Consider the following 122,042-nt stretch of genomic DNA (forward strand, 5'->3'; position numbering starts at 1 on the left):
ACACAGCATCATTACCTTAACACTCTACAGGTGATGCTTCTGACGGGTTTTTCTCATACTATCCATCCGTCTTCTACCGTTTTGTCGGGTCACAGAGGCAGTAGACTGATTAAGGAAGCTAACCCCGCGTTCACACTGAAAGCGTCACGGCGTCTGGCTGCCATTCGTTGTCTATGAAAAACGGGGGTCGAGAGGCGGCGGGAGCGACAGGCGCGGCGCGTCAATTTGAAGTTGAAAAATCGGAACTTTATGCAAATGAGCAGCGGCGACGCCGAGGCGTCGTCCAATCACAGACCGGGATTCCCGAAGCGAGAACCCTCAATGCAGATTGTACTTTCATGTACTCACAAATGTACACTGATTCACATGCGTACAGGAGCAGAGCTGTGCACTAACACACTTATTTTATCAGGAATTAATATATTTCATCCAGAAAACTGACATTTTTTCTGATTTGACTGCCGTTTTTACCTGAACTGCTCATGTGAAACACGTATCTGATGGGTGAGGAACTGGATGGTCCCAACGATTTTATTTGCTACATTGATCCAACGAAAAGTAATTAAAACCCGTGCTTATTAATCACAAAACACAGGTTAATCATCATGACCAAATCCGCTCTGGCCCGGTGTGTCAGTATCAGCGCAGACAGACTGCAGCTTCGCCTGAATTATGGTTCTGCGTTAAATCGACGGCGTAGCCGACGGCGTAGGGTCGCGGTACGGTGTGCGTCGCCGCGTACCCTACGCCGTCGGCTCTGCGTTGGTGTGACGCGGAACCATAAATCAGCTTAGGCCAGGGGTCGGCAACCCAAAATGTTGAAAGAGCCATATTGGACCAAAAACACAAAAAACAAATATGTTTGGAGCCGCAAAAAATGAAAAGTCTTGTATAAACCTTAGAATGAAGACAAACGGTGAAAGGAGAAATGTCGAAAAAAAAGTCAAAATGTGGAGAAAAAAGTCAAAATTTTGAGAAAAAAGTCAAAATGTTGAGATTAATGTTGAAGTACAATCTCGAGAAAAAAGTTCAAATATTGAGAAAAAAGTGGAAATGTCGAGATTAAAAAGGAAAGGAAAAAGGAAGAAAAAAAGTGGAAAAAAGGAAAGAAAGAAGAAAAAAGAAAAAAAAACAAGAAAATAAAGAAAAAAAAGGAAAAAAAGAGAAAATAAAGACAACGAAAGAGAAAAAAAGGAAGAAAAAAAGAAGAAAAAAGGGAAAAAAAAGGAAAAAAGAAGAAAAAAGCAAAAAAAACAAGAAAAGAAAGAAAAAAAGGAAAAAGAGAAAAAAAGAGAAAAGAAAGAGAAAAAAAGGAAGAAAAAAAGAAGAAAAAGGGGAAAAAAAGGAAAAAAAAGAAGAAAAAAGCAAAAAAAAACAAGAAAAGAAAGAAAAAAAAGGAAAAAAAGAGAAAGAAAGAGAAAAAAAGGAAGAAAAAAAGAAGCAAAAAAGAAGAAAAAGGGGAAAAAAAGGAAAAAAAGGTGAAACGTTTTTGAAAAAGCTCCAGGAGCCACTAGGGCGGCGCTAAAGAGCCGCGGGTTGCCGACCCCTGATCTAGGCAGATTTATGGTTCACCGGGAGTGGGCTCTGGCGGTTGATGTTGATCCGCGGCCAAACTTGTTAAAGGAGCATCAAACTCACTCTTATCTACGCGGAAATAACGCTAAAATATAAAGAAGGCGTCCCAAACTGTGATCTATGGTGAAATGGGAAACTGAAGATGTGTAGGCTGTTCCCAATGTTCCCTCCAGTTCTGCAGCGCAGCTTTAGCCCCGCCCACGGCAGCTTTAGCCCCGCCCACGGCAGCTTTAGCCCCGCCCACGGCAGCTTTAGCCCCGCCCACTGCAGCTTTAGCCCCGCCCACGGCAGCTTTAGCCCCGCCCACTGCAGGCGTCAACAGTGCATGCCGCTTTCAGCGTGAACTAGGGTCGCCACCTTTCATAAATAGAAATAAGGGACATCCTGATTTCAGTAGCGCAGGAGCCAAAAAAAAAAAGCCCCAAAACTTCTAAACTGAATAAAAATGTGTTTTTTTTTATATGAAAAAACAAAATGCTTTGATTTAAAGTTTAAAGTGCTTTAATAGCACTGAACTTGCATGACTGTACAGACAGACAACCATACTAGCAACTGAAATATCCTCTTATGCTATGTATGTAACATCAGCCCAGATGTAATATAGCCTACAGGTGAAGAATACGGTGTAAAAGTTAATTTATTTCAATAATTCAACTAGAATATGGTGTAAAAGTTAATTTATTTCAATAATTCAACTAGAATATGGTGTAAAAGTTAATTTATTTCAATAATTCAACTAGAATATGGTGTAAAAGTTAATTTATTTCAATAATTCAACTAGAATATGGTGTAAAAGTTAACTTATTTCAATAATTCAACTAGAATATGGTGTAAAAGTTAACTTAATTCAATAATTCAACTAGAATATGGTGTAAAAGTTAATTTATTCCAATAATTCAACTAGAATATGGTGTAAAAGTTAATTTATTTCAATAATTCAACTAGAATATGGTGTAAAAGTTAATTTATTTCAATAATTCAACTAGAAAATGGTGTAAAAGTTAATTTATTTCAATAATTTAACTAGAATATGGTGAAAACGTTAATTTATTTCAATAATTCAACTAGAAAATGGTGTAAAAGTTAATTTATTTCAATAATTCAACTAGAATATGGTGTAAAAGTTAATTTATTTCAATAATTCAACTAGAATATGGTGTAAAGTTAATTTATTTCAATAATTCAACTAGAATATGGTGTAAAAGTTAATTTATTTCAATAATTCAACTAGAATATGGTGTAAACGTTAATTTATTTCAATAATTCAACTAGAATATGGTGTAAAAGTTAATTTATTTCAATAATTCAACTAGAATATGGTGTAAAGTTAATTTATTTCAATAATTCAACTAGAATATGGTGTAAAGGTTAATTTATTTCAATAATTCAACTAGAATATGGTGTAAAGTTAATTTATTTCAATAATTCAACTAGAATATGGTGTAAAAGTTAATTTATTTCAATAATCCAACTAGAATATGGTGTAAAAGTTAATTTATTTCAATAATTCAACTAGAATATGGTGTAAAAGTTAATTTATTTCAATAATTCAACTAGAATATGGTGTAAAAGTTAATTTATTTCAATAATTCAACTAGAATATGGTGTAAAAGTTAATGAAAATACGGTACAAATCGTGTCCCGTATTAGTTCAATACGGGACGCAACATTTTCTTCTCAAATAAAGGACAATTCCGTATTTTACGGGACGGGTGGCAACCCTAGCGTGAACGCACCAAGCAGCGAGATGCTGGCGTCGGGATATTTTTGACGCTTTCAGTGTGAACGCAGGGTAAGACTTCCCTCTCCCCAGCACCTTCGTCCGACCCATCTGGGGGGATTTCAAGCCTAGCGGAGAAACACAGTCCCTCCACCGTGTCCTCGGTCTTCCCCGGGTCTCCTCCCTGTGGGCCGGGCCTGGAAAACTCCCCGAGGAGGAGCTACGCTCAGCTCGTGACCTCAGCCGAGGGCGGGGGACGCAGAGTGACCGATAAATCGAGAGCTTTACCTTTCAGCTCAGCTCCTTCTGCAGCGTCTGCATCCCCCACAATTCACTTCGGCTACGCTTGACTTTACAAACATGTGAGCGTACGGTAAACGTGGACGCAAATCAACAGAATGGCACTCAGGAAAATAACATTTTAAAAGCTCTTGCTTTAAAATCAGTGCTGTCAACAGATAAATCAGAACTGCTGGCAGGCAGTACTGGAGTTGAGGGGGGATGAGGGGGGATGGCATTCCCTCCTGAAATAAAAACGGTCCAAATCATCCCCCCTTTAAAACTGCCATCCCCTTTCCATCCCTTATGTCATTTCATCAATGAATGTGGTTTTACTGCTATTTCAATATTTAGAGTCATCACCAGAAAAATAACACCAGAAAAATAACTTATTTGACAATTTTCACCTGTTTCAAGTAAATTTTCACTTGAAATAAGTAGGAAAATCTGCCATTGGGACAAGATTTATCTTCTTATTACAAGCAAGAAAATCTGGTTCCACTGGCAGACTTTTCTACTTATTTCAAGTGAAAATCTACTTGAAACAGGTGAAAAATTGTTGTTTTTTCCAATAATGAGTCTTGTTTTAAGTGTAATAAGTGTAATAAGATTTTTTTACTAAAATGAGACATTTTAACTAGAAATAAGACAAATATTCTTGTTAAGATTGTGAGTTTTTGCAGTGATCCATGTTACTTATCCTGTGAAGGACAGAATCATATTGATAAGTTCAGAAAACTGTTTTTTATTGTTGTGTTTTGATGTATTTGATGTAAGCCCAGTGGATATTTAAAGCTTACAGAAGGCTGCATTTAATGATAATAATAATATGATAAAATCCACCATCCCCCCTTATTTTTTTTCCAACTCGAGTACTGCTGGCAGGTAAAGCACATTTATTTTGTCTGATAAAGTCACTTAGATAGAAATCAGATCACATTTTATGGCACAATTATGCAGAAAACCAGTTAATTCTCAGGAGTTCACATTAGTTCTTTGGTGTTTCTGCCCAATATTGGCTCCTGACGGTAACTTCAATCCTATTCCTGTTTCACGTCGATTGGACTGAAGTACGAGAGGTTGTTGGTGAAAAAACACCTCAAGTGATTTAAAAAAAAAAAAAAACAACAAAAAACAAAACATAAAACACGTAAAGAACACGTGCAGCGACATCAGAGGCCCGTGACATTCATTGGTCACAGTGGTGAAAAAACACATTTTCACATTAGTTCTTAGGAGTCCAAAAAAAATCCTGTAAAAAATGTGTGTAAGTGCATGCTTGTGTACGACGGAGTATTAGGGCCAAACTAAGACAAAAAAAAATTGGAAATTACGAGAATAAAGTCATAATTTAATGAGAATAAAGTCGTACAATTACGAGAATAAAGTCGTAACATTACGAGAATAAAGTCGTAATATTACGAGAATAAAGTCGTAATGTATGAGAATAAAGTCGTAATGTTGCGAAAATAAAGTCGTAATAGAATAAAGTCGTAATATTACGAGAATAAAGTCGTAATATTACGAGAATAAAGTCGTAACATTACGAGAATAAAGTCGTAATATTACGAGAATAAAGTCGTAATATTAAAAGAATAAAGTCGTAATTTATGAGAATAAAGTCGTAATATTATGAGAATAAAGTCGTAATGTTGCGAAAATAAAGTCGTAATAGAATAAAGTCGTAACATTACGAGAATAAAGTCGTAATATTAAAAGAATAAAGTCGTAATTTATGAGAATAAAGTCGTAATATTATGAGAATAAAGTCATAATGTTGCGAAAATAAAGTCGTAATATTACGAGAATAAAATCGTAATATTACGAGAATAAAGTTGTAATTTATTAGAATAAAGTCGTAATATTACGAGAATAAAGTCATAATGTTGCGAAAATAAAGTCGTAATAGAATAAAGTCGTAACATTACGAGAATAAAGTCGTAATATTACGAGAATAAAGTCGTAATTTATGAAAATAAAGTCGTAATATTACGAGAATAAAGTCGTAATATTACAAGAATAAAGTCGTAATTTATGAGAATAAAGTCGTAATATTATGAGAATATAATTTATGAGAACTCTTAACAGGAAGAGCATCTTCTCCCTGTGTTAAAATGAAGAATATTGAGCATCTTGTGATTCTCCCTGTGTTAAAATGAAGAATATTGAGCATCTTGTGAAGTTATATTAATAATATATTTAATATTACGACTTTATTCTCAAAATATTTGACTTTATTCTCGTAATATTAAGACTTTATTCTCGTAATTTTACGACTTTATTCTCATATTATTATGACTTTATTCTCATAATTTCCTTTTTTTTTTTTTTTGTCTTAGTTTGGCCCTAATACTCCGTCGTACATGTGTGTGTGTTTGTTGATGTACATACAAAGCCCAATCACTTAAGCTTTATTTAGTGATTCTCCATCACCTTCCTGTCCAGTCAGGTTGTCAGGGTTACGTGTTCTGACTCTGGCATCAGCACCATCTCCTCGGGGCTCCGGCCGGGTCAGATCCCGGCGCTCTCCAGCATGTTAAAGATGCCCATCTGCCCGTTGGAGCAGGCCCTGCCGGCCTTGTCCTGCCCGTTGGGGTTGCCGTGTTTGGGCGGCTCCAGCGCGGCGGCGCCGGCCGGCTGCTCCAGGCTGAAGGTGGTGCGGCTGGTCTCCACGATGGAGGAGTTGGTGTGGTAGTTGAAGTGGCTGCTGGTCATGGGCGTGTCTCCCCAGCCCGTCTTCCCCCACGCGGCCTTCCACTGAACCCACTTCCTCTTCATGGCCGTCTGAGCCTGAGCAGCAAGCATTTTTATTATAATTTTACATTTTATCTGATGTAAGCAGTAGGGATGGGCGGTATGGACTAAAAAAATTATCGCGATAATTTCTGGCATTACGATAAAAAAATGACGATAAAAAAAATACCAATTCAACTCCACCTTTTTAAATATAAATCTATCACCACATTCAGTCTTTGGAGCCAAAACACTGCTCTAAAAGATACTAAATGCTACTAAACTACACCAATTAAACTGAATTAATAAAAACCAGTTAAATTAGTCCACCTGTACTGCAAAACTGTAATGATTCCTCGCTCTCAGATCTGGCATGTTTGTTACACAAAAATGTATCAACGAGAATTTAATCTTTCTTTCTTTCTTTCTTTCTTTCTTTCTTTCTTTCTTTCTTTCTTTCTTTCTTTCTTTCTTTCTTTCTTTCTTTCTTTCTTTCTTTCTTTCTTTCTTTCTTTCTTTCTTTCTTTCTTTCTTTCTTTCTTTCAGGCTCATTTCTTCTTTCTTTCTTTCTTTCTTTCTTTCTTTCTTTCTTTCTTTCTTTCTTTTTTTCAGGCTCATTCTTTCTTTCTTTCTTTCTTTCTTTCTTTCTTTCTTTCTTTCTGGCTCATTTCTTTCTTTCTTTCAGGCTCATTTCTTTCTTTCTTTCTTTCTTTCTTTCTTTCTTTCTTTCTTTCTGGCTCATTTTTTCTTTCTTTCTTTCTTTCTTTCTTTCTTTCTTTCTTTCTTTCTTTCTTTCTTTCTTTCTTTCTTTCTTTCTTTCTTTCTTTCTTTCTTTCCTTTCTTTCTTTCTTTCTTTCAGGCTCATTTCTTTCTTTCTTTCTTTCTTTCTTTCTTTCTTTCTTTCTTTCTTTCTTTCTTTCTTTTTTTCAGGCTCATTCTTTCTTTCTTTCTTTCTTTCTTTCTTTCTTTCTTTCTTTCTTTCTGGCTCATTTCTTTCTTTCTTTCAGGCTCTTTCTTTCTTTCTTTCTTTCTTTCTTTCTTTCTTTCTTTCTTTCTTTCTTTCTTTCTTTCTTTCTTTCTTTCTTTCTTTCTTTCTTTCTTTCTTTCTTTCTTTCTTTCTTTCTTTCTTTCTTTCAGGCTCATTTCTTTCTTTCTTTCTTTCTTTCTTTCTTTCTTTCTTTCTTTCTTTCTTTCTTTCTTTCTTTTTTTCAGGCTCATTCTTTCTTTCTTTCTTTCTTTCTTTCTTTCTTTCTTTCTTTCTGGCTCATTTCCTTTCTTTCTTTCAGGCTCATTTCTTTCTTTCTTTCTTTCTTTCTTTCTTTCTTTCTTTCTGGCTCATTTTTTCTTTCTTTCTTTCTTTCTTTCTTTCTTTCTTTCTTTCTTTCTTTCTTTCTTTCTTTCTTTCTGGCTCATTTTTTCTTTCTTTCTTTCTTTCTTTTTTTCAGGCTCATTTTTTCTTTCTTTCTTTCTTTTTTCCAGGCTAATTTTTTCTTTCTTTCTTTCTTTCTTTCTTTCTTTCTTTCTTTCTTTCTTTCTTTTCTTTCTTTCTTTCTTTCTTTCTTTCTTTCTTTCTTTCTTTCTTTTTTTCAGGCTCATTTCTTTCTTTCTTTCTTTCTTTCTGGCCTCATTTCTTTCTTTCTTTCAGGCTCATTTCTTTCTTTCTTTCTTTCTTTCTTTCTTTCTTTCTTTCAGGCTCATTTCTTTCTTTCTTTCTTTCTTTCTTTCTTTCTTTCTTTCTTTCTTTCTTTCTTTCTTCTTTCTTTCTTTCTTTCTTTCTTTCTTTCTTTCTTTCTTTCTTTCTTTCTTTCTGTCTTTTTCTTTCTTTCTTTCTTTCTTTCTTTCTTTCTTTCTTTCTTTCTTTCTTTCTTTCTTTCTTTCTTTCTTTCTTTCTTTCTTTCTGTCTGTCTGTCTGTCTGTCTGTCTGTCTGTCTGTCTGTCTGTCTGTCTGTCTGTCTGTCTGTCTGTCTGTCTGTCTGTCTGTCTGTCTTTCTTTCTTTCTTTCTTTCTTTCTTTCTTTCTTTCTTTCTTTCTTTCTGTCTTTCTTTCTTTCTTTCTTTCTTTCTTTTTTCAGGCTCATTTTTTCTTTCTTTCTTTTTTCAGGCTCATTTTTTCTTTCTTTCTTTCTTTTTTTCAGGCTAATTTTTTCTTTCTTTCTTTCTTTCTTTCTTTCTTTTTTTCAGGCTAATTTTTTCTTTCTTTCTTTCTTTCTTTCTTTCTTTCTTTCTTTCTTTCTTTCTTTCTTTCTTTTCTTTCTGGAGCAGCAAGCACTTCATTACTATTTTACATTTCACCTCATGTAAGCAGCTGTGCTTTTGCATCTTCTAGGTTTTTGATATGTTGAACGTACCTCAGCGTTGCAGAAACAGAATATAACGGCCACCAGGAATCCCTAGAAAGGAAGAGGCCACAGACAAAACGTTACCACCGGAACAGAACAACTTATATTTTAAGGCGACTTTAAAGTAGACCTATTTTGAAAAACAGGTTTTTTTCTTGCTTTAACATATATATATAGAAATGTCGAGAAAAAATGTCTAAATGTCGAGAAAAAAGTCAAAATGTCGAGAAAAATTTTCAAAATGTCGAGAAACTTTTTTCTAGATGTCGAGAAAAAAGTCAAAATGTTGAGAAAAAATGTCAAAATTTCGAGAAAAAGCTCAAAAAGGTCGAGAAAAAAAGTCAAAATGTTGAGAAAAAAGTCGAAATGTCGAGAAAAAATGTCAAAATGTCGAGAAAAAATGTCAAAATGTCGAGAAAAAATGTCAAAATTTCGAGAAAAAGGTCAAAATGTCGAGAAAAAAAGTCAAAATGTCGAGAAAAAAGTCAAAATGTCGAGAGAAAAAGTCAAAATGTCGAGAAAAAAAGTCTAAATTTCGAGAAAAAGGTCGAGATTAAAGGGGACCTATTATGAAAACCAGGCTTTTTTCTTGCTTTAACATATATAAAGTGGTCTCCCCTCAGCCTGCCAACTCAGAGAAGGAGGAAAGCCACCAGATTCTGCAGTGTCTGTACAGCCGCCCGGATGAGCCGTCCAGTGTGATGTGGATCTACGAGCCAATAAGACTCTGCTCCATTTTGTTACATAACCAAAATGCAAACCACGCCCACAACTATAAAACCGTGTAACTGCATGCGAGCGTCCGACAATCGCGTCGCACTGCGTGACATCGGGGGGACTATTTTTGCTGATGCACCGGTGTTTTTTACGTGAGAGGAGAAGAAGAAGACGAAGAGGACGTAAGTGAAAAGGAAAAAATAAGAAGAGCGAGGAATAAGAAGATCAACGAACGAGAAAATAAGTGAAAAGGTTAGTGTTCAAAGTCGCTACATGTAATTTTTAATGTGCAACACCGGTGCATCGGCAAAAATAGTCCCCGGTAATTCACTTCCGTTGTGGCTTTTTTATTTCCGTCGTTTTTTAATTTTATTTGCAGCGGGGTTTCTTTATATTTGCAGCGTTTCTTTTATTTGCAGCAGCGTTTCTTTTTGTTTGCAGCGTTTATTTTATTTGCTAAGCGTTTATTTTATTTGCAGCAGCGTTTGTTTCCGTTTGCAGCGTTACTTTTATTTTCAGCAATGGCGGGTGTCGGCCACCGTAGAAATGGGCAGAATTTCTGAGCACATCCGAGAGGTGGGAGAGTTTGACGACTTCAAGACTCTGTCTTTGCTGTGCTGCAATCTCCAGCTCTCATCGGAGCAGCTACAACCGAGTGTGAGGTTGCAGGAGTGGGAATCAGTTCCTCCAGACTGAACTGGAGGTCAGGAGACGCCTCAGGGTTTGGCTCATGCTTTGGCTCATGCACGCTCATGATTGCAGTGTGAGATCGATGGACAGATTGGTGCAGATTAGGGATGGGCGGTATGGACTAAAAAATGTATCACGATCATTTCTGGCATTTATCCCGATAACGATAAAAATGAGGATAAAGAAAATACAAATTCAACTCCATCTTTGCAACTATAAAACTATAAATCTCATCATCCTTTCTTTCTTTCTTTCTTTCTTTCTTTCTTTCTTTCTTTCTTTCTTTCTTTCTTTCTTTCTTTCTTTCTTTCTTTCTTTCTTTCTTTCTTTCTTTCTTTCTGGCTCATTTCTTTCTTTCTTTCTTTCTTTCTTTCTTTCTTTCTTTCTTTCTTTCTGGCTCATTTCTTTCTTTCTTTCTTTCTTTCTTTCTTTCTTTCTGGCTCATTTCTTTCTTTCTTTCTTTCTTTCTTTCTTTCTTTCTTTCTTTCTTTCTTTCTTTCTGGCTCATTTCTTTCTTTCTTTCTTTCTTTCTTTCTTGCTCATTTCTTTCTTTCTTTCTTTCTTTCTTTCTTTTCTTTCTTTCTTTCTTTCTTTCTTTCTTTCTTTCTTTCTTTCTTTCTTTCTTTCTTTCTTTCTGGCTCATTTCTTTCTTTCTTTCTTTCTTTCTTTCTTTCTTTCTTTCTGGCTCATTTCTTTCTTTCTTTCTTTCTTTCTTTCTGGCTCATTTCTTTCTTTCTTTCTTTCTTTCTTTCTTTCTTTCTTTCTTTCTTTCTTTCTTTCTTTCTTTCTTTCTTTCTTTCTTTCTTTCTTTCTGGCTCATTTCTTTCTTTCTTTCTTTCTTTCTTTCTTTCTTTCTGGCTCATTTCTTTCTTTCTTTCTTTCTTTCTTTCTTTCTTTCTTTCTGGCTCATTTCTTTCTTTCTTTCTTTCTTTCTTTCTTTCTTGCTCATTTCTTTCTTTCTTTCTTTCTTTCTTTCTTTCTTTCTTTCTTTCTTTCTTTCTTTCTGGCTCATTTCTTTCTTTCTTTCTTTCTTTCTTTCTTTCTGGCTCATTTCTTTCTTTCTTTCTTTCTTTCTGGCTCATTTCTTTCTTTCTTTCTTTCTTTCTTTCTTTCTTTCTTTCTTTCTTTCTTTCTTTCTTTCTTTCTTTCTTTCTTTCATTTTCCTTCCTTCCTTCCTCATTTTTACCGTGAGATACAAATTCTTACCGTGGGGAATTTTTTTGACGGTTTATCGTGAACGGTAAAATATCACCCATCCCTAGTGCAGACTCTGAACTAGTGTTGTCCCGATCGATCACGGCATTTTCAAAACATCGGTATCGGCCAAGAAAGTATCGGGACATACCTAGTTATTCATGTTTTTAATATATATTGGCCGGAAGTGAAGAAGTAAGTGAAACTAACATGGTTTACACGTTTGAATTGTGAAATGTTATACATGTTCATGTTCATTAAGCTGCTGCTATTCATTTCATCCATTCAGAAAGTTGCACTAAGGTTAAGCCAAGAAGTATTTTAATTTTCTTGTGTGTGTGAGTTTGACTGGATGTCATTCAACTACCTCTTTTGAAGTTAAATGTATTTATTTTGGTTATTGCACTATTCTGCACTTTTTGTTTTAGTTTACAATTTCATGTTTTTACATTTTGTGGCACCAGAGCTGATAAGCTTTGTTGAAATGAATGTCCATGTTGTTCTCCAATGGACAAGAAAAGAAACTTTTAGTCCTCTTTTAGTCCTCTTTTTTTCTTTTTTTTTTTAATTCATTGCCAAAATGTATCTGATCGGGATAAAGTATCGGAAATGTATCGGGAGCCAAAAAAAGTGATCGGATCGGGAAAAATCGGGATCGGCAGATACTCAAACTCAAGTGATCGGGAGCTAAAAAATCCTGATCGGGACAACCCTACTCTGAACTCATGTGTTGTGGTGAAGACAGGGCGAAGGCATTAGGCATGGGTTTCCTTCGGAGGGGGGCTGAAGCCTCACTTATCAATAGGGTGAGAAGATCAATTATCCAGAGGGGAACTGGAAGAGAGTCACTACTATCCTAAAGTTTCTTTTTTCCAGACAAAGTTCCAACTTCTTACCTTCAATCTGACAGAAACTGTCAGATTGAAGGTAAGAAGTTGGAACTTTGTCTGGAAAAAAGAAACTTTAGGATATCTATCTGATACGACGGAGTATTAGGGCCAAACAAAAAAACAAAAAAAAGGAAATTACGAGAATAAAGTCATAATGTAATGAGAATAAAGTCGTAAAATTACGAGAATAAAGTCGTAAAATTACGAGAATAAAGTCATAATATTACGAGAATAAAGTCATAATATTACGAGAATAAAGTCGTAAAATTACGAGAATAAAGTCATAATATTACGAGAATAAAGTCGTAAAATTACGAGAATAAAGTCATAATATTACGAGAATAAAGTTGTAAAATTACGAGAATAAAGTCATAATATTACGAGATTAAAGTCGTAAAATTACGAGAATAAAGTCGTAATATTAAATATATTATAAATATATAAATATAACTTCACAAGATGCTCAATATTCCTCATTTTAACACAGGAATAAGAAGCTCTTCCTGTTAGAGTTCTCATAAATTATATTCTCGTAATATTACGACTTTATTCTCGTAATATTACGACTTTATTCTATTACGACTTTATTCTCGCAACATTACGACTTTATTCTATTACGACTTTATTCTCGTAATGTTACGACTTTATTCTCGTAATGTTACGACTTTATTCTCGTAATTTTACGACTTTATTCTATTACGACTTTATTCTCGTAATTTTACGATTTTATTCTCATTATATTACGATTTTATTCTCATTATATTACGACTTTATTCTCGTAATGTTACGACTTTATTCTCGTAATGTTACGACTTTATTCTCGTAATGTTACGACTTTATTCTCGTAATTTTACGACTTTATTCTCATTATATTACGACTTTATTCTCGTAATTTTACGACTTTATTCTATTACGACTTTATTCTCGTAATGTTACGACTTTATTCTCGTAATTTTACGACTTTATTCTCATTATATTACGACTTTATTCTATTACAACTTTATTCTCGCAACATTACGACTTTATTCTCGTAATTTTACGACTTTATTCTCATAATATTACGACTTTATTCTCGTAATTTTACGACTTTATTCTCATTATATTACGACTTTATTCTATTACAACTTTATTCTCGTAATATTACGACTTTATTCTCGTAATATTACGACTTTATTCTATTACGACTTTATTCTCGTAATGTTACGACTTTATTCTCGTAATGTTACGACTTTATTCTCGTAATTTTACGACTTTATTCTCATTATATTACGACTTTATTCTATTACAACTTTATTCTCGTAATATTACGACTTTATTCTCGTAATTTTACGACTTCATTCTATTACAACTTTATTCTCGCAACATTACGACTTTATTCTCGTAATTTTACGACTTTATTCTCGTAATATTACGACTTTATTCTCGTAATATTACGACTTTATTTTATTACGACTTTATTCTCGTAATGTTACGACTTTATTCTCGTAATTTTACGACTTTATTCTCGTAATGTTACGACTTTATTCTCGTAATATTACGACTTTATTCTATTACGACTTTATTCTCGTAATATTACGACTTTATTCTATTACGACTTTATTCTCGTAATGTTACGACTTTATTCTCGTAATTTTACGACTTTATTCTCGTAATGTTACGACTTTATTCTCGTAATGTTACGACTTTATTCTCGTAATATTACGACTTTATTCTCATTATATTACGACTTTATTCTCGTAATATTACGACTTTATTCTATTACAACTTTATTCTCGCAACATTACGACTTTATTCTCGTAATTTTACGACTTTATTCTCATTATATTATGACTTTATTCTCGTAATTTCCAATTTTTTTTGTCTTAGTTTGGCCCTAATACTCCGTCGTAATCTGAAGACATAATGAACACAATAGAACTAGAGTCACTACTCCTTCTGCATAAAGAAGATGAAGCTGCAGGTTCAGATTGTGGTTAGGATGACTCCCTGGCGAGGTCCAGACCCAGGGCACGCGTCTCTTTGCTGGGGAACACCTCAGTGTCCCCTGGAAGAGCTTGACGAATGGATGTATTTCAAAAACTATAGCCAGATATATAAACTTTAGTTGTAATGAAAACATCTGTGTAGCAATATCACTTCTGACCAGTGGCGTCAATTCAGTGGAAGCTAAGGTATGGCAAGGTTACGAGTCACAGAACTTAACTAGAGTATCAATCAACACGTCCAGCAAATATTCATCACAGAAGTTTATGTAGCTGATCTGTGTGGTCAAGAAAACTGGGACTTTTTCAAATGCAGTCTCGCTCACTGCAAAAACTCAAAATCTTACCAGGAATATTAGTCTTATTTCTAGTTAAAATGTCTAATTTTTAGTCAAAAAATCTCATTACACTTAAAACAAGAGTCATTACCAGAAAAATAACTTGTTATTTGACAATTTTCACCTTTTTCAAGTAAATTTTCACTTGAAATAAGTAGAAAAATCTGCCAGTGGAACAAGATTTATCTTCTCATTACAAGCAAAAAAATCTTGTTCCATTGGCAGATTTTTCTACTTATTTTAAGTGAAAATCTACTTGAAACAGGTGAAAATGGTTGTTTTTGAGTCTTGTCTTAAATGTAATGAGACTAAAAATGAGACATTTTAACTAGAAATAAGACAAATATTCTTGTTAAGATTTTGAGTTTTTGCAGTGTATAATAACTAGTGAAATCGATCATGTTGTTCTTATTTGCATTTGTAGTTATTCCATAAATGTATTTAAAAAAACAAACATTTACATTTAACCCTTGAAGCAAAGGTGTGGCGGCTGCCGTACCTTCATACCCAATTGACGCCCCTGCTTCTGACCACATGGAGGCAGCACATGACAAGAGAGCCCATGTGTCGACCGCTGGTGGAAGACCATGAGGTCAGTAAGGCCCCGTTTACACGGAGCAAAAACTGTGGTGTTTTCATGCGTTTTGGCCGTTCGTTTCCACGAAAATGAAGCTCAAAGTCACCAAAAACCATCATTGGAGATTTGCAAAAACTCACGTTTGCTTGTAAACAGAGATAAACGGACATTTAGGCTTCAGAACGTCACATTATGCGACAGAAACGTCACCAGCGTCATGTGTGCGACCTGTTTTTACAATTTGTTTGGCCACCGTCAATATTTTCTTATATTTTACCTGTTTTATATTCTAAAGTCACACTTAAAAGTAACTCCACTTCTCTGTCACTCCAAACGAAAGACTCTCGTTCATCTTGGAAGTAACTGGATTCTGGATTCTGATTGGCTAGCATGACTTTAGCATGACAGTGTAACTTTTTTAATCTCGACATTTCGACTTTTTTCTCAAAATTTTGAATATTTCGACATTGTGAATATTTCCTCGACATTTTGACTTTTATCTCGACATTTTGACTTTTTTATCGACATTTCGCCTTTCGCCTTCATTATAAGGTTTATACAAGACTTTTCATTGTTTCGGCTCCAGACATATTTGTTTTTTGTGTTTTTGGTCCAATATGGCTCTTTCAACATTTTGGGTTGCCGACCCCTGGTCTAGAACGTCTTCGTAGTGTATTGTTTTTGCTGCATTTTGGGTGGCCGACCCCCTGAAAAAAGGAAAAAAAAGAAGAAAAAAAAGGAAAAAAGAAGAAAAAAAATTAAAAAAAAAAAGAAAAAAAGAAGAAAAGAAGGAAAAATAGAAGAAAAAAAGGAAAAAAAAAAAAAAGGTCAAACATTTTTGAAAAGCTCCAGGAGCCACTAGGGCGGCGCTCAAGAGCCGCATGCGGCTCTAGAGCCGCAGGTTGCCGATCCCTGAGTTAGATCTTCGACTGGTGACACGGGCATGTAAGTGGCTTGATGGCACATAAATGGCCCCACGTTCGTAATCACATTGAACGTACCTGAAAGTTGGAGAAGACGCTTATAAAGAAATCGAAGACGGCTTGGCTGATTCGTCCCTCCGGCCTCCACGGGAACAGGATGAACTGGATTCCCAGCAGAGGGATGAGGATGAGCGTGGCTCTCACCGCCTTCATGTAGGCCGTAGACTCGGCACAGTGCGTCTCCTTCAGCTTCGTGATCAGAACCCGGACAATGTTCAGCAGAAAGAAGAGGTTCACCTGACGGTGAATGGATGGATCGCAGGACAGGTGGAGGAGAAAATAAAGAGACATTTAAAAAAAGTAAGTCAAGTGGAAATTAAGATTAATTTGTCTTTAAACTCAGTTTTAATTCAAACACATTTTTCACCTGATCATTTAAATGAAGTAGTTGCATACCTACTTTTATTTATGAAACATGTTTATAGTAACTCACAAGCAATGCGACCTGGATGGGCCCGTGAATGATGTAGAGGAGGTTTGTGGATGAATTGATCCAGCACCTGATGGAAACAGAAAACGCTTGCTGAAAACATCCTTTAAAGATTTAATACAGTCAATCAAAAGAGTCATTCTTTGCCAACTAAGCTAAGCCCACCAGTACATGTTGTTTATTTTCTCACTAAAACAATTCATTAAAAGGCTTTCATAAAATGAGTGAAACCCTGCAGGATACTGCACAGGGCCGGTTCTATAAAATGATGACTAGGGTGCATTTCAGATCAGAGGGGGTGCACATGCCGGGCACGTTATTCAACACTAAATTATGCATTTTCCCATAATTTCAAGCGGAATAATAATAGCAAAACAAGAATATTTTAAGTGTATTTCAAATGCTTTATTGCAGCAATATCGCTGCAGAACAAAGAAAATGCTACATTTAGTCTGGGCTACCTCACCCACCACACAATCTAGCAACAGAAAATAAAACATAGCAACAAAAATAAATTTAACCATAAATATACAGGACTGTCTCAGAAAATTAGAATATTGTGATAAAGTCCTTTATTTTCTGTAATGCAAAAATGTCATACATTCTGGATTCATTACAAATCAACTGAAATATTGCAAGCCTTTTATTATTTTAATATTGCTGATCATGGCTTACGGCTTAAGAAAACTCAAATATCCTATCTCAAAAAATTAGAATTTTCTGGGAATCTTAATCTTAAACTGTAAACCATAATCAGCAATATTAAAATAATAAAAGGCTTGCAATATTTCAGTTGATTTGTAATGAATCCAGAATGTATAACTTTTTTTTTTAATTGCATTACAGAAAAATAAAGGACTTTATCACAATATTGTAATTTTCTGAGACAGTCCTGTAAATTTGCTTGCGTCGTTGTGCTTGAACCACTTCTGAATATCCATGGTTACTTTGTGTTAACGGAGCAGCAGAGAGCAGCATCTTGCTGGTGCAGGAACTGCTGGAAGTAGATAAGTGACGGACACTGGCTGATTTATGGTTCCGCGTTAAATCAACGCAGAGCCTACGGCGTAAGATACGCGGTGACGCGAGCGTATGCCGCGTATCCTACGCCGTAGGCTACGCCGTCGATTTAACGCGGAACCATAAATCAGGCTGACGCGCGCATTTGTCAGTTTTCTTTTCGTCTTTTCAACTGAGCATGCAAACACATAAACTGAGGGTGCAATGCATGCTTTTGCACCCTCGTAGACCCGGGCCTGATACTGCAGGATTTAGACCAGGGGTCGGCAACTCACGGCTCTAGAGCCGCATACGGCTCTTTAGCGCCGCCCTAGTGGCTCCTGGAGCTTTTTCAAAAATGTTTGAAAATGGAAATCGATGGGGGAGGGAAATATATTTTTTGTTTTAATATGGTTTCTGTAGGAAAACATGACACAAACATTCTTAACGTTTTCCAATGCTGTAAAAATGTGTAGAATAAATATTACATTTCAACATTTCGGTTAACGAAGATTTGTACGGAAGAGCATCAGGGCCGTGCAGGAGAAAAATATTCGAGAGGAGGAAGATTTGTTTTTCATTATTTCATTATGCACTTCGAGAAAAAAGTCGAAATGTCGAGAAAAAAGTTGAAATGTCGAGATTAATGTTGAAATACAATTTCAAGAATAAAGTCGAAACTGCCTTTTTTCTTAACATTTCAACTTTTTCTTGACATTTTTAATTTTTTCTTGACATTTCGACTTTTTTCTCACCATTTTGACTTTTTTCTCGACATTTTGACTTTTTTCTCGACATTTCGACTTTTTTCTCGACATTTAGACTTTTTTCTCGAAGCGCATAATGAAATAATGAAAAAAAAGTCTTGCTCCTCTAAAGTATTATTTTTATTTTTCTCCTGCCTGGCCCTAATACTCTCCCGTAGATTTGCATAACAAAAAGAGTCACGTGGAAAGACATTAGCATGCATTTGCAGCCGAGGACCCAGCTATATAATATAGAAACATGCAGCATGTGTTTTCCTTCATTGTAAGGCTTAAACAAGACTCTTCATTTTTTGCGGCTCCAGACATATTTGTTTTTTGTGTTTTTGGTCCAATATGGCTCTAAAACATTTTGGCTTGCCGACCCCTGATTTACACCTAGAACGTCTTTGTAGTGTATTGTTTTTGCTGCTTTTTCAAGTTGCTTTACTGGTTTTGGTTCTCTGCTGCTACTGTATGTTAAGCACTTTGTAACACTGTTTTATAAATGTGTTGTATATATAAAGTTTATACAGCTTACGGTACAAGTATTATGGTATCACACTAGTGATGAACATAAAAGAGCTCCAACAAGTGAAACCTAATGAGGAAAATCAACATCTTTCATAAAATGATTCTTTTCAGTGCAGTGAGACTATTGGTTTTATTTTTGTTCTAAAAAAAAACACAACAACAAAAACAGCAAACATACTATATCTTACTTATCGTTAAAGAACAGGCCGCGGCCGAGGGCGTATGTGAGGGCAGGAACAGCAGGGAAAACTTTGGACAGAAAGAAAAACAAAGACATAATTTGGTTTGAGAAACCGCAGATGTTGAGCTTAGCTTAATTAATTAAAAACAGCAAGCCCTGCAGACTAACAAATAAACACTTTATTCTCATTTCTTTGGTCTTTACTAGGGGTGTAACAATATATCCTGCCACGAAATTTCGCGATACAAAAACGTCACAATACGTGTCGTGTAGGTGACAAAGTGTATCGCGATATTGGGTTATTAATATTAATCCATTGTGTTGACTAGTAACGCGCCTCGACCCGCGGACCAAAATCTTCCTCCACTCAGAAGAAACTAGTCCCGTTTTGGTCCCGATCACGGGACTCTTGCAGGGTTTTGAGCTCTGAACTTTTACTTATGTAAGGCTGGTGTAGAGTTAAGCCATACCTTATTAAATTAAACCTTTTTGGGGTGGTGAGTAGGATAAACACGGGGACAACTTCTGCTGAGTTCCAGTGTACTTTAATGTCCCTCAACAGTGTAGGATTTTAGAACATCAACACAGCACCTAGTGCTGTATCACTCCGCCCAATCTAAAACAGACTAATCACTACAGATAAACTGACTAGTGTCATTATAGTCCCTGATTTACATCAGAATATAAAGAATATATTTATAAAATAATGAACCCTGAATTACCAAAATAACCTTAACAAAAATAAATCTCCTCTTACACTTATAAGGTGAGCATGAATCAATCTTTTTTATGATGTAAAATTGTATGTATTTATTTACTTTTATTTATTCATTTAATTTTAGTTGTTAAATTTCTGGAAAAGAAAAAACTCAAGTCATACATGAGAGAAACTATTCAGTTTGTGGCAAAATATTTGTACTTGTATGAAACTGAAGATGCATAATGCAAACCTGACATTTACTTTTAGTTCAGTTTGTGGAAAATGGTTGGCCTGGCTTTCTCCTTAAAACTTAAACAGTTATAAAGCATTACAAACTGGAACAATAGGGCAAACACACAGTATTGTTTTGTATTTTGTGTCTTTCAAATAAAAGACCATTTTTCCAGTCATATGTTCCTCATTCAAGGTTGTTAAAAAAATACTGCTATAATATCGTATCGTATCGTTATTGTGACCTTAATATCGTGTATCGTACCGTATCGTGAGATTAGTGTATCGTTACACCCCTAGTCTTTGATAACATATTTAACTGTTTTTGGCTCTAATTCACCTCATTTCACTGGTAAAACTTAAATGTTGTCAATGCTGTGCTACCTGAAAGACCATGTGTAGCGTACCACCGACGTCATTATCGCGTGGGTAATATTTAAATGACTCGGTTGATTTAAACGTGCACTTTTCGTACAGATTGAACCAGTAACACATGAGATTTGATCACCGTTACACGTGACTTCCAAAGGGATGGAAGTAACAGCGGCACAAAGACACGTGAGCTGCTCGTTGCAGGCTTGGATCAGGCAGGATTGCACTTAAGAGTTTTTATAAAAGAGAGCCAGGAAATATTCCAGCTGCAGCCCAGAAGAGCCGGATGAAAGCGGCTCCGCTGGAAACCGTCATGTGAGAGCTCGGTGAAAAGAGCACTTATCAAAGGCACATTCAGCCGTCAAGGTTTCATCTGTGTGCTGAATTATGCTGAAAATGTTGCCCCTCAGTGCAACAAAAAAAATGTTGGAGATACCTTCATATATATATTCACATATATTCATAAGTAAATGATCAAACCATTCCTATTCTTACATTTGAAAGCATTAAAGTTGGTTTACAAGTGGAGGACAAAAAAATAGACTTTGGAATTAATAATTTAATTATATTGGCTACATCTTTTATTCATAAATGTCGCTTTTTGAAAATTAATCCAATCTTTATTGCATATTTAAACGAAATAATTCAGTACAAAAAATATTTAAAATCTTGCACGATTCAAAGTATCTTTGTTCCCTAATTCCTGACTGATCCCTTGCGTTTTTTCTTTTTTTGTTTATTCCTTTTTTTTCTTTTCACTGTGTATCTTCTTTGTTTTGTTTTACTCATTGGTCGCTCAGTGCTCTTTGATGAAAATGTTTTTCTGGAATGCACAATGTGCCTTGTTTTTTGTAAATTCAATGAGAAAATAAAAAAATATTCATAAGTAAATTAATTTAAAAGGTTGAGATCAGGGTTAGATGTACACACAAGATATATTGTAAATTAGGGAACCCTACATCTAATTGTTATTGATTCCAATGTGAAGTTACTTAGTGCACAAAGTAGTCCCTGTTCTTTAAGTAAGACTGAAACCGGGTCAACTACTGTGCCACAAAAGTCTGACCCAGTTCTCCAAACACTATATAGAAATACCACGGTCAACGGTGTCAAATGCTGTGCTGAGGTCCAATTATACGAACACAGTTTTTTTCACAGTCTGTATTTACGTGGACGTCATTGAACCCCCTGATAAGGGCAGTCTCAGAGCTGTGACGAGCATGGAAACCTGACTGGAAGATATCAAAGTGGTTTTTGGCCAAATTTGGTTAAGAAGGTGTTAAGTGGGGCTTCAGCTTAGTGGGAGCAATGGAAGCAAAATATAAATGAAAAAGGTCACCTCTTTCTGGTGGTCAGACACAAGCTGCACATTACGAGACGTTTCTTTATTATATTTTACACCAGACAATAAAATGTACAGCGTTGTACAGTGATATAAACATTGTATATAAATATAGGCAGATGAAAATCACATTACCGTTCCCGCTCTATGTTTAAACCATGGAAGTAAACACTGTGGTTCAGTCAGCTGTTCGGTCTCGGCCCCTGCAGGTTTGGAGCACTTCCGGTTGTAGTGACTGGTTTCTTGTTTTATATGGTTTTGTGCTTTGCATCGTTTCTCTATTTGCAGTGCGTTTGATGATGCTGCATTTGTCTTTGTTTTTTGCAGCACGTTTTTTCATTTGCACCACGTTCCTCTTTTTGTTCCTCGTTTGTGAATTTGAATCGTTTCTGTACTTGTCGGCCACCGTAAGTTTCTGTATTAGCAGCCACAACTGCTGTGAGCTGCGCCAGATACTGGCGGAACCACATCTGAGATCGCAACGGACTCGAAAAGAAGAAGATCTCTGTATCATTTTAATTTCTTGTCCGAACTTAGGTGATCGTTTAACTATAATAACACTGAAAATGAGACCTTCCCTTCCTTCCTTCCTTCCTTCCTTCCTTCCTTCCTTCCTTCCTTCCTTCCTTCCTTCCTTCCTTCCTTCCTTCCTTCCTTCCTTCCTTCCTTCCTTCCTTCCTTCCTTCCTTCCTTCCTTCCCCCCTTCTTTCTTTCCTCCCTCCCATCCTTCTTTTCTCCCTTCCTTCCTTCCTTCCTTCCTTCCTTCCTTCCTTCCTTCCTTCCTTCCTTCCTTCCTTCCTTCCTTCCTTCCCCCCTTCTTTCTTTCCTCCCATCCTTCTTTTCTCCCTTCCTTCCTTCCTTCCTTCCTTCCTTCCTTCCTTCCTTCCTTCCTTCCTTCCTTCCTTCGTTCCTTCCTTCCTTCCTTCCTTCCTTCCTTCCTTCCTTCCTTCTTTCCTTCCTTCATCCTTCTTTCCTCCCATCCTTCTTTTCTCCCTTCCTTCCTTCCTTCCTTCCTTCCTTCCTTCCTTCCTTCCTTCCCCCCTTCTTTCTTTCCTCCCATCCTTCTTTTCTCCCTTCCTTCCTTCCTTCCTTCCTTCCTTCCTTCGTTCCTCCCATCCTTCTTTTCTCTCTTCCTTCCTTCCTTCCTTCCTTCCTTCTTTCCTTCCTTCATCCTTCTTTCCTCCCATCCTTCTTTTCTCCCTTCCTTCCTTCCTTCCTTCCTTCCTTCCTTCCTTCCTTCCTTCCTTCCTTCTTTCCTTCCTTCATCCTTCTTTCCTCCCATCCTTCTTTTCTCCCTTCCTTCCTTCCTTCCTTCCTTCCTTCCTTCCTTCCTTCCTTCCTTCCTTCCTTCCTTCCTTCTTTCCTTCCTTCATCCTTCTTTCCTCCCATCCTTCTTTTCTCCCTTCCTTCCTTCCTTCCTTCCTTCCTTCCTTCCTTCCTTCCTTCTTTCCTTCCTTCATCCTTCTTTCCTCCCATCCTTCTTTTCTCCCTTCCTTCCTTCCTTCCTTCCTTCCTTCCTTCCTTCCTTCCTTCCTTCCTTCCTTCATCCTTCTTTCCTCCCATCCCTTTTCTCCCTTCCTTCCTTCCTTCCTTCCTTCCTTCCTTCTTTCCTCCCATCCTTCTTTTCTCTCTTCCTTCCTTCCTTCCTTCATCCTTCTTTCCTCCCATCCCTTTTCTCCCTTCCTTCCTTCCTTCCTTCCTTCCTTCCTTCCTTCCTTCCTTCCTTCCTTCCTTCCTTCCCCCTTCCTTCTTTTCTCCCTTCCTTCCTTCCTTCCTTCCTTCCTTCCTTCCTTCCTTCCTTCTTTTCTCCCTTCCTTCTTTTCTCTCTTCCTTCCTTCCTTCCTTCCTTCCTTCCTTCCTTCCTTCCTTCCTTCCTTCCTTCCTTCCTTCTTTCCTTCCTTCATCCTTCTTTCCTTCCTTCATCCTTCTTTCCTCCCATCCTTCTTTTCTCCCTTCCTTCCTTCCTTCCTTCCTTCCTTCCTTCCTTCCTTCCTTCCTTCCTTCCTTCCTTCCTTCCTTCTTTCCTTCCTTCATCCTTCTTTCCTTCCTTCATCCTTCTTTCCTCCCATCCTTCTTTTCTCCCTTCCTTCCTTCCTTCCTTCCTTCCTTCCTTCCTTCCTTCCTTCCTTCCTTCCTTCCTTTCCTTCCTTCCTTCCTTCTTTCCTCCCTTCCTTCCTCCCTTCCTTCCTTCCTTCCTTCCTTCCTTCCTTCCTTCCTTCCTTCCTTCCTTCCTTCCTTCCTTCCTTCCTTCCTTCCTTCCTTCCTTCCTTCCTTCCTTCCTTCCTTCCTTCCTTCCTCCCTTCTTCTCTTCCTTCTTTCCTTGACCCAAAGACAGCACGAGGGTTAAAACCTTTTAAACGACTGAATTTAGTATTATATAGTATTATATATTAAATAGTATTTTCCCCTTGGGAACATAATCATATCCAGCAGTTTCCTACCACGGCAGCTTGCACTAAAACCATCATAACAATGTCCTAACGTCCGGACTCACCCCAGCCCAGGATGTGGTACCAGAAGAGCTGCTGCTCCCCGGCAAACACGGCCACGATGATGAGCGTGTGCAGGTAGATTCCCTCACACAGCATCCAGAAGTAGTTGGAAGTGGTGGTGTAGTGAGTCAGCACGGCCAGGATCTTACAGCTCACCTTATTGTGGGGGAATCACACAAGTTTCATTTCAGTAGAAGCACATTTCACCCCCCAAATCCCCCAAAGTTTGGACAGGTTTAAGTCTGTGTCTTACAGGGTTGCTGGCACTCATGGTCGTGGTGTAGGTCATATTAAAGGAAAGCCACAGTATGGTAACAATGGAGTTCAGGATGAACGAGAGGAACGTGTTCTTGTGGAGAGAGATTCTTTGGCAGCTGAGACAGCTGAGAAACAAGAAAAATGGAGAAAGAAATACAATTAGGTTGTTTATTTTATACACAAAGTAGATGTATACAAAAAAGGCTGCACAAGTTGCATACGTCTCAAATGACTCACTTCAAATAGGAGAGGATTATCAGACTAACGATTAAGGAGACAATGGAGAGACCGTGACCCACCAGAGCCAGGTAGTAGAGACTGATCGCAAACTGCAAGAAAAGAAACGCTTTATCACCATCAACAAAAACGGGGCATCATTTCACGAGGATCTCTTTAATTACCAAATATTTAAACCAGCACAAGTAAGCAGGCTTGTAGCACCCTATAATGTAATCATTTCCTGAAAATTTAATAAAATTTGCACTTAAAGGAGCCGTCTTTAAGAAATGGCCAAAACTGGTACTGCAGTCACTTTCAAAATATTGTTGAGCGGCGTGTACCCTCCCCCTCCTCCCCCGACCAGAGGTTGCCAGGTAGGCTGCAGAATGCAGCAGGAACGTAGGCTGCCATGGCTGCGGTAATTAGAGCTGAGCTGGCAACCCGGATGTCGAAACAATACTGACTTGGTGATTGGGAGATAGGAGGAGGGTGGAGCTTCAGAAACAATACTGACTTGGTGATTGGGAGATTGGTGGAGGGTGGAGCTTCAGAAACAATACTGACTTGGTGATTGGGAGATTGGTGGAGGGTGGAGCTTCAGAAACAATACTGACTTGGTGATTGGGAGATAGGTGGAGGGTGGAGCTTCAGAAACAATACTGACTTGGTGATTTGGAGATAGGTGGAGGGTGGAGCTTCAGAAACAATACTGACTTGGTGATTGGGAGATAGGTGGAGGGTGGAGCTTCAGAAACAATACTGACTTGGTGATTGGGAGATAGGTGGAGGGTGGAGCTTCAGAAACAATACTGACTTGGTGATTGGGAGATAGGTGGAGGGTGGAGCTTCAGAAACAATACTGACTTGGTGATTGGGAGATAGGTGGAGGGTGGAGCTTCAGAAACAATACTGACTTGGTGATTGGGAGATAGGTGGAGGGTGGAGCTTCAGAAACAATACTGACTTGGTGATTGGGAGATAGGTGGAGGGTGGAGCTTCAGGCCAAAACAAAAAATGACAACATAAACATCAGTTGAGGGCTGCAACGCCTCTTTTTAAACTGGAATATCCTGGCTTGAGTGCTGTTGTCAGTGACATAAGTATTTGAAATGAACATGATTTTTAAATGTCTGTTGACATATCGGGGTCATTTTATGATTCGTTTTATTATTGCTCTTACATACAGCTCCTTTAACTATCGAAAATGTAATAAAATCCAATAATGTAATAACTTCACCAATAATGTAATAAAATATCCTGACTGATATTGTAATAACATTTTTACCGATAATGTAATACCTTATTATATTATTGAGAATTTATTCCATTTTCAGGTGGGTCTTTCTTTTTTCTTTTTTTTTTCAAAAACTGATAATGTAATACTTGACAAATAATGTAATATATATGTTCACATTATTGGTAAAAATGTTATTACAATATCCATCAGGATATTTTATTACATTATTGGTGAAGTTATTAGATTATTAGGTTTTATTACATTTTCGATTGAGTTAAGTGCAAATTTTATTACATTTTCAGGCGTTTTCAGGCTGTTTTTATGCTTTTATTCATGCACTATGGACTTTGTTTGTATGTCTATCTTTTAAACTGCAAATGATGATGAGCCTGCACAAACAAGTTTTTTACCCATGTTACTGAGTAATATGATGTGACAATAAAGTTGATTGATTGATTGATTGATTGTTATTACATTTTCAGGAAATTATTACATTATAAGGTGCTGCAAGGCTGTGTTTGCATAGTGTTGTCAGATAATAAAAAAACAGCACAACAGAAAAGCAAAGGAAATAACCGCAAAGAGAACACACATTTGATATTACTTCATAGCTGTTCAGAGGTTTTAGGTGCAGTCTGTAGTGGCGGATACGAATCACCCCCTCTGAATCTGAGACCGCGGTTCTCGGTCGGAAAAGACTTTAATGGGATGAGGTGCTGCCTAAAGTGGGGTTTACCTGCCTCCAGTACTCGAGTTGTAAAAAACAATCAGGGGGGATGGTGGATTTTATCATATGGGGACAGATAATTTGTGGTGATTACAAATAATATAATATATTACAAATAATAGCAGTGACCAAAACACCTGCAGAAATACTGCAGGAATGACATAGCAGCAGTTAAATGCAGCCTTCTGTAAGCTTTAAATATCCACTGGGCTTACATCAAATACATCAAAACACAACAATAAAAAACACTTTTCTGAACTTATCAATATGACTCTGTCCTTCACATAGGGCTGTGCGATTAATCGATTTTAAATCTAAATCGGATTTATTAATCAAAATCGATGTTAAAAAAGGAAAATCGGAAAATGGATTTTCCTTTTTTGCAGCTGGCTGCATTACAGACAGAGCTCGTCTAGTCATCTTTGTTTGGTCAAGAAAATTGTAAATGTTGTCACTTTACTAAACTCAAGGAGGATACAGTATCTTTCAATTGCACTTCATTCCCAATAGGGAAATTTGTTTGATATTTTTCTTTAAAAATAAAGATAAAATATTTTAAACAATTTATTCCATTGTCTTTTGTAGTTTTACCAAGAAAATCGAAATCGAAATCGAAAATCGGGTTTTCAGAGAAAAAAATCAGGATTTTATTTTTGTCCAAAATCGCCCAGCCCTACCTTCACAGGATAAGTAAAATTGGATCACTGCAAAAACTCACCATCCTAACAAGAATATTTGTCTTATTTCTAGTTAAAATGTCTCATTTTAGTAAAAAAATCTTTTAGAGGATTTTAGTAAAAAAATCTCATTACACTTAAAACAAGACTCATCACTGGAAAAAACAACAATTTTCAGCTGTTTCAAGTAGATTTTCACTTAAAATAAGTAGAAAAATCTGCCAGTGGAACAAGATTTTTTTGCTTGTAATGAGAAGATAAATCTTGTCCCACTGGCAGATTTTTCTACTTATTTCAAGTGAAAATTTACTTGAAACAGGTGAAAATTGTCAAATAAGTAATTTTTCTGGTGTTATTTTTCTGGTGATGACTCTAAATGTTGAAATAGCAGTAAAACCACATTCATTGATGAAATGACATAAGGGATGGAAAGGGGGGATGGCAGTTTTACAGGGGGATGATTTTGACCGTTTTTATTTCGGGGGGGATGCCATCCCCCCTCATCCCCCCTCAACTCGATTACTGCATGCCTCGGTGTGTCGCTCGTGATTGAGGGGAGAACGGAGAGGCAATATTCTTACCCTCGTGTACGGTTGCAAACTGTGAATAGTGACTAAGGAACGAAATCGTAGGTACGGCTGGCTTAAATCAGTTTCCTTCACAAAGTGGTTGGACTCTCCGTAGGAGATGGAGTGAAAGGCTGGTCATCCAAGAGTGACGCACACGATCTCAAAGCCTTTGAGTGATTCCATAATCTCATGAATCTTAATCCGGGCAGACACTGTGCGATTGTCGGCTCGTTTTGAACCGATTTTCCACTCGTGCGACTAATTTTTGGATCGGGCCGGATTTTGACCCAATCGTTGGTCGTGCCTCGTGCAGTAAACGTGGGGTAAAGACGAGAGATTAACACCTCACGACGAGAGATTAACACCTCACGACGAGAGAGTAACACCTCACGACGAGAGATTAACACCTCACGACGAGAGAGTAACACCTCACGACGAGAGATTAACACCTCACGATGAGAGAGTAACACCTCACGACGAGAGATTAACACCTCACGACGAGAGAGTAACACCTCACGACGAGAGATTAACACCTCACGACGAGAGATTAACACCTCACGACCAGAGAGTAACGCCTCACAACGAGATTAACACCTCACGACGAGAGATTAGCACCTCACGACGAGAGATTAACACCTCACGACGAGAGATTACCACCTCACGACCAGAGATTAACGCCTCACGACGAGAGATTAACACCTCACGACCAGAGATTAACACCTCACGACGAGATATTAACACCTCACGACGAGAGATTAACACCTCACGACGAGAGATTAACACCTCACGACGAGAGATTAACACCTCACGACGAGAGATTAACACCTCACGACGAGAGATTAACACCTCACGACGAGAGATTAACACCTCACGATGAGAGAGTAACACCTCACGACGAGAGATTAACACCTCACGACGAGAGATTAACACCTCACGACGAGAGAGTAACACCTCACGACGAGAGATTAACACCTCACGACCAGAGAGTAACACCTCACGACGAGAGATTAACACCTCACGACGAGAGATTAACACCTCACGACCAGAGAGTAACGCCTCACAACGAGATTAACACCTCACGACGAGAGATTAGCACCTCACGACCAGAGAGTAACACCTCACGATGAGAGAGTAACACCTCACGACGAGAGATTAACACCTCACGACCAGAGAGTAACGCCTCACAACGAGATTAACACCTCACGACGAGAGATTAACACCTCACGACCAGAGAGTAACACCTCACGACGAGAGATTAACACCTCACGACGAGAGATTAACACCTCACGACCAGAGAGTAACGCCTCACAACGAGATTAACACCTCACGACGAGAGATTAACACCTCACGACCAGAGAGTAACACCTCACGATGAGAGAGTAACACCTCACGACGAGAGATTAACACCTCACGACGAGAGAGTAACACCTCACGACGAGAGATTAACACCTCACGACGAGAGATTAACACCTCACGACCAGAGAGTAACGCCTCACAACGAGATTAACACCTCACGACGAGAGATTAGCACCTCACGACGAGAGATTAACACCTCACGACGAGAGATTACCACCTCACGACCAGAGATTAACGCCTCACGACGAGAGATTAACACCTCACGACCAGAGATTAACACCTCACGACGAGATATTAACACCTCACGACGAGAGATTAACACCTCACGACGAGAGATTAACACCTCACGACGAGAGATTAACACCTCACGACGAGAGATTAACACCTCACGACGAGAGATTAACACCTCACGACGAGAGATTAACACCTCACGACGAGATATTAACACCTCACAACGAGATTAACACCTCACGACGAGAGATTAACACCTCACGACGAGAGATTAACACCTCACGACGAGAGATTAACACCTCACAACGAGATTAACACCTCACGACGAGAGATTAACACCTCACGACCAGAGATTAACACCTCACGACGAGAGATTAACACCTCACGACGAGCTCCCGATCACAAATCGTGTGCTCGCAAGAAAATCAAACGTGTTTGAAATCCTGGTCGCTCCTCGTGAAGGAATCACAGTTGAAGCAGCTACGACCCGATTGGACTCATCCTTTCGTAGTTAGCAGGCACAATCTCTGATGTCACGTCAAAAACTATTATTTGTAGTTTAAAGTGTTTTCATGTTCTACCGAAAAACAATGTATATCCCCCCTCACAAAAATAAGAAAAATAGAGAAACATATTTTCTCATCAACAAAACAAATTAAAAATTTTTCAAATAACATATTTGAACCATTTTTCAGACAATAAAATAACTGAAAAATGGTTCAAATATGTTATTTTGTTACTTGAAAAATTTTAAATATGTTTATGTAAAATATGCTTTGTTGATGAAAAAATATGTTTCTCTATTTTTCTTATTTTTGTGATTTTTCTTTATTTTTTGTGAGCTGATATAACATGAATTACTCCTATGTGGGATCAATAAAGTTCTTATTTTTGCCATCTGAGAAAATTAAATATATTATATTTGGTGCCTAACTGTTTCCCAAGTATATTAGTGCGTGTATGAATGAATAAATGAGACGTAAAACGTAAATGTATTTGTAGAAAGGCGCTTTTTGAAAATAATTGTATTAGTTTACGGCGCAGTCTTGCCACATCCAATATGGCGGCGATGTTGACGTACGGCTCAGTGCTCGATGCGGCGTCTACGTATATATGTCTATGGTCTCAACAGTAGTCCAGGGGTCGGCAACCCAAAATGTTGAAAGACCCATATTGGACCAAAAACACAAAAAACAAATATGTCTGGAGCCGCAAAAAAGTTTTGTATAAGCCTTAGAATGAAGGAAACACATGCTGCATGTTTCTATATTAGTTATAACTGGGGGAAGATTTTTTTTTTCATTATGCACTTTGAGAAAAAAGTCGAAATGTCGAGAAAAAAGTCAAAATTTAGAGAAAAAAGTCGAAATGTCAAGATTAATGTTGAAGTACAATCTCTAGAAAAAAGTCGAAATGTCAAGAAAAAAGTCAAAATTTCGAGAAAAAAGTAGAAATATAGAGATTAATGTTGAAGTACAATCTCCAGAAAAAAGTCGAAATGTCGAGAAAAAAGTCAAAATGTTGAGATTAAAAAGGAAAGGAAAAAGGAAGAAAAAAAAAGAGAAAAAGGAAAAAAATAAAAAAGAAGAAAAAAAGGAAAAAAGAAAAAAAGAAAAAAAGGAAAAAAAATGCAAACATTTTTGAAAAAGCTCCAGGAGCCACTAGGGCGGCGCGGGTTGCTGACCCCTGGTCTAGTCATAAAAAACAGGAGGGGATCCTGCCCTGAGAGCAACCATCAGTGAACAATCTTATAAAAAAAAACCTTCAAACCTTTAAACATTTTCCCAGAGAAACCAGACCAGGCCGGGCCAGACGAGGCCCAGCAAACACGTGCGTTCACACGCGTGACGCTTTACCTTGCGTTTGTCTTTGGTGTGGGCCTGGCACTGCGTGTAGTTGGACCAGACTCTGTTGCTCTCCGGGTGGTGGAACCACTGGCCGTCAGGGTTACACACTTTAGTCACCTTTTCTGTTGTGAGATACCATAAATACAGCACATGCCATTGAGCAATTCAATAAAAAAAACATCACTCACAAGCAGAGGTGGTAGTAACGAGTTACATTTACTCCGTTACATTTACTTGAGTAAGTTTTGGGAAATGTTGTACTTTTAGGAGTAGTTTTGAATCACTATACTTTTTACTTTTACTTGAGTAGATTTGTGAAGAAGAAACTGTTACTCTTACTCCGCTACATTAGGCTACGTGCGGCTCTTTAGCGCCGCCCTAGTGGCTCCTGGAGCTTTTTCAAAAATGTTTGACCTTTTTTTCTTCTTTTTTTCTTCTTTTTTTCCTTTTTTTTCTTTTTCTTCTTCTTTTTTCCTTTTTTTGCTTCTTTTTTTCTTCTTTTTTCCTTTTTTTCTTCCTTTTTCCTTTCCTTTTTAATCTTGACATTTCGACTTTTTTTGTCGAAATTTGGACTTTTTTTCTCAACATTTTGACTTTTTTCTCAACATTTCAACTTTTTTCTCGAGATTGTACTTCAACATTAATCTCGACATTTCGACTTTTTTCTCAACATTTCGACTTTTTTCACGAAATTTTGACTTTTTTCTCGAAGTGCATAATGAAAAAAAAAATCTTCCCCCAGTTATAACTAATATAGAAACATGCAGCATTTGTTACCTTCATTCTAAGGCTTATACAAGACTTTTCATTTTTATCGGCTCCAGACATATTTGTTTTTTGTGTTTTTGGTCCAATACGGCTCTTTCAACATTTTGGGTTGCCGACCCCTGGACTACGTTGAGCTCGTTACTTTTCTTTTATCCCTTTTATCCACGTACGCGTCAATTTCATGACATCACTGGGTGATTCTTTGGGAAAAATGTTTGTTTTTGCATGTTTTGTCACATTTACACAGATTCAAACACACACAGAGTTTATAAGAGTTCATGTTTGTTCTAGTTCTGCCTGGTTAAAAAAGAAAAGTACAAAGGCTTGAAATTTTGTGCTACTTGTGCTTAATTTATTTTTTTATTCTGTTATTTTATTTATTTTATTATTTATTAAAGTACTTGAATTTACTTTAAGATTATTTTAATTTATGCTATTTTTTAATTAATTTTAATTTATATTATTGATTTAATTTGCCTGAAGTTGATTATTTTGTACTTTTGTCTGTTTGAATGGTTGTGTTAAAAAAATGAATCAGATTTTCAGATAACAAAATAACATATTTTAACCATTTTTCAGACAATAAAATAACTGAAAAATGGTTCAAATATGTTACTTTGTTTCTTGAAAAATGTTATTATTATTTATTTTTATTAAAGTACTTTTAAAGATTATTTTAATTTAATCTATTTTTTATTTTTTATTCATTTTAATTTATTTTATCATTTTATTGATTTAATTTGCCTGAAGATGATTATTTTGTACTTTTGTCTGTTTGAATGGTTGTGTTAAAAAAAAAATCAGACGTTACTCAACAGTTACTCAGTACTTGAGTAGTTTTTTCAGCAAGTACTTTTTTACTTTTACTCAAGTAATTATTTGGATGACTACTTTTTACTTCTACTTGAGTCATATTATTCTGAAGTAACAGTACTTTTACTTGAGTACAATCTTTGGCTCCTCTACCCAGCTCTGCTCACAATTATAATCTGCGTTTGAGTCAAACTAAAAGATAAGAAACACACAAAGGAACTTGTTTCACGGCCTCACCGGCGGGGTCGAAGTCGACGTAGTAGGACGGACACATCTGGATGGCGGTTCCTGGAGGGGAATCTCCCCAACACATCCAGCCGTCCCACGTGCGGTTACAGTAAACACCTGCAGGGGGCGGCAGAGACAGGACATCCATGTGAGCGTCTGTGCAGAGAATCCCTGTGGAAAACCACAGGAACCAGTTTTAATCTCCATCTGGCTCAGAATCAGGCCCAGGTTTACTTTAAATCAGTGGTCTCCAACCCCCGGGCCGTGGGTCATCTGGTACCGGGCCGCACAGAAAGAAAAAATGATTTCTGTAGCTTCCCCGACTGATGATGGTTGACTCTCAAACTGATGGTTCACAATGTTTTTATTTCTTTGATGTAAATACACTGCAAACACACCGTAAGAGCTATAAAGGAATAAAATAAAATAGAGTTAGTCTTTCTACATTCATATAAGCTTCATCTAACTTAAATACAGACCGACGCAGCTGCTCGCTCGGTAATAAAGCTACCGCTAACCACAATACATGAGTAACCATGGCAACCAAACTCAAGCTGGACATAAATACGGCATAACATTTGCAAAGAAAACAAATCCTTATCAGCCAGGTGCTTTTTGTGTCAGTTGGGCACCACTTTAGCATTCCCGACACTAGTTTAGTCCTGCAGACACACTTTCTACTGCAGTTAAACTTTTACCGTTAAAGTCCGAAGCGCCGGATGTTTACAAGGTCTCGGCGAGACGCCTTCAAAATAAAAGCACTAAATATCGGCCTCCTTAATATATAACAAATAAAATAAAAGCCTGGCTTTAAATAATGTTAATGAGACATAAAAACACATTTATAGAAATACTCATATTAAAGGTAATTTACAATTTCCATTATTTCATTAAATTTTTTCGAAAATGATGTTTTATTATTTATTATTATTATTACTATAGAGAAAATACCACAGTTTTTAGTGCCGATCTTGTGATTTTATTTAGTTTTTATCAACTACACCTTTAGATTGGGCCGTGAAAATGACATGAAACGGGTCCGCGGTTCAGAAAAGGTTGGGGACCACTGCTTTAAATTACATTTATTGAAATCTTACGGTGACAATTTTAACAGTTAAAAGAGAAACGAGCCTACCTGCCCAGGTAGGCAGAGGGTCAGAAATAAAAAGATGGTAAAAGGTTAATGTGTTTTTCTTTTGTGATCAACTTTTTATTTCTTTTTCATTTATATATATATAGAGGAGAAGCGTCCCCACTTTTTTAAAAACCTCTGACATACTTGAATATTTAAACCCTGAGGGACAGATGAGATGATTACTGTGATAAAGACAAAAAATGGCAAATAAGTGCAATTGCCTATAATTTTACCTGATGTGGTACCAAAAAATAAAATAAATAAATAAAATCCAGATAAAGTTGTCGTGGATGTGAAATCCAGCTATGGAAACCAAAATTATGTTTTGAACCTCGTTGCAAATATGTTTATTTCTGCTGTGAAAGCTAAAAATTTTAAGTGATGGGGATTGACTCAAGGTGAGAGTCCCCGGTGGTCAGTGGTGGAACTTAATTTTTCCTGCTTCCTCGTTGGCATCAACTCGCCTGGTTAAAGTACTAAGTACTGAGTTTTACTTACAGACCCTACATTCTTCAAAAAGGCCCCTGAACGTCCAATCACAGACCAGGATTCCCGAAGCAAGTGTAACAGAGTTGAAAAATCCCACTTTAATCATTTTTGTTTTCAAATTATATTTAGGGATTTTATTTATCATTTATTTATTTTGTTGAATGTTTGTGAATTTTATCTAAATTAGTTATTTTATTTTATTGTTATTTTTATTTGCGTCTTTTGAGGAAACTGCCTTTTTGGCCCTACCCTCTTTTTGTACCTCCTGGGCTTCCGTAGCTCTTTACTTCAGCTCCTCAGTGCTGCGTTGCTCTGATGAGTTTAAGTTGTGTTGGGAACTGCTGCTGCTTTTCTTAAGAGATTTCTTTAAGAAATGATCCATATATGTCGATATTTTTGGCGCATGTTGTATACTTTAAATACTACTGATATTACGTGGCTGTTTTGTGTTGTTTTGATGATTTAATATGCTTTTTGTGGATGTTTTATTTTCGCGCCCTTGGTGTACAGCGGCGGGCGGTAACCGGTTTAAACCAGTAGGTGGCAGTGTAAACCAGACGGCGCTGCAGAGCCTCGATCTGAGTGTTCACTTTCCCGTTTTTGTTTTGTTTGTTCAGGGAGCAGGAGTTTAAAAGAGGGTCCAGAAGACTTATTCTTGTGTTTTTCTGTCTTCTGCAGAAATAAACGTAGCAAAACCTATTCATGACTCATCATTTGTTGCAACGGATCCAAACCTGTTACACTGGTGCCGTGACCCTTTGGATCTTCAGATCAGCTTGATGCTCATCGCCGCGGATGCTGTGATGCTGTCCTGATCTGCGTTTCAGGATTATTGTATGGTCAGGTTTTGATGGACTGTAGATTTTGGCGTAGTGACATGACCTTATTTTATTATTTTTATTTCTTGCATTTGTGACTTTGCTTTCTGTGTTCACTGTTTCTGTGAAAAAAAAAAAAAAAAAAAAAAACACAACGCAAGTGCTTTTGAAAAAAAAAAAAAACGGCAGCTAAGGTGAATATGGATGGGTTTAATACTTTTAACCTGTCAAAGGGTAGGGGTATTTGGCTAAATGATGTCCCTGTTAACAGAAATGTGGGACATACTCAGTTCATGGATGATGGTTGTACAGATACGGGGTTGGGTCAGAGCCCGGGTTGTACACCTGTTACTGGGTCCATGAGGGAGGGTCCCCATACTTCCACACCCGGCAGTGATATTAATGCCGTTCATCAGCTCACCAACATGATGGGGCAGTTAGGTGCTCAGATCGGTGAGTCCATTGTTACAAAGCTGATGTCAGCTGGTGTTCTGAATAATAGTAGTGTCCCTCAGACGTCTTCTGCCGCTCAGAACGCACACTGTGATGTTAGCGGTCTTCAACCTTCACGAATGACAGTTCATGTTAAATCTGACAAGGGGCTTCAGATGTTCAGAGGTGACAACGCTGACAAATTCTCGGTCCAGGACTGGATTGACATGACCAAGTCTCATCTCAGGAGACATGACATTCCTGTATATGACCAAGCTGAAGAGATTATGTGTTATCTGATGGGCAAGGCAAAAGATGTTGTGAAGATTGCTCTGCGTAGTGATCCTACACTTGATGTTAAACAGAAACCTGAACTGATATTTGATGTCCTTCTCCACTATTTCAGTGAGGCCCCCTCGTGTCTCCCACTCGCTGATTTCTATGCTACTCTGCCTAGACACAGAGAGAACCCAGTAGACTACTGGATAAGACTGAACAAGGCGGCAGACCTGGCTCTTGAGGGCCTGCACAGACGGGGCAAGCGGACGGAGAAGATGAGTGATGAAGTGGCTCTCATGTTTGTCAAACACTGCCCCGACCCAGAGCTGTCCTGCATTCTCAAGTGTAAGCCAATTCATGAGTGGACTTCACGTGACGTTCAGGTGAGGATTGATGATTATCAGAGTGAGTTGAGGGCTAGTGGCAGGATCAGTGGGGCCATGCAACTAAAGAGCCATGTCACGTCCATCGCTTCTGAACAGTCTAGTTCACCATCCTCTAACCTGACGGCGTCTGAGTGGCAATATTCTCAAAATCCCCCAACTTCCTCTCTGCAAGCACACCATCATGTGTGTCGTCCTCCTTGCCCCTCTCCTGCACCTGCCCTGGCTCAGGATCAATTACACCATGCCCTGGGCCATGCTTCTGTGCCTGCTGTGGCACAAAATCTCCAGCAGTCGGAGGAGAGACTTCTCGCTCGCATGGTCGACATGTTTCAGGACATGATGGAGAAGATGCAGCAACGCCATACTGCCCGTCCAATTCGTGGTGGGAGGTTCCAGCGTGGGCCCCGTGACAGACATCCTAGAGAGACGGGTTGTAGAGTCTGTAATGACTCGAGTCATACCACCATTTCACACTGCATGTCTGAGAGACTCTGTTTTGCCTGTCACGCTCCTGGTCACACCAGACTGAACTGTCCTGCTGGTAACCCTTCCCTATCCAAGCCTGAGGGAAACTAGCCGACCTGTGTTTGGAGGGAGGCAATACAGGTCACACTACAAACTCCCAAACTGATGACATGTCTGATGCAGAGACGATTTACACATCTCTAAGAGGCTCCGGTAGTGATGCTGACATTGTGTTTCAGAATATTCACAGAGTTGGCAGTAGTGACAGCCTTTTCTACACGCCTGTGGCAATGAATGGGACATTGGTGATGGGAGGAATGTTGGACAGTGGTTCTATGGCATGCAGTATCAGTGAAGTAGCTGAGATTAAATTGAGAGAGGCTGGGGTAATATCTGACCAAAAACGGATTAATGTGGATGTGGTGCTTGTGGGATGTGGAGGACTTCGCGTTAAACCGAAGTGTGTTTTTGATGTGGAGATGGAAGTGTATGGCTGTAAAATGTTAGTCCCCACACTTGTTGTTCCAGGACAACATGATGAACTGATTCTGGGGACTAATGTGATAAAACACGTCCTGCGTAAGTCTAAGCAGTGTGAGTCATACTGGAAGACAGTGTCGGGCCCCTGTCCATCCAGAGACACAGAGGTTGAGCGTTTCCTGTCTATGCTCTCGGGTTTGAGCCCCTGGAGGGGTGATGATATTCCTGACAGGATTGGCACAGTCAAGTGTAATTCAGCCACCTGCCTTGAGCCTGGCCGCGAGTATCTCATCTGGGGAAAACTGCCGAAGAACACTGCTGTTTCTCCGGGTAGCACTGTTATGACGGAGCTCACGTCTTCTCGTTCAGCTCCCAGAGGTGTTCTGGTTGCAAAGATTGTAACTCCGCTGTGGGGTGATCGGTGGGTTCCGCTAAAGCTCATCAATACATCTGACAGACCGGTACTGCTGAGACGCAATGCAAAGCTGGCTGATGTCTACCCCTGTGTGGCTCTTGAGGACATGGATGTTGCTGAACGCTCGCAGGTCCCCCTGGTCAGCTGTCCCATGTCAGTTGTACCAGCTGCTGCTGGTGTGAACTCTCCCCAGGACAAGCTTAGTTCAATCGGGCTTGGTACTGTTGACATTGGGTCATGTGAAGTGTCGGAGGACTGTAAGGGGAGGTTAGCTGACCTTGTTTTGCAATATGAGGATGTCTTTTCACGCCACCATCTGGATTGTGGGGAGGCAAAGGGCTTTGTACACCGCATACACCTGTCGGACAGCAAACCGTTCAGGCTCCCATACAGGAGAGTGCCCCCCAGCCAGTACCATAAGTTACGTCAGGTGCTTACTGAGATGGAGGAAAGGGAGATCATCAGGAAGTCGACCAGCGAGTATGCATCACCATTGGTGCTTGTATGGAAGAAAAATGGGGATCTCCGCATCTGCACAGACTTTCGCTGGTTGAACAAAAGGACCTTTAAGGATGCTCATCCCCTCCCCCATCAAGCTGATTGTTTGGCTGCACTGGGGGGCAACTGTCTTTTCAGCACGATGGATTTGACCTCTGGCTTCTACAACATGCCGCTCCACGAGGATGACAGGAAGTACTCAGCCTTTACCACTCCTATGGGCCTTTATGAGTACAACCGTCTGCCACAGGGCCTCTGCAACAGCCCTGGGAGCTTTATGCGCATGATGACCAGCATTTTTGGGGACCAAAACTATCTGAGCCTGCTATGTTACTTAGATGATTTGCTGGTGTTTGCATCTGACGAAGAGACTGCTTTGGTGCGCCTAGAAATGGTTTTTGACAGGCTGCGTGGCAATAACTTGAAGTTGGCTCCCAAAAAGTGCTTCTTCCTCAGGAGGTCGGTGAAGTTTCTGGGCCACGTTGTGGATGAGAGGGGTGTTTCGACCGATCCCAGTAAGGTCGAAAGCATCGCCAACATGACAAGTGCTGACCTCATGGAGCCTGATGGTGTGACTCCATCCCAGAAACGAGTGAGGTCCTTTTTAGGGATGGTTAATTACTATCAGCACTTTGTGCCCGGATACTCTGCGAGCGCCAAGCCGCTCTTTGATCTGTTGAAGGGTGCGAAGAGGAAGAGCGGCCGTCACAAAACCAGAATGTCCAGCAGGAAGCTGTTTGCATCTGACTGGACTTCAGAACAGCAGCAGGCTTTTGAAAGCCTGAAGACTTCGTTGGTTCACAGTGTTGTTTTGGCTCACCCTGACTTCGGCCGCCCCTTCATGTTGTCAACTGATGCATCTCTGGATGGAATAGGAGCTGTTTTATCTCAGGTTCAGGAGGGTGAAACACGAGCGAGACCCATTGCTTTTGCTAGCAAGTCATTATCTCAATCTCAAAAGAACTATCCAGCTCACCGTTTAGAATTTCTGGCTCTGAAGTGGTCAGTCTGCGACAAGTTCAGTCACTGGCTGAAAGGCAACAAATTCACGGTATGGACAGACAATAACCCGTTGACTCACATTCTGACAAAACCAAAGCTGGACTGTTGTGAGCAGCGCTGGGTGGCCAAGTTGGCAAGCTATGACTTTGACATTAAGTATGTCCCAGGTCAGCAAAATGTCGTGGCTGATGCTTTGAGTCGCACGCCGTTTGTCAGGGAGAGTGTTGGCCATAGATTGCTCGCTGAGCCATATACAGGTCTGCTCGCTGCTGTCAAGGATGTGTCATCTACGTCGGTTCAGAACGCTTTCCGTTCATCCTGTGGCCGCAATAACACATCTCCAGTGAGTGAAATTGCCCAGTCCTCATGCAGCCCACTTCTCATGCAAGCTCAGTCTGTTGCGCTGGAGGATGTGTCTGCTGTACTTCAGTCGCACATTGAGTGGGATGCTGGTCCACGAACTCGAGCTGTAGCAGTGTTGCAGTTCCTACCTCAGCTGGTTCAAACTGGACATGACGCCTTGCCTGCCTACACTGAGGGGGACCTCCGTGATAAGCAGTTGGAGGATGGATGTCTCTCGCGTGTTCTGTTCTATGTTGAGAGGCATCGGAGGCCTTCAAGGAGAGAAAGGTTTAAAGAGTCTGTCTCTGTCACTAGATACCTTAAACACTGGGATAGGCTCACTGTGATTGATGGTGTGCTGTACAGGGTTTCGAGGGACCAGAAAACCAGAGCAAAGCGCTTCCAGTATGTTGTCCCTGACTCGCTGAAGACTGAGGTTTTGCAGGGTGTTCATGACAAAGCTGGACATCAAGCCCAGTTCAGAACCCTTAGCTTAACTAGACAGAGGTTTTTCTGGCCGAACCTCGACAGGGATGTGAAAGATTATGTCCGTCATTGTCAGCGATGTGTTGTTAGCAAGACTGTTGAGCCTGAGGGGCGGGCTCCGCTAGAGAGCATTACATCAACAAGACCGCTGGAGCTTGTCTGTATAGACTTTTGGTCTGCCGAAGACTCCAGAAACAGATCTGTCGATGTTTTGGTGGTAACAGACCATTTCACGAGGATGGCTCAGGCGTTTCAATGCAGAGACCAGACAGCTAAACAAGTGGCGAGGGTTCTTTGGGACCGGTATTTCTGTGTCTTTGGATTCCCGGAAAGAATTCATAGTGACCAGGGTGCTAACTTTGAGAGTCAGCTGCTGAGTGAGCTTCTCAGGGTTTCTGGTGTCAAGAAATCTCACACGACCCCCTACCATCCAATGGGAAACGGGAGTGTTGAGAGGTTCAATCGGACCCTGGGTGGCATGATCCGTGCTTTGCGTCCTGAAGAGAAAGCTGACTGGCCACGACGTTTGCAGACTCTGACATTCGTTTACAATTGTACAGCTCATGAGACGACGGGGTACCCCCCCTTTTACCTCATGTTCGGTCGTGTCCCCCGCTTGCCGGTAGATGTCATCTTCCGTGCTGTCCTCCATGATTCTGCTGTGACATGTTATGAGAAGTACGTGGCACGCCTCACCGACGATTTGAAAGCAGCGGTGGTGATTGCTCAGGAACATGCTACAAAAGAGCAGAACAGACAGGCCCGCCTGTACAACAGGGCAGTGAAGGGATCTAAGGTTGAGATCGGTGACAAAGTGCTCTTGGCCAACAGGACGGAGAGAGGAAAAAGGAAGCTTGCTGATCGGTGGGAGTCGACCATCTACACTGTTGTGGATGTGAACTCAGGGACACATACATACAGGATCCGTGATGCAGTTAATGGACGGGAGAAGGTGGTTCACAGGAACCTACTGATGCTGGCCAATTTCCTCCCTGTGGGGGATGCTGTTGTAATGTCTGACCTTGCCTCATCCACGCCTAACACAGAATCCTCAGTTCCCGGTACTTCTGACATTGGAGGGACGGGAGAGGCCCTGCTTGGGACTGGGAGCGTGGTTCTTGCTGGGGCTAGTAACTGTCTTGACACTGAGATTGGCCAAAGCTCACCTGTGGCTGTGGAGGACAGCAAAGCTCTCTTGGCGGACCTGGGGTCTGTGGACTCTGAGGGGAGAACGATTGATTGGATTACACAGTTATCAGCGCCTAGTTTTTCAGACTTGACTAGTTTGACCCCTGACCCTAAGGACTCCTCAGTCTCGCCTGTGGACGAATTGACTGTTCAATCCGAGACTGCGCCGGCAGCTGTGAGACAATCAGACTCTGTTCTTGACACTGTGACCATGACAGACGCTACATCAGACACTCTGCGCACTGTTGACCAGACCTCACAGACACAGGTCAGGTCTAGAGTTGGCCGTTTAGTCAAGCCTGTGAATAGACTCATACAAACTATGTCCAGACAGGATGTTGTTCAGGACTAGTTCAATGTTAAAGATGTTTGCAACTCTGTGTTCCGGACCTTTAATGACTGAAGCCTGATTCCATAGGCTTAGGTTTTTGTTTTCTTTTCTACATTGTGCGGTTGGGTCTGGTGGGGTGTACAAGGCACCCTGTTGCCAGTTGTTGGATTGAGGGTTAAGCGCTGCTCTCATACCACTTCATCCTTTTGGGATACATTCAGTGTTGGTTTCTTCTTGAAGTTGACCCTTTGTGTTGTGTACTGTACGTTTGTAATATTTTCCGTGCTGGATACTTTGTATCTGCTGGTAAATTTTGATAAAAATCAGTGGGGGTGGATGTAACAGAGTTGAAAAATCCCACTTTAATCATTTTTGTTTTCAAATTATATTTAGGGATTTTATTTATCATTTATTTATTTTGTTGAATGTTTGTGAATTTTATCTAAATTAGTTATTTTATTTTATTGTTATTTTTATTTGCGTCTTTTGAGGAAACTGCCTTTTTGGCCCTACCCTCTTTTTGTACCTCCTGGGCTTCCGTAGCTCTTTACTTCAGCTCCTCAGTGCTGCGTTGCTCTGATGAGTTTAAGTTGTGTTGGGAACTGCTGCTGCTTTTCTTAAGAGATTTCTTTAAGAAATGATCCATATATGTCGATATTTTTGGCGCATGTTGTATACTTTAAATACTACTGATATTACGTGGCTGTTTTGTGTTGTTTTGATGATTTAATATGCTTTTTGTGGATGTTTTATTTTCGCGCCCTTGGTGTACAGCGGCGGGCGGTAACCGGTTTAAACCAGTAGGTGGCAGTGTAAACCAGACGGCGCTGCAGAGCCTCGATCTGAGTGTTCACTTTCCCGTTTTTGTTTTGTTTGTTCAGGGAGCAGGAGTTTAAAAGAGGGTCCAGAAGACTTATTCTTGTGTTTTTCTGTCTTCTGCAGAAATAAACGTAGCAAAACCTATTCATGACTCATCATTTGTTGCAACGGATCCAAACCTGTTACACAAGAAGCCTCAATGCAGATTGTACTTTCATGTTCACACAAACGTACACTCACTCACATGCATATATGAGCAGAGCTGTGCACTAACAAACTTATTTTATCAGGAATTAATATATTTCATCCAGTAAACTGACATTTTTGCTGATTTGACTGCCGTTTTTACCTGAACCGCTCATGTGAAACACGTATCTGATGGTTGAGGAGCTGGATGGTTCGAACGATTTTATTTGCTACATCGATCCAACGCAAAATAATAAAAAAACGTGCTTATTAATCACAAAACACAGTTTAAACATCATGACCAAATCCGCTACGAACTGGTGTGTCAGAGTTCACCGCAGACAGACTGCAGCTTCACCGGGACCAACGGTTCTGATGGTTGCTGTTGATCCAGGACTAAACTTGTTAAGGAGCATCAAACTCACTCTTATCTATGCGGAAATAACGCTAAAATATAAAGAAGGCTTCCCAAAGTGTGATCTATGGTGAAATAGGAAACTGAAGATGTGCAGCTATATATAGATATATGTAGACTATATGCACCTTGTTCCCTCCAGTTCTGCAGCGCAGCTTTAAGGCCCGCCCACTGTAACGTGACTGTAACGTTAAAATATAATAAAGAAACGCCTCGTAATGTACAGCGTTGTACAGTGATATAAACCACATTATATCACATTACCGTTCCAGCTGTATGTTTAAACCATGGATGTAAACACTGTGGTTCAGTCAGCTGTTCGGTCTCTCTCTACATCCCCTGTGTCTGTCCATTGAGCTGTTACGCCGAGAGCGCCCCCTGCAGGTTTGTAGTAACCGGTTATGAAGCGTTTTTCTTTTGATGATGGTTTCTTGTTTTATATGGTTTTGTGCTTTGCATCGTTTCTCTATTTGCAGAGCGTTTGATGATGCTGTATTTGTCTTTGTTTTTCGCGGCACGTTTTTTCATTTGCACCACGTTCCTCTTTTTGTTCCTCGTTTTGAGTTTGTGAATTTGAATCGTTTCTGTACTTGAAACCGTTTTCCTTAACTGAGACGCATTAGGCTGTTGCAGTGCGTTCTACGGTGGCCTTGTCAGCCACCGTAGAATTCAGACACATTTGACCTTATTTAGAAGTACTGACGCCTGGTTGCAGATGATAGGTTTAATTCACCGCACGAATTGTTACAGATTATTTTTGTAATACTGTACACAGCACGAAAAGATGAGTTTATGGGAATATGCTGACATAGCATTTAACCGGTAATGTTTGTGTTTGCTGGGTGTGTGTGGATGTTATTGGGAATTTACTGGTAAAAGAAGTTTACTGTGAAATACGGCCATTTCTGAGCTGTAATCGGGAGTTTACTGACCCCACTTTGTTGCCACGGGTAGAGGAACAGCAGGGGACCTGCTTAAGGCCTTTGTTTAAAAAGGAGCCATCAAACAAGAGCCATCAAACGGCCATCAACACTTCTGTGAGTTACCATTCAAACTCCCCCAACCTGTCTATGCCCAATTGGCCCACGTGAATAGCAAATGGAGATAGGGCCTTTATGTTATTGCGGGGGCGTGGCTAAGAATTGATTCAGCAATGTCATTGGTTTCTGTCTCACAGCGTTGAGAGTTGCGGGGGTCTTTAAAGTTTTTCCTAGTTAGTTTGTTTTGCTCCCGCCCGGTAGAACTTTTTTTGCTTTTGAGGAGATACTGCTGCGTTGTTGTAAAACATGTCGCATAAACGGTCCTTGGGCTTTTATCCAAATCAGAGCGCACACTACAAGACATGGACGGCAGATTTGAACTACTGGACGAGGAAGTGAAGAACTTAAGCTCTGATCGTGTTGAAACTTTCAGCTCCGATTCCACACCCGCAAAACGGATTAAAAGAGCAAAGAACACACGTGTTGCTGTAAGTAAGTTTGCTTATGACTATAAGGACTGTGCACAATTCCTTTTACATTTAACTGCATGTCCACAGGAGGCAATAATGCTTAAATACTTTTAGAATCACACTAACTTTGTATTATTAATCTATACAGGAGGCTGTAAGACGTTTACACAATTCTGAAAACAACGCTATGAAGCTGGATCCAAAACAAAGGTAAATATATGTTTTTTGTTTGTAATCACTGTAATTTACCACAGCAAAATAAAAAATAAATGAATAAACGGCATTAGGAAAGAAATTGTTGAAAAGCCAAACTGATTTTGTAATGATGGGTCGGTCCATAGACATATATAAACTTTATATATGTCTATGGACTTTATTAAAGGCTAGATGACTCGTCCGCGCTGCTGCCAATGCAGAGAGACGTCGTCACACGGCGGCCATCTTGCCACAGGAGAGCTCGCTCACTCTAACATTGTGTTTAATGGTGCATGTACTGCTTAAACAACCTTAACTTGCTCAATTCTCAACAGATTTTCAAACAGTTTGGTTTTTTATCAACGTCAGAGATGTAGTTATGATACTGCATACTTGTGAATAATTATAAACATTGAAAAACGTACTTTTATATGAAAATAACCAGAAACAGATAGCTATGACATGGTATTTATATTAAATCAATATTTCTATAGTATTCTTAGTAACGTGTCACGTGTGCTCAGTGTAGTCACCTGTGATCTAGATCTATTTTCTCCACACAAAAATAAATAAAAGGTTGCTTTGGGGTTTGAGTTTGTTTTTAATCAACTAATGGCTCCTCTCTTTCCCAACAGTATCAATTCTCCACATAACCTTGCAGTTACGACATACATGTTGGAGCAGGTTGGCATTGCTTTTCCTGACACAGACAGCGACGTGATAACAGGTAAAAAGAAAGGCACATCCATCCTTGTTCTTTTAGAATTGCTTTGAATAGATATTGAAACTAATTAAATTCTAATTGTATTTTTGCTTGCGCTTTAGCTGCTTGCAAGACTTATTTTGAGTCTTTGAAAAGGAGCCATCGTCTCGATCAGCCAGAAAATGCTCCCCAGAAAAAGAAATTAAACAATGCAATGAAGACTAGACAACGGAAAACAAGGGTAAGTTACAGCAATATTTGGGTTAGTGAGTTACAGTATATGGAACTGAGATGTTTTTAATTTGGTGTTAATTGAATATTGGTAAAAATTATACACATTTTAATTGCTACTCTATATTTTGCAGTTGCTGGCCTCCAGGGCTAGATGTGTACAGACTCCCGCTGAAATGGCTGTGTGGGCGCATGCAACCCTTGACCTGATGTCAGAAGAAGAAGATGGCGTCGTAGATGGACGGGCGGTGTGGATAGTTTCACCTCCACCCCAAAGAGACGAGGAGCTTTCTGATCCGTTAACGTAGGCTGAACCGGAACATGCACCCATGCACGGCATACATCGTTAGATGCGTCTCCATCGTGCCTCGATGGGCATTACTTTTCTCAGTCAAAATCGTTACTGTGGGGACGCTAGACGCCAAAAAGCGCCCCCTATTAATAACTATTGGGAGCACAGGAATGAATGAAATACAAGCGTAAAAACACCTCAAACTGACATAGAACCACCCCGAACACAACCACTACAGCCCCAAACCAAAGCAGCGAGAGGGGACGAATGGGCAGTAGAGCATGCCCATATCAAAATTTCCTGAAATTTTCTAGTTATTATTATTATTATTATTATTATTACGTGTGATTTGTATTAATAGTTCCTCCTCGTGGCTGCGTGTCTTGGTCAAAGCACTCTTGAAAATGAGATTTAAAATCTCAGGAGCTTTTCCCAGTAAACCTATAAATTCACTAAAGCTGAAGATTATATCTGTTTATTTATAATTCAGTGCAACGAAATAATGGATAGCATATTCAAACAAAGAGACGGCCTTGTCAAAACTGGCAAGGCAACTTCTTAAAAAAGTTAAATAAAAAGGCGCTGACGAGGTCGATCATATAAATGATCTATTAAACAATAGTGGCCCATTTAAATAAGCTGCGTTTTAGCAGAGCTTGTCAACAATAGAAGGAAACCTGGTGGTACCAGTGGCATGATGGGAAAAACACAGCATAAATAACACTTCAAAGGCGATGGAGGGGAGTAACGGCAGCAGAGAAGGACACAAAGGCTGAGTTTCCTTTCTTTCAGACTCGCTTCCTCTCTTTCTCCTCTAGCACCTATGCAAACACTATAAATTTGGGTTAAATGATGGGACTGGTTGATGGAACAGCCATTTATGCTCTTAAATTTGCATGTTGTTAACAGCTGAGCTAAATTTTAACGTACTTTATTGTCCTTTATGAGGAAATTTGTCTTGGCTGAATGCCATATAACTATTATCACATCCTTGGTAGCGAAGTAACGTACGGTAGAAACAAGCTGCAGGTAATGGGACAAATTACTAACCCAAATTACACATACTGCATGTATTAAAGTAAAGGATAAGGGATTTCTGGATGATGTCTTTTTAAAGGATTCGACAGAATACCCCGTTTTATATTTTACCACACACACACAAAAAAAAAAAAAAAAAAGTAAAATAAACAAGGACACAAAACTTAACATAACACACACCCCAAAACACACACATTGTAAAATACGTAATTATAAACAGGTCCCAAAGTAAGTACCAATTACCAATCAAACTCCGACTGAAGACAATAATAATAGGAAAAATAAAGTAATAAAATAAAATACAGGTGACACAAAACAACAACAAAAATAATAAAATAAAATAAAATGAAATAAAATAAATAAATAAAAATTAAAGTAAACAGACATAAGAGGAACCCTAAAAAAAGACATGGTTAGCAATATCATACTTCCCTATAATTAAATTAAATCAAATTAAATTAATCTTCTAAGGATGCCAAAGAATTAACAAGAGAAAAAATAGGTTCCAAAATATAAGAAAACTTATCAGAGCAACCCCTAATACCATATTTAATTTTCTCTAAATATAAAAAGGACATCAGGTCTTTCAACCAAGAATTAGGAGATGGAGGTTTTTGATCCTTCCATTGAAGTAAAATACGTCTACGAGCTACAAGAGAGGAAAAAGCAATTATATTAATCTCCTTCTTAGTAAAACTATTTAAATCTTCAGGTACACCAAAAATAGAGATTAAAGGGCTAGAAACCACCGGTTTATTAAGGGCTTTTGAGAGAGTATTATAGAAAGATGACCATAATGAACCAAAATTGCTCCCTTTTTATGGTGCAGTCATGATTTGGGCAGCTAGCAGATGGTGAAGAGAGATTAGAGAGTTAGGAATGCCAGAGAATCACTTACCCTACCTTTAACTCAGGATCGCTCATCGAGTTTTTAAATGTTCACTGGAGTTGTTATACATGTCATGGTGAGTGAGAAGGGTTAGATATGATTTCCAACCCGTTACTGACCAGGAACTGGTGTTCATTCTTTACTACAACCCAACAACATCTGCATTATTAAATAAGTGTTAAAAGTGTTAAGTTGATCGTTGAATTGCCTAGAAATAGTTGCAGCAACCATTGCTTGCTTCTCTAAGATTGCTGCTTATGTCTTTCCCTCTTGACATTATGTTAACACACACCTGAGCATCTACCTAAACGCCTGCTTATTCTTTTTGACTTAATTTTTGTTATATAAAAAGTAAAACAATGGGAAAAAAGTAATATTTTGTTGGTTGCCTGAGGCTGTATTATAATTACCGTATTTTCTGGACTATAAGCCGCTACTTTTTCCATAGGTTTTCCACCATGCAGCTTATACAAAGGTGCGGCTATTCTGTGGATTTTTCTTCCACCACTCGGGGCGCTCTAACCAGAATTAGAATCAAAACTAAGACAAAATAAATGCAAAGAAGAATACACTACTTCTTCTTTATTAGATAGAAGTAGGTAGAAGCAGATTTCAAACAGATAAATAGATAAATAAATACTGGTTATTTTCTCTTGGTTCTGTCCCGTTTTAATCAGCAAAGTTGCTGCCGTGTTAAAAGACACTGTTACACTGCAAAAACTCAAAATCTTACCAGGAATATTTGTCTTATTTCTAGTTAAAATGTCTCATTTTTAGTCAATAAATCTCACTACACTTAAAACAAGAGTCATTACCAGAAAAATAACTCATTTGACAATTTTCACCTGTTTCAAGTAAATTTTCACTTGAAATAAGTAGAAAAATCTGCCAGTGGAACAAGATTTATCTTCTCATTACAAGCAAAAAAATCTTGTTCCACTGGCAGATTTTTCAACTTATTTCAAGTGAAAATTTACTTGAAACAGGTGAAAATTGTTGTTTTTTCCAGCGATGAGTCTTGTGTAATGAGATTTTTTTTTTTACTAAAAATTAGACATTTTAACTAGAAATAAGACAAATATTCTCGTTAAGATTTTGAGTTTTTGCAGTGTAGGAAAGGATCTATTTAGGTACAAACATGTACATCATTTACAGTTCAAAATCGTTCTGTACATGTAGTAATTATCTAATCTAACAACATAAATATCTGCAGCTTGTATATCTTTTTTTTAAATATTTTTTTAAAAATAGAGCGGATGCGGCTTATAGTCCAGAAAATACAGTAGATTACTTTTATCACATTATTGTACAAAAAAACACATTGATTGAAAGAGGGGGTACACTTACCTTTGCATATGGCTGTATAACCCAAATAAATGTGGATTTTAAAGTTCTCATCACACAACTTATATTGACTGACACTGGTATCATAAAATGCTCTTCTTGTTCTTCTTTTATCCATCATAACATTTTAATCATATCTGCTTAGGAAACTGAAAATCTACAGTATATTTTCAAGTTCCTGTATTTTCCTGCAGCTTTAAATTTGCAGGATCTTTATTTTGACTAAAGATAATCCTTATTTTTCCCCGCCTCCCTTTCTGTTCATACAGTCAATGTGTAAACCAGAAATAACAGCAAGAACAACGGCTTCATGGCAATGTAGCTCTGATTTTTCTCTTCAAGTAGAAGTGATTAGATTTGAAAGCTTCAGTCATGAACAGGGGTCGGCAACCCAAAATGTTGAAAGAGCCACATTGGACCAAAAACACAAAAAACTAATATGTCTGGAGCTGCAAAAAATGAAAGGTCTTGTATAAGCCTTAGAATGAAGGCAACACATGCTGCATGTTTCTATATTAGTTATAACTGGGGGAAGATTTTTTTTTCATTATGCAATTCGAGAAAAAAGTTGAAATGTTGAGAAAAAAGTCAAAATTTCGAGAAAAAAAAAGTCAAAATGTTGAGATTAATGTTGAAGTACAATCTCGAGAAAAAAGTCGAAATGTCGAGAAAAAAGTCAAAATGTGGAGAAAAAAGTCGAAATGTTGAGATTAATGTTGAAGTACAATCTCGAGAAAAAAGTTGAAATGTCGAGAAAAAAGTCAAAATTTTGTGAAAAAAGTCAAAATATTGAGAAAAAAATTGAAATGTCGAGATTAAAAATGAAAGGCAAAAAGATGAAAAAAAGAGAAAAAAGGGAAAAAAGAAGAAAAAAAGGAAAAAAGAAAAAAGGAGAAAAAAGTGAAAAAAGGAGAAAAAAAGAGAAAAAAAAAGAAAAAAAAGGAAAAAAAATAAAGGTCAAATATTTTTGAAAAGCTCCAGGAGCCACTAGGGCGGCGCTAAAGAGCCGCATGCGGCTCTAGAGCCGCGGGTTGCCGACCCCTAGTCATGAATGTCTCATGCTGAGATGAGGGTTAGTGGGTATTATTATCTAATTACCTTCCTCCATTTGATGCGGATCGTGGATTATCTTCATGTAGCACTCAAACTGAGCCGCCAGGATCTGGCGTCTTGCGTTCCCGAGAACGGCGGATATGTCGCTGAAATTCTCCTGCGGCTCCTCTGCTGCGTTTTCAACCGTCGCCACGGACTCCACATCCTGACACCGGGACACCTGAGCGGCACCGTCGTTAGGGAAACACGGAAAACAGTCAATTCTTTCTTTCTTTTTTGTTTATTTTGGTCATCCAAAAAACAATGTTACATCGGTGCAACCATCATCTTCCAGCACACATGAGGAAAACAGCAAAACCAGAGAGGAACTACAGAGATGGCTCAAAAAGATGTGACCAAAAAAGGGTGAAGGAGTTTGTGATGCCTACCATATTATACACACACACACACACACACACACACACACACACACACACACACACGCACACACACACACACACACACACACACACACACACAGGGCCGGATTTGACCAATTTTTTTCTCGCACAATAACAAAAACGGTGCGAAATTTTTTTTTTCAAATTCTTTTTTTTTACTATTGTTATCTAATCCAATATCAGTTTAGTTAATTTTAAAGGAAATATGCACTTTGTTTACACTCTAACTATGTAAAATATATTTCTTCAGGATCTTTTCTTGAATTTTCTCGTTTTTTTTTCAAATTATGTAAGATACTTTTAATATCATTTTACAAAGATAAACAGTATGTTTTTTTTATATTTCGCTTTTTTATAGGAAATTTAATTAAAAGGAAAATCTTTCTTATTACATCCGAGAGTGTTTCTTTGTGATTTAGAGATTTTTCCAGTACAAATAAGTGTATTTATTTTTAAAAATTGGCGCGGATATTTACGCCAGTGTGCCGAAAAAGTCAGCACTTCTCTTTTAACTGTTTTACTTTGTCATTATCCTCGTATTCAACACTGAAATTCTCGGAATAAATATCTTCTATCATCTTTTTTAGCAGTGATATTTTTCCTGCGAAAATATATAATAGTAGTCAGTTAATAAAAATAAACGACCGTCTACAAAGAAATAAAATCGGCAAATGCATTCTAGAAAACTAAAAAAAATGTCGAAAACTGCTCTATTTGTGGAATAACGATGGATTTGTAGAAGAAATATATTATCGGATATGCTGCGATTCATGGCAATTATTTGTGCCTTCCTTTTTAGTAAATTAACATTTTGTTTTTTTGCGTTGGAAACTTGTCTGGATGCTGGGTGGAAGCTTTGAATGGGACCAATAAGGTTTGCAACTTGACTATTCAAATGTATAAAAAGAGCGTTGGTGGGCTCAATTCAATACTATTACCAATCTGACAAGTCCTGGAATAAAGACGATGCATTGTTTCAGTAATTAAAAGGGTTATTGTGCCACGGTAGAGAGGAACTCCGATCTGGACCGACGGTTTGTCTCTAGACGGCAACGTTGCAATGTGACAGGTTTGACTTTGAGTCGCCATGGAAACCATTAACTGCCGGTCAGAGCTCCTTGACTGAAACTCGGGACTCATCGCCACGGAAACTGCTGCCGTCCATCAGAGAAGCGTTAAACTTTTGGACACCCTTTTTCGCAGCTGCATCCGAGCATTTAAAGCATTTAACGGCAGGTCTGGGCAGGAACAGCCAGTACTCGAGTTGTAAAAAAGAATCAGGGGGGATGGTGGATTTTATCATATGGGGACAGATAATTTGTGCTGATTACAAATAATATAATATATTACAAATAATAGCAGTGACCAAAACACCTGCAGAAATACTGCAGGAATGACATAGCAGCAGTTAAATGCAGCCTTCTGTAAGCTTTAAATATCCACTGGGCTTACATCAAATACATCAAAACACAACAATAAAAAACAGTTTTCTGAACTTATCAATATGACTCTGTCCTTCACAGGATAAGTAACATGGATCACTGCAAAAACTCAAAATCTTAACAAGAATATTTGTCCTATTTCTAGTTAAAATGTCTCATTTTAGTAAAGAAAATCTCATTACACTTAAAACATCTCCTAAGCAGATATAATTAAAATGCTATGATGGATAAAAGAAGAACAAGAAGAGCATTTTATGATACCAGTGTCAGTCAATATAAGTTGTGTGATGAGAACACTTTAAAATCCACATTTATTGGGTTATACAGCCATATGCAAAGGTAAGTGTACCCCCTCTTTCAATCAATGTGTTTTTTTGTATAATAATGTGATAAAAGTAATCTACCGTATTTTCTGGACTATAAGCCGCATCCGCTCTATTTTTAAAAAAATATTTAAAAAAAAAGATATACAAGCCGCAGATATTTATGTTGTTAGATTAGATAATTACTACATGTACAGAATGATTTTGAACTGTAAATGATGTACATGTTTGTACCTAAATAGATCCTTTCCTACACTGCAAAAACTCAAAATCTTAACGAGAATATTTGTCTTATTTCTAGTTAAAATGTCTAATTTTTAGTAAAAAAAAAATCTCATTACACAAGACTCATCGCTGGAAAAAACAACAATTTTCACCTGTTTCAAGTAGATTTTCACTTGAAATAAGTAGAAAAATCTGCCAGTGAAACAAGATTTTTTTGCTTGTAATGAGAAGATAAATCTTGTCCCACTGGCAGATTTTTCTACTTATTTCAAGTGAAAATTTACTTGAAACAGGTGAAAATTGTCAAATAAGTTATTTTTCTGGTGTTATTTTTCTGGTGATGACTCTAAATGTTGAAATAGCAGTAAAACCACATTCATTGATGAAATGACATAAGGGATGGAAAGGGGGGATGGCAGATTTACAGCAGGGATGATTTTGACCGTTTTTATTTCAGGGGGGATGATTTTGACCGTTTTTATTTCATCCCCCCTCAACTCCAGTACTGGTAACAGCTGAAGCTGAACTCACCTCCGCTCCCAGCGCCAAAGCGACAACCAGTGAGAGTGACAGGCTCCTCCACATGTCTGCTAAAGAGAAGGAGAACAAAATCAGGGCAAATATTGACGAGTAAATCACCAATCTGATGTAAATTATCAAGAGGAAACTGTTTATCCTTATAATCCCTATAACGTGCACTAGGAATGGGTAAGAATTTGTATCTCACGGTAAAAACGATAAATTCCCCTTGATGACGTTTTTCTGTAAAACTGATTTATGGTTCTGTGTTAAATCCACCAGGAAGGAAGAAAGGAAGGAAGGAAGGAAGAAAGAAAGAAAGAAAGAAAGAAAGAAAGAAAGAAAGAAAGAAAGAAAGAAAGAAAGAAAGAAAGAAAGAAAGAAAGAAAGAAAGAAAGAAAGAAAGAAAGAAAGAAAGAAAGAAAGAAAGAAAGAAAGAAAGAAAGAAAGAAAGAAAGAAAGAAAGAAAGAAAGAAAGAAATATATGAGCCTGAAAGAAAGAAAGAAAGAAAGAAAGAAAGAAAGAAAGAAAGAAAGAAAGAAAGAAAGAAAGAAAGAAATATATGAGCCTGAAAGAAAGAAAGAAAGAAAGAAAGAAAGAAAGAAAGAAAGAAAGAAATATATGAGCCTGAAAGAAAGAAAGAAAGAAAGAAAGAAAGAAAGAAAGAAAGAAAGAAAGAAAGAAAGAAAGAAAGAAAGAAAGAAAGAAATATATGAGCCTGAAAGAAAGAAAGAAAGAAAGAAAGAAAGAAAGAAAGAAAGAAAGAAAGAAAGAAAGAAAGAAAGAAAGAAAGAAAGAAAGAAAGAAAGAAAGAAAGAAAGAAAGAAAGAAAGAAAGAAAGAAAGAAAGAAAGAAAGAGAAAGAAAGAAAGAAATATATGAGCCTGAAAGAAAGAAAGAAAGAAAGAAAGAAAGAAAGAAAGAAAGAAAGAAATATATGAGCCTGAAAGAAAGAAAGAAAGAAAGAAAGAAAGAAAGAAAGGAACGAACGAACGAACGAACGAACGAACGAACGAACGAACGAACGAACGAACGAACGAACGAAAGAAATATATGAGCCTGAAAGAAAGAAAGAAAGAAAGAAAGAAAGAAAGAAAGAAAGAAAGAAAGAAAGAAAGAAAGAAAGAAAGAAAGAAAGAAAGAAAGAAAGAAAAAGAAAGAAAGAAATATATGAGCCTGAAAGAAAGAAAGAAAGAAAGAAATATATGAGCCTGAAAGAAAGAAAGAAAGAAAGAAAGAAAGAAAGAAAGAAAGAAAGAAAGAAAGAAAGAAAGAAAGAAATGAGCCAGAAAGAAAGAAAGAAAGAAAGAAAGAAAGAAAGAAAGAAATGAGCCAGAAAGAAAGAAAGAAAGAAAGAAAGAAAGAAAGAAAGAAAGAAAGAAAGAAAGAAAGAAAGGAACGAACGAACGAACGAACGAACGAACGAACGAACGAACGAACGAACGAACGAACGAACGAACGAACGAACGAACGAACGAACGAACGAACGAACGAACGAACGAACGAACGAACGAACGAACGAACGAACGAACGAACGAACGAACGAACGAACGAACGAACGAACGAACGAACGAACGAAAGAAAGAAAGAAAGAAAGAAAGAAAGAAAGAAAGAAAGAAAGAAAGAAAGAAATAGTTAAAAAGGTGGAGTTGAATTGGTATTTTTTTATCGTCATTTTTATTGTGATAAATGTTTTAGTCCATACGGCCCATCCCTAACGTGCACCCCTAACCATTACATGTCACATATTAAATATGAGTTACTGTGTTGTAATCCCTCCTCCAATGCTTCTGTGCGACTGCAGAGCTTCATGAGCACACTGGGGCTGGTTTATTTACATTAGGAGTATTTTCTCATGTGTGAGGACAGGAAGTTCACGCTCCCGCAGTCATTCTTCTCCTCCGTCCACTCAGGGTCAAAGAAACAGATGTGTGTTTATTATTATTTTGGGCCAAAAGGGCAGCGAATTCCCTTCAAGATTTCTCCTCTAATGAGCGAGTTTATGATGGCTGAAGTCTTTAAGAGCGACAAAAAACCTTTTAGTCGCAGTCAGAGCTGGTAGAGCAGACAAAAAATGTACTCAAGTAAAAGTACTGTTACTTCAGAATAATATGACTCAAGTAGAAGTAAAAAGTAGTCATCCAAATAATTACTTGAGTAAAAGTAAAAAAGTACTTGGTGAAAAAACTACTCAAGTACTGAGTAACTGTTGAGTAACGTCTGATTTATTTTTTTAACACAACCATTCAACCAGACAAAAGTACAAAATAATCATCTTCAGGCAAATTAAATCAATAAAATAATAAATTAAATTAAAATTAATAAAAAAATAAAAAATAGCTTAAATTAAAATAAGCTTAAAGCAAATTCAAGTACTTTAATAAATAATAAAATAAATAAAATAACAGAATAAAAAAAATAAATTAAGCACAAGTAGCACAAAATTTAAATCCTTTGTACTTTTCTTTTTTAACCAGGCAGAACTAGAACAAACATGAACTCATAGAAACTATGTGTGTGTTTGAGTCTGTGTAAATGTGACAAAACATGCAAAAACAAACATTTTTCGCAAAGAATCGCTCAGTGATGTCATGAGATTGACGCGTACGTGGATAAAAGGGATAAAAGAAAAGTAACAGCTCAACGTAGCCTAATGTAGCGGAGTAAGAGGAACAGTTTCTTCTTCACAAATCTACTCAAGTAAAAGTAAAAAGTATAGTGATTCAAAACTACTCCTAAAAGTACAACATTTCCCAAAACTTACTCAAGTAAATGTAACGGAGTAAATGTAACTCGTTACTACCCAACTCTGGTCGCAGTGAAAAAGTGTGTTACACGTGCTACTCATTAACGCTGAGCTGTTAATTCTGGAAGTAAAATAAAAGTCACAAAAGTACAGCTCAGGTTTAACACTCTTATTTTTATAGATTATGCTGAATTCATCTTAATGTAGTATATGCGACCATCAAAGTAATTATGCCATCTGGAGGCTGCTCACATGACGGCCGTATCCATGACTGCAGCGGCGCGCTGCTGTTACTATCTCTGCCATAAACACACACCAACATGTGTGTGTGTGTGTGTGTGTGTGTGTGTGTGTGTGTGTGTGTGTGTGTTGTGTGTGTGTGTGTGTGTGTGTGTGTGTGTGTGTGTGGAGCACAACAAACAGAGAGGCTCAGCTAAAGCCTCCTGATATCATCATGAATTCATTGCGGTGCTGTGTTTGTTGCCTAGCAACAGATGTGGAGACAACTTTACACAGGTGAACTGAAAAATACAGCCAGCAGTTCAACATCTGGGAATATCCAGGTCCGCCGTTACGAGCATCATCTACACCAGCTGATTCCAGTTAAGGGTCCCAGAGACTGCGTTTCCAGCATCAATAACCCTTTTAAAACCCGAATATTGGCAATAACCCAAATTTGCACGAATTTGCCACACTGAAAAAAATAAATCTAAGCGCATGTAAATATAACATATTTAAATCTGTGATATTAACAATTAAAAATGAAGTTTGTGAATGCATCTAGTTTTGAACTTAATTTGCATTTGTTTTAAAACAAGACATTGTGCATTTTTTCCTTAACAAGCAGTATTTATGTAAAATGTACTTTTCCTTTAACAATTGTAATCTATTGGGCAGATTGACCAACGTTTAGATGAAAAATGCTTTATTTGTTTAAATAGAACACCACAAATTAAGGCAACTTTTCGCATGAGTTTTTTATGTAGATCAAGAAAGACCAGTCTTTGTATAAACTACTTAATTTTTAGTATGCACAAAATTCATTTGCAAGTAAAGTCAACTTAATTTTTGCAAGTAAAGTCAACTTAATTGTTTTTCTTTCTTTTTTCCTTTTCTTTCTTTTTTTTCTTTTTTTCTTATTTTTTTTTCTTTTTTAGTCAACTTAATTTTGATAAATAAAGTAAACTTAACACAATTAAGTTGACTGTACTTGCAAAATGTATTATTTACATACAAAAAATTAAGTAGTTTATACAAAGACTAGTCTTTCTTGATCTACATAATAATCTCATGCAAAAAGTTGCCTTAATTTTTTTAAGTAGATCAAGCACAATATTTGTATCAGTGCATGTAAACACCAATAACCCCTTTGAATAACCAGAATTTGCTCATATTCTGGTTTTGAATATGACCCCTGGGTTACTGCTTTTAAAACCTGAATATTCGGTCGTGTAAACGCCTAACGGATATATGATATACAGCCAACTCTCAGGTCCGTTCTTACAACACAAGACACAGTAACAAACTTCATCCCCCTTTTTGTCGCACTACACTCACCCAGTTTTCTTTTGCTTATAGAGGATCGTTAATCTGGAATTCCTATCAGTTCATTGTTGAATCATCCTCTTCTATCAAAATGTTTAAGTTAAGACTTAAAAATATTCTGTTAAATCAAGACTCTTGAACGTTTATGTTACAGTATGTTAGATGTGGATTATTACCATACTCTCATGTTTTTGTTTTTTGCGTTCCCTGCTCATGTTGTTTGCTTTCTTAATGTCTGTTGTTAGAGCTTCTTGTTTATTTTGTGAATATCAGTATTTTTCAGTATTTACTCAATTTATATAATATCAGTGGTAGCCTAGTGGTTACAGAGGAGGGCTGGAGTCTGGAGGACCAGGTTCAAGCCCCTGGATTGCAACCAAAAGTCAACCTGAGCAAGGCCCTTAACCCTTACTGCCCTTGCATGGAGACCACTGCTACTAGTTCAGTTTCTTCCTTTCTTTCCTTCCTTATTTTCTCCTTTCCTTCCTTCTTTTCTCCCTTCCTTCCTTCCTTCTTTCCCCCTTTCCTTCCTTCTTTCTTTCCTTCCTTCCTTATTTTCTCCCTTCCTTCGTTCTTTCTTTCCTTCATTCCTTCCTTCTTCCCTTCCTCTTTATTCCCTTGCTTCCGTCTTTCCTTCCTTCCTCCCTCCCTTCTTTCCTTCCTTCTTTTCTCCATTCCTTCCTTTCCTCCCTTCCTTCTTTCTTTCCTCCCTTCCTTCCTTCTTTCCTCCCTTCCTTCTTTCTTTCCTTCCTTCCTTCCTTCCTTCCTCCCTTCCTTCTTTCTTTTCCCCCTTCCTTCTTTCTTTTCTCCCTTCCTTCCTTCCTTCTTTCCTCCCTTCCTTCCTTCTTTCCTCCCTTCCTTCTTTCTTTCCTTCCTTCCTTCCTTATTTTCTGCCTTCCTTCCTTCCTTCCTTCCTTCCTTCCTTCCTTCCTTCTTTCCTCCCTTCCTTCCTTCTTTCTTTCTTTCCTCCCTTCCTTCTTCCTTTTCTCCCATCCTCCCTTCCTTCTTTTCACCCTTCCTTCCTTCCTTCTTTCCTCCTGCTCTCTCCTTCCTTCTTCCCTTCCTCTTTACTCCCTTCCTTCCTTCTTTCCTCCCTTCTTTCCTTCCTTCCTCCCTTCCTTCTTTCTTTCCTTCCTTCCTTCCTTCCTTATTTTCTGCCTTCCTTCCTTCCTTCTTTCTTTCCTTCTTTCCTTCTTCCTTTTCTCCCTTCCTTCCTTCCTTCTTTCCCCCTGCTCTCTCCTTCCTTCTTCCCTTCCTCTTTATTCCCTTGCTTCCGTCTTTCCTTCCTTCCTCCCTCCCTTCTTTCCTTCCTTCTTTTCTCCATTCCTTCCTTTTCTCCCTTCCTTCCTTCTTTTCTCCATTCCTTCCTTTTCTCCCTTCCTTCCTTCTTTCTTTCCTTCCTCCCTTCCTTCCTTATTTTCTCCCTTCCTTCCTTCTTTCCTCCATTCCTTCCTTCTTTCTTTCCTTCCTTCCTTCCTTCTTTCCTCCCTTCCTTCTTTCTTTCCTTCCTTCCTTCTTTCTTTCTTTCCTCCCTTCCTTCTTTCTTTCCTTCCTTCCTTCCTTCTTTCCTCCCTTCCTTCTTTCTTTCCTTCCTTCTTTCTTTATTTTCTCCCTTCCTTCCTTCCTTCCTTCCTTCCTTCCTTCCTTCTTTCCTCCCTTCCTTCTTTCTTTCCTTCCTTCCTTCTTTATTTTCTGCCTTCCTTCCTTCCTTCTTTCCCCCTGCTCTCTCCTTCCTTCTTCCCTTCCTCTTTATTCCCTTGCTTCCGTCTTTCCTTCCTTCCTCCCTCCCTTCTTTCCTTCCTTCTTTTCTCCATTCCTTCCTTTTCTCCCTTCCTTCCTTCCTTCTTTCTTTCCTTCCTTCCTTCCTTATTTTCTCCTTTCCTTCCTTCTTTTCTCCCTTCCTTCCTTCCTTCTTTCCCCCTTTCCTTCCTTCTTTCTTTCCTTCCTTCCTTATTTTCTCCCTTCCTTCGTTCTTTCTTTCCTTCATTCCTTCCTTCTTCCCTTCCTCTTTATTCCCTTGCTTCCGTCTTTCCTTCCTTCCTCCCTCCCTTCTTTCCTTCCTTCTTTTCTCCATTCCTTCCTTTCCTCCCTTCCTTCTTTCTTTCCTCCCTTCCTTCCTTCTTTCCTCCCTTCCTTCTTTCTTTCCTTCCTTCCTTCCTTCCTTCCTTCCTCCCTTCCTTCTTTCTTTTCCCCCTTCCTTCTTTCTTTTCTCCCTTCCTTCCTTCCTTCTTTCCTCCCTTCCTTCCTTCTTTCCTCCCTTCCTTCTTTCTTTCCTTCCTTCCTTCCTTATTTTCTGCCTTCCTTCCTTCCTTCCTTCCTTCTTTCCTCCCTTCCTTCCTTCTTTCTTTCCTCCCTTCCTTCTTCCTTTTCTCCCATCCTCCCTTCCTCTTTACTCCCTTCCTTCCTTCTTTCCTCCCTTCTTTCCTTCCTTCCTCCCTTCCTTCTTTCTTTCCTTCCTTCCTTCCTTCCTTATTTTCTGCCTTCCTTCCTTCCTTCTTTCCTCCCTTCCTTCCTTCTTTCTTTCTTTTCCCCCTTCCTTCTTTCTTTTCTCCCTTCCTTCCTTCCTTCTTTCCTCCCTTCCTTCCTTCTTTCCTCCCTTCCTTCTTTCTTTCCTTCCTTCCTTCCTTATTTTCTGCCTTCCTTCCTTCCTTCCTTCCTTCCTTCCTTCCTTCTTTCCTCCCTTCCTTCCTTCTTTCTTTCTTTCCTCCCTTCCTTCTTCCTTTTCTCCCATCCTCCCTTCCTCTTTACTCCCTTCCTTCCTTCTTTCCTCCCTTCTTTCCTTCCTTCCTCCCTTCCTTCTTTCTTTCCTTCCTTCCTTCCTTCCTTATTTTCTGCCTTCCTTCCTTCCTTCTTTCCTCCCTTCCTTCCTTCTTTCTTTCTTTCCTCCTTTCCTTCTTCCTTTTCTCCCTTCCTTCCTTCCTTCTTTCCCCCTGCTCTCTCCTTCCTTCTTCCCTTCCTCTTTATTCCCTTGCTTCCGTCTTTCCTTCCTTCCTCCCTCCCTTCTTTCCTTCCTTCTTTTCTCCATTCCTTCCTTTTCTCCCTTCCTTCCTTCCTTCTTTCTTTCCTTCCTTCCTTCCTTATTTTCTCCCTTCCTTCCTTCTTTCCTCCATTCCTTCCTTCTTTCTTTCCTTCCTTCCTTCCTTCTTTCCTCCCTTCCTTCTTTCTTTCCTTCCTTCCTTCTTTCTTTCTTTCCTCCCTTCCTTCCTTCTTTCCTCCCTTCCTTCCTTCTTTCCTCCCTTCCTTCTTTCTTTCCTTCCTCCCTTCCTTCCTTATTTTCTCCCTTCCTTCCTTCTTTCCTCCATTCCTTCCTTCTTTCTTTCCTTCCTTCCTTCCTTCTTTCCTCCCTTCCTTCTTTCTTTCCTTCCTTCCTTATTTTCTCCCTTCCTTCCTTCTTTCCTCCATTCCTTCCTTCTTTCTTTCCTTCCTTCCTTCCTTCTTTCCTCCCTTCCTTCTTTCTTTCCTTCCTTCCTTCTTTCTTTCTTTCCTCCCTTCCTTCCTTCTTTCCTCCCTTCCTTCCTTCTTTCCTCCCTTCCTTCTTTCTTTCCTTCCTCCCTTCCTTCCTTATTTTCTCCCTTCCTTCCTTCTTTCCTCCATTCCTTCCTTCTTTCTTTCCTTCCTTCCTTCCTTCTTTCCTCCCTTCCTTCTTTCTTTCCTTCCTTCCTTCTTTCTTTCTTTCCTCCCTTCCTTCTTTCTTTCCTTCCTTCCTTCCTTCCTTCCTTCTTTCCTCCCTTCCTTCTTTCTTTCCTTCCTTCCTTCTTTATTTTCTCCCTTCCTTCCTTCCTTCCTTCCTTCCTTCCTTCCTTCCTTCCTTCCTTCCTTCCTTCCTTCCTTCCTTCCTTCCTTCCTTCCTTCCTTCCTTCCTTCCTTCCTTCCTTCCTTCCTTCCTTCCTTCCTTCCTTCCTTCCTTCCTTCCTTCCTTCCTTCCTTCCTTCCTTCCTTCCTTCCTTCCTTCCTTCCTTCCTTCCTTCCTTCCTTCCTTCCTTCCTTCCTTCCTTCCTTCCTTCCTTCCTTCCTTCCTTCCTTCCTTCCTTCCTTCTTGGGGAGTGGTTACAGAGGAGGGCTGGAGTCTGGAGGACCAGGTTCAAGCCCCTGGATTGCATGGCGACCACTGCTACTAGTTCAACTAGAAAATGGGTTAATGCAGAGAAAGAATTTCCCCATTGTGGGAGTACTAAGGGAAGAATTTATTTATTTATTTTTATTTCCTTGGGGAGGTGCTTTTTATAAGCCCGTACAGGGTTTTTTAACCTCTCCCGCACATATTACTTTTGTCTGTTAGTTGTTGTTTTTGTTTTTCTCTTTTATGGTGCAAATAAAAAAAGAAAAAAAAAGAAGAAAACGGAATATCCTGATCAAACGGAACATGAATTTGTTTTCTGCGCATGTTCTTTTTGCAAGGAATCCTGGGGCCGGATTCACAAAACATTCTTAAGAAAAAAAATCTTCTTAAGTGTCATTTTTTTCTTAAGTTCAGTCTTAAGAAGAAAAAAGAGAAGATGTCATATTCTCCAAAAAAGTTCTTAAGTATTTTCTCAACTTTCTTCTTAAGAAAAAACTTAAGAATAAATGGTATTCTTGAAATAAAAGTTCTCAAATTTGTTCTTGACTTTTTTCTTAACTTTAAGACAACCTTGACCCGTTTTAAAATTTCTTCCGTGAAAAGGTAAGCCTGAATAATATATATAATTTTGTTTACCAAGTACGTAGAGGTGCACTAAATAAAAACTCAAACATATGTAGCTTAATAAAATAAAATGAAATTCAATAGACTGATATGTTCATTTTAATACATTTATTAAAATTGTGACGGCTCTGATGTACAGGCGTACTGAATGGTTCATTTAGTATGCAGTATACAGTACATACTGATGCAGTATGTAGCATGTAGTACTTAGTATGCCATTTCGGATACAGCCATATTTTAAGAAGTTCTTAAGTAGGAAAAATAAGAAATAAGATAAGATAAGATAAGATAAGAAATCCTTTAATAGTCCCCCAGAGGGGAAATTTCCAGATTACAGCAGCAAAGGGGATAGTGCAAAACACAAGAGGCATCAATATTACACAATAATAATAATAATAATAAAAAACACTATAAGCAGTATATACAATAATAATAATAAGAAGAAGAAGAAGAAGAAGAAGGAGAATAAAAATAGTAATAATAAAAAATTCTAGTGTACAAAAAAAGAAAAACAGATGGATATTTACAGATGTTATTTATGCACGTTGAGGTGAATGATATTGCACATTATTTTCTAGTAGGGCTGCACGATTCTGGACAAAATGAGAATCACGATTTTTTTGCTTAGAATTGAGATCACGATTCTCTCACGATTTATTTCCAATATAAAATTTATTGCACTTATTACTTTAACTTTGCAACAGCTGAACAAAAATATAATAACAATAAACATCTCTTGTCTTCTTTACACAAACCTTTGAATAATTTAAACAATAATAACAATTTTGAACAATATTTGTTCCTCCCTGAGTTGAACACCCTTTCAGAAAGGGGACTTGTAACAGATCCTGTAGTTCTGAGGCAATAAATTATTCCTCTGGCTGGGATGAACCCCCCATTGCCTTTTGCTGCTATTAAGAAGCTGCCGATACAAAAGGTAAACGTTACAAAAAATATGATGGTGCCTGATAAAAGACTGGCATCAACTTTGTAACAGCTGACATTGAACATACAAACAATAAACATCTCTCTTGTCTTTAAATAATTTTAACAATAACAATTTTAACAATATTTATGTGCAATATGTGTCAGGTGATGAGAAAGGTAGATGTTTCTCCAAATGTAATCCACAATCATTAACAAAATATAACAAACATGACAACATGATAGTTGACCATGACAGGACTACAACAACCTAGAACATAGGCCTAGTCCTTTTTTTATGCAGCCAAAAAAAATATATATATATTTTTTTTTTTAAATCGTCATTTGGAAATGAGATTGCGTTCAAGCATGAATCGAGATCGCGATTTTTTAACGATTAATCGTGCAGCCCTATTTTCTAGTATGTATATTTAGTCAAGGGGCAACTTTATAAAAGAGCCTCCGTTAAGACTTTTGCTCACATGTCTGGGTAAAGTTTGACAACCTATTTTTTTTGTTAGAACAAATCTATAGAAGGAGTTTTAGGGGTGTTGTCATCTTGAATGTTTTAGCTGGTGACCACTAGAGGCGCTAGAATATTCAAGTTCTCAATTCAGGCATAATGTCAGTTTTGGTCAACGTGTACAATTTGTATGCATAATTGTCCAGATTAAAACATTGTATATCTAAGGAAATAGATAAAACAATACTAAAAAAGCCTTTATGAATCATATTGTAATATTTTAGCAAATATTTGATACAAAATATCACTTTTTTATAGATGTTTTTGACACAGGATTTCATAGAAAATGTGTTTCACTGCAAAAAAAAAAAAAAGAAAAAAAGATGCTTATTATGTGTGTGAAAAAAAACGCCTATAAAAAGTCATATTTTTTAACCAATATTGGACAAAATATAGCAATACAATTTAAAAAAAATGTTTTTTCAATTGATGTTTTATCCATTTCCCTAAATATAAAATCTTGAACATTGAAGATTTTGCATATAAACTGTACATTTTGACCATTATTGTGACCATATGCATGAATTGAGTATTTGAATGTTACAGCAAAAAAATCCAAGATGACAACACCCCTATTATTCCTCCTAGGGGTTCCTTCTAACAAAAAAATAAGGTTGTCAAACTTTACCCAGAAGCGTGAGCATAGTTATCAATCTTAGGGTTTGCCCCCTGACTAATTTATTGTCAGGTTGTTATGGTTGTGGTCTACTGTGAGCAGTGCTGGTTGTGTAGTCTCACAGCTGCAGGGAGGAAGGACCTTCTGTAGCGTTCCTTCACACACCTAGGGTGAAGGAGCCTGTCGCTGAAGGAGCTCTCCAGCGCTCTGATGGTGTCCTTCATGGGGTGGGAGTCCTCCTCCATCATGGATGACAGCTTAGCCATCATCCTCCTCTCTCCCACCACTAGCACTGTGTCCAGAGAGCAACCCACGACAGAGCCGGCCCTCTTGATTGTTTTGTCCAGCCTCCTTCTGTCTGCAGCTGTGATGTTGCTGCCCCAGCAGACCACTCCGTAAAAAATGGCTGATGCCACCACAGTGTCGTAAAATGTTTTCAGGAGTGTTTCCTGCACACCAAAAGCCCTCAGTCTCCTGAGCAGATAGAGTCTGCTCTGGCCTTTTTTGTGGAGTGCAGAGGAATTAGTAGTCCAGTCCAGTTTATTGTTGAGGTGAACACCCAGGTACTTATAAGATGTCACCATCTCAATGTCCTTTCCCTGGATGTTCACCGGTGTCGGGGGGGATTTATTTATTTGATAAATTCGTAAGAAAGGACAGTTCTTAAGACGGTTCTTAAGAAAATATTGAGGAATTGCACTTAAGAACTTTCTTATGAACTTCTTAATTTTAGATCTTAAGACATTTCTTAAGATCGTTCTTAAGAACATATTGGTGAATCCGACCCCTGGTCTTTTGAGTCCAGGACGTACTTCTAAACACGGAGAAACGCAAGACCAGGAGGAGACTAATCACTTCATAAGTGTAATGAAGGATATGAACATTTCTGCATTTGTAGACGGTAGAAATTACCGGGATAGAAGATTTACAAGAAGGTGAGAGAAAAGTTGCGCGAAGCAGCATTTGTTTTGAATTTGGATCCAGGAAGAAGAAGCAGAAATTACGGTAATTGCATCATGACGTTCTCCGCGCGGCGCTGGTTTGATCCAGATATCCCAAATGATTAATTACCGTGTAAACGGAATATTCCGAATGTTTCAGTAACTGGAATATTAGCAATAACCCGAATTTTGATTAATTCCTAAAAATCGATTTGTATCTCTAAAGATTGATTTTTTTTATTTTTTTTTATTAATTTTTATTTATTTTTTTCATCATTACATTTTTGTCTGGTGAACTTTAATCCCAGTAGTTTTGGAAACTCCTGAACTAAATGAACTTTTCTTTAGAGAAAATGCTGGACATTTCAGATTAAATTTCTAAATGTTATATTAGTTCAATGAAGTTCATATTATCTATATTTACTAGAGCTTGTTTGGTTTCTCTGTTATCGGACACGGTTTGTCATGAAATACCTGAAAAATGCCGGTGCTTCATGTCCAGCTGTGTCTGGTGACAGAATAAATCAGACAAGCTAAAATAATCTGTTTACTGCTTGAGCTGTTGCAATTTCTTTCTTTTTTTGCACTTTAAATGGATATTGAAATGCCTATTTGAGTTATTTATTTCTTAGTTATTTCACAATAATTATTGTGAAATTATTATTTCAATAGTTATTTTACAGTCATATAATCCAGGCAACACTAACCCAAATAAATATCGAATCGAATTGGATCGGATCGAATCAAATGGTGATAATCAATTCTGAATCTTAAGAATCGGAATCGAATCGATTCTTGACATTTGAATCGATACCCAGCTCTATCAGTTAACCCAGCATACATGCCTTTGGACTCAAACCAGAAACCTCCGTGCTGGGAGGCGACGGCGCTAATGTGGCATGCAGTCCGTCATTCCCAGGTGACGCTAATCACCCTCTATATTTGTTTTCCCTCTTGCGTCATCGTTGACCGAGCGAGTTTCTCCGGGATCTTGTTTCTGTAGGATCAATGCCGCAGTTATCCGGCCTTGGAGTTTTCATGTGTGCACTTGGAGGATTATAATAGTTGAAAATGTTGAACATTTCACTTTGTCTGACTCTAACCATCAGCAAGTGCACTGCTGTACATACTGTACCAGCAGGCCGCTACGACGTCAAGTCTCCTTCCCTACTCCGCGTCGTGTAATAAAACCTCACATCTAACCTTTAATCTACTTCCTGCCCAGAGAACTACAACACAGCTGCAGGCTTTGCTTTAATTGTCCCCTTCTGCCATGTACTGCTTTACATACTGCAACAAAAACCCCTCCATCCGTTCCTGGGAACTGGAGTTTGTGTTGAGCGTCGGCTGTGATTAGGGTTGCCACCTTTCAGAAATAGAAATAAGGGACGCCCCGATTTCAGCAGCGCAGGAGCCAAAAAAAAGCCCCAAAACTTCTAAACTGCATAAAAATTTGTTTATTTTAAATGAAAAAAACAAAATGCTTTGATTTAAAGTTTAAAGTGGTTTAATAGCATTTAATTTGCATGACTGTACAGACAGACAACCATACTAGCAACTGAAATAGCCTCCTATGCTACGTATGTCCACATCAGCCAAGGTGTAGAATATAGCCTACAGGTGAATAATATGGTGTACAAGTTCATTTATTTCAATAATTCAACTAGAATATGGTGTAAAAGTTAATTTATGACAATAATACAACTAGAATATGGTGTAAAAGTTAATTTATTTCAATAATTCAACTAGAATATGGTGTAAAAGTTAATTTATTTCAATAATTCAACTAGAATATGGTGTAAAAGTTAACTTATTTCAATAATTCAACTAGAATATGGTGTAAAAGTTAATTTATTTCAATAATTCAACTAGAATATGGTGTAAAAGTTAATTTATTTCAATAATTCAACTAGAATATGGTGTAAAAGTTAATTTATTTCAATAATTCAACTAGAATATGGTGTAAAAGTTAACTTATTTCAATAATTCAACTAGAATATGGTGTAAAAGTTAATTTATTTCAATAATTCAACTAGAATATGGTGTAAAAGTTAATTTATTTCAATAATTCAACTAGAATATGGTGTAAAAGTTAACTTATTTCAATAATTCAACTAGAATATGGTGTAAAAGTTAATTTATTTCAATAATTCAACTAGAATATGGTGTAAAAGTTAATTTATTTCAATAATTCAACTAGAATATGGTGTAAAAGTTAACTTATTTCAATAATTCAACTAGAATATGGTGTAAAAGTAAATTTATTTCAATAATTCAACTAGAATATGGTGTAAAAGTTAACTTATTTCAATAATTCAACTAGAATATGGTGTAAAAGTTAATTTATTTCAATAATTCAACAAGAATATGGTGTAAAAGTTAACTTATTTCAATAATTCAACTAGAATATGGTGTAAAAGCTAATTTATTTCAATAATTCAACTTAAAAGGTGAAACTAATTTATTAATAATAGTTAATAGTCTTATTACATGCAAAGCAAGGTAGGCTATGTTAAACCTTAATTTGTTATAATTTTGATGATGATTGATTTCATAAAATATTCTCTAATTTATTTTTTATTTGGGGTTTTCATAAACTGAGCCATAATCACCAAAATCATAACAAATAAAGGCTTGAAATAATAATAATAATAACAGAAAGATCTGGGCACAGACGCAGCAGGTCCTGTTGTCCCGCCACAAAGGTTTTGCTGGCCTTAATGTTTCCTGTGTTTTATTTTGTTCATTATTGTTAAATTTAGTGTTGATGTGTGTGTGACAGACGTGTGTATGGGGCGTTAATGAAAATACGGGACAAATCGCTTCCCGTATTAGTTCAATACGGGACGCAACATTTTTTTCTCAAATAAAGGACAATTCCTTATTTTACAGGACGTTGTGCGACCCTAGCTGTGACGGAATCAAACAATAACACCGACAAACGTGTTGATTTGCAAGTCCATTCAGTACGAACCAAACATTAAATTCTTTTCCATCTGTTATGTACACAGTCCTCGCCGTCTGCCATTGTCACCGATAAACACTGACAACAATCATCGGTGAGAATAATCCGGTTGGCCTTATGGCAGCGAAAGAAAACGCTGTTGAATTTGTCGCTTCCCTTTGTCCGTCTTTCGTCTCTTTTTGTTCTCGGGTTTTAACGCTGCTTGAGTTTAACCAGAGGTGGGTAGAATAGGCAAAAAATGTACTCAAGTAAAAGTACTGTTACTTCAGAATAATATGAATCAAGTAGAAGTAAAAAGTAGTCATCCAAATAATTACTTGAGTAAAAGTAAAAAAAGTACTTGGTGAAAAAACTACTCAAGTACTGAGTAACTGTTGAGTAACGTCTGATTTACTTTTTCAACACAACCACTCAAACAGACAAAAGTACAAAATAATCATCTTCAGGCAAATTAAATCAATAAAATAATAAAAATTTGAATTAAAATTAATAAAAAATAAAAAATAGCTTAAATTAAAATAATCTTAAAGTAAATTCAAGTACTTTAATAAATAATAAAATAAATAAAATAATAACAGAATAAAAAAATAAATTAAGCACAAGTAGCACAAAATGTCAAGCCTTTGTACTTTTCTTTTTTAACCAGGCAGAACTAGAACAAACATGAACTCATAGAAACTCTGTGTGTGTTTGAGTCTGTGTAAATGTGACAAAACATGCAAAAACAAACATTTTTCCCAAAGAATCACCCAGTGATGTCATGAGATTGACGCGTACGTGGATAAAAGGGATAAAAGAAAAGTAACAGCTCAACGTAGCCTAATGTAGCGGAGTAAGAGGAACAGTTTCTTCTTCACAAATCTACTCAAGTAAAAGTAAAAAGTATAGTGATTCAAAACTACTCCTAAAAGTACAGAATTTCCCAAAACTTACTCAAGTAAATGTAACGGAGTAAATGTAACTCGTTACTACCACCTCTGAGTTTAACCAACGCGATGCAGAGAAGCAGAACCGAATTAAATGGAGGAACAAAGAGGCATTACAGATACCTACAAGTGCTTTAATGTGTGTATTTGTAAAAGTGGAATTTTGCGTGGACGATGACCCAGTTTCAGATAAATCTGTGGGATTCCTGAGTATATATGGCCTCAATTTAAAAAAGGATAAAACAGTGTATTTGATCCTTGTTTAAAGCAGGTTAATAACAGAAAACTATTTTTTTTTAAATCTCTAAAGCCCACATTGTTGCCAGCACAGAACAAAAAAAACATATCACATGTTGAAAGTGAGATATTTTATCATTTTACAAAAAATATTCGATCATTTTCAGTTTGATAGCAGCATCTTTAAAAACCTTGCTACTAATCAAGTTAATTGACAGATAATTGTCAAATCCCTGACATGTCTGGGTATTAGGGCTGGGCGATATGGACCAAAAGTCATATCTCGATATTTTCTAGCTGAACGGCGATACTCGATATATATCGATATTTTTTCTGTGCCATAATTGGGGTTTTCCTCAAAGCATTATAGCATAGCATCTCTGTTAGCATCTCTGTTAGCATCTCTGTTAGCTTCATTTTTTTCTGAGGCAAACCCTTAAAAAAACAGTCAGTTTTAATACAAAGCCTCGTGCCAAATGTCACACAGGTTCCTTTTATTAACAGAGGTCTGCACAATATCAAAATGTATAAAACAAATGAAATAAAAATAAACTGCCTGCATATATAGAATAAAAATGCTTCTTGAATAAAATAAAACAAATATCCCTTTCCTGCATAACAATTAAATTAAAATACACTGTGCAATTAATACAATGTAGACAGTAACAGGCAGACTTTTCCACTGAGGTTGACAGTTGTCCAAATAACAAAACATTTGTGCAAATCTCAAATAAAACATTCAAGTCAATTTGTCACAAAATAAGCTATATCAAAATCGTGTAAAAAAAAAAAAATGTTTTTTTTTTTTTTTTTTTTAAATAATCGATATAAACTATATTGTCTTGTACCATATCGCGTTTGAAAATATATCGATATATATTAAAATCTCGATATATCGCCCAGCCCTACTGGGTATAAAAACAGAACCTTAGAAAAGTAGAGTCTTCCACAAGTAAAGACGGGCAAATCTAAGGAAATCATCAAAACAGTGCCAGTTCAAATTGAAAAGTCAATGTTTCATTGTCACAGTGCGGGTGAAACTGCCATGAAATTGTGAATGCTCCACTTCACTGCTGTGCAATTTAAAAAAGAAAAGTGAAGAATAAAACACACCATATAAAAGTATGAAGGTATAAAACATTAAAACCTCCCAAAAACACAATGAGTTGGGACAATGTGCAAATGAGGAGCGTAAAAGACTTTTTGGTGTAAAGTTGGGAAGATTAGAAGTAGTTTCCTTATCTAAAATACATGAGATCATCGAAAGAGAGGAGAAGGTGATCTTCCGATTCCAATTGATAACGATTCCTTTACATTGTCTTGTATTTATCTATGTAATATTGTTATTATTAATGTGGCTTTTATTTATTTATTGCTCCTGCTTTTAATCGACCCATAATAATATTTGCTGTTCCTGTTTTATTACATAAATAATTGGTTTGAATGTTTTTCTGGAGAGTCTCATTGAATTATTTTAAGTGCAATTACATTTCATATGGTAGAGTCATGATTGTAAGAAGAAAGTTTTGAAATTGGCACTATACGAAACTGTGATAAAACATTCTTATGGTTCTGAATTTCATTGATCAGAATATAAAATATAAAAAAAATAACATCTGATTTGACTATGTGAAGATATAACTTGAAAGCCGAAACATTCACATATCAATCATTATCATCAGTTTATTGGTTTCCCTTGAAGGGCAATTTGGTTTAACGACATAGAACAAACACATTAAAACATTTACAAAATTACAAAAGTGAGCAGCAATGGGGATAAAGTGCACGACAGTAAGTAAACAATGCAAGGCTCTGATTAAAAGCAGCAGCAATAACAGGCAAAAAGCCACATTAACAATAACAATATTACATAGATAAATACAAGACAATGTAAAGGAATCGTTATCAATTGGAATCGGAAGATCACCTTCTCCTCTCTGTGGCATTTACATCTCTAATGGAACAAATGATTATTATGGTTAATTATTGTTATCATTATTTACATTATTATTATTTACATAAATTACATATAACTCAGTTCCATATAAATCAAATTGTGAACCAAAATCTGACTACGCTCAGAAGAAACTAGTACCGTTTTGCGGTCACCGATCACGGGACTCTTGCAGCTCTGAACTTTTATTTCTAAGGTGAGCATGAATCAATCTTTTTTATAATGTAAAGATTGTGTCGTCTCCAAAGGTTGGAGCGGGAATCACTTTCTGAAATACTTTTTGCGGTTCACCTTACGGCCTATAGAGGAACCAGAATAATTCTCTGTATAGAAGAGGAAAAGAATCAGGATGTCTGGCCAGGCTAGAAATGTCACAGGCTGCCTTGACCTTTGTGTTAGCGGCCAATCTGTTTTTATTTTTACAGCAAATTCCCCTCGAATACTGCACAATACAAGTGATTGTAGTAAACCCCTGCTACTAAGGGTTTTCCTCCGGCGAGAACAGAGCACAGCAGGAAAATAAAGCAAAAATTTGAAAAAATTCAAATAACCAAATAACATATTTGAACCATTTTTCAGACAATAAAATAACAATAACAATAAAATGTAATGTAATGTGTAAAAATGTAAAATATGCTTTGTTAATGAGAGAATATGTTTCTCTATTTTTCTTATTTTTGTGAAGGGGGATATAAATGGTTCAAATATGTTATTTGGTTATTTGAATTTGTTTTAATTTGTTTTGTTGATAAAAAAATATGTCTCTATTTTTGTGAGGGTGGATATATATTGTTTTTCGGCACTACCTTGTTCTCTATAGCAGATATAACATGAATTACTCCTATGTGGGATCAATAAAGTTATTATTTTTGCCATCTGAGAAAATTAAATATATTATATTTGGTGTCTAACTGTTTCCCAAGTATATTAGTGCGTGTATGAATGAATAAATGAGACGTAAAACATAAATTTCTTTGTAGAAAGGCGCTTTATGAAAATAAGCCCATTTACTTGTATTAGTTTGCAGCGCAGTCTTGAACATCCAATATGGCAGCGGTGTCAGTAGGCGATGCAATGTGGTGATTGGCTATCCAGAAACGCTTTGAAACCCGTGCCAAAGATCTCTGATTGGCTCTTTAGTTTTGGCACGTCAAAACAGTGCCATAACTCGTAGTTGTAAAAAAAGTTTGTAGCTTTTGAAAAAAACTTTATAGCTTTGTAAAAAGTTTGTAGCTTTGTATCTAGAAGTACAAATATTTTTTGCAAGTACAAATATTTTTTTCATACGCACAAAATATTTTTACAAGTACAAATATTTTTTGCAAGTACAAATATTTTTTGCACACGCACAAAATATTTCTACAAGTACAAAGTTTATTTACAGATACAAAATACTTTAATTTGAGCCCATAGTTTGAGCAGACAAGGCAGCAGTATTGTTAACATGTATAAGTAGAAGGACTCCCTGAACCACTGCCCCGCCTGTCAGAAACTACACCCCACCACCACATTATTCTCAGAAAATATCAGCAAAACCCAATTTCTTTCCAATTTTCATGTTTTCAAAATAAGATTTTTTCCAAAATGTCAAACAAATCCAGATTTCTTTTTCTTTTTTTGACAGTCAGTGAATGGCCAAAAATCACATGAAATGCTAATTTTTAATCACTAATGATTTCAAATCATCTTTTTCATCATCTGCAAAGTAACACAAACAAGAATCTACTAGGGGTCGGCAACCCGCGGCTCCAGAGCCGCATGCGGCTCTTTAGCGCCGCCCTAGTGGCTCCTGTAGGTTTTTCAAAAATGTTTGACCTTTTTTTTCCTTTTTTCTTTTTTTTCCCTTTATTTTTCTCTTTTTTTCCTTTTTTTTCCTCTCTTTTTTCTTCTTTTTTCTTTCTTTCTCGAAATTTCGACTTTTTTCACGAAATTCTGACTATTTCCTCGACATTTCGACTTTTTTCTCGACATTTCGACTTTTTTCTCGACATTTCGACTTTTTTCTCGACATTTCAACTTTTTTCTTGACATTTCGACTTTTTTCACGAAATTCTGACTATTTCCTCGACATTTCGACTTTTTTCTCGACATTTCAACTTTTTTCTCGACATCTTGACTTTTTTCTCAAGAATGTACTTCAACATTAATCTCGACATTTCGACTTTTTTCTCGACATTTCAACTTTTTTCTCGACATTTTGACTTTTTTCTCAAGAATGTACTTCAACATTAATCTCGACATTTTTACTTTTTTCTCGAAATTTCTACTTTTTTCTCGACATTTCAACTTTTTTCTCAACATTTCAACTTTTTTCTCAACATTTCGACTTTTTTCTTGACATTTCGCCATTTGCCTTCATTCTAAGGCTGATACAAGACTTTTCATTTTTTGCGGCTCCAGACATATTTGTTTTTTGTGTTTTTGGCCCAATATGGCTCTTTCAACATGTTGGGTTGCCGTCCCCTGTGACACTGATGGACTTGGCGACTAACTGACTACTTAAGAAAATAATTGTTTCCCTAGTTAAGAGTAAAGTAAAAGGGGCTACAGCACTTTTTACCAGCAAGCGTGGACATATTTACCGCCTTGGCCTCTTTCTTTGTCACGATGAGTAAACATGACCTCTGCCTCGGTATTAATAGCAGCAAAGTCCCTGATCTAGAAATGACAGGTCCATTATTGGTGTTTGTGCCGGTAACTCCTCCAAAGTGCAATATTTACCTTTAAAAGGAGCTCGGATCTCTTTCACCAGACTGATTGTTTAGATGTTTTCGGGGAAATTATTGTCAAACTGGGATTTTTCTCAGGATACAGCTCTGGAAATGAAACGGATCCTCGGGAGTTTGTGTTCATGCTCTCATGTAGGAGACGCTGCTCACAATAAAACAAGAGAAAAACCTGAAAGTAATCAGCAGCAGTTGGCTTTAATCAGAAAATCAAATATTTTTGCAACATGTGCCTTCAGATAATACAGAGACGGGTCTGTAGTGGAACAACACGCTTTTTTGTTTCGCTCCAAAGGCTTCGATGGCATTGATGTTTTTATGAATGTTTAGACGGCAAACATACAAAGCATCCTCTGTCGTTGAGGTCTGCGGCCCTTTTTGTGACCTCTCTCTAAGGGAATTCAAAACATATTTCCTTCATGCATCACCTTAAGGACAAGAGATAAGTCGTAATTTACAATATTGGAAGGAAGCTTCCTCACATAACTTTTTCTGATGTAACAAATGTGTTTTATAGGGATCTTTGTCAATAAGCCAGAGGTTCCGAATTAAGAAAACATTCCCTGGAATAATTTCCCCCGATGTGTTTTCCAATTGATCCTTGGATTAATGTAGGTAGAAACTACTTAAACAAATAACTTATTGCTTTGGCTTCTGTTGCACATTGTCATGTTCTTCTGGTTTAAACCCTTGACTATATAAGAGAATATGATCAAACTCTCTTTTCCACCACCCATGGGCTTTTTGTAGACTTGTTTAAAGGCCGTTTTTCAGGAACCGATTCTGTCAAGTACTTGTTATTCCAAAAAATGGGCAAATTGGGGGGGAAGCAACCCTGGAAACTGATGGGAATATGCCCACCTAACCTTGGTTTCAACAAAATAGCTGTGGCGAGCATTACCTTTCATTAAATCTGACTGAATTTGTCCATCCAACCTTATTAGGGCCCGAGCACTAACAGTGCAAAGGCCCTATTGTATCTGTAGGGATTTTTCTCGTTTTTTTTTTTTTTTTCCTTCTTCCGATTGAAATGAGGCCCTTTTTTCCCCCTAAACGTGCCCCAAAAGTCACCAAATTTTGCACGCAAGCCAGGCCTGGCGAAAAATTTGATATTTAATGGTTTGCATTAATGGGCGTGGCCTAATGGCTCAACAGCGCCCCCTAGAAAACTTTGTGCCTCAAGCCCCACAATACGGTTTGATGTACATGCACGGAAATCGCTACACACCTGTATCATGTCGCAACCTAAAGAAAAGTCTCTTGGAGCCATGGCCGAAACCGAACAGGAACGGAGGTCGGCCATTTTTAATTAATCGTGTAATTTTGCCACAATTTATGCCATTTCTTCAGCCGCTTCTTCGCCCGAACCGTAAAGTGCACCCAGGTGTGTTAGACATCAAAATGTGCATCTCGACCCTGCGACGATGGGCATTACTTTTCTCAGTCAAAAGCGTTACCGTGGCGACGATAGACGCCAAAAAGCATGACCCCCCCTTCATCTGATTGGTCGATATGTGATACTTCCAATTTTCTGCAATAACTATTGAATGGTTTGACATAAAGACTCGTGGGTGGTGTCATCGGACTCGGTTTTGAGTCCTTGAACATAATTGGTGCAAATTAGCCCCGCCTCTTCTTCTGATTGGTCCATATCTGATAGTTCCTACTTTCTGACTGGCTTTGAATGGTTTGATATAGAGAGTCGTGGGTGGTTTCATCCACTAAATGTCCAGGTCTGAAGAATCTACATGCAAGTCATACAAGCTTCCACTGCAGCCTGAACGTGCACAAGGGTGGAGGGCCCGTTCATCGCTGCTTGCAGCTTTAACTTCTGATGTAATTCCCAAAGTTCAGGAGCTCCCGGAGCTCTGTCCTGGCACAGGTCTGGGTTAAAAGAAGCTCGTCAACTGTTTTAATACTGGTCCCGTTAGTCAGCCTGGAAGGGTCCGGGTGAATCTGGGGAGTGGCTCAGCTGGAGGAGCCAGGTATTCGTGTTGCTGGCCAGAATAACCCTTACACCATCTAGAGACCATGCTGTGGTTTAGCCACGGTAGCAGCTTCAGTCCGGAGGGAACGTAGCTGCCGCCGAGGGCTGCCAACTCCCTGAAGAATAAATAAGGGACACCTCACCGGCAGGGCCGGCCGACACGATCGCCTTCACCCTTCCTGCCGTGGTGAATGTTTTTAGCCCCTTTGTTTGTGAGTGAAATGATTTTTTAACTATTTAACTCGAACCTGAATTGAATAAGGTGCATATTTTTGAATGCCATGAACACATGGAAAACAAATTATTATCCAGCAATTCACTTAAAGTTTTTTATTTATTTATTGATATCTTTATTTCGAGCATAAATACATACATAAAAAAAACAACAAAAAAAAAGAATATAAATAAACAGTCATTAAACAAAATCAAAGGGAAATAAACCTTCATGCCCGAAAGGGAGTAGGAGGAAGTAAAAAACATATGAGGTCCGACCCCTTGTTTCTATTTCAATTTTGCTTGAAAATAAAAATAAAAATAAGAAAAAAATATAAAAGCAAGCTTTACTACTTTATCAAAAAAAAATTATACCTGTTAATACCTTATGAAAATAGTACAGCACTTCATTGCAATATTATACCTCAACATTATAAATATAAATATACTTGAGCATTATAAATATTATACCTGGGCTTTATAAATATAAATAAATGATATACCAGAGTGGGGCTGGGCAATATATCGAGATTTTAATATATATCGATATATTTTCAAACACGATATGGTACGAGACAATATCATTTATATCGATTTAAAAAAAAAAATATATATATATATTTTTTTTTTACATTTTTTTTTAATGATTTTGATATAGCTTATTTTGTGACAAATTGACTTGAATGTTTTATTTGAGATTTGCACAAATGTTTTGTCATTTGCACAACTGTCAACCTCAGTGGAAAAGTCTGCCTGTTACTGTCTACATTGTATTAATTGCACAGTGTATTTTAATTTAATTGTCATGCAGGAAAGGGATATTTGTTTTATTTTATTCAAGAAGCATTTTTATTCTATATATGCAGGCAGTTTATTTTTATTTCATTTGTTTTATACATTTTGATATTGTGCAGACCTCTGTTAATAAAGGTACCTGTGTGACCTGTGTGACATTTGACATTAAAACTGACTGTTTTTTTAAGGGTTTGCCTCAGAAAAAAATGAAGTTTACAGAGATGCTAACAGAGATGCTAATATACATACACACACACACACACACACACACACACACATAGACATACACACTGGCTTGTTCACCTGCATGCTGGCTCTCTAGTTTTTGGGGTTAGGTAGCGGTAGCTTAGCTCAGACTGCGATCAGATCTCAAGATTTAGGTCGATTGCTGTTGTTGTTTTGGTTGGCTCCGTGCCGGTTTCGTGTTTTGTTTGTGGTTTTTTGTTGCAGATTTCCAGTGCGTGTTTCCATGTGTTCCCGCTTCCTGGATTGGCAGTGGATGTCGTCACCCGCCCCCCCCCCCCCCAAAAAAAAAAAAAAAAAAAAAAAAAAAAAATCACTGGGTTTGTATGTGTATATTTATGTATGTGTACGCATATGTATGCGTATATATATGTATATATATTAAATATAGTAATAATGCACGTGTGTATGCTTTTGGTTTCTACCGTCATGGTATCAATCATTAATATGTGTGCAGACAAGGGGGAAAAAAACAAAACAAAAAAAAACAGAGATGCTAACAGAGATGCTATGCTATAATGCTTTGGGGGAAACCCCAATTAAGGCACTGAAAAAAAAAAAAAAAAAAAAAAAAATATATATATATATATATATACACATACATATATATACATATATATTTAATACAAAAATAACAAAATTAATTAATTGAATAAAATAAGTGTCTTTCTTATGCAGAAACCTGTCTTGTTTAACTTAAAAATGTATAAATTAATAGAAAACAATAGAAAGAAAGCAGAACATCCATTCTGTAATAGTGCACATTTTTAGTGCAATAAAAAAAAGTGCAAACAGAAAGTCTGTAGAAAACATATTTGTGCCTCAAAGGCCATGACTGTAGCTACAGTTGTAGTAAAACAGAAAAAAATAACAGAGTTGGGTAGTAACGAGTTACATTTACTCTGTTACATTTACTTGAGTAAGTTTTGGGAAATGTTGTACTTTTAGGAGTAGTTTTGAATCACTATACTTTTTACTTTTACTTGAGTAGATTTGTGAAGAAGAAACTGTTCCTCTTACTCCGCTACATTAGGCTACGTTGAGCTGTTACTTTTCTTTTATCCCTTTTATCCACGTACGCGTCAATCTCATGACATCACTGGGTGATTCTTTGGGAAAAATGTTTGTTTTTGCATGTTTTGTCACATTTACACAGACTCAAACACACACAGAGTTTCTATGAGTTCATGCTTGTTCTAGTTCTGGTTAAAAAAGAAAAGTACAAAGGATTTAAATTTTGTGCTACTTGTGCTTAATTTATTTTTTTATTCTGTTATTATTTTATTTATTTTATTATTTATTAAAGTAATTGAATTTACTTTAAGATTATTTAATTTAAGCTATTTTTTATTTTTTATTAATTTTAATTTATTTTATTATTTTATTGATTTAATTTACCTGAAGATGATTATTTTGTACTTTTGTCTGTTTGAATGGTTGTGTTAAAAAAATAAATCAGACGTTACTCAACAGTTACTCAGTACTTGAGTAGTTTTTTCACCAAGTACTTTTTTACTTTTACTCAAGTAATTATTTGGATGACTACTTTTTACTTTTACTTGAGTCATATTATTCTGAAGTAACAGTACTTTTACTTGAGTACAGTTTTTGGCTACTCTACCCAGCTCTGCAGCTCAATGCCATTTTATGACTATTTTTTGACTCTCACAGTAAAACGGGACAAAGTGCTTCCCTTTTCAGCTCAATACAAGACTTTAGTTCATAAATACGGGACGATTCCGTTTTTTCAAGGGACGGTTGGCAACCCTACTGCCTCGTTCCCAGTCCCTTCCAGGTGAAATGTGCCACATGGGCCGTCTCCTTGGGCTGACATTGACATTGGCTCCTGGGGAAAGGTCACGGGCTGATCTGCAGCTCATCTGGACCGTCTGATGCCAAACCCGGAGCCGGTGGCTGAATTCTGCCACATTACGTTTAAAATAAGATCCACGGTTCAGACGTCGAGCCCACCAAAAAAAAAGTCTGAGCGCTCAGAAACTAAAGTGATGACAGCTGTCACTAGGGTTGCCACCTTTCACAAATAGAAATAAGGGACGCCCCGATTTCAGCAGCGCAGGCGCCAAAAAAAAGGACATCCCCAAAACTTCTAAAATGCATAGAAATGTATTTATTTTCTATGAAAAAACAAAACGCTTTGATTTAAAGTTTAAAGTGCTTTAATAGCATTGAACTTGCATGACTGTCCAGACAGCCAACCATATAGCAACTGAAATAGCCTCTTATGCTACGTATGTCCACATCAGCCAAGATGTAGAATATAGCCTACAGGTGAAGAATATGGTGTAAAAGTTAGTTTATTTCAATAATTCAACTAGAATATGGTGTAAAAGTTAGTTTATTTCAATAATTCAACTAGAATATGGTGTAAAAGTTAATTTATTTCAATAATTCAACTAGAATATGGTGTAAAAGTTAATTTATTTCAATAATTCAACTAGAATATGGTGTAAAAGTTAATTAATTTCAATAATTCAACTAGAATATGGTGTAAAAGTTAATTTATTTCAATAATTCAACTAGAATATGGTGTAAAAGTTAATCTATTTCAATAATTCAACTAGAATATGGTGTAAAAGTTAATTTATTTCAATAATTCAACTAGAATATGGTGTAAAAGTTAATTTATTTCAATAATTCAACTAGAATATGGTGTAAAAGTTAATTTATTTCAATAATTCAACTAGAATATGGTGTAAAAGTTAATTTATTTCAATAATTCAACTAGAATATGGTGTAAAAGTTAATTTATTTCAATAATTCAACTAGAATATGGTGTAAAAGTTAATCTATTTCAATAATTCAACTAGAATATGGTGTAAAAGTTAATTTATTTCAATAATTCAACTAGAATATGGTGTAAAAGTTAATTTATTTCAATAATTCAACTAGAATATGGTGTAAAAGTTAATTTATTTCAATAATTCAACTAGAATATGGTGTAAAAGTTAATTTATTTCAATAATTCAACTAGAATATGGTGTAAAAGTTAATTTATTTCAATAATTCAACTAGAATATGGTGTAAAAGTTAATTTATTTCAATAATTCAACTAGAATATGGTGTAAAAGTTAATTTATTTCAATAATTCAACTAGAATATGGTGTAAAAGTTAATTTATTTAAATAATTCAACTAGAATATGGTGTAAAAGTTAATTTATTTCAATAATTCAACTAGAATATGGTGTAAAAGTTAATTTATTTCAATAATTCAACTAGAATATGGTGTAAAAGTTCATTTATTTCAATAATTCAACTAGAATATGGTGTAAAAGTTAATTTATTTCAATAATTCAACTAGAATATGGTGTAAAGGTTAATTTATTTCAATAATTCAACTAGAATATGGTGTAAAAGTTAATTTATTTCAATAATTCAACTAGAATATGGTGTAAAGGTTGATTTATTTCAATAATTCAACTAGAATATGGTGTAAAAGTTAATGAAAATACGGTACAAATCGTGTCCCGTATTAGTTCAATACGGGACGCAACATTTTTTTTCTCAAATAAAAGGACAATTCCGTATTTTACGGGACGGGTGGCGACCCTAGCTGTCACTCAGCAATCCAAGCACCGCATTTTGCAAGGATTTGTGGGTTTGCAGTTTACAGTTGCCGGTCCGAGGGGTCTTTGTGGCTCTCGTAAACCCACCGGACTGTACGGTCCAAGTTACAGTGGTTTCCAACTCCAACATCTGATCGGGGGAGAGGGGGAGAGGCGCGTAATCCTCCCAACTGGCTCGAGTGACAATGTTCTGTCACCCGTCCAGTATAAAGACTTTTATATTCCTCACACCCCGCTGTGGGGGCACAGGAAGTGAACGGACAAACGCACAAGGAAAGCCCGCAGCACATCCTTCCAGGAACCACTAAACAGCGTTTACAGTAACAGAGAGACAAAGAACCAGAATACTAACCGCTGTCTACATGACAAATGCAGCTTTCTCCCCGCCGGGCTGCACGGGGGGGGCTCTTTCTGCTGGGAGAGATTTCATCTCCACCAACATTTGCCTTTTTATACTCCTGAACTGAGTCTGGGAAACCATGGCTGCCCCATTAATATTAACTTGACATCGGCTGAGGGGACTGCAATAAATCACAGGGATTCTAGCGTTTACAATTACTTCTCTCTTACAAAATTGTCCAGTTCGGTTTGGTTTGAGACTGTAAGGCAAGACAAGGCAAGGCAAGTTTACATCTCTGCATTCGGTTTCTTCATCTTAGACATTCACATCATTAAAGGGGACCTATTATGAAAACCAGGTTTTTTCTTGCTTTAAAGGAGCATGAGGCAGGATTGAGGCAGGATTTATGAAGAAAATGCATATACGTTTTAAGTTTTCTAGTAATAATTAGTGATGCACCGAAATGAAAATTTGTGGCCGAAACCGAAACCGAAAATAATAATAAACACTTGGCCGAATACCGAACAATACCGAACATGGTTCTTCAGCAGTTTTTCATTTATTTTGCCAATTTTTTCACCATTGCATAAATCAAATACATTTGATTAGGCATGCTTTTCAAAGAAAAAAATCTTTTACAAAATTACAAGGTAGAAAACATTTGTTGAACATAAAAAACTGAACATCTTTTAATTTCCCAGCATTTCTTAAATATTCCAGCAGACATTATACCAGCAAAGAACAATAACTTAAAATAAATAAATTAGCAAAATAATTTTTTTGGCCATCTTTGAGCTTACGTTAGGCTTAACTGACTGAACATTGTAACATAGGCCTTAAAACAATAAAAATGCATTAAAGCGCTCAGGGTTTTTTATCATTTCAAATGATAAATCAAACTTGTAGCTGAAAGACTTTGCAGATGTGCCCCCTCTAGATATTTGAGCAGAACATTCATTGCAAACAGCCATTATTGTATTATTCTTTGCCACTCTAAAATACTTCCACACTGCTGACATGTTTGCACCACTTCACTCCACGCTCTTCCACGTTTGATTTCGTCATCTAAACGCACCTGTAATAGATTGATTTATGTTGTTTTGGTTCCACCTGCTGGTGAATGTTGGTAAAATTCTTATGTGGTTAGTTTTTGTTTGGCCAACGATTTATGTGGTGCGCAACGTTACGGGACGGAGCGGCCAGTCTATTTCCTTATTTTACAACGCCGTTATTAATTGTTTGGTTTTTTCTCCACTTATTCCACCGAACACCGAAAGTGTTTTTTTGCCATTTTCGGCCGAACAATTTCGGTTACCGAACAATCGGTGCATCACTAGTAATAATGTCAGATGAAGCGTTCCAAACCAAAAAGAATGATTCCTCTAGTGTATCTCTCTGTTGCCTTGAACAGGCTGTGTGCTGCAAAATGTGCTGCAATTCGGTCCCGAGTTTCCCGCGCTGTCCTGCGGATGTGACGTCACATGACGCTGCATGCGCGTTCTCGACGGCGCTCGGCTTGGATACAGGAAGAAGACGAGCGCGGTGGATCCAAACTTCTGTTTGGGTAGACATGGATTCTTCCACAGCCGGCAAACGACCCAGCGCCAAATATAGCGTCAAAGCCCACTAAAAAGTGCTACCAAGAAGAAAACGAAGCCTTTATCAGAGACAAGTCGCGAGTCGAAAAGAAATTACGAGCAAAAACGGGCAGGCACACGAGTAAACATTGGATACGCGTTTGAGTCATGGAGGCAGCTTCAACTTGAATTGGGACTGAAAACAGATGCTGACTTGGCTCATTTCCTACTGACCAGGTAAGATAACATTGTAAGTTATATTTAGAGCTTGATTTAAAAATCACATGAGATTACCAAGGAGTCGGAGTGGCCTAACATCTTAAGTAGCGTTAGCCGCAAAGAAGTAAGGAGTCCGTGCGCGCTCCCGTGCCGGCTTCGCTGTTGGCTGCAGGAACCCCGACGGTCGTCGTGGCGCTAATGAGTCTCATTTCTTATTCTTGCCTCATGCTCCTTTAACATATATAAAGTGGTCTCCCCTCAGCAACTCAGAGAAGGAGGAAAGCAACCAAATTCTGCAGTGTCTGTACAGCCGCCCGGATGAGCCGTCCAGTGTGATGTGGATCTACGAGCCGTTCAGATTCTGCTCCCGTCGTTACGTAACCAAAATGCAAACCACGCCCACAAATATAAAACCGTGTAACTGCATGAGCGTCCGACTATCGTAGCACTGCGTGACATCGTCTCTCTGTCCATCTCCCTCCAGCAGCTGCCACTTTATTGAGGTTTTTGTAGTGAAATGAGGAGGAATCATAGAGATAACTTCTCATTTCAACTAACTGGATCAGCCGTTCCTCATCATGACTGTTTCCTACAGCGCTTTCAACCGGCTTTCAACGCGAGCGACAGGAAGAAAATAGAAGCAGGGCGCCCGACAAATGTTCAGCTAAAAACGGCGCTGCATCGTTGCGGCCAGTTAGGACAGTCCTATAGAAAATAAAGCAATGGAATTGATTTTGTCGCTGACGCTCGCTCGCATCGCATGCATGACACGGTGTAAAGGCTGATTTATGGTTCCGCGTTACACCAACGCAGGGTCTGCGTCGATTTAACCCAGAACCATAATTCAGGCTTAACTCCGCCGGCCGGAGCTTCCGCCATTTTTTCATAGCGGTGTATCCCGTCATTCAGGCAGCCAATCAGCACAGAGTCTCATTATCATAGCCCCGCCCACTCAGAATCCTGCATAGATAATGAGGTTAGAAACGCTAAAGATAAAGACATGGCCCAGAGGCTGAATTTCTCATTTATATAGAAAGAACAATCAAAAGCTTGTTCTTAAGACATTCAAGGCCTGTTTAAAATAGACATTAAATGCCATAATAGGTCCCCTTTATTAAAATCCCCCTTTAATAAAATCTGTCATCGGGCTCATCAGAGGGAGATACATGCAAAATACATGCACTTCTGGATTGAAAAAGTTTTGTTTCCCCTCAAAGTATTTCTGGATGCAGCGGTTAGAGCAAGCAGCCCATGAAACTGAGGCAGCAGCGGTCGCAGGTTCGAGTCCCGGCCTGCGGCCCTTTGCTGCCTGCACGTAAAAACCACCAGAGCCACAAAATCTTTAAAAAAAAGGATCTTTTAGGATTAAGCAATTTATAATTGAATTCATTTTTTTTGGTTGAAATGTTTCTCATCATGGACATTTTTACTTGACAAGCCAAAGTTAAACAGAGTTGATCGAAATGAGCGCTGCTCTTATAAGGGGAAATTTCTGCTTTGAGAAAGGTTTAACAAGGTTATTCATCTTGACAGAAGGATTTTCCGGGTTGCTGCACCCCCCCCTTCCAGCTGACATGACTAACTAAAGGCAGGTGACATGGAAAACAGGATGGTTTGTGAACTTTGTAAGTCGTTTCCTTTAAGCTGAATAAAGTTTCCTCCCAGACACTTAAAAAAAAAATCTTGTTTTTACAACATCCGTGTTGTCAGAGGACGGGTCATCTGAGGTCATCGCAGCCTCCAACACAGTTGTCAAGAAGCCAGACTTCTTATCGAGGTCCTTTCACTGCAACTTTAGCAACTTCTGAGTTTCTCTGCAATGTATTTAAAGTATTCAGTTTCTAATGCTGTTTCACTGTTTATGACGTAATGATTAGATCAGAGTTGATAAGACTGAAATGCCCTTTGCGTCTGATGACAGCAGCACGTGTCTGCTGTTTTTACGGTAAACTCAGTACTGGAGATGAGGCGGGATGAGGGGGAATGGCATCCCCCCCTGAAATAAAAACGGTCAAAATCATCCTTCCTGTAAAACTGCCATCCCCCCTTTCCATCCCTTATGTCATTTCATCAATGAATGTGGTTTTACTGCTATTTCAACATTTAGTCATCACCAGAAAAATAACACCAGAAAAATAACTTATTTGACAATTTTCACCTGTTTCAAGTACATTTTCACTTGAAATAAGTAGAAAATCTGCCAGTGGGACAAGATTTATTTTCTTATTACAAGCAAAAAAAATCTTGTTCCACTGGCAGATTTTTCTACTTATTTCAAGTGAAAATCTACTTGAAACAAGTGAAAATGGTTGTTTTTTTCCAGTGATGAGACAAAAAAATGAGACATTTTAACTAGAAATAAGACGGATATTCTTGTTAAGATTTTGAGTTTTTGCAGTGATCCATTTTACTTATCCTGTGAAGGACAGAGTCATATTGATAAGTTCAGAAAAGTGTTTTTTATTGTTGTGTTTTGATGTATTTGATGTAAGCCCAGTGGATATTTAAAGCTTACAGAAGGCTGCATTTAACTGCTGCTATGTCATTCCTGCAGTATTTCTGCAGGTGTTTTGGTCAGTGCTATTATTTTGTAATATATTATATTATTTGGAATCAGCACAAATTATCTGTCCCATATGATAAAATCCACCATCCCCCCTGATTTTATTTTACAACTCGAGTACTGGGTAAACTGATAGAGGTCTCACTTGCAGCATGATGATGCTGGAGGTCATTGTCTTAGATTTCCCAGGTATCAAACCATCCGATGGGAGATCCACTGAGATCGGAGGTCTGAGTCAAATTTACAGTCAAACTCTGAACATAATAATTATCGGCTTCATCGTCTCCGTCACGCTGCCTTGCAGACTGGGTCATTGTCAGGACATGATCCACGACATACAGGACTGTCTCAGAAAATTAGAATATTGTGATAAAGTTCTTTATTTTCTGTAATGCAATTAAAAAAACAAAAATGTTATACATTCTGGATTCATTACAAATCAATGAAATATTGCAAAGCTTTTATTATTTTAATATTGCTGATTATGGTTTACAGTTTAAGATTAAGATTAGAGATGCACCGTTCAGGATTTCGAGGGCCGATCACCGATCTCGAAAACCAGTATCGGCCGATCCCGATTTTGCCGATCACCGATCACAGGGTGAAATCGTAAATTCGTCAATATTGTTGTCTCATGTACACGACACTGACATTGTATTATTAGGTATAAAAATTAGATAGAGAGATTAGGTGTAAACTCGGCTTATAAAGAGTAAGTGTGGTTTAGTAGCTTCAGCTTTCCTGTGGTAATAATTATGTACAACATGTGCAGCAACACAGAAACAGCAGACATGTCACTCTCTAAAAGTTGATACAAAAAGTTGCAAACTATAAACCTTAGTTTTTTTGTGGAAAGAGGAATTAATTCTTAAAATAAAAATGAATTATGAATTATTAAGCTTTGTGAAAGCTTTAGCGGTAGCATCAGCCGCGTGTGAGGGAACTCTTGTAAGTGAAGCAAAACTCTTCACACTAGAACTCCACATGTCACTCCTGAAGCGACTGACACGATTGTCGTCCTGCATGAGGTTTGGACTGTATATAGTCTGGTTTAACTCCGACAGGATTTCATCAGTTAAATATTTATGACGCGGATCCAAGCTGATGCTAACGTGTTTAAAGGTTAAAAGGCTCCTTTTGAGAAATGAGACTCTCTAGCGCCACCCTTCACCACGACGGCCGTCGGGGGTACTGCAGCCAACAGCGAAGCCGGCACGGGAGAACGGGGAGAACGCGCATGCAGCGTCATGTGACGTCACATCCGCAGGACAGCGCGGGAAATTCCGGCCCGGAATTGCAGCACATTTTGCAGCACACAGCCTGTTCAAGCTAACGGAGAGATACACTAGAGGGCTCATTCTTTTGGTTTGGAACGCTTCATCTGACATTATTACTAGAAAACTTAAAACGTATACGAATTCTTTTCATAAATCCTGCCTCAAGCTCCTTTAAACCTGATCTCTTCTACCACAGAAAGCGGTTGATGAGCAAAGCATATGAATTCATTACCTTACGATGTAGTTCTTTATTTTTCTACCTGTCGTTTATAAGTCTCTGTTACAGGTGTTACAGTTAGTGCCGTTGAGCGCGCTCCTTTTTTTCCTCTCCCTTTTTTCTGCTGCAGCGAACTTTGAAAACTCAATAATACTCCATGTGAAGAACTTTCAAATGTCTTATCAGCTTCGTTGTGTTGAAATTCTTTTGTAACATTCCTCCTCATGGTATCTCCTTTGGACACACTTTGCAAACTGCAAATTTGTTGTCCTTTTCAGACATTGTAAAACTCCCGTACCGGCGAGGCCGAAGCCTCCTCAGGACCGCTCGGTCTGAGATGCGGGAACGCCCGCGCGGGCGGTTTGAACTATTATTTTCCGATCTCCGATCAAAACCGATAGGGCCATTATCGGCCCGATCCCGATCGGGGGCCGATCGATCGGTGCATCTCTAATTAAGATTCCCAGAATATTCAATTTTTTTGAGATAGGATATTTGAGTTTTCTTAAAGGGAAAGTTTAGTTTTTTACAACCTGGACCTTATTTCTGGCATTTTTTATGTCGTATACTCACCCAGAAAGGTTTGGTGTCATTTGGAGTCCTTCGGAAGATATTAGGAGTTTTGTGTGAGCCCGTTCCATATAATGGTAGCGAATGGGGGCACAGCGGGACACAGACGATGCAGCGTCTAAATAACACATTATTGCCGCGAAACTCGCTTTTTTTAATTCAGTTAAACACATAATAACTCACTAACAACAAGGAAATCAGTTTGTAAACAAGACCTAAAAAACGAAACTTTCCCTTTAAGCTGTATAAATTATATATATATATATATATATATATATATATATATATATATATATATAATAAAAGGCTTGCGATATTTCAGTTGATTTGTAATGAATCCAGAATGTATGACATTTTTGTTTTTGTAATTGCATTACAGAAAATCACAATATTCTAATTTTCTGAGATAGTCCTGTAAATAAAAGGGGTGGTGGGGTCTCTAATTCAACATTTCTATCTCCTCTGGTGAGTTTAGCACTTTTATAAGATGTTTTTTTTTTATCTGTTCGAGCTGCGTTCACTTTCTTGCTGTGAATTGTGTCACCTGACGGCTTATGCGTCTCCCTACTGATGTTGTACCTCAGGAGAAAGAGTCACTCTCGGCGTCCAACATACTTTCCCCCACCTGGGTGATGAGAAACTTATATCTTGGTCCAGTTTTCGTTAGTCAGTCATTTGTTGTTCATCTGACAGTCAGACCCTTTGAAAAAACTTCCTCATGAGTACAGTTTACATGCATGCACTAAAAGAAAGTGGAATTGTTGCCTTAATCCGACCGATATGGAAGTTTTAACAGCCGTGTTTACACCTTAGCCGGGCCGTAGTCCAACCCAACTGAAGCTCTTGAGATCGAACTATTAGTGCCAGATAATGTGTCCTAATCCGAGTTATTCCAGCATGTATACCAACCCACGCTTAGCCGAGTTACTGACTGTGTTTACATGCATCAATAACCCTTTTAAAACCCGAATATTAGCAATAACCCGGTTTTGCACGGCCATGTAAACACCAATAACCCCTTTGAATAACCCGAATTTGCTCATATTCAGGTTTTTAAAAACCCGAATATGACCCCTGGGTTACTCCTTTTAAAACCCGAATATTGGGTCATGTAAACACCAAACGGAATATCCCCATCAAACGGAACAGGAATTTGTTTTCTGCACATGCTCTGTTCACAAGGAATCCCGGTCTTTTGAGTCCAGGAAGTTCTTATAAACACGGAGAAACACAAGACCAGGAGGAGACTAATCACTTCATAAATGTAATGAAGGATATGAACATTTCTGCATTTGTAGACGGTAGAAAGTACCGGGATAACGTGATTTACAACAAGGTGAGAGAAAAGTTGCGCAAAGTAGCATTTGTTTTGAATTTGGATACAGGAAGAAGAAGCGGAAATTACGGTAATTGCGTCATGATGTTCTCTGCACGTCGCTGATTTGATTGAGATATCCCAAATGATTAATTACCATGTATACAGGGATAACCCTGTTTGCTCACGCATGGAAACAGATTATTCCGAATGTTTCAGTAACTGGAATATTAGCAATAACCCAAATTTTGACTTCATGTAAACGTAGTCACTGACTCCCCCTGGACTCCTCCTTCTGGAAGTGACGACACCACCAAAGCCAGAATATCAGCACAGTAGGAGAAGAATTCAATTCAATTCAATTCAATTTTATTTATATAGCGTCTAATACAACAGATGTTGTCTCTAGACGCTTTCCAGAGATCCAGAACATGAACATAAACAAGGAAGAAGAAGAAGAACAACAAAGAAGGAACCAGAAGAACGCCAACGCCAAAGTGCATGTGGCTACCTAGCATCGCGGAGTCGAAAGCACCTCACTCAATAATCGATTGTCTTCTCGTGCATGTTTACTTGGATTTCTGGGAAACTCCAGTTTAATCCTCAGCTAGATTGTTGCCAATAGCTTGATTTGCCAATAGCGGTTATCACAGCAAGTGATGTTCTCCAGGTTTGTCTGACTTTGATTATTTTTGTAAGTTTTGGAGCCTGAATTCATCATTCAAGGACACTTTGGTGTTCAGAACATGAAGAAAATGAGTCCCAGACCGCCCACAAATGCCTCCTGGGCGACTGAATCTGAATCTGTCCTGGACTGCATTCAGACCCCGTTAGTGTCGTTTACTCCTGATCAGATTTACTAGGACACATCTTAACGCCAGGTCTGAAACATGTCCTGTCTGAAAAGGTAATCCTCACGTCCACTGAGAAAGAGACGGTTATCAAAAATGTGGCAGCACACGGTTTTGACTGCAGAGAAACGGCAGACCTTATTAGGGCCCGAGCACTTACAGTGCGAAGGCCCTATTGTATCTGTAGGACTTTTTCTTTCTTTCTCTTTCTTTCTTTCTTTCTTTCTTTCTTTCTTTCTTTCTTTCTTTCTTTCTTTCTTTCTTTCTTTCTTTCTTTCTTTCTTTCTTTCTTTCTTTCTTTCTTTCTTTCTTTCTCTAAACGTGCCCCAAAAGTCACCAAATTTTGCACGCAAGCCAGGCCTGGTTTAAAATGTGATATTTAATGGTTTGCATTAATGGGCGTGGCCTAACGGCTCAACAGCGCCCCCTAGAAAACTTTGTGCCTCAAGCCCCACAATACGGTTTGACGTACATGCACGAAAATCGGTACACACCTGTATCATGTCGCAACTTAAAGAAAAGTCTCCTGGCGCCATGGCCGAAACCCAACAGGAAGTCGGCCATTTTGAACATTTTGAATTAATCGTGTCATTTTGGCGAAATGTATGCCATTTCTTCAGCCGCTTCAGAGCCCGAACCGTAACGTGCACCTAGGTGTGTTATACATCAAAATGTTCGTCTCCATCCTGCGACGACCTGCATTACTTTTCTCAGTCAAAAGCGTTACCGTGGCGACGCTAGACGCCAAAAAAGCGCGCCCACCCTTCATCTGATTGGTCCATATTTGTTAGTTCCCCAAAAGTCACCAAATTTTGCATGCAAGCCAAGCCTGGTGATACATTTGATATTTAATGGTTTGTATTAATGGGTGTGGCCTAACGGCTCAACAGCGCCCCCTAGAAAACTTTGTGCCTCAAGCCCCACAATACGGTTTGTCATCGGACTCAGTTTTGAGTCATTGAACATAATTGCTGCAAATTAGCCCCGCCCTTTCATCTGATTGGTTGATATCTGATAGTTCCTACTTTCTGCCATAACTTTTGAATATAGAGAGTCGTGGGTGGTGTCATCCACTAAATGTCCAGGCCTGAAGAATCTACATGAAGTCATACGAGCTTCCACTGCAGCCTGAACGTGCACAAGGGTGCGAGGGCCCGTTCATCGCTGCTTGCAGCTTTAATTTACAGTTAGCATACTAACAACAAAGAAGGGATGGTAGAGCTGCAATATTTCATCAAATGAATGAAGAACGGTATGAAGATAAATCCTCCGAGAGCAAGTTCTCCCAACAATCCATCAGCTCGCGTTTCGTGCAAGTCTTTTCAAGATGGGCTGAGAATGAAAAAAATCTGATTGTGTTTGCTAATAAAAGCCATTAACTCTTATGAAATGCTTACAAATGTTCTTCGGTGTTACATGCCAACATGTGGAAAAACATGATCTGAGATCACTGGAGCAGAAACCGCAATCTTCATCACTGCCAAAACTTTGGTCATGTTTACAGGGTCAAATTATGTAACGGGGTTAAAATTGGCTACAAAAGAGGATAATAAGGGAATCGCATTTAAAATGATCGATGAGGCGAAACCATTCAGCAATAACGATAGGCCTTATTAGCTCTAATGTTGTAAACACCCAACTTATGAAGAGAAGGTCCTTCTTGTGCTGCCAAAGCGGCTCGGACCAGTCAAAGAAAACATCCGAGATGGTCCTGGAGGGTTTAGTGCTGGAACATCAGCGTATATTCAGACCTTGGGGGTTGGGAGTGGGCTCTTTTTTGGACTGGGCTTGCTTCCAGCTCAGATCCTCCCTGAAGACTTCTCATAATACTTCTATACAAGTGACATAATTGAGCCAACGTGGGGGACCTGCTGAGAATAAAAGGCTCCGGAGTGAAAAAACACCCCCGAAAATTCAATAAGGCGGCATGAACGGACTAACGACTCAATTAAAATGTTTTCCAGGAAAACAAAAATTACATCTACAGATCTCTGTTACACAATAAATCGCTGGAAATCTCATTTTCTTTCTGGTGTTGTTCCAGTTAACTACTTCAACATGCAGGATCACGTTTTTCTTGTCTAAATTAGATACATTTTGTCTTATTTTTGTACATTTTTTTGTTGTTATTCCTCTGACGGGTTATCGGTTGGGATCCTGATGACGGGAAATCCAAATATTTCTCTTTGCTTTTCCAGAAACGGGGGAATATTATCAGATGCCACCGTGCCTGAACGCAGGGTTTTGTCCTGACCTTGGAGGTCATGATTGTCTCCGTTAGTTAACAGGCATCTTTTGTTAAATTTGAAAAACGTTTACATAATTTTCCAGAATGATAAGACTTGGATTCAGACTTGTAAACACATATCTATAATCACTAAAAGTGAGTGTTGTGTAGTTAAAACTGTGTTCCTTTTAGGATAGAAAAAACAAATACACTTCAGAGGAATAAATATAGATGGAGTTTTTGACAAAAAAAATTGTGGATAACCATAGAGTAAAAACACAAAGAAACAGAAAGATAAACATAGACTTCTTCTATTTCTATTGTAGCCTATTAGTTTTCTGTTTGATGAACAATTGATCCATGAACTATGCACTAGAAACGATGGTCAGATTGGTTATTTCAATTAAAGGACCAATACAAGCTTGTATTAAAGAATGGTATCAGACAGAACTGCATTATCCAGATAGAGTTGGGTAGATTATCGTGTTTTTATCAGCCAAGAGACCCGGGCCAAAAACTATCCCCATAGACCAGGGGTCGGCAACCCGCGGCTCTTTAGCGCCGCCCTAGTGGCTCCTGGAGCTTTTTCAATTTTTTTTCTTTCCTTTTTTTTGTCTTTTTTTTGTCTTTTTTCACGTTATTTTCTTTTTTTTTCCTTTTTTTTAATCTTTTTTTCATCTTTTTTTCCTTTTTTTCTCTTTTTTTCTTCCTTTTTCCTTTCCTTTTTAATCTCGACATTTCAACTTTTTTTTCGAAATTTTGACTTTTTTCTCAACATTTCAACTTTTTTTTTTTCGTCATTTCGACTTTTTTTCTCGAGATTTTGACTTTTTTCTCAACATTTCAACTTTTTTCTCAACATTTCAACTTTTTTCTCGAGATTTCGACTTTTTTCTCAACATTTCGACTTTTTTCTCAACATTTCGACTTTTTTCTTGAAATGCATAAGGAAAAAAAAAATCTTCCCCCAATTATAACTAATATAGAAACATGCAGCATTTGTTACCTTCATTCTAAGGCTTATACAAGACTTTTAATTTTTTGCGGCTCCAGACATATTTGTTTTTTGTGTTTTTGGTCCAATATGGCTCTTTCAACATTTTGGGTTGCCGACTCCTGCCATAGACGGTATTAAAACAAACAAATCCTTCAGTGATATCATTACCCACAGGTTTCGGGGGGGGGGGGGGGTTCAATAAAGCCCCAAGTGGTCATTTGTTGAAATATAATTTTACTTCCTCAATAACTTCAGCTTGAAAACCAGATGTTGCCTCTTGGGAACCAGTCGTTAAATGTGAAAGAATAGAAGATGACAGAAGAATTTGAAGCCAAAAGCTGAAGAAAGGACTCCTGACGGAATTTCATTTTTTGGATGCTAAAAGCTGAAACTCGCACCATGCATCAAAATAATATTTATTTTTCACAGTACGAAGACCAGATTCACTCTACACAGCTGCAGAAAAAGTGCGTTTGCATCATCCAGCTGCATATTTCTTTTCTTCTCTTCTTGGTTAAGGGTCTCTTAAGATTTTCCCAAGTTCCCTTCACTACGACTTTTGCAAAGGCCAAACTGTAATAGTGCAGCTCCCACTCCCATACCTCTCCGGGGACTGAGGTTGGTGTATGAGTAAGAGTTAGTTTCCTTCCAAGTGCTAACACATTCCTGTTCACTTGAACTTCGCTGGAAAAGAAACGCAAACCAGGTCTGCCAGAGAAGGAGAGCAGAGGAAGGACGAAGGCCGAGGAAAAGCATGATTGTCTTCTTCTGTCATCCACTTCCTCCCCTCGCTCCGCTGTCCCACTTCTGAAGGGCTCGACGGGTTAAAAATAAGCCATTGTTGAATAGACACAATGGGACACGGTGGGGAGTTTCATAATGTTGAGGACAGAACTCTCACACAGACTTTCATATGAAAACACTCAAGTGAGGTTGGAGGGATCAGTGACTACGTTTACATGCAGTCAAAATTCGGGTTATTGCTAATATTCCGGTAACTGAAAGATTCAGAATATTCCGTTTCCATGCGTGAGCAAACAGGGTTATCCCTGTTTACATGGTAATTAATCATTTGGGATATCTCAATCAAATCAGCGACGTGCAGAGAACATCATGACGCAATTCCCATCATTTCCGCTTCTTCTTCCTGTATCCAAATTCAAAACAAATGCTGCTTCGCGCAACTTTTCTCTCACCTTCTTGTAAATCTTCTATCCCGGTACTTTCTACCGTCTACAAATGCCAAATTGTTCATATCCTTCATTACATTTATGAAGTGATTAGTCTCCTCCTGGTCTTGGTTTCTCCGTGTTTATAAGAACTCTCAAAAGACCAGGATTCATTGTGAACAGAACATGCACAGAAAACAAATTCCTGTTCCGTTTGATGGGATATTCTGTTAGGCGTTTACATGACCCAATATTCGCGTTTTGAAAGGAGTAACCCAGGGCTCATATTCGGGTTTTTAAAAACCCGAATATGAGCAAATTCGGGTTATTCAAAGGAGTTTTTGGTGTTTACATAAGATTTTCAGTGAATTCGACATCTAAGCAGTGAAATAAAAGCTGAGAGAGCTTACTCACGTTACTTTTAAATACATCGCTCTCTGTGCTGTTAACTGTGCCTTTAGACCAGGGGTCGGCAACGCAAAATGTTTTAGATCCATATTGGACCAAAAACACAAAAAACAAATATGTCTGGAGCCGCAAAAAATGAAAAGTCTTGTATAAGCCTTAGAATGAAGACAACACATGCTGCATGTTTCTATATTAGTTAGAACTGGGGGAAGATTTTTTTTTCATTATGCACTTCGAGAAAAAAGACGGAATGTCGAGGAAAAAAGTCGAAATTTCGAGAAAAAAGTCGAAATGTCAAGATTAATGTTGAAGTACAATCTTGAGAAAAAAGTCGAAATGTCGAGAAAAAAGTCGAAATGTCGAGAAAAATAAGTCGAAATGTCGAGGATGTAGTCAAAAGTTCGAGAAAAAAGTCGAAAGTTTGAGAAAAAAGTCAAAATGTTGAGATTAATGTTGAAGTACAATCTCAGGAAAAAAGTCGAAATGTCGAGAAAAAAGTCAAAATTTCGAGAAGAATGGAAAGGAAATGGAAAGGAAAAAGGAACAAAATTAATTAATAAGCACCTTTTTTTTTACCACATCTGGATTAACGATGCTTGGACGGAGTCAGATCTGGCCAGTATGTCACCGTAGAAAACCTGCGATTACCAACATACATCTTGGCTGTGTGTGTTATTTTTTTTTATAATTACTGTGACTATTAATCCGTGCATAAAAAATGACCAACATGCCAAAATACTGTCAGGGTTTGGAAAAGCAGGACTTAGATGCAGGAGATGGAGGCTGCAGGATTAAAAAAAAAAAAAAAAAAAACGCGGTTCATTAACTTTAGAAAAACCAAAGCGCCGCTGAGCAGGATTGCAAAAAAACACAAGAGCCTAAACATCACAAAAAAAACCAACAAAAACATGAAATGACACATGGAGATAACAGTACGGACCAGCAGGGAGCGAGGGAAAGACAAGACCAGATTTACACAGAGGGCTTGATGAGACACAAGGGAAGTCAAGACAGAACTAAAACTCTGGATGTCAAAATAAAACAAAAAAGGCAAAAAGAAATGCATTGTTTCTTACACTGTTTATCTTTATTTATTCAATTCTCCCAACTTATTCTGCCAGAGGTGGCTTTTATTGTTGTTGTGAGCCTGCAACTAAAAATTAATTATGCATTTGTTGGATAAATAGCCTGCTGCTGAGAAAGGTCTGCAGAACCAGCAGCCAAAACATAAAAATATCATCCCCCAGTCCAGATTCAAGCTGATCGTGGCTTTTTATAGCAAAGCAAGTATCCAAGTGGCAGCTCCTTCTCTCATTGGTGCTCCCGAGCTTGTTGACAGAGCATTTGTAAAACCTGTCACTACTGTATCAGCATGCAAGTAAACCCACATATTATATAATACTATACGTGTATTAAACAGCAAGTGGCAAAAAAACCAGCCCAGATAGCCAGCAATAACATGTGACTGTGGCTAAAATACTGCGGTATCTATGCTGGAAATTAATTCAGCTGCTTTTAGAGCTACTGCGGCTCGTCTGAAGGGGTCGGCGCTTTCAGTGCACGCTGACTTAAGCCCCATTTTGACTACTCTTTCCTCATAACCGAATGTTACGTCTATAGTTTCCCTGAAGGAGAATAATGATGTACAATACAAGTATGAACAGAGGAGCGAGGGGAGAACAAACCCCACGAGCAACAGGGCTGCAGAAATGCTGTAGAATTAATCTGTAAATGTAAATGTATCAGTAGCGTGAACAGAGGTGGGTAGTAATGAGTTACATTTACTCTGTTACATTTACTTGAGTACGTTTTGGGAAATGTTGTACTTTTAGGAGTAGTTTTTGAATCACTATACTTTTTACTTTTACTTGAGTAGATTTGTGAAGAAGAAACTGTTCCTCTTACTCCGCTACATTAGGCTACGTTGAGCTGTTACTTTTCTTTTATCCCTTTTATCCACGTACGCGTCAATCTCATGACATCACTGAGTGATTCTTTGGGAAAAATGTTTGTTTTTGCATGTTTTGTCACATTTACACAGACTCAAACACACACAGAGTTTCTATGAGTTCATGTTTGTTCTAGTTCTGCCTGGTTAAAAAAGAAAAGTACAAAGGCCTGAAATTTTGTGCTACTTGTGCTTAATTTATTTTTTAAATTCTGTTATTTTATTTATTTTATTATTTATTAAAGTACTTTTAAAGATTATTTTAATTTAATCTATTTTTTATTTTTTATTCATTTTAATTTATTTTATCATTTTATTGATTTAATTTGCCTGAAGATGATTATTTTGTACTTTTGTCTGTTTGAATGGTTGTGTTAAAAAAATAAATCAGACGTTACTCAACAGTTACTCAGTACTTGAGTAGTTTTTTCACCAAGTACTTTTTTAGTTTTACTTAAGTAATTATTTGGATGACTACTTTTTACTTCTACTTGAGTCATATTATTCTGAAGTAACAGTACTTTTACTTGAGCACAATTTTTGGCTCCTCTACCCAGCTCTGACATGACTGAGTTAATCTGGCTGTGAAGACCATGAAAGAGAAAAGAAAATCAAAAAATGTTTGTTGTATGGCCTTAACCCTATAATGCTGGGTGTATCATATTTGACACATGAATTTCTGAGACCTCTCTACCACCTGCAAAATAATCATCATCATCATCATCATCATCATCATCATCATCTAAAAACTAGTTTTATACAATAAAACATAAAAAAAAAAACTAAACAGCACAACTACATCATATAAATAAGGCCAAAAACAGGAAACTATATCTTGATGACTTTAGATTGACCGGCTACGTCCCATCCAGCGATGCTAGAGACGTGGAAATGCGCAAAAAGTGTTTCCATTACACGTTTGTGATAAAGTAGTTTATCAAATCGCCTGAAAAACCACCTCCCTGAAGCATCAAAAGATTGTTTGCGATACGGGAGCTTTTTCAAATGACAGCGCTTTCCATTACAGGACTTCTTTTTCAATATTTCAGTTTTGCGCAAATTTATGGGTGATGGAATTTTGCTCAGTATTAAATGCAGAGTTTCCGCAACATGTAAATGCAACGCTGCCAGGCTGTAAATATGTTTCTTTCTGGTCTAAAGTTGGACATTTTAACACAGAAATTAATGGAGTTTGACTCATTTTTGCAGCCAGCCTCTAGCGGCCATTTGAGGAACTGCAACCAATCTTCGTTCTCAGATAAACTCAACCCGGAAGTTAGATAGTTGCCGTTTAACAAACACCCATAATCACTTATCGTCACTTACCAGATGGGCAAGTGGGGATCAGAGTCGGAAAGAATAGTCGAGGCGAGACGTGTCAGGGTTTGACATTCCCCCCAGCCTTTCAGTTTCTGTTTTGCCCCGCCTGTGTCCCATGTGCCCTGATTGTCTGCACCTGCGTCTCGTCATGTCTCGTTATCCCCTGTGTATATCTGGTCTTGTCATTCCCTTGTTCCCCGTCGGTCCGTACTGTTTTGTCCTCCATGTTTCCTGCCACGGTTTTCCTGCTAAAGTTTTTGATCCCTGTTTAGGTTATTTTTTATCCTGCCAAGCAGCGCTTAGTTTTTTGGTTTTCTGGAATAAATCCTTGGTTTTTGCAACTCCTGCCTCCTGCTCTCCTGCGTTTGGGTCCACACCATACACCAGAAGTGACAAGATGTGACTAAGGAATATTAGTGTATGAAAACAAAGTTTAGGTTATATAATTTTAAAGGGGACCTATTATACATCTAATACCTATTTTAAACAGGCCTTGAATGTCTTAAAATCAAGCTTTTAATTGTTTTTGCTAAATAAATTAGAAATTCAGCCTCTGATCCATGTCTTTATCTTCCCATTCTCTAACCTCATTATCAATGCAGAATTCTGAGTGGGCGGGGCTATGATAATGAGGCTCTGTGCTGATTGGCTGCCTGAATGACGCGATACACCGCTACGAAAAAATGGCGGAAGCTCCGGCCGGCGGAGTTAGATGTGGGCGTAGTTTCATGCATCGGAGGCCAAACTATGTAAATCACATTTTCGTTACGTAACGATGGGAGCAGAATCTGAACGGCTCGTAGATCCACATCACACTGGACGGCTCATCCGGGCGGCTGTACAGACACTGCAGAATTTGGTTGCTTTCCTCCTTCTCTGAGTTGGCAGGCTGAGGGGAGACCACTTTATATAAGTTTAAGCAAGAGAAAACCTGTTTTTCATAATAGGTCCCCTTTAAGTTTTTATATATATAACCAGATATAAAAAAAACAACTAAAAAATACAAACAACTCATTACTCCCCAAACCTCTTCCTGCACCCTCAGATCCACAAACGCTTATGGAACCGTCTCCCTGACCATCTAAGGGCACAGACACTTTTAAGACTGACCTAAAAACCTTTTTATTCAGGAAGGTGCTTTTGAGTTGAGTTTTATGACTTATTATTGTTAGTTTTAACTGTGTACTGGCTCTGTGGCACTCTGAGATTCTTGGATGAAAAGTGCCTTAGAAATAGATATTATTATTATTACAAACAATGCAGAGGGCAGGATTTATTACTTGTCTGAGCTGAGATGTCTCTACTCTGAATCCCCTTTTCTTTAACTGGATACTCCGTGTTTATAACCTTAAATTAGCCTGTCACCTGTCCTTTAGATGAATTTAGATTTACATTAATAACATGTCAGGTGTCGAGCTGGACCTAAATAACCTGGAACACTTCAACACGGGTCTGGTCTGATGCAGATAGGTTGACGCGCGGTGGCAGGACTTGGATGGGAATTTATATATATATATCTATACGTATATACAGAGGTGGGTAGTAACGAGTTACATTTACTCCGTTACATTTACTTGAGTAAGTTTTGGGAAATGTTGTACTTTTAGGAGTAGTTTTGAATCACTATACTTTTTACTTTTACTTGAGTAGATTTGTGAAGAAGAAACTGTTCCTCTTACTCCGCTACATTAGGCTACGTTGAGCTGTTACTTTTCTTTTATCCCTTTTATCCGCGTACGCGTCAATCTCATGACATCACTGAGTGATTCTTTAGGAAAAATGTTTGTTTTTGCATGTTTTGTCACATTTACACAGACTCAAACACACACAGAGTTTCTATGAGTTCATGTTTGTTCTAGTTCTGGTTAAAAAATAAAAGTACAAAGGCTTGACATTTTGTGCTACTTGTGCTTAATTTATTTTTTTATTCTGTTATTATTTCATTTATTTTATTATTTATTAAAGTACTTGAATTTACGTTAAGCTTATTTTAATTTAAGCTATTTTTTTTATTAATTTTAATTTATTTTATTATTTTATTGATTTAATTTGCCTGAAGATGATTATTTTGTACTTTTGTCTGTTTGAATGGTTGTGTTAAAAAAATAAATCAGACGTTACTCAACAGTTACTCAGTACTTGAGTAGTTTTTTCACCAAGTACTTTTTTACTTTTACTCAAGTAATTATTTGGATGAATACTTTTTACTTCTACTTGAGTCATATTATTCTGAAGTAACAGTACTTTTACTTGAGTACAATTTTTGGCTACTCTACCCAGCTCTGTGTATACATGTATATATACATTGATGGAGCAACTACCAACAAAACTGATAGTGGCTGATAAGACCTCGAATCAAGTTCATGATAAATTGGTCAGTTTTACATTGATAATATTGCATTCTTGCATTAGAACTAGTAGGAATGCAAATTTCCACCAACCAGGGATAAGTAGCCTCATGTGACATGACTTTAAACATGGAACAGGTCCAGACGACCTTCACATTCACTCTATGGCGGGTTTTTGGCCTTTTTTTTTTTTTTAAACAGCCCACTCTAACTTCTGTCAAACATAAAATAGTGAACTGGACCTCAGCATAATAGAAATATAAAACAAAACCAAAACACTGAGCTGGAGGAGGTTCAAGCTGCAGAGTTCAGGGATAATTGTCAGTATACTTGCCAGTATAGCGACACCCTTCATATTTCTTATATCTGATTCCTGCATTGAAATAAAATGGAAAAATGCATGACTGGCTGCTTTAAAATGAAACACAGATGGCAAAAACTGGTGTGCAATGTTTGTACAACAAAATCCTGTTATGCAATGAAACTCAAACTTACAGGAAGAGGGACTAATGGGATCCCCTGTGCTTTCATCGTACAGATGCTTTGGCAGTCGCACCAAAGTTGCATATTTAGCACATGCACATTTGTCTCCAAGTAAACCCGGTTACAGTAAATGCACTGTGAAGTTCTGTAAATGTTGCATTCGCTCCGTCTGTTTTTCACAGTGAATGATGGGGCATCTTGAGTCCCTGGTGAATGAATCCACTGTTTCTGGGCTCAAAGGAAAGTGGTCTCGCACACTTTCTGATCCTGTAAATCACTTCAGACAGTTCCCACACCAGCAGCAGCAGCAGGATTTACAGTGATGGAGTTGCATGTATAACTGATTATGGACTTTGTTTTACGTTCCCATCGTTGGGCCCAAAAATAGCAACTCCAACTTGGAGTTTTATGGCGTGCCTTTTTTTATTTCTTATTTATGCTTTTAATCCCCCAGGCTGGTAAAATAAGCACAGCAAGAGTGGAATAAAGTAAGAAAGCAACTTCATATCTCTTTTACATAAAATCTGCTTCACTAAAAAGCTGACAGTTTAAAGTTTATTCTGGAGATAAAACAACCTTCAGTCTGTTATTAGATAGAAAGGAGTTTAAACTTGCATTCGGGACCAAAAACAACTCAACCTGAAGCAGTTTTGCAGGATTTATAATGCAAAAAGTAGAAGCATTTACAGGACTGTCTCAGAAAATTATAATATTGTGATAAAGTCCTTTATTTTCTGTAATGCAATTAAAAAAAACAAAAATGTCATACATTCTGGATTCATTACAAATCAACTGAAATATTGCAAGCCTTTTAGTATTTTAATATTGCTGATTATGGCTTACAGTTTAAGATTCCCAGAATATTGTAATTTTTTGAGATAGGATATTTGAGTTTTCTTAAGCTGTAAATCATAATCAGCAATATTAAAATAATAAAAGGCTTGCAATATTTCAGTTGATTTGTAATGAATCCAGAATGTATGACATTTTTGCATTACAGAAAATAAAGGACTTTATCACAATATTCAAATTTTCTGAGAAAGTCCTGTACACTTACTTAAGTTAATCTTAAGTATACTGTTGTAATGGCTGCATAAGCGCACACCAAACAAAGTCTGGTAACATTTATTTTAGTTTCATTAAATTCATACACTTAATTATTTTGTATATTTCATCTTTTTTATTACGTTTTGGCAATAGTCAACTGATTGATGGCACACATTTAGTTGACTAATTTATTTTGTCACCTTGATGATTTGGTTATTACTCTTTAAGTAATTCATCTTCCTTTGGGTTGCCAGTTCCAGAGAGGAAGTTGCCAGATCTTTTGAAAAGAATCCCGGCTGCTACAATCTGTTCAAATGGGGCTGAAGCCTAATTGGACTAATCCACTATATTTGTAGATAAGGGTTTAGGAAGAGTTTAGGTTTCCTATTTTGCTTGTTTTGTGTTTTTTCCTTTATTTGGGGAGTTTGTTTTTTTTAGATTAATTCCTCCATGGGTTACTGTTTATCTTTTGGGCATTGAAATACTTTTTTCTTCCCTTAAATATAAATTTTTTTTGTGTCAAAATGGCCTGATCAGCCTATATATATATATATATATATATATATATATATATATATATATATATATATATATATATATATATATATATATATATATATATAAATAAATAATCGGTTTTGTTAAAGTTTGATTTTGTTGACCTCTTTTTTGAGTCCAAAAGTTTCTTTATGTTCCTTTTTTGAATTTTTTGCAAATAAATGTTAAAGAATCACACTGTATAAGTACTGAGTATAAGTATAAGTATAAGAACTGATCCCCAGTCTGTGGACACTTTTAAAAAGGGGCTTAAAACTTTTTTGTTCAGGAAGGTTTTCCCTGGTCTTTCATATATGTTTTTATTGTCTCTTTGCTTTTATGCTTTTACTTCAGGTTTTTTATGTGTCTTGATTTTATTCCCTTTTGTTTATTTTGTTTGTTGGTTTCTGTAGCACTTTGAGATTATTCTATGAAAAGTGCTTTACAAATAAAATGTATTATTATTATTATTATTATTCGTTTTATTATTATTATTATTATTATTATTATTATTATTATTATTATTATTATTATTATTATTATGATCCAGTATTGTGCTGCTTTTGCATCTGTTCACAGTAGTTTGCACATTTGAAGTTAGCTTGTATGGATTTACTGTATACCAAAATGGCATTGCCTGTACGGAGATTCCTTTACCTAGTCTTTTAATTACAATTCTTTCACACATACAAAAATAAAAAACCCATATTATGCTATTTTGATCATTATATCAATCGAGCACCAACAGAGAGTCATTTACTTCAGCTACGATTGTGCAGCCTAAATCATTTATGTTCTGTGTGCTCCGGTGACCACCAGGTTCTGGGTTCAATCTGATGTTATTGATTACCTTCGTAAATAAACCTCACATGCCATTGCGAGAGAGACAATTGGAGGTTTTTTTTAAGCTAAATCCCATCTAAAAGGGGGTGGGGGCAGGGCTGACTCCACGAGGGGATAGATGCACGGACTGGAGTTCAGAAGACCAATCTGCAGATGGGTCAATGACAAATAAGGATTTTCAACAGGTCAATTTTAAAATAATAAAAAAAAGAATATCTATTGCAGTAGTTCAAACATTAAGAATGTTGTGTACACATAAAGTCATATCAAACTTTTAAATTAAGTGATTTTTGTCAAGATGAAATGGCACTAGCCTTAAAAAAAGTCACGTGGTTCAACCATGATTCATATTAAAATAAATTAATTTCCTTTACATCTTGACATCTTTTTTTTCAGTTTTCAGTGATATACAAAAATGGTTATTTTAATGGTCGCGTATATAATGATGGAAATAAAAATATAAATGTGTATAAATCTTATACAATACAAGACATTTGGGAAATCATGCCAGATTGGGCAGAAGATTGATTTAAAAACATTTAGAGTGATTTCAAAAAGGTTTTCAAAACCAGAGTCCTGGTCGGACGGTCGCACCACATGACATTATGACGCTTAAAACAACAACAAAATCCCAAATAACTAGTATTTTTGTAAAATTCAAGTGAGTCCATATGTGGGACAGGTAGGTTATATATCTGGTATTTTTTTATCTATTTAAACCTTTTTTGAATTGAAAAAAAAATCTGTTTTTCGGAAAATATAGGCGTCACGTCATTGACCCTTATGCAGATTCTGCTTGCATGAGCTGAGAGTTGTGACTTGAGAGGAGCAGGACTGAAGTGCAGGAGACTGAGGCTGCGGGAGGATCAAACAACATCATTTTATTTAACAAAAAAGGGAAAAAAAAAAACAAATGCTGCTCCAAAGGAATCCAAAGATAAATACCAAAAGGGGAGAATTACCAAGATAAAGACAACTAAAAAAAAAACCCAAACCAGGGGAAAAGACAGATGTTGAAACACAATCCGGTAGAAACAGTACGGACCAGCCGGAAGGAAAGACAAGACAAGATGAAATAAACCCCCAGGGCTGACGAGACACACGTGCAATCAGGGAGACGAGGCCGAGGAAACAAACAAGACTAACGGTGCGTCCGAAATGCCATACTATAAAACCGTGTAACTGCATGAGCGTCCGACTATCGTAGCACTGCGTGACATCGGACGCTCTCTGTCCATCTCCCTCCAGCAGCTGCCACTTTATTGAGGTTTTTGTAGTGAAATGAGGAGGAATCATAGATAACTTCTCATTTCAACTAACTGGATCAGCCGTTCCTCATCATGACTGTTTCCTACAGCGCTTTCAACCGGCTTTCAACGCGAGCGGCAGGAAGAAAATAGAAGCAGGTCATCCGACAAATGTTCAGCTCAAAACGGCGCTGCGTCCAGTTAGGACAGTCAAATAGAAAATAAAGCAATGGAATTGATTTTGTCGTTGACGCTCGCTCACATCGCATGCAATTATGACACGGTGTAACTCCGCCGGCCGGAACTTCCCCCATAGCGGTTTCATAGCTTAAGTTTAAGTTTAAGATTAAGATTCCCAGAATATTCTAATTTTTTGAGATAGGATATTTGAGTTTTCTTAAGCTGTAAGCTAGGGCTGGGCGATATGGACCAAAAGTCATATCTCGATATTTTCTAGCTAAATGGTGATACTCGATATATATCTCGATATTTTTTCTGTGCCTTAATTGGGGTTTCCCCCAAAGCATTATAGCATAGCATCTCTGTTAGCTTCATTTTTTTCTGAGGCAAACCCTTAAAAAAACAGTCAGTTTTAATACAAAGCCTCGTGCCAAATGTCACACAGGTTCCTTTATTAACAGAGGTCTGCACAATATCAAAATGTATAAAACAAATGAAATAAAAATAAACTGCCTGCATATATAAAATAAAAATGCTTCTTGAATAAAATAAAACAAATATCCCTTTCCTGCATAACAATTAAATTAAAATACACTGTGCAATTAATACAATGTAGACAGTAACAGGCAGACTTTTCCACTGAGGTTGACAGTTGTGCAAATAACAAAACATTTGTGCAAATCTCAAATAAAACATTCAAGTCAATTTGTCACAAAATAAGCTATATCAAAATCATAAAAAAAAATGTAAAAAAAAAAAAAAAAAAATCTTTTTTTTTTTTTAAATCGATATAAACGATATTGTCTCGTACCATATCGTGTTTGAAAATATATCGATATATATTAAAATCTCGATATATCGCCCAGCCCTACTGTAAGCCATGATCAGCAATATTAAAATAATAAAAGGCTTGCAATATTTCAGTTGATTTGTAATGAATCCATAATGTATGACATTTTTGTTTTTGTAATTGCATTACAGAAAATCACAATATTCTAATTTTCTGAGACAGTCCTGTAAGGACAGAACTTGGAATATGTCAAAAAATAATGAATGGAGTCTGATTTTCAGCTGATGTTGACCCCAAGCAGCAAAGTGCCTATTCAGACTCTGGTAAATTTATAATTTTTTTATTACAACAGAAGTTCCTCTTTGCACAACTTTCTTTCACTTCTCTTTCCCTCCCGAGGTCACAACGCTCACATCTCGGGTCGTGAGGTTCCACCCAGTTTTAGACTGTAAATGCAGCCTAACATTCATTGCAATATATTGTCTTTGTTCTTAATGCATTATTATTAGTAATAATAATGTGGTAAAATACTTCTCAGTAAAAGAGCAAAGTCCTGTAAGAGATTGATGAAGAGAAAATCACAAATTCTTTTCCGAGTGTGTAAAATGTTGGCTTCAACAATTTAAGGGTTGAATTCCATCACATCTCAGATCATTTTTGTTTAGATTTAGTTATGTTTTAATTGTAAGGATTGTATTTTATTGCTTATGTGTAGAATGTTGGACCCCAGGAAGAATAGTCTTCACAGCAGTGAGGATGGGGATCCGTAATAAATAAATAATCAATTATTGCCTGTTGATATCGCGATAATGATACATTTTCTATTGATTGTGCAGCTCTATTGTGCACATCTCAAACTGACAGCTCTAAAAACTGAGTGTATTACAGTTTAGGTTAATTTTGAACCTCTGAAAGTTAGGAAAAGCATAATACCTTTATCCGCGGGGGCCCTATCCACACGACCACCTATGTGGAATGACATTTTTGAGTCTCATCAGAGGCTTAAAATAGGACATATCTTGATGCAGGTTCATTGCTTCAGGCAATTAATTGCCATTTTGCTGCAAAGACATTCAGTTTTAACTGAAAACCGTCTCCGTTCAGTTCGTTTTTGCTCCTTCATGAAACTAAATCAATGCAATACATGCAATTAAATCAAATAAATGACTTTTCATCAGTATCCCGTTAAAAAGTTAAAAGTCAAGTCTACGGAAGAGTATTAGGGCCATGCAGGAGAAAAAATATTTGAGAGGGGGAGATTTTTTTTTATTGTGCACTTCGAGAAAAAAGTCGAAATGTCGAGCTTAATGTTTAAATACAATTTCAAGAATAAATTCGAAATGTCGTGAATAAATTCGAAATTTCTCCTTTTTTCTCAACATTTCAACTTTATTCACGAAATTTTGACTTTTTTCTCAACATTTCGACTTTTTTCTCAAAATTGTACTCCAACATTATTCTCGACATTTCAACTTTTTTCTCGACATTTCAACTTTTTTCTCGAAGTGCATAATAAAAAAAAATCTTCCTTCTCTAAAATATTATTTTTATTTTTCTCCTGCATGGCCCTAATACTCTTCCGTACAAGTCAAATATTGTTATTGCAACAAAAAAAATAACTGGAACTTCCTCTTTTATTTTCTGTCAGTTTTCTTTCAAGCTAAATGACTTTGCAAGTGTAACCGCGACTCCTGCACCTCTGCAGCTATTATTTACATACAGAATGCAACCCAACATGCCACTTATCTGCCACCGAGGCTAAAATAAGCACAAGTCTTTTCGACGAACTTGGCGGACGGGGTTGGGGTGGGGGGGGCTCGTTGCTTGTATTATGAACACTTGGGGGGATGGGACTGAAGCGGTGGCCAACACACCTATTAATACACCGATAGCTTCCTGGCAAGAGCAGGCTGTTCCAGTCCAAGACTCACTGGGACACTCAGTGGAAGCGTGGCGGTTCCCACGAGCAGAAAACACAGTCAGACCGTAGAGTCCAGGAAACAGTCGGCAGTATTCAGTAGTCACGCCGCTCTCAGATAAATGTCCTGGCCGTCAGGATTGCAACTTTACTTCAAGGTAAATCCCCAGGATGTTTCACTCAAATGACGGTTACAGTAGATTATAAACACACAAAGCAATCCAAAAAGAAAAAAAAAAGGAAAGGAAAGTCCATGCCAGTGATATGAGAAGCTACTTGGGACACTTGATGACACTGGAATAATTTTAGAGGGAGTCACTCCTGCACAGGTGTATAAACAGGATGTAGATGAGCCTCACTTTTACAGCAGTGGATGTGAAATCAGCCCAACAGACGACAAAATCCTGCAGGAAGTGGTTGGATGGCTGATAATTAGGGATGGGGGTATGGGCAGAAATATGTGCCACTAGAAACTGAATTTGAATAATTTATATTTGAATTTGAATTGCTCAACTTGAATAATTGCATAAAAAAACTGAATCTGAATCACATAATTTGAATTTGTATTGTTTAATTTGAATCATTGCATTAAAAAACTGAATCTACATTCAGTTCTCACAATTCAAATTCAGTTCTTGCAATTCAATTTCAATTTCACTGTGCCAGACATCCGGGTCTTCCAGAGAAACAGCAATCGAGTGCAGATACAAAGAACTCCTTTTCACGTAGCCTACTATAACCTCTATTTTCTTTCAACGATGTAAACGACCAATGGGAGCTAGATATTTCGAAACCTGTTGTGTTTTCTCCATTCTGTGTAAAAGGTGTAGATTTATATCTTGCCGTTTTGTAGAAAAATTTCTGCTTTGTATCTGCACTCGATTGCTCTTCCTCCGGAAGACCTGGATGTCTGGCACAGTAAAATTGAAATGGAATTGCAAGAACTGAATTTGAATCGTGAGAACTGAATGTAGATTCAGTTTTTCAATGCAATGATTCAAATTAAACAATACAAATTCAAATTATGTGATTCAGATTCAGTTTTTTAATGCAATTATTCAAGTTGAGCAATTCAAATTCAAATATAAATTATTCAAATGCAGTTTCTAGTTGCACATATTTCTGCCCATATGGGCGGTATGGACTTAAAAATGTATCACGATAATTTCTGGCATTTATCCCAATAACGATAAAAATGACGATAAGAAAATATACCAATTAAACTCCACCTTTTTAACTATAAATCCATCACCACATTCAGTCTTTGGAGCCCCCAAAACACTGCTCTAAAAGAATATTAAATGCTACTAAACTACACCAATTAAATTGAATTGATAAAAACCAATTAAATTAGTAAACCTGTACTGCAAAACTGTAATGACTCAAATGAAACAAATTTGAAATGTAAGAACAGATTCAACATTTATTCAAACTGTATGGCTTAAACAGTGGGATAACAGTGAAACAGCAAAAGTACCTTGTCCTTCAAGTTTTCTTAGCTTATAAAATCACAAAGTAGAAAAAAATACAACCTGATAAGTAAGAAACAGAACAAATAAATGAAAGTTCACTGAAAATAAAATCCTATCAGTGATGACCTCTTCTAATATAAATAAAATGTGCAAATTAACCTGTGGTTGGAACATGCCACAAATTAGATACTATTGCAATTTTTTTTCGTAATAGTCAAACGTTATATCAAAATGTAACAACCATTTCCTTCTGTTTTTGCAGACTCTGCACATAAAAGATGATGTTAGCTCCTCGTCTCTCTTTTTAAATCCAAACCAGTTCCAGAGCTGGGGTCTCGTTTAACAACGAGCTTTGTTACGCAAAAACGTCATCAACGGGAATTTATCATTTTTACCGTGAGATACAAATTCTTACCGCGGGGAATTTTTTGGACGGTTTATCGTGAACGGTAAAATATCGCCCATTCCTACTGCTAATGTACATGCACAAGCGCGTGGAAATCACCCAGGAGAAATGCAAATTCTGGGAGAAAATAAATCGTTGCAGCACATCCGGCGAGCAGAGATTAATTTCAGCAAAGGCTCGTGCGTCTCTGTCTTTATATTGTTTTACTCTGCAGTGATGAAGCGTCGTGAATGCCAATGAAACGACACCCGGATGCCGGAAAGTGGGACAGATCCACCACGTCTGTTCACTTGAATTCTTTGCGTGCAACACAAATAAGGAACCCGTTTCAGTTTTCTGGATTCATTTTCTGTAAAATGTGGTCCGTTCTTCATCTATTACTGACCTTTCGTGTAGCGATTTTACAAGAAATTTCAAGGTCGTAGATACATTTCCACAGAAATGGTGAAGATTCTAGCCTGAGTTATCTCAGACGACGGGTATGAAAGGCAGTCGGAGACGTTTTGGCATTATGACTTAAAAAAAGATGTTTAAAGGCAGGGTAAGTCATTTCTCTTCATATCTGAATAATATCTGGCTGGCTCGTCCCTCCAGTGCTCTATGAAAAAAACTGTAATCCTCCCAGTAACTGTTTGTAGTGATGTTTGCATTGGTTTGAGAGGGCTGGCCACCCCCGCTCTGTTTGTTCTAAGTTGAAGGAACAAGAGCTGTTTTTTTATTCCGTTTTCCTCATATTTTTATAATGAACTTACAAAACGGCGGCTCATGGTTGAATGGCTCACCGTATTTTTGATATTATTCGACCACCAATAGAAAAGTTATTGTCTGCATCTTGAAACTCCGGCTTATACAGTTTAGATGTGAAAGCATGTCATGAATCCATCTTTTGAAAATCGTTCTACATTTTCTGTAAAGCCATCGAGTGCGTTGGCATAAGTTATAGGCTTTTTGTATCCAGATTTCTTGGATCTTTTGTACGTCCCGTTTTCCTCCAGCACTGGGACTGTTTCATGTCAGTGTTTAAAACAGACACCGTCCATCCATCCATCGATCAATCGATCAACTTCTGCTTATCCAGGTTTGGGTCGTCACTAGGAATGGGTGATATTTTACCGTTCACGATAAACCGTCAAAAGAATTCCCCACGGTAAGAATTTGTATCTCACGGTAAAAACGATAAATTCACGTTGATGACGTTTTTGTCTAAAGATGATTTATGATTCTGTGTTAAATCCACAAACAACGTACGTGAAGGAAGGAAGGAAGAAAGGAAGGAAGGAAGGAAGGAAGGAAGGAAGGAAGGAAGGAAGGAAGGAAGGAAGGAAATTAGCCAGAAAGAAAGAAAGAAAGAAAGAAAGAAAGAAAGAAAGAAATTAGCCAGAAAGAAAGAAAGAAAGAAAGAAAGAAAGAAAGAAAGAAAGAAATTAGCCTGAAAGAAAGAAAGAAAGAAAGAAAGAAAGAAAGAAAGAAAGAAAGAAAGAAAGAAATTAGCCAGAAAGAAAGAAAGAAAGAAAGAAAGAAAGAAAGAAAGAAAGAAAGAAAGAAAGAAAGAAAGAAAGAAAGAAAGAAAGAAAGAAAGAAAGAAAGAAAGAAAGAAAGAAAGAAAGAAAGAAGCCAGAAAAGGAAGGAAGGAAGGAAGGAAGGAAAGAAATTAGCCTGAAAGAAAGAAAGAAATTAGCCTGAAAGAAAGAAAGAAAGAAAGAAAGAAAGAAAGAAAGAAAGAAAGAAAGAAAGAAAGAAAGAAAGAAAGAAAGAAAGAAAGAAAGAAAGAAAGAAAGAAAGAAAGAAAAAAAAAGGATACATTCCCGTTGATACGTGTTTGTGTAACAAACATGGCTGATCTGAGTCATTCCAGTTTTGCAGTACAGGTGTAACTCATTTAATTGGTTTTTATTAATTCAATTTAATTGGTGTAGTTTAGTAGTATTTAGTATCTTTTAGAGCAGATTTATAGTTAAAAAGGTGGAGTTGAATTGGTATTTTTTTATCGTTATCATGATAAATGTTTTAATCCATACCGCCCATCCCTAGTCGTGACCAGGCGGTTGGTGTTTTTGTGGGTTTGTGTGTCCTCCCCACGCTTGTGGGTTTGCATCAGGAAGTAAAACCTGTGCAGACTGTGGTGCTCCACTTGAAACGAGCAACATTCAGGTTTGAGTTTCCGCCTCTGTGAGATCTTCCAAGAAGAAGCTGAGCACAGCACCAAGAGAAATACTCTTTCCAGCGTGTTTTGGGTCTGCATCAGCCCGAAACAGTTCTCAGAAAGATGTACCGGTCGTCCTGATGTCATCCTAACTACTAGATCCCCAAACCTCTTCAGCTGGCTCTTTCAGCGGAGGAGCAGTGACTCAACGCTAAGGGAATGACTGAACTTCTCACCCTCATCTCTAACTCATCTCTGAGGGAGAATCAAGTCCCCCTGCGAGGGAAACTCATTTCAGCTGCTTGTATCTTGTTTTTCCAGTCACTCCCCACAGTTCATGATAGTAGGTGAGGATAGGAAGTAGGGCTGTTCGATTTTGCCCAAAAATAAAATCTCGATTTTTTTCTCTCAAAATCCGATTTTCGATTACGATTATTTTGTGAATTGACAAAATGCAAAGAAATTATTTCAAATATGCTGTTTTTTTATTGAACATTTGCCCCATTGGGCTTTAAGTGCAAACTTTGCTCTTATTAAACCAAAAATTAATGAATAAAGTGCAAAACTCTGTAAAATAAGTTGAAAAAAAGTTTTAAAAAATATAATAAAATATAAAGTTTTATCTCTGAAAAAAAAAAATCAGCAAATCAGCACTTGCAAACATACAGTAAGTTATATTTCCAATTAAATAAAACAAGACATTTTCTAATTAAACTAAACTGGGTCTTTGCATGCTAAATAATAATGCAACCCATGAAGGAGGTAGAGGTGTGTAATGTCAGTCATTACATTTGCTATTCACATTTGCAAGTTTTTTGCAAGGAACACGAGCCGGTCTACCCGGTGGCATGTTAGTATATCACCATGGTTACAACGCCCCCTCCTACACTAAAGAGCCTCTCCCATGGGGCACTTGTCGCAGGTATTGAGAGGTATTTCCATCAATCATTAATATGGTATCAATCATTAATATGTGCAGACAAGGTAAAAAAAAAAAGTGAAACATCGATTTTACGAGTTTCACGTTTTAACATCGTTCTAATTACATAATCGCGATTACGATTTAAAATCGATTAATCGAACAGCCCTAATAGGAACATATGAACATAAGAACACAGCAGTAAACTCCCTTTTCAGACTCCACATCACCGCAAACCTGCACAGATCTGTCTCCCATTCCCACTCTTCCCACTAAAAACACAAGACCTTATAATTGTTTGTGTGTAGGGATGGGCGGTATGGACTAAAAAATGTATCACGATAATTTCTGGCATTTATCCCGATAACGATAAAAATTATGATAAAAAAAATACCAATTCAACTCCACCTTTGTAAATATAAATCTATCACCACATTCAGTCTTTGGAGCCAAATCACTGCTCTAAAAGATACTAAATGCTACTAAACTACACCAATTACATTGATAAAAGATCCCCGTTCTGCCATGTTTGTTACACAAAAACCTATCAACAGGAATTCATCCTTCTTTCTTTCTTTCAGGCTCATTTCTATTTCTTTCTTTCTTTCTTTCTTTCTTTCTTTCTTTCTTTCTTTCTTTCTTTCTTTCTTTCTTTCTTTCTTTCTTTCTTTCTATCTTTCTTTCTTTCTTTCTTTCTTTCTTTCTTTCTGGCTCATATCTATCTTTCTTTCTTTCTATCTTTCTTTCTTTCTTTCTTTCTTTCAGGCTCATTTCTTTCTTTCTTTCTTTCTTTCTTTCTTTCTTTCTTTCTTTCTTTCTTTCAGGCTCATTTCTTTCTTTCTTTCTTTCTTTCTTTCTTTCTTTCTTTCTTTCTTTCTTTCTTTCTTTCTACTCTTTCTTTCAGGCTCATTTCTTTCTTTCTTTCTTTCTTTCTTTCTTGCTCATTTCTTTCTTTCTTTCTTTCTTTCTTTCTTTCTTTCTTTCTTTCTTTCTTTCTTTCTTTCTTTCTTTCTTTCTTTCTTTCTTTCAGGCTCATTTCTTTCTTTCTTTCTTTCTTTCTTTCTTTCTTTCAGGCTCATATCTATCTTTCTTTCTTTCTTTCTTTCTTTCTTTCTTTCTTTCTTTCTTTCTTTCTTTCTTTCTTTCTTTCTTTCTTTCTTGCTCATATCTATCTTTCTTTCTTTCTTTCTTTCTTTCTTTCTTTCAGGCTCATATCTATCTTTCTTTCTTTCCTTCTTTCTTTCTTTCTTTCTTTCTTTCTTTCTTTCTTTCTTTCTTTCTTTCAGGCTCATATCTTTCTTTCTTTCTTTCTGGCTCATTTCTATTCCTTTCTTTCTTTCTTTCTTTCTTTCTTTCTCTCTTTCTCTCTTTCTTTCAGGCTCATTTCTTTTTTTCTTTCTTTCTGGCTCATTTCTTCCTTCCTTCCGTCATCAAGGGGAATTTATCGTTTTTACCTCGAGATGACAAATTGTTTTGACGGTTTATCGTGAACGGTAAAATATCGCCCATTCCTATTTGTGTGTCATCAACAATTAAGCACATTGTGTTTGTCTAATATTGTGACTTGGGTGAAGATCAGATTATATTTTATGAAAAAATCCCAGCCGTTCACATATGTTTTCCTGCTATTGTATTTCAATAACAACGCTTAAGTGTATTTGTGGCCACTGATGTGCTATATTTTGTTTTACAATGCGGAGAATTACATTTTTGGCTCAGGTACTTTCAGACATGGGAGACATCAGATCGGTGTGTCGGGCATCAGCCAATATTTAAAGCCCGGTAGGACCGGTGCATATGGAGGATTTTTTGTGCCAAAATTAAATAAATAAATGCATCATTAATTAATTAAAATGGGAATTAAATATATCATTAATTAATTAAATGCTGAAATAATAAATATATATATTTTTACTTAAAATGAATTGTATTTTAATTAATTAATGACATATTTCATTCTAATTTTAATTAATTAATGACACATTTAATTAATTAATGATATATTTAATTCCCATTTTAATTAATTAATGATGTATTTATTTATTTAATTTTGGCACAAAAAATCCTCCATAGGTGCATCCCTCTTAAAATGACCTATTAATGAGCATTTAGCTCATATTTTACTTTCATCCCCATTTTAAGCATATATTCTCGTAACACACCTCCTACTTCACAACGCTTGGTATTGCTGAGTCTTGGAATATTAAAATTGTGAGGGTTAAAGAAGAAAAAAAAATAACTTTTATTATATTTACAGCAACATCGTCTATCACTATCGTCAATCCCTGTGGATTACTGTCAGCTCCCTGAGTCTAAACATGGAGTAATCCTCTGTTTGCTGTATTTGGCATTAAAGGAAATTATTCCAACAGTAGTGTGCTATTTTATTCTCTGCTACTTAGAAATGCAACAGGTAACAGGTAACAGGTAACAGGCAACATAACAGCAGAGCTGGTAGAGTAGACAAAAATTGTACTCAAGTAAAAGTACTGTTACTTCAGAATAACATGACTCAAGTAGAAGTAAAAAGTAGTCATCCAAATAATTACTTGAGTAAAAGTACAAAAGTACTTGGTGAAAAAACTACTCAAGTACTGAGTAACTGTTGAGTAACGTCTGATTTATTTTTTTAACACAACCATTCAAACAGACAAAAGTACAAAATAATCATCTTCAGGTAAATTAAATCAATAAAATATATGATTTTAAAATAAATTAAAATTAATAAAAAATAGCTTAAATTAAAATAATCTTAAAGTAAATTCAAGTACTTTAATAAATAATAAAATAACTGAATAAAAAAATAAATTAAGCACAAGTAGAACAAAATGTCAAGCCTTTGTACTTTTCTTTTTTAACCAGCAGAACTAGAACAAACATGAACTCATAGAAACTCTGTGTGTGTTTGAGTCTGTGTAAATGTGACAAAACATGCAAAAACAAACATTTTTCCCAAAGAATCACCCAGTGATGTCATGAGATTGACGCGTACGCGGATAAAAGGGATAAAAGAAAAGTAACAGTTCAACGTAGCCTAATGTAGCGAAGTAAGAGGAACAGTTTCTTCTTCACAAATCTACTCAAGTAAAAGTAAAAAGTATAGTGATTCAAAACTACTCCTAAAAGTACAATATTTCCCAAAACTTACTCAAGTAAATGTAACAGAGTAAATGTAACTCGTTACTACCACCTCTGCATAACAGGTAACAGAGCCTGCTGATACAAGTATACAAAACCACATGGAGCAAATCAACTATTGTATTCATTTAGTTTTTTATCTTTTAGTTTGTTTCAGGCCATTAGAGATCTACAGGGATGTTGTTGTGGTTTAACATGACAAATACAGTCCTATAATCTTTTTACACAAACTTACTTTGTGTATTAGTACCCATTAAATGCTGTGCAGCTTACTTTTGCACTTAATTGCTTAGGGTAGATTTAGATTTTTGCACATTTCCAAGGTGTTTTCACTCTTCCTGTGTATTACAATGATAGTTTTCTTTTTCTTTACGGATATAGCAGCATTACATTCTGAGTTGGATGGATACTTCAAAAAAAAAGAAGAAAAAGAGACTACTGCAATAATGTCTGAACTGAAGTGTTTCCACATACGAGGAGCTGAAATGAATGGCTTACCTTCTATTTGCGTGAGATGTCAGAGTGTGTTTTCCTGGAAATATCCCCGGCCCTGCTGCTGCTGCAGAGACGGGTCATGCTGTCTGTCCGTCTATCAGCGCTGATTGACCAACGCGCTCAATCAGCTGTCAAGCTGCGCAGGCGCACATACGCTCACTTCCGCTCGGCCTTTCAAAATAAAACCACACCTGCGGGGGCCACTTTACGGTTCTTCTGTATAAAATAGAATTTAATTAATGCTTAATTAATCTAGAAACGGGAAGTATATTTTTGCAGCGTAAAATAAAACAGTAAATAAATAAAATCTGTCAATTTAGAATAAACATGAGGTGAGAAACTTTGATAATAGGTGTGGTTAAAATCCTCAGTTAATCATGCACTGCAAAAACTCAAAATCTTAACAAGAGAATTTGTCTTATTTCTAGTTAAAATGTCTAATTTTTAGTCGAAAAATCTCATTACACTTAAAACAAGACTCATCACTGGAAAAAACAACAATTTTCACCTGTTTCAAGTAGATTTTCACTTAAAATAAGTAGAAAAATCTGCCAGTGGAACAAGATTTCTTTGCTTGTAATGAGAAAATAAAACTTATCCCACTGGCAGATTTTTCTACTTATTTCAAGTGGAAAATTTACTTGAAAGAGGTGAAAATTGTCAAATAACAAGTTATTTTTCTGCTGATGACTCTTGTTTAAGTGTAATTAAATTTTGAGATTTTGCAGTGTGAATGCATAATCAACAGTTGAACCACTGGGGGGGCAGATAAGAGGACCTCCTTACATTCACAAGTCCAGGATTACAATTTCTAGTGATAAGAAGCTTCTGTTGGCCTGAAGTATTTTGCCCACCTGTATTGACCAACATAGAGAGATGCTGGAACACAGAACATGCTCTTGCAGCCACATCTAAAAAAAAAGTAGCCTACAAAGTACAAGCTCATCTGTTTCACCTCTCATAGTGATCCGGAGAAAAAAAGATCAAATTCTCTCTATTTCTCTTCTGCGCTACATTATTGTCCTCAGCTCATTTGCGTTTGACTACTTTTTCTGATAATAATGTGTAAATTACCTTTCCTTATGAATTAATAAAGTATTTTTAAATTGAATTAAACACCTTTCTGCTATTATGGGCACTCATCACAACAAGTGTTTGGGGGGAAAAAAATAATAGAGACAATCCAGGAGGAGTAGCAACGAATCAACTTGGAATAAGTTGCAATGGAGAAAAAAAAGAGATTCAGTTGAATTAACAAATACATTAATAAAAAATATCAAGAAGATATGAAGAAGGACAAAATTTGACCAATTTAACTGCAACAGGCTGCCATTTGAACAACGCCCTTTAAAACCAAGATAAATACATTTTTGTTTATTTTTTATACCAAATGATTCAATACAACAGTGTTTGAATTATAAGGCAAGGCAAGTTTATTTGTGTAGCACAATTCAACACAAGGTAATTCAAAGTGCTTTACATCAACATCAAAAGCACCAAGACACGATTAATGATTGTGTTATTATTATTATTATTATTATTATTATTATTATTATTATTATTATTATTATTAATATCATCATTATTAATATTATTATTATTGCACTATGATGGATTACTCTGAGATTGGGATACTCTGAGATTGGGGGTGAAAATTAATTTTATTCGCTGATTGAGAAAACGGTTCATCGATAAATCAAAAACAACCACCTTAAAAAATATAAACAGCCCCACCTGCTGTTTGTTAAGTGACAACCTTGGGTTGAATGTGAGTTCGGAGCTATTTAAAGCGCTACGAAAAGTTAATTCGTTGGACTCGAAATTTATGTATTAACGTTTTTCAGAAACTTTATTTTGAATACGATTTAGTAAATTAATTAAACTGCGTTAATTAGATTACTAAAATACATTTATCCCGTGCGTTTTGTTCGACTAAATAAACTTTTTTAGGTTGAAGTAGAACGGTTTACGAGGAACCTTAAACGCATCATGTTCTTGCCCGCTGCTGCGATACGTCAACGTCGCCGCCATATTGGATGTGGCAAGACTGCGCTGTAAACTAATACAAGTAAACGGACTTATTTTCATAAAGCGCCTTTCTACAAAGAAATTTAACTTTTACGTCTCATTTATTCATTCATACATGCACTAATATACTTGGGAAACAGTTAGGCACCAAATATAATATATTTAATTTTCTCAGATGGCAAAAAATAAGAACTTTATTGATCCCACATAGGAGTAATTCATGTTTTATCAGCTATAGAGAACAGAATAGAATACTTTTATTGTCATTATACATGGGTACAGTGATATTAAAAGCAGCATCACCTCTCCAGTGCAAGACAGTGCAAACAATAAGAAATGTAAGAAATATAAATAATATAAAAAGGTTAAGGTGCATTTTGAATAGTGAAATCAAGACCTGAGATCCTATCTACAGATAATAATATATAACTACACATGTGGTGGAATATTGCACAGATAGTCCGGGAAAAAGTATTGCACGGTAAAACGGTAGAACAAGGTAGTGCCGGAAAAACAATATATATTCCCCCATCACAAACTTAAGAAAAATAGAGAAACATATTTTCTCATCAACAAAGCATATTTTACATAAACATATTAAAACATTTTAAAGTAACAAAATAACATATTTGAACCATTTTTCATGTTTTTATTATTATTATTTTATTGTTATTGTTATTTTATTGTCTGAAAAAATGGTTCAAATATGTTATGTTGTTATTTGAAAAATGTAAAATTTGTTTTGTTGATGAGAAAATATGTTTCTCTATTTTTCTTATTTTTGTGAGGGGGGATATATATTGTTTTTCGGCACTACCTTGTTCTCTATAGCTGATATAACATGAATTACTCCTATGTGGGATCAATAAAGTTCTTATTTTTGCCATCTGAGAAAATTAAATATATTATATTTGGTGCCTAACTGTTTCCCAAGTATATTAGTGCGTGTATGAATGAATAAATGAGACGTAAAACGTACATTTCTTTGTAGAAAGGCGCTTTATGAAAATAAGTCCATTTACTTGTATTAGTTTACAGCGCAGTCTTGAACATCCAATATGGATATATAAAAATGGATCACTGCAAAAACTCAAAATCTTAACAAGAATATTTGTCTTATTTCTAGTTAAAATGTCTCATTTTAGTAAAAAAAATCTCATTACACTTAAAACAAGACTCATCACTGGAAAAAACATTTTTCACCTGTTTCAAGTAGATTTTCACTTAAAATAAGTAGAAAAATCTGCCAGTGGAACAAGATTTTTTTGCTTGTAATGAGAAGATAAATCTTGTTCCACTGGCAGATTTTCCTACTTATTTCAAGTGAAAATTTACTTGAAACAGGTGAAAATTGTCAAATAAGTTATTTTTCTGGTGAAGCAAAAAAACCACATTCATTGATGAAATGACATAAGGGATGGAAAGGGGGGATGGCAGTTTTACAGGGGGGATGATTTGGACTGTTTTTATTTCAGGGGGGGGATGCCATCCCCCCTCATCCCCCCTCAACTCGATTACTGGTCACGTGTATTGAATGGCTGGATGACAACTAAAAGCGTAATTTTACAAGCTTTTCTGTGTTATTTTGGGGGGAGGGAAAACTTCGCTTCATGGATAAATTAGCAACTGAACTGTAATCTGGTGCAAATGCATCTCTTGTGTAGCTAGATGAGATTAATGTAAGCGATTTATTAATACTCCCTTACATTGGACAATGATAAATAATGGTTTTCAGTTAAATATTTGATGATCCAGATCTATTGACATCTGTAGTATTGTAATGAAATGTCAGGGCCTCTGTCCTTGCCAGTGTTGTGCCAAAAAGTGATTTCCTGCCAGAATCTGATTTCTTCTGATTTCTGGCCGCGGGAGCGCGCACAGCAGCCCGTTTAACGATAGCGCTAAAACGTCAGATTTTCAGATTATGAAGCTCAAGAATGAGATCAAGTCATGTTTAGGCAGAAACAACTTTTCATTAACTGTATTTGGCCTTCAATCACTTTTTGGCAGGTAAAAATGCCTATTTTGTGTTGTAATCAGTACTCGAGTTGAGGGGGGATGAGAGGGGGGTGGCACCCCCCCTGAAATAAAAAGAAAACTGCCATCCCTCCTTTCCATCCCTTATGTCATTTCATCAATGAATGTGGTTTTACTGCTATTTCAACATTTAGAGTCATCACCAGAAAAATAACACCAGAAAAATGTGACAATTTTCACCTGTTTCAGGTAAATTTTCACTTGAAATAAGTAGAATAATCTGCCAGTGGGACAAGATTTATCTTCTCATTACAAGCAAAAAAATCTTGTTCCACTGGCAGATTTTTCTACTTATTTCAAGTGAAAATCTACTTGAAACAGGTGAAAATTGTTGTTTTTTCCAGTGATGAGTCTTGTTTTAAGTGTAATGAGATTATTTTACTAAAATGAGACATTTTAACTAGAAATAAGACAAATATTCTTGTTAAGATTGTGAGTTTTTGCAGTGATCCATTTTACTTATCCTGTGAAGGACAGAGTCATATTGATAAGTTCAGAAAAGTGTTTTTTATTGTTGTGTTTTGATGTATTTGATGTAAGCCCAGTGGATATTTAAAGCTTACAGAAGGCTGCATTTAACTGCTGCTATGTCATTCCTGCAGTATTTCTGCAGGTGTTTTGGTCACTGCTATTATTTGTAATATATTTTATTATTTGTAATCAGCACAAATTATCTGTCCCCATATGATCAAATCCACCATCCCCCCTGATTGTTTTTACAACTCGTGTACTGCGTGTAACGCTAATAATACAAGCAAAATATTCAATGTATCAAATTAAAATGATCCTCAGGGTCAGTTATTGTTCTTCTGGTACAATAATATTGTCTGGTCATAATGCAGGCAGGCGTTCCAATCACAATATTTACATCAACATGCTTTAAGTATGTAATTTTTCCCCACTGAAAGCTATCCTATTCGCCAATATCTCAGAGAAATTGCAGACTATTCCTTTAAATGTGATTTCAGATGGTCAATAAATAAAAATCATAAAAATGCACCTTTAAAAAAAAATTCTGGCGGAGGGCTCTCATTTGGACCCCCCCAATGTCTATACCATGGTTACGCCCTTGCAGATTTTTATAGTGGAACTGACCATGTACTTATATTCTTTGAATTAGTGGACTTTGTGTAATGCGCAACTGGTGATACATGAGTGGGTGTGGGTGTGGGGGGGACACAACCTCACGTGGGCTCCCCGACGCTGTCGGAGCTGTTTACCTGTCTGTGGTGCTGAAATGGCTGTTTGGCTGTGGTATACTCTGTGTGGTGGCTTTGTATATTAATTGCTGTGTATTGCATGTGCGCCGTACACGCCATGCTCGTGCACGGTCGTGCTTGTGCATTGTGTTTTTATTGTTGTCACGTTGCTGTTTCGATCTTGAGTATTTGATATGAGCTCTTGAAACTGCCCATTTGGTAGTGTGGCAGATGAGAGTATTTAGTATTAAAACAAATTATTTCGTTTTTTTAGAAAATATAATTTAATTCCTTTTCAGATTATTGTAAAATATACGTTTTTTTGTTATTTCTGCTAAGTTGCTCCGGTTATAACTGTGTAGAAAATACATTTAAAGTGTAAGTGTTTGTGGTAATTGTGCGTCAATCCAGTGGTAATACCTCGGGGTTCCAGTAGGGGGAATAGCGCTCCTCTTCCTCACTGAATACAATCGAGTGAAGGCAAGAGCTGTGTCTGTCATTTATACATCTTCCCTCACTACTTTTCCCCTATTTAAGGGCACAACAGTAGCGCTATTGATATGATAATATATGTCGTTAGATTGGCACTGTTTGTGTGATGATGGCATTATACAGCTGCAATTTTGTGGTCAAAGGTGCTGTGGTCCCTTCTCTCACTTGATACTGATTGCATAAGATTTTCCAGCATGGCCCCACCAAAATTTACAGACCAAAATCGCCACTGGAAATAAGACAAATATTCTTGTTAAGATTGTGAGTTTTTGCAGTGATCCATGTTACTTATCCTGTGAAGGACAGAGTCATATTGATAAGTTCGGAAAACTGTTTTTATTGTTGTGTTTTGATGTATTTGATGTAAGCCCAGTGGATATTTAAAGCTTACAGAAGGCTGCATTTAACTGCTGCTATGTCATTCCTGCAGTA

At 37.3% G+C, this 122,042-nt stretch overlaps 1 protein-coding gene and 2 long non-coding RNA genes across 3 annotated transcripts; 2 read left to right on the forward strand and 1 right to left on the reverse strand.

The window, feature by feature from the left end:
* Positions 1-5,900: 5,900 nt before the first annotated feature.
* LOC133457485 (calcitonin gene-related peptide type 1 receptor-like) lies at positions 5,901-115,934 on the reverse strand. Its single transcript, XM_061736815.1, has 13 exons — positions 115,858-115,934; positions 53,293-53,348; positions 50,377-50,551; positions 32,980-33,087; positions 31,171-31,283; positions 24,536-24,627; positions 24,294-24,423; positions 24,043-24,196; positions 18,911-18,971; positions 16,450-16,516; positions 16,035-16,253; positions 8,655-8,696; positions 5,901-6,364 (listed from the first exon to the last, which is right to left on the reverse strand). Exons 2-13 carry the CDS (start codon positions 53,344-53,346, stop codon positions 6,086-6,088), a joined length of 1,494 nt encoding a protein of 497 aa, XP_061592799.1. The 5' UTR covers positions 53,347-53,348; positions 115,858-115,934; the 3' UTR covers positions 5,901-6,085.
* On the forward strand, positions 44,191-45,461 carry LOC133456581 (uncharacterized). Its single transcript, XR_009783803.1, has 3 exons — positions 44,191-44,604; positions 44,735-44,796; positions 45,417-45,461. It is a non-coding gene; the product is annotated as an uncharacterized LOC133456581 (long non-coding RNA).
* On the forward strand, positions 45,472-45,957 carry LOC133456582 (uncharacterized). The gene is made up of 3 exons (XR_009783804.1): positions 45,472-45,508; positions 45,607-45,725; positions 45,850-45,957. It is a non-coding gene; the product is annotated as an uncharacterized LOC133456582 (long non-coding RNA).
* Positions 115,935-122,042: the final 6,108 nt, after the last annotated feature.

Source organism: Cololabis saira, chromosome 12 (genome assembly GCF_033807715.1).
Source record: "Cololabis saira isolate AMF1-May2022 chromosome 12, fColSai1.1, whole genome shotgun sequence".
Lineage (NCBI taxonomy): Eukaryota > Metazoa > Chordata > Actinopteri > Beloniformes > Belonidae > Cololabis > Cololabis saira.

What these genes read in the sequence shown, in the direction of transcription:
- LOC133457485 (XM_061736815.1), bottom strand. Translation starts at nt 53,346, where the DNA reads ATGTGGAGGAGCCTGTCACTCTCACTGGTTGTCGCTTTGGCGCTGGGA. An exon ending in ACACCAAAGACAAACGCAAG is followed by an intron (nt 24,628 to 31,170) that starts GTAAAGCGTCAC and finishes CTTTTCTTGCAG; the next exon opens with TTTGCGATCAGTCTCTACTA. An exon ending in CCATCCAGGTCGCATTGCTT is followed by an intron (nt 16,254 to 16,449) that starts GTGAGTTACTAT and finishes ATTCACCGTCAG; the next exon opens with GTGAACCTCTTCTTTCTGCT.